Genomic DNA, 144179 nt, shown 5'->3' with positions numbered 1-144179 from the left:
ATTGAGGTCCAGATTTAATCAGCAACAATAATAATAGAAAATGCCATGCTCCCATGAGTTCTAAATTGCCATGATCTAAAACAAGTTTGATTTGTTTAAAAAACAAAGCCCCCCAAATTCTCTAATGGTCCACAAACTGAATGTTTTCCAGGGAATACTATAGAAGAACTATATTCTTCTAATGAGATCTTTGAGGCAACACCAAGAACATCAGAAGCCTTTAAATGCTGGCATCAGCAGGGCCATGTACCATTCCAACTAGGTCGATGTGGAAAGGTTTTGTCCCGTAAGTTGCTCAGAGTACACCTCTTCTATTTGTGTCCCTGTTGTCTGTCTTAGAAACCAGTGCCCGTAAAATGAAAGACTAATGAGATTGTCTTCATCCCTGCTTTAGGCAATCGCATTTATCCCTCATCATTCTGCTTCCCCAGCCCTGACATTTAGCCTCTCCTTACACTGCTGTCTGATATTACAAATTGTGCTGGGTGATTTCCCCCAGCCAAAATAGGAGATTTAAAAGCACCAGGGAGTTCTGGAAATCTATCCTGCCCATCACAAAATACTTCCTGTCCTGGCTTAACAGCCCAAGGGAGAGAAGAAATGAATCTACACCAGGGTGGTGGGGCCACTATAAATAATAGAATCATAAGAACCACAGAAGGAAAAAAAAATGGGGTTTTTTATTGTTGTAAGAATTACTATCTTGACACCCTATAAGTAATACAAGTTGGGAAATTTCTTAAACATTACTTAACCTACCTACCCTAATATGACAAGATTAGTTTCAGCAGAATTATTTCCTGGAAAGAAAAAAAAAAAGATTTTAGCTGGTAATTGATACTCCTAACGTTAGTAGTAAAGATATTTTTGTTAAAAAAGGAAGAAGAAGAGAAGAAGAAGAAGGCTAGGGTGTGTGTGGGGATTAGCTGACTTGAGCCCCCGCAATGTATTCATTGTACATCCCTTATGTATCTCAATTGAATGCCAGAGGAAAGGGATTTATATCATAGCTTATGTGCCTATGAGAACTGCTTATTTTGTTGAATCAAACAAAATAAGAAAGGTTCTACTCAGGTTTTATTCCGCACCCCACCCCCTTGCCCTACCAACCTATCCATATATTTGAGATCTAAACTGATTAGTAACCTGGAAGAATAATGAACTTCTTTTAACAGAAAAAAAGTCTTCTAAATTCTGGATGATAGCAAATTGTCCAATTCATTTCTGTAAGCAGATGTAGAAGTAGAAAGAGGGGGCAGAAGATGATTCAGAGTGGTGCTCACTGCCAATTCCTTCCCTCGTTTGACTGAGTGAAGTCAAGCGCAATCATGGGTGTCCTGACTTAAAAAAAAATCTCTTCATGGCGCACTTGGGTGTCTCGGTTGGTTCAGCATCTGACTCTTGATTTCAGCTCAGATCATGATCTTAGGGTTGTGAGATGGAGCCCTGAGGTTCGGGCTCCCTGCTGAGCATAGAAAACCTGCTTAAGATTCTTTCTCTCCTTCTCCATCGGCCCCTCCCCACCCCATTCTCTCTCTCTCCCTCCCTAAAAAAAAAACATAAAAAAATAAATAAATAATAAATAAATAAATAAATAAAGTAAAAAAAAAAAATCTCTTCACAACTTCCAAATGAAATTTCCACTAGAAACAAACTCAGGACTATTGAAACAACTGTTCACCCACTATGGCTACCCTCCAATTGCACCCTCTTCCCAAATGGCAGGTGTACAAAGTGAGTTCTTAGCTTCTGAAGTATTTGCCAACAGGATGGAGCCTTACAAATATTGAGTGCCACATTTACAGCTACCCCAGACATAAAGAAAATTAAGGCTCAAAGAGGTTAACAGCTCTTCTCCAAGATCACACAGCAAGTAAGATCCTGTAAGAAAGTATGTAAGCTGGGACTCCCAAAATTTTAAGAGCAATTTCAGGGTTCTTTGATGCCCCCTTCCCTTCTCCATCTCAAATTCAGAGTCCTTATGCTTTTGGAGAAGTATATAAAAAATATCATTCACTCTAAGGCATAGAGATGGAAACACTTTCATGTGTCCCTGTTGGTATGGATTACCATCCCTTGATGAATCAGAATAAAACCAGTTAAATCTGTAAGAATGCCTAGGTGAGCTGACAGGTAGAGAAAGGTCAGGGAGAAGGGTCCTAAAATTCCCTGTGCCCCTAAAATCTCATCAAGCTGATATTCCTCTTCTATATATTTGTTAGGAAATATCCCATGGAAGAGAAGTCTAGAGCAGGCTACATGGGCAGTCTTGTTTATCTTCTTGGTTCTGTCAACCCCACTCCCTGACTTCAGGTTTCCAGGCATACAGTAATAGAAAATTACAACTGTCACATCTAGAGGGTGTCTGGCATAGACTAACTTTCTGTGACTGTCTCTCACTCTCACTCTTGCTCCCTCTCTCAATGAATTGCCAGCTTTTTTCTAGCATCCCATAGAAACAGGGTTGACTAAACTTTGCATACAGGGCAACATGTTTAGTAAATCTTGTTCTGTATGCTTAAGAAATAGAAACTGCTATCCACTTGAATTTGGAGCCAAGAAGACATGAGATCTAACCTTTCAGTTCTGATACTTCATCACTTTTGGGAAAGTCATTTGACAAAGACTCTCTCCTTGACCAAACTTTTATCAGGCACTTTAAGCTCTCTTTCTAGCTAGGCTTCATTTTCAGTGTTCCATGTTCTTCCTTGTAGAATCCAGTTTTATTTATTTATTTATTTATTTTAAGATTTTATTTATTTGCGAGATAGACAATGAGAGACAGAGAGCATGAGAGGGAGGAGGGTCAGAGGGAGAAGCAGACTCCCTGCTGAGCAGGGAGCCTGATGTGGGACTCGATCCCGGGACTCCAGGATCATGACCTGAGCCGAAGGCAGTCGCTTAACCAACTGAGCCACCCAGGTGCCCCGTAGAATCCAGTTTTAGCCAAGAATCCTGCATAGCCCTCAATATCTGATCACCCTCAATATCTCACCAAATTCCTCACTTCTACCCTTGGGATCTGCTCACACTGACCTACTTACCTTCAGCAAGAATCACCCCTTACCCTGAAGATTTCCTCCTAGTGATTTCAAACTCACTGACACCCCACCCCACCCCCCGCTTTAACTCCTTGGCTATAATTCCCACTGGTCCAAGCTGTATTTGGATTTTAATGCATTAATACTGGGGTCTGTTTACCCTTATTGCCGTAGCTTTTTAAAAAAAATAAATTGCATCTTCACTGTTTTAACTTCTGTCCGCTCTGGTTTTCTTTAACACATCTCATCTCTCTGAGCATCAGTGTTTTTACTTGAAAATAGTATTAACACTCTCTATAAAATTCTTTGGTGGGGTACAAGGGAGATAATACAGGAAAGCCCATTAGAAACTAAAAAACATTACCTCCCCTGCTTTAAAAAAAAAAAAAAATTCATTTATTTGAGAGAGAGAGAGCATGAGCAGGGGGAAGGGCAGAGGGACAAGCAGACTCTGCTGAGCAGGGAGCCCCCCGCCCCGGGGCTCAATCAGGATGCTGAGATCAGGACCTGAGCCTGAGTCAGACACTTAACTGACTGAGAAACCTAAGCACTCTAGCATTATACCATTGTTAGTTGCTATTATCATTGCAGGCTCATCAGCCCTTTCAGAAGCTCTTCAAAATTCAGAATATTTTAGATTCTTCAAAAGTAATACAGCCAACATTTGCTAAGAGAATAGATCTCAAGTATTCTCTCTCTCTCTCACACACACACACACACACAAAGGAAACTATGTGAGGGGATGGATATGTTAACTTGATTGTGGTAATCATTTCACAATTTATTTGTATATTAAATCATCACATCGTACACCTTAAAATAAAGGAAGTTTCTTGGCATCCCAGCGCAAAAAAGAGTAATTCAGTATCTATGCTAATTATTAGAATCAGTAGAGTCTGGGATAGCATCTCATTATTAAGTATAGTAATACTTTAAAACAAAATGGACAAATAGTCCCACTAATTGGGATAAATAAAGACTATCTCTTACTTCATGAAAGTTTAGGACAGGTTTTGCTCACAACTGAACTATAAAAACTTTTCATCTCAATAGCTTCTCAGATTTTGGAACTGATGATGAGAAATTGTCAGCCTATATCTGTTTTGGACGGCCATTCCTTTTTGGAAAGTTCAGGCAGATTCCATTTTTAAAGAACATTTTTTAGAATATCTTAATGTACTGTGCACTGGGCACTGAGACCTGTTCATCAAGTTGTATGAGCAACGGGAAAGCAAAAAAAGGTAACGTGGACTTTATCAAAATTAAAAACATTTGTACATCAAAAGCCATTATCAAGAGAGTGAAAAGGCAGCCCCCAGGGTGGGAGAAAATCATTGCAAATCATATATCTGATAGGAATCTAGTATCGAGAATATACAAACAATGGAAGCTCCAAGAGCTCGAGACCTCTGGAAAATGTTTGTTTGGGTCCCTACTCAAATCCTGAGTTGCCACTCTAAGTTTATAGTTAAAAACAATAAAAATTAAAAGAAGAGGAAGAAAAAGAAAGGCTTCAGAAGAAATGTCTGTATAGCTCATAATTTGAAATGCCTCATGCCCCTCTCTTCTGTTTGTTTCAATTCGGGAATGCACAGTGTTCATCTAACAACAATCGAAATCTCATCCACGTTGATAGGCATCCCTGCTTGTGTTTTCATGGTTCCTCATTTAAACATCACTCCCCACTCCGTTTTTTCTGGCTTTTTGTGTCTATCGTATACATAAAGCATTTCCAAATCGCCTTTGAAGGAAGCAGTTTGACATGCTAAATTAAACAGAGCTCCAGAGACATTTGTTTTAGGCAGCAAAACAAACTCAACTAGACAAAAAAAATGCCGAGCCCATCAGATCTGAAACCATATTTCTACTTGTCTGCGTGTTAAACGGCAATAATGTAAATGAATGCGAATCGCTTGGCGAGCTGTGAGAAAATAAGCTGCAAATTACAAAGCTGGCGAGTGAATGTTGGAATTGGTGGAATGTGATGATAACGCAATGGGTGGGGACCTGAGCCTTCATTAGAGATTCTCATTTCTCACTCATTTCATTTCCAGTTATAAAGTCCAGTGAAATGGATTTTGGTAATTGCAAAGTTGATTGCTACATCGGTTTAGGGGAAATGAATACTGCTTTACTTTTTCCCTTTCCCTTTCTCTCTTCTCTCTCCTGCTCTTTTGTTACATCCATGGGATTTTCGGAGAGCTTTCCCAAACTATTGAGAGGATCAAACTCTTTAGTAGTTTTGACATTTCTATGGCCTGTGGGCACCAGTGCAATTTTCTTTTTTAAAAATGAGATGTGATAGCATCGCCAGATGACAAACCAGAGCTGACGGGTTGGTACCCTGGACATCACAACTCTTCTGCCTGCCAAGAAAAGAAAGAAAACAAAGAAAATCTCTACTTGTTGAAGTAAGGGCTCTATAAGGAAAAGAGAGACAAAAAGTTTACTGGATATTACTGGGGACAGAAAATAGACTACAAAACCTTTCATGTCAAAGGTGTTCACTTAACTGCATTCAAAGCTCGTCTTAAATCAACTTTATTAAAATTTGATAAGCACTCTAAGTAGATTCTGTGAGATGGATTGTCCAGTGGCTGGTTTTTCAAATTAAACCAAGAGCAGCATTGGTGTTAGGTGTTGACATCTGTTTCTTGTCGTGCTCATAAAGTACGCTTAGACTTGACTTGTTCGTGGAAACCAAGGTACCCCTTTTATTCATGAGAACGGCCAGATTTCAAAATGGCTGGCACAGCTCTTTTAAGGGCTGTTTGAGGCAATGATGGGACATAAGCCAGGTAAGGGGATGTGCATAGTTAAGTTTGGGGATGATATTGGTGGATTTTCAAGTGAATGTAGGTGAAACCTTAGAGTCATTATGATAGACTTTCTGCCTGAGACATTACATCTCTCATGATCACGTTCCACTTTGTTCTATGGGACTTGATGATATGTTCCTATTCAAGAAAATCAAAGCAAAATTTCGGGATGAGTGTTTACTGTCATAACTCCAATGGATTGGAAATGGAAATTTGACCCTTGTTGATCATAGTGATCAGGTTTAGGAGCAGCAAAGCTCAGTAAACTGTGGCTAACTTCATCGTCAAGAATGTGTCTTACCTATTTTGGGTTGCCTGGAATTTTGGGACTGTAGACCCTGCCATTTTGCTCTGTCTTTCCTTGTAGCAGGCTTCTGATTATGAAAAATGTCACAAGGAACACCCTACTTATACAGAGTCAGGCAAATTCCATCTTCCTCAAATTCTGAGCACCTACAATTCTACAGTGTGATGATGAATTTATATGTCAACTTGACTGAACCACGGGGCACCCAGATATTTGACCAAGCATTTTTCTGAATATATCTGTGAGGTGTTTCTGGGAGAGATTAACTGAGTAAAGTAGATTATTCTCCTTGATGTGGGTTGACCTCATCCAATCAATTGAAGATCTGAATAAAGCAAAAATACTGAACTCCACTGCCTTACTGTTGGGTTGGGGCATTCGTTGTTTTCTGCCTTCAGACTTGAACCGAAACACTGGCTCTTGCTGGGTCTCAAGTCTGTTGGCATTTGCACTGGAATTTACACCATCAGCTCTCCTGGTTCTCAGGTCTTTTGACTTGGACTGGATCTATAGCATTGGCTCTCTTGGGTGTCCAGCATGCTGATAACAGACCTTGGGATTTCTCAGCCTCCATAACCATGGAAGCCAATGTCTTACAATAAATATTTCTCAATAGATAGATAGATAAATAGATAGAGACTATATATATATATTTACATATATATACACACATGTATATACACACACATAATCATGTAAACGTGAACTTGTCATAGCACTGGTAGAGGACACCTAGAGAATATCCTTTTTACTCTTCTTTTTTTCAAAATAGAAAACTGAACGCTCATTATGAATTTGTATAACAATTTTTCTTTCCTATTTTTTTGTTTTTGTTTGTTTTTGCTTTGAACAAGTACTCTACCACCAGCAGAGATTTTCCTAAAAGGAAATGTTTTGATACATGATCATAGTAAAAATCACCACTGTTGAGTATTCGCTCCATGCTAGAAATTATACTGAGATCTACACAAACTGTTTTTTAAACCTGTTCACAAACTTGTAAATGCTGAGGAAATGAGGTCTGGAGTCACTAGCAACTTGCTCATAGTCATTCATTCAGTGGTTAGAGCAACATTCATATGGGTCCACTTGATGCTGCCCAGACCTGGCACTGGTAGAAAAATGGTAAAAGGAAGTAGCTGGGGATGTCACCTCTGATTGGAGCCAGGGGGAAAAGAGCAGTAGTCAGCATGTGTTTGTCACCCACGCTATTTATCACTTCGCTTATCTCCTTATCTTATCATTTCTTTCTCCTCTGTGCACAGCAAGATGCCACTTAGTTCTCTGATCTCCATTACCCCTACAAATTCATAGATAGAAGCATGAAATTCAAGCCAAAACAGATTGTAAGACTCTTCTCTTTGGGAAATGAAAATGGAAAGAAATGGAAATCTTGCATACATACTTAAAAAGAAATCATTTATAACACATATCAGATGTTGGTAACTTCCTCTGCCCCTGGCTTCATTTTGGGGCAGGAGGGAGGGGAAATAGAAACTAGCCAAGTGATTTTACAATATCAAAGTTTGTTTTCCATTCTTTTTTTTTTTTTAAAGATTTTATTTATTTATTTGACAGAGAGAGAGGGAGCACAAGCAGGCAGAGTGAGAGGAAGAAGCAGGCTCCCCGCCAAGCAGGGAGCCTGATGTGGAGCTCGATCCCAGGACCCTGGGATCATGACCTGAAATGAAGACAGACGCTTAACCGACTGAGCCACCCAGGCGCCCCTGTTTTCCATTCTTATAGAAAATTTGCCTGGTATGTAAAATAAAGACTTTGAATAATGTTTCCAGGATTAACACTGCTTATTTATATACTCCTATTTTCAAAAAGAAATCCCACAAGCTTCCAATGCATTCATTGACTCAAATTCTTCCTTCTGTACTCATTTCTAAACTGAGTTTTGCCTAACCTTTACCAGTGAGATTTAGAAAGTCCTTCTCGACAAATTCAAAGGACTTTCCTTAGCCCCCTCTTCTTGAGCACTATGCAGTATTTGGCACTGTGGATCATCTGAGACCATATGTAGAGATATATTTTTTTATGCATTAGTGAACTTTTCCAGTGAAAGATCCCATAGCTTTCATCAGAATCTCAATGAATCAAATTTTGTAGCACAAAAAGATCCTTTAACTGATATAATACTAGTTAAAAAAATAAAAATAAGAAATGGAAAGTCAGTGGAGACCATTGTCAAAGTAGTCTTATGAAGCGGTTGGTATAAAAGAAACCTATTGCAAAATGAGTTGAAAAGTTAAAGAAAATGAATAAAGTGTGAACATCAGATGTAGTCCTCATCTTTCAGAATGAGGTCTCTCTCCTTTTAATCACCTTTATTTTTGTGATCTGTAGCAATAATTTGGTACTTATACTCAGAATGGTCATCTAGAAGGATATGTAATACCAATTCATTTAATTCTATCATCGTATAGAATGTTTGTCTGGTTTATCCAAGTTGATACAGAGAGTTGTGGTAGATCAGAGCCTTGAACTTGGCTTTCCAGATCCTTACACGTAAACTCTTTTCATCATATCGTATTGCTTCTTAATGCTTCACACATGTACTTATTTGTTTTTCTCCCAAACCCTAGACTGACCTCAATATGATATGATTAAGAAGAGGATTGGTTTTAACTTACAGGGCCCAAATCTGAGAAACTTTAGTTTCTTCATCTGTAAAGTAGAGCTAATTATCACATTCACCTCAATATGTTTTTGATGTGAGGATGTATTTTAAGTGCTATAGAAGAGTCCAGTCCATAGGAAAACTCCATAAATGTTGGCTTAATTATTATTATGACACTTGCATTGCTCTGCACAGTGCAATATGGTACTGGTCAAGAACAAGGGCTTTGAGATTAAAGAGTTTAGTACAAACCAGGTGTCATTCCTTTCCAGGTGTGAAAGTGCAGGCAAGTCTTATTATCATTACAGAAACACAACCTATAGAACAAAAGAGTAAGTTAATGTTTCCAACACTCACCGTACTCACTACTAGCACATTCTCACCCATGCCTGCCATGACTGTGTCATTCTGCATTTAAAGTCTACCATTTCCCTGATTTCCACAGTCACTAGCAAGAGCTGATTTGCATGTCAGACCTTGTTTCTCTCCTAAATCTCTGCAAGTAACTGTTGATTTGGTAATAACACTGCTTCCCAGGTGCAGGCAACACAGTGCCCTATCCTTTATGAATAAGCTTTTCACAAACAAAAGTAACAAGTGCCAAATGCTTCACGGTAACAGGATGCAAGGAAGCTGAGCCAAGGGAGGTACAAGATAGGATGAGAGACGAGCTTAGCTACTGAGGATTTGAAAGTCCTCTGAGTAACACAGTCTCCATTTCTATTACTCTTCTTTGCTCCCTAGTACACATCTTAGTCTCAATCCTAGTCTCCTGAGACTAGGCTCTATCAACTCTTGCTATGTGTGCTCTGTACCATAGTTTGCTGTAAAACCCAGGTGACTGTTTGCAACTGTTAGCTCTCCCCATTGGCTGACTTATGATGTGTCTTCTCTGAATAGAATGCTGAATTTCACTATCAAGGTCAAAGTCCATCAGAAAATATCTATCTTGAAGCTTACACCAGCATTGAGTTGTTGGAGGTAAGACTGAGACAATACACCTATTGAAAATAAGTCCCAGATTCCCTTTGCCTTCCTAATTCCTTAACTTTCAGACAATATGTTCCAGACTCTCAAAATTCCTCCAAGAGCACAAAAGGAATCAAAGAGCTAAATCAAGGGAAAAAAAAATTGCTTGAGCACTTTGACTTAAGAAAAAGAAAAAGAAAAAGAAAAAAAAAGCTTTCAAATTCATTTTCTGGACTTGAGAATTTAAAATTCTTTCCCAATCAACACCACATCTAATAAAACAAAATCAGTGTCACCCCCAGAAGAGCTCATTATCTTTCTTTCTCTGACATGCCAGGAGGGACCTTTCTCCCCCATGTCAGCTGTTCAGAAGCCTGGGGCCTGCTTCACCTCTAGAGACATTACCTTTAGCCTTTCAATCTCTTTGATTTAATCATATAATCATGTAATTAAATTCCAATAGTCAAGTTTCAAGGGCAGGAAGGCAAAGGCTGGGCAGCTCCATTTAGCCCAAGCAGATGGCAGACACTGCTCCTAGACCAGCATGCTCAGATTGCATGTTGCTAGCATTTATGTTGAGTTCTCATTAAACACATGCAACAAAAAGGTAGAGTCAGTCTGCTTAAAGAATGAAAGCCTCTTCACCTGCTTCCATGAGATAAGGTGCAATGTATTTTTAATGTACACTTTTATCTCTCTTTGGCAGCAAAGGTGGTTTCCACGTGATAGCCAAACCATAAGGTAAGCAAAGCTAATGGGTCTGATTTGTAGACAGCATATGGACCCCTAGCTTCAAATAAATGCATTCTTTCTTCTTCTGTTGCCTAAAGCTTTTCAAATGTTGAGGAAGAGCTTTCAGGATTGAGTTTAAAGACGCTTCTTCAATTTGTTTAACTGTTGTTAATAGCCAGGTGTTATTTCAACATCTGGTTGAAGTCTGTTTTATGATTTTACCAAGAAGACATCAGCAACATCACCAACCTTGTTACATTAACAATGTGTTGGCGAGGCTAGGGTAAAATGGGGTGTCTATACACTGCAGGAAAATCTGTAAATTAATACACACTGTTCAAAGAAGGTGATTCCTTGAAAAAAAAAGTTTAAAAGTATTCATAGCTTCGCCTAATTTTCCCAATTATTCGAAGTGTACAGGCATGCAGATGTTAATGTTACCTTAAATAGAATACTGAAAAAAATTATTCTGAGTATCCTTCATTGGCCCACTGATTAAATAAATGTTAATACATCAATAATATGGAATATTATGTTCAAAAAGTAATTTTATAAATATAAATTGCTCAAATAGAATTCAAATCTGTCTAAATTGGATTATCCTAATATTATTTATTAGGATAATAAATAAGAGAGATAGTGAGAGCAGGAACACAAGCAAGGGGAGTTAGAGAGGGATAAGCAGGCCTCCTGCCTGACCAGGGAGCCCGATGTGGGGCTTGATCTCCGGACCCTGGGACCATGACCAGAGTCGAAGGCAGACGCTTAATGACTGAGCCACCCAGGCGCCCCTCAATTTTATTTTTTTTAAAGAAGAATACACACACATATGAAAATGGTGACATTAAGTATCTCTGGTTGGTGAGAATATGAGTAATTTTTATTTTATACTTTGTGTGTTTTTTTTATATTTTCCACAATTAACATATATTACAATTACATAGAGAGTTATTTATAAATCAACACATGGCATTTTCATAGCTGTCTCAAATCTATCCTATTATTCACAGAAATATCACAAACAAAAAGCTGGTCTCCATTTCAGTCACTCCACCAGAAACTCAACAAGTCAATATTCGACACAAACTCAAATGTCAAGGTGCTTTTGTTAACCAACTTTTATTTTATGTCTCTTTCATTAAGTGAAATTATTCTGATTGCCATCAAATGACTTTGAAATACAAGATAAATGACACTAAATCAGTTCATGCAAAATAACATTGATATGAGAGAAGTGATAAAATTTTAAAATCACCTATTCTTAGTATCACGAAAAACAAAGGTACAGTCTTTTTGTAATTCTCTTTAAAAGAAAAATCGGCATCATTTTTGTTTTCTTCATTCATTTCTTAGCCTGCTACTCAGCTCAGTCCTGATGATGTCTCTCTAATAGCAACACACAGAGAAGGGTTCATACACATGGACTTATTCTCAAAATGTCCCTGCAACACAGGCCGGGAGTGGCACTTAGAAGAGCACGAAGGTTAAGTGACTCAATCAAAGTAACTCTGCGGCTGAGCTCTTAATAGAGTCCATGTCTCCATATCGCAGGGCAGCTTCTCTCCAAGGTGGCTTTGGTGAGGGGAATACAGTATACTTGGATCTGAGTTTCTTTCATGTGCTTCTAGGAAAAGGCAGGGAGTTTGAGTAGCACTGTGAAGAATACTAATAGGTCCCCTAGCAGAAGCAGTTTTAGCTTGGCCGGAGATTTCCCTTAAATCTCTAAAAGATACAGTTAAATTGAGATTCTGGAGATCACTTGCTAGGAAGTTTGGTTTAAATGACTTAATGGAGCATTCTTAGTGACTCAACATAGAACCTCCGGAGATTCTTCACCCAGGCATGACTAGCCAAATGGCACTCTATTGATGCCACCAGAAGATTTGTCATCTAGGATGACCAAGTTGGTACCTTTCCAAGTTACATCTGTTCCTTAGAAAAACCATTCTGTGTGTACGGTTGCTTTTTTCATTTTTTTTTCCCCCAACTTTGCTTAACACATTGCGTTTGTATATGTGACTCTGGTAATATCTTCAGCCTAATTATACAAACCCTCAACTGGATCACCAATTGAAAATATTTTGGGGGTTATATTTGTTTGTTTGTTTTTGTTTTTGTTTAAATGTGTTTTGAGTTCAGATGCCTCATTATAAATGTCTGGAACTTCTTTGTTGCCTTCCTTGATGTAGGTAATGACCATTATCCCAGCCTTTGTGTATTAGCTGACTTGGGCGCAAACCTTGACTTTCTCTTAATTGTTCTCATGTGGTTAAAGGAGACTTCTGTTCACAGCATGGAATATGACATTCCTCAAGCAGACCAAATCAAAGGGATGAAAGTTCCACAACTCAGAGTTAAGTGATTTTAGGGTGTTATTATATCGATTCATGACTGAAAAATACTTAGATCTCTTTTCTTTCCTTGACTAAAAAGAGTGGGGGAAATTTGTAAAACAGAAACTGTTCAAATAAAGCAAATTCACTAATAACTTCTAAGTTTTTGTAAATCACTAAAAGGCTTTTTATACTTATTACTTTAGCTATATACTCATTTTGAGCAACTTAATTTGATATGACTTAACATGAACAAAAAGTCAAAGGTTCAGATTTCACAATTGGTTCACTAATAGAGGAAAATTATATTTAAGTTGTCACCTAATAAAAGACACAATCTCTTTTTCAATTGTGTAAAAGTTTTATATTTTCTTAGGGGATTTTTAGTGTAAAAATCAAGATTTTTTGTTGTTGTTGTTTGCTTATCTGTTGAAAAACACAGCAAGAAGGAAATTCTCAGAAAATATTTTATGTTGTAACAAACAGAAAGGAAACCCTTTTCAAGGTGGAAAATGTACATTGCTTCTAAAAGAAAACTTGCTATCTTGGGGATGCTTCAGTGAAAAGGAAGCATGTCAGGAAATAAAAGTCTTTCCCAACCAGTTAGAAAAACAGTTGCTTTATGAACATTGGGTAGGGTACACGTGTCCCTTTACATCACTACAGAGCTGAGATGTCCATCGGCAGATAAATGGATAAAGAAGATGTGGTGGGGCACCTGGGAGGCTCAGTCTGTTAAGTGTCTGCCTTTGGCTCAGGTCATGATCCTGGGGTCCTGGGATCCAGCCTCGTGTCAGGCTCTCTGGTCAGCGGGGAGTCTGCTTCTCCCTGTCCCTCTGCTGCTCCCCCTGTTTGTGCTCTCTGTCTCTCAAATAAATAAATAAATCTTTAAAAAAAAGATGTGGAGATTTTATATATATATATATATATATCCACAGTGGAATGTTACTCAACCATCAGAAAGGATGAATACTCACCATTTAATTTACATTGACATGGAAGGAACTGGAGGGTATTATGCTGAGTGAAATAAGTCAATCAGAGAAAGACAATTATCATATGGTTTCACTCATATGTGGAATATAAAGAACAGTGCAGAGGACCGTAAGGAAAGGGAGGGAAAACTGAATGGGAAGAAATCAGAGAGGGAGACAAACTATGAGAGACTTTTGACTACGGGAAACAAACTGAGGGTGGCTGGAGGGGAGGTAGGTGAGGGGATGGGGTAACTGGGTGATGGGCATTAAGGAAGAAATGTGATGTGGTGAGTACTGGGTGTTATATGCAACTGATAAATTATTGAATACTACAGCTGAAACTGATGATATACTATATGTTGGCTAATTAAATTTAAATAAAAAATAATAATAATTAAAAAAAAAAAAAGAAAACCAGTTGCTCCTTAGTGTAGATGCTCCTGCATATCAGAGCATCTAACGGTGTGTTTTTAAAAGATTCTACAAATGATATATCAGCATGAATCATTAAAACATCTTCTGAGCTAATAAGGTCATTAAAAACACAATTTTAATTGACTTCAAATAATATGTTTGTGAAAGAATCTTCAGCAACATCAAACATACTTCTAATAATACTTTATTTTGCTTCATGTCTAAGAAATATTTGATATTCTTGGTTCATTGCTTTACTTATAAACAGTACGTTTAAGGAGACTTATCCAGGTTATTTTCTTGGTATTGTTTTGAAGTCCCTATTTAATATAGAAGTCTTTTTTCAGATGTATGCATACGTGAGCTCCCAGCCCTCGTGGGAAAGCATATATAAGTAGGCAGGTGATGAAGGACAGTAACATGTTTGAAATTCCTCTTATTATTCAGGAGAAATAAAGTATTGATTAATTTGGGCTTTAAGTCAAATAGGCATGCTGAGATTGTCAGGAAACCACTTAAAGGAAATAAAAATAGAACATGCATCTTCCAAATCAGCTGAGGGGAGAAAAAAAACCCCTCCTCATAAGAGACAGTTTAAGCATAAAGACATAGAACGTCTAAAAATAAGAGAAAAAAAAAAAAAATCCCACCACCACCAAGAAAACATTGGCCAAAATAAAGCTGGTGTAACTATACTGACAACAAAATAGTTTAAGGCAATAAAGTAAAATGTCCCTCTGAGAAATTAAGTGGGTCATATGTATTTATAAAAGGAAGAGCTTACTAAAAACACAGAACTATTCTAAAATCTACCCATTTAATAACAGAGTCAAAATATGACACAATTTCTGAAACTGACACATGCACAATCATTTAACACATCACCCCAATAATTGATAGAACAAGAAGGTAAAAATGAGGTAATCTTAGCTCAATCTAATGTAGTTACACAGAATTCTGCAAACAACAATTAGGGAAAAAAAACTTGTTTCAAGCAATGACCAAATTTTACTAAACTATAAAACAAATCACAACAAATACCAAGGAAAGGATATTTTCCAGGCCATATTCTTTGACTTAAAGATAGTGAGGAGTAAATAATTTTAAATATCTATCTATGAAACAAAAAAAATTGGAGACATTCCAAATAATTTATGGGTAAAAGATCAATTGAATTGGAAAAATTTAGAGCTGAATATTAAATTAAACTTATACACTAAAAATTGAGAGAGGTAGCTAAATTAGTACTTAGAAATTTATAGTCTACTGGTTCCCTGGGTGGCTCAGTCGGTTAAGGGACCAACTCTTGGTTTAGGCTCAGGTCATGATCTCAAGGTCGTGTTTTCAGGGTCATGAGATCGAGCCCCACATTTGGCTCTGTGCTGAGCGCAGAGTCTGCTAAAATTTCTCTCTCCCTCTCCCTCTGCCCTCTGCCTCTCCCCACCTCACACACTCTCTCTCTCTTAAATAAATAAGTAAATAAATCTTTTTTAAAAAAGAAATTTTTATCTTATATTAAAGAACACAAAATGTAAAATTACTGCAGAAAATATAACAAGCTAACAATTACTAGTCAGCATATATAGAGGACTTGAACCAATGAGGAAAAAATGAACAAAATTTCCAGACTGATAAAAAAAAAAAATAATGAAAAGAAGCTTAAATACAAGAGGAATCAGGGAAATGCAAATTCAAACCAGAATGACACTGTCTCCGTTCCTAAGATAGGCAAACATTTAAATGTTTTACGATAGGAAATAGCAAGGACGTGGAAATGACAACTCTCATGTTTAACTAGTGATAATCAAAATTTGTACAAACACTTTGGAGAGCAATTTGGTAATATCGAGTAGAGCTACAAATGAAAATTGAGTCTTTAATCTAGTGATTCAAAACCTGATATATATGATCAAGGTATTCTAGTATATGATATAAGATGTTAAAAGAGTATTCAATGAAGAAGATTTTACAATCCCCAAAAATGTTAAACAACTTAAATGTTCATCAGCATGCTAAAGTAAAATTTAAATTCTTATATATTTGTAAAATGATATATTTATATGATAGAATATCAAAGTGTATTGAGAATGAATGAATGAAAACAATGTAGAGACATTTCGCAAACATTACACTGAGTACAAAAAAGCAAGATGCAGAATGATTCATAGAATTTGAAACCATTTATGTATAAATTTAAAACATGTAAAACAACACTATATACTGTTTATTGATTCATGTGAACATAGTAAATATTTGAGAAAAGAAAAGAGACTAGTGTGATAGGTAAGAGGTACAAAGGCTTCAACTATATTTGTAATTTTTTTAATAAATAAAAGATCTGAAGCAAATGTAGAATAATATTAAGATCAGACAAAGGTAGTTGATGGGTAAATGTTCCTATTATCGCTCTCTTTATTTTCCTGTGTAGTTAAATAACAATAATTTTCCAATAAAAAATAAAATAATACATAAATAATGAAATAACAAAGCAACAAATTGTACAATCAACTAGCACAAAAATTCTACATTTTTCCTCAGAATATGAGAAAGTATTCTATACGTGTATAGGGTGTATATTAAAAAAAGGAACTCAATGCCTTTGCCCAAAATGTGGTTTCTTCTCTGAAATTGTTGACAAAATTCAAATAAAGACAAGTGAAGAATTCAAAGATGACACAAAAATATCAATGATACAAAATTCATTAAATTTTATAGTAATTAAAAGTATAGATACTATCCGAAATTCCATTTTGAAAGAATTCATCGTAAAATCTTTTACCTAAAACTAGTATGACAGAAACAAAGTTCTGGTTTTGATCCCGAGCTTCTTGTCTGTTAGGATCAGTCTGACACCATCCTTGCACATTATTCAAAAACTTAATCCAACATGTTTTGTGCCACTGATAACAAATGTGGTTAAGCAGTTCATCTGACAAAACATTTTGTATAATTTTGAATTAAGTTCTACCTCGAGACATACATATCTATCTTGGTTCCTGATTATCCCCCTGTTTTTCAAATTATTAAAGCACATAAACCAAAAGACCAATGGATGCAAATAGGAGTTATAGCATCTGCAACAGATTTTGTTATCAGCTCCAGGCTAGTTCTTTCAATGAGCTATTAAATCATCAAAATTTGGGTCAAGTGATTTCTGCTGAAATAAATTGTTACCCAAAATAAATATGTTGGAGCTTTCTGGAGGAAACTGTAGAATAGAAAATTAATAATTAGTACATTTTCAGATTCTTAACATCATGCTTAAAATGAATGCATTTACAGTTATGATTCTGGAGCCAGACTTCAGGGCAATCTTATGTCCCATTGGGGTGCTGCACATAATGATGGGGGCAGTACCAAAATTCCTCCAGAGATATGGAATTTCTGTCCACATTAGTTATGGAGCACTGTCTGTGGGCAAAATACTCTACATAGGTGCTATGAGCCCAAAGAAACTTGTCAGTTATAAAATAGAAATCCAAATTCTGGTGGGTAGGGGATAGATGAAATAGGTGATAAGAATTAAAGAGTACACTCATCATGATGAGCACAGGCAATGTATAGAATTGTTGAATCACCATATTGTGCATCTGAAACTAATACAACACTGTATGTTAACTGTACTGGAATTAAAATAAAAAAATACTTAATAAAAAAAGAAAAAAATACAAATTCTGTACTGCTACACATGGCTTAAAATCTATGCATTCAAAAAGGTTTGTTTGTTTTTTTTATGTCCTAATGTGTGTGATAGTCTCTCTCCTTGACTCAGCCTTGGAGAGTTTCCTCTGAGCCCTCCTTTCAATGAAGCCTCATCCTTGAGTCTTATCCTTGAGACTGCCTAGCCCCCTTGTAGCAAGCATCCTGCTAAGTCATGTTAGTGAGAATCTTCCACACTTGATATGTGATGAACTCGGCCTGCCTACAGGAAGAATCCTAAATCTGTTTAATTAGAATCCCCCTGCCCTTGACATTTCCTCCTAGTAACTGTCTTTGTACTCATATAGCAGCCAGTCTTTATACAAATAGAAATATTTGTACTGTAACTCTGTTTTTCCTTAATAATCAGGATCAATTGTGCCAGCCAATGCAGTTAACTTCTTCACCTATTGGTTAAGTGGCATGGAAAGACCAAATTACCAGTGGTAATCTTAAAAGGTCACAGGAATCTCTGCGTGTCATCTTGGAAGGGAGGCTGTCTTCCTTTGAGTGCTAAGACCTATAAACCATCATAGCCCAAAGTCATGTGAATGGAAAGCTGAATATTGTGAGTAGTCTTTAGATGAAAGATAAGTGTTTCCTCTCTTAGTTCCATCTCTTGGTTTCCAGACAATACTCTGTGTGAGTTACATATGTCATATTATTAGACAGCATTCAATTCTGCTATACAAAATGCAAAAACAAAACTTATAAGATGTGTTAGTAAGTTAGTAACCTATGAGCCATGTTAAACGTAAAGTAAGTAAGTCTTGTGTGTGCTGAACATAGATATAAAGGGATGGGAAGACCAAGAGCCACCTAATATTCATAATATGCTAAATATGCATGAGGTCTCTGAGGCACCAAATATTCTTGGCACACTAAATGTACATAAAGCATATGAGGTACTCAAAATTTATGAGGCTGAGGATTAGCCACACATTGGTGAAACTCCTCCTGAACTCATGTGTCCTGTATCCCATAAATGAAAATAAAATCCATAGCTCTTAGTGCAGTAATTGGCTGGCTCCAGCTTTGGCCAGGTGTACATGGTTCTGTGCTTCTTGGATAGGGTATGTTGACCCCAGAAAACTTCTACCTTATTAGAGACCTTTCCTTAAGCCTTAAGCCCACTTACACCTTATTTCAAGAATAGCCCTTCCCCTTACTTCCTATCATGTGTTTTAAATTGAATTAGCCATGTGAGATTTGGGCATCTTCATTTGGTCTGTGAGCCTCTCTATATTCAATGACCTCTAGGATAGCTTAAGGTAATTACCACATGACATTTAAATATAAACAAAAAGTACCATGTACTGGTCAGTAATTCAGATCATATTTCTTATTCTGGAAGACAGTGCCCTATCCCCCAACAGTGTTTTCTCCCAAGTGGTGCCATAAGTGAGCCTTCACTAGTACATTATACTGTTCTAAAAGGCCAGTTGCTTCAGGCAGCTTGGGGCACATGATAACACAAGTGAATCCAATTGACTTGAGTCCATTTTCTCAACCTGTGTATTATAAATGAATGCATTGTTCAAAAACAATGTTATATGGGTCACTCTGTTGCTGTCCCATTAAGTCAGTCAACAGATGCAGAGGCAGGGTCACAAAAAAGACAAATCCGTATGCAGAATAATTGTCTATTCCAATTTGGATAAATAATTGCCCTTTCCATAATGGAAGGAATCCAGTATCATTACCTGTCATCAGATAGATGACTGGCCCCCTAGTGGACGGCAAATTGTGAAAGTGTCAGCATTTGTCTCTGAGGTTGGCTGTGTAGGTGCACAGCATTGGCTGTACCAAATAATCCATGCTGTTGAATCCATGTTTCAACCTATCTTCTTGCTGTTATAAATTCTTTATTCATTAATCTATTGAGCAAGCAAGGGTAGGTGGCTATTGAAAGTAACTGCTTAATATTCATATAATGAGTCATTGTATTCAACTAATTATTGAGAGTTTCTTCAGCTAGGAACATCTTCTGAAGAGAAGTCATATGGGACATTAATATCCACAGAGAATCTAACAGTTCTGAAAGGTCCTTCCACATATCTCTTCCCTATATCTCCTTATTACCAATCCTCCAAATCATATTCATGCTTCTGGCAACCTTCATTTCCACGCAAAGTGAGAAAACAGATGTACCACTCAATGATCTGCTCACTTGGAAGATGTCTCTTCTCTATAGTTTTTCTGGGGAATAGGCATTGATGAAAGAAGTGGCAATGCAGCAACATAAAACCTATTGGTAGGGGAAACAATTGTTCAAGCAACAAATTTGAGCATCGAGCCAATCTTACATATACCATTTCTACTTTGTATAGGTCTTTTGTTACCCAAGCTCAAGTTTATGGTTAGTTCATAAAAAAATGATGATCATGGTTGCATGGCCACTTGGAGCTCCAATGGTCCAGTGTTTGGCCTCTCTTAGCAGCCATTAGCAAAGTAGGATCTTTTTCTCAAAGGGATATTAATAATCAATCTCAGGAAAAAAAGCCTGATTTTGTTTCAGTACTCTAAAATCTACATTATTAATCTCCTATCAGATTTGCAAGATTTTCCAAACTACAAGGCCATCTGCTTCAGACACTATAAACACCATGGAATTTGCTGAATCATTATGACCAAGTGGCAGAGAGAACAGCTTGCACTATATCCTGGATATGCTGGAGAGTCTACTCTTATTCTGGAACAAACTGAAAATTCACAGATGTAGCAATTATTTGTTAAAAGTATTGAAACAGCACATCCAAAAATGCTATACGTTGCTTTCAAACATCCAGGAAGCCCACTAAGAACTGGGCTGATTCCTTTGGAAGGGATATTCAGACATGTCCCACTGAACTATCAGAAATATGAAAAAGATGGTAGGTCCTAAATTTTCATGGGTGGGGGGAGGGGGTTTCCCCTACCTTCTGGCATGTATGTAAATTACAAAGTTAGCTTAGATATCATGTATTCCCAGCTCTCTAATTTCAGTCATTTGATGTCATTAAATAGTAGACCTGTGTAATATCCTCTGGTATGGTGAGACATTCAAGGTCCCTGGAAGTAATTTATGATAGAAATGAGAAATGCTAATTAAAATGAAAGCAAACCATTCTAGTGTTTTTTGCTTATTGAGATAAAACAAGAAGATATTTTATAACCATTTCTAGATTAATAGCTGAATACAAGGTGTCACAGCTGAGTTGATTTTTTCCAGTAGATACCATATCTTCTACAACAGTAGCCATTGAAGTCGCCACTTGATTAAATGTACACTGATCTGCTTTTCTCTAAAATATAGCCAACTTCTTCATGGGTGAAAGAAGCAAGTGTAATGGGGATAACATAGAAATCACTACGCCTACAACTTAACTCTTGGAATTGTTAAGTGGCTTTGACACTCCATTGTGATTATTAAAGTCAGGCTGCCCTTTGTCACACCTGGGTCATTTGTTCAGCTGTACAATTTAATATAAGTTAAGTTGGCTGGACATCTATTTTATTCATAAAGTTATGATGAGCAATTATCCACTCCTAGAGAATGGGTTAAACCATTTACCTACTACTATACTCTTGATGCCTATTATAATCATGTCCACCCTGTACCCAGTAATAAGTGTTGTCATTTGACCTCTCCCACTCCAGGATTCCATCATTCCCACTTAAACATGAAGCCCATTTCAAGGGCAGCATCTGCACCTTCATCTCTGTCCAAGATAAGACAGCTTCATAAATGTATTGTTAAAGGCCTTAGTGAAGGAAATACCCTTGGACTCTCTTAGAAGACAGAATTAGAAGTTAAAGGAAATCAGATGATAAATTGCTCCTCTGTTCATATCCCCACAGGCCTCAGATTCTACCATATACCAAGAAATCCCTTGCCTCACACCTTCATTTGGTGTGAGCCATCATCGAGTCCACGTTTCAGGCGACTAACATAGTAGGCAGTTACAGTCACTCTGGGCTGCTCGGGCAAGCGCACATTAGACGCGGACTCTGGTGCCTGCACCCATATTGGGGAATTTCGACCAACGTGTTTATGATTTTTCCCACCTGGGGAAGCTCCTTTCAAATCTATTGCCACACATATTCCCCAGGTTCTTGCTGATAAAAATCAACAATCACTTGATATTTTTTCATATTTTAGCCTTTCTTTTGGCTCACACTTTGGCCTCTACTAACACCCTAGGACCTGATTCTAACTCTAGGTTTGAGGGCAGTAAGGTGGTGAGGACAAGCCATGAGGAGAAATGGCATTCCTTGTACATTAGTTACCTCAGGAAAGTTAGTTCCCCAAGAAAGGAAGAACCAACCTCTACAACAGGGATAGGGCCTGCGACTGACAAGGAAGTTTCATTGGATTTGGACACTCAGTACAGTCACACTAATCTATATCCCCCTAGCATTTCCATCTGAATTTTCTGAGCTCTCAGTCTTTCCCAGTCAAGGCCATAACTTTCACAGAGGAGATCTGGTGAGGCTGTGATTCAACCCACATTGTAATTCAACAATAAACAAGATCAGACGTGGTGTACCCTTTTTTTGCCAACAGTAGCCCTGCAGCTACAAGATATAAAAGACTGTGGGAAGTAGTCATGGATGTTCCCTGGGCCTCTGACTTGCCTTGAGCAAAGTATTTAAAACCCTGAGCTGTTGTTTTCTTTCTCTGCATATTTCAGTCCAGTCAGAAAGAGCTAGCTTACCCCACAATTATTATATTTATATTCCTATCATAAAATTCTATTGAAGAAATCACACAGCTCACCAAAACTTTGGCTTAATGGGTATTTCATTCCAAGTGACCTCAGGTAATAATTTCAGTAGCTGATTATTTTTTTCACTGCAAGCCAAGAATTGCCAATGTTCCATTACACACTAATAGAATTGTCTCCTCTTTTATAACAGGTTAGGTAACCTATACCAAATTTATATCCTTGAATAAATATACTTGCAGCCAGTTTGGGTACCAAATACTTCATCCAACAAGAATAAAATGCTAGAGATAGAAATGATTCCAGTTATTTTAAACGGGAGAGGATTTAATACAAATATTAGGTGTGCACAACATATTAGGTGTGCATAATAGTTGGACTGCTTATAGGTTATTTTATTTAATATCTTCACTTCCAGCTTTCATTGTAACAAAGCCATGGTTTACCAACATTTAAAACAAACACTAACTATTTTTAAATTATTTCTATGTCACCACGTAAAAATTCTTCCTTCCATTGCCTATTTAAAAGGTGAATTTAGGGGCACCTGGGTGGCTCAGTCGGTTAAGCGTCTGCCTTTGGCTCAGGTCATGATCCTGGAGTCCCAGGATCGAGCCTCACATCTGGCTCCCTGTTCAGTAGGGAGTATGCTTCTCCCTCTCCCTTTGCCCCTCCCCCCGATCCTTCTCTCTTTCGCTCACTCTCTCTCTCTCAAATAAATAAATAAAATCTTTTTAAAAAAAGGTGATTTAACAACAACAAAAAAATATATATTTCTATAGAGGCTGACATTAGCTCCAGAAGAAGAGTAAGAAATGGCTAAGGGAGGAGAAATCTGGGACCACCCCTTAAACTGTTGTGTGCAATGCATTTTACTGTAGCCTTTATCCAGAAATCAGGGCTCTCCTGCTATTGCCTCTTGACCCCAGGGAAGTTAATGACCAGACATTGGGACACTGATTAGAGCTACCTTGGCTGGCTGCCTCTATACCTATGACCAAACATTAATAGGTAGCTAGTCCCCACTTCAAGGTTGTCTAGAAAACTCTGCACATGTGCATATAATTGACAAAACCATTATATATTATACACATACAGAATCCTACATGCAAAGATGTTGTATACATGTGCTAGATTTCTTCCAGGAAAAAATGAAAAAGGTTTATAGAAAGAATTAGGAATGACAAATACCAATCCGTCATACCTAGGGCTTTCTCAAAAAAGTACACACTCTTACAGTGTGTACCCCAGCATTAAGTACTGCATTCCCTGCTTTTATCCTTGGAGGTTGTAATGCTTTGAAAAGCCCTATCATTAGTTTTCATTTTAGTTTTATTTAGTTTTAGCGAAAATGTGTTCTATTGGGATAACAAGGCACTAAAATTAGTCAGTGACCAAGTGCACCATGGGAGGGATTATAATATTGTTACCCACATTATGGAGAACTGGATGTAGCACATGCTTTATATGCACTTAAACTCATTTAGTACTTACACCAAGTCTATGAGGAAAGTATGGCTACAGTTTAAGTAACTTGCCCAAGGTCACATGATGAGTAAAAAAACCAGGTCAAGATTTCCACCCAGGCACTCAGCTATGCTGCAGAAAAGCGTAAGGTAGGATCTACACTTTAGGAACATTCACACTAATTCTCTCAGGCTGTTTGCCAGAGAATAGGAGGTGGCTTCTTCTTTTTTTTTTTTTTTAAAGATTTTATTTATTTATTTGACAGAGAGAGACACAACGAGAGAGGGAACACAAGCAGGGGGACTGGTAGAGGGAGAGGCAGGCTTCCCGCAGAGCAGGGAGCCAGATGAGGGCTGGATCCCAGGACCCTGGGATCATGACCTGAGCCGAAGGCAGACACTTAAGGACTGAGCCACCCAGGCGCCCCAGGAGATGGCTTCTAATGATGTGTTTGCCGGGTTGCCTGAGTCCTTTGCTGTGTTCTAATCAAGGGGCTTAAAGCTCTTTGCAGAGATGCTAGACTCCAACAGAAAAGACAGAGCGAGACCAGTGAGGATCTAGGGCATGTATATAAATACAGTAATATTCACAAGACACATTTGTTAAAAACTAGGAAATTTAGGCAGCAAATGGTAATATAACGGCAGAGGTCTTAATGAGAGAACTCAGTCATTATCTTAATTATAAAAATTATTAATGAACTCTCCCTCTTCTAATTTGTTTCTGTAGAGAAAGCTCTCAATGGCTTTCCCAAAGATGAAAGAAAATAACAAAATAATTATCAAGTGTATCTAATATATTGTCTATCTATCTATCTATCCACCCATCTATCTATATATGTATGTTGGTGATTAAATTTTATTTTTTACTTGACAAAGAAAACAGGGTCATGATCTGCATTAAAATCTAGTAATTCCATGATTCTAAATGTAGTCAGGAGGTTGGTCAGGCCATTAATCCACTGAGTACCTTGCTGTTCTGATAAAATATACAGTTTTGGGAATACAGTGCTCAGACTGGTCATTTCCAGATCTCTTTGGCTTCATCTGCAGAATGGCCCACCACAGGCTCATAGCAGAGTCAGCATAGTTATGTAATTAGGTAATAACAATGACTGCAGGAAAACCTACTAGTAAAGTAGAGCAATGCAGTAAAGGGAAGCACCTGATTTGAAATCCTAAACCCTGTGTTTCAAAGCTTCAGAGCTCACTCTATCACTAATGGTCAGATCTTCGCCAATTCTTTCAGGGGGCTTCAGTTATCCCATCTCTGAGCTAGATGATCCATTTAATTTAATTCAGCAGCTCTCCAACATGGTTGAGACAACTCATTCATTGCCATCATTCTTTGGGCATATTGTAAACTAAGTGGAAGAAAGTAGAATCAGAAGTCTTAGGATTTCTGGTGGAGTCCCAGAATTCTACTTGCATTATAAAAAGTAATTCAGAGCTGCCGAATTTTCCCTTTTGATTTTGGCTAGGATTAGAGTGCTTGTTAATAGAATTTATATTTATAGATTCTTTTGCTATCATTACATGGATCGAAAAATGAAGGGGGGGATATCAGAGGGGAGTCGAACCATGAGAGACTATGGACTCTGAGAAACAAACTGAGGGTTCTAGAGGGGAGGGTGGTGGAGGGATGGGTTAGCCTGGTGATGGGTATTAAGGAGGGCACGTACTGCATGGAGCACTGGGTGTTATACATAAACAATGAATCATGGAACACTACATCAAAAACTAATGATGTAATGTATGGTGACTAACATAACATAATAAAAAAAATAATAAAATAATAAATAATTTTTTTTTTAAAAAGTAAATTTGGTGCCCTAAATACCTGACAGCCTTTCATTCTCATCCTCTCTTTGCCCATTTGAGGAACTGCTTTCAAGAAAAGCTGCTTATTTTAAAGTCATAAACCACTCCAAAAAGAGAATTCAACTCTTACTCCTGTCAATATTTTGTCAATGTAACGAGAAGGTTGCCATCCAGTTAACTACATTTGTCAAGAAGTATTATGGCTGGAAGAAGGAAACCGGGCCACAGTGAGAGTCACCCATTTTCCCAGTGTTCAGCCAATGATTGAGAACATTTCTGGGATCTTGCAGGTATAGTTGAAATAATTGGATTATGAGAGAATGTTGTTACAGATTAGAGACTGCCTGCTCTAGAAATTCTTTCCTTTTTACTTTAGTTTATATCTATCCACAGAAAACACTTGTTCTAATGAAACCAGTAACCAAAGGGTCAATGGGACTAATCCCAGCTACAGACTTATTAGTGCAGCTACAACTTTTTACCCAGATCTTTCCCGTTTGTCTTTAAATTTCCCAACCCGCCCTCCTTCTGGGAGGTGGATTTGAGGCTTGCTCTCCTGTCTCCCCCTCTGGCTGCCTCGCCAATAAACCCTTTCCTCGTTATATATTCGATGGCTCCGTGATTGTCTTTGCTGTGCATCCAGCAGACAAACTTGGATTTAGTTACACTAAAGCACCAATCATTTTTATTGTCTTTTTCCTTTTTTTAAGATTTCATTTATTTATTTATTTGAGAGAGAGAGAGAGAGCACACGCAGGTGGATTTGCAGAGGGAGAGGGAGAAGCCGACTCCCTGTGGAGCAGGGAGCCAGATGCGGGGCTCGATCCAGGACCCTAGGATCATGACCTGAGCCGAAGGCAGATCCTTAAGTGACTGAGCCACCCAGGAGCCCCTGATTCTTTTTCTTATACCTTTTTCCTTTCATATAGAGTTGAGAAATTTTGGTTTCGCTTGGTTTTAAAGAATTGAATGTTGGGACACCTGGGTAGCTCAGATGGATAAGATTCTGCCTTTGGCTCAGGTCATGATCTCTGGGTCCGGGGATCGAGTCCCACATGGGGCTCCCTGCTCAGTGGGGAGTGTGCCTCTCCCTCTCTCTCTACCCCACTCATGCGTATGTGTGTCTGCATGTGTGTGTGTGCATGCACACGTGCTCTCTTTCTCTCTCAAATGAATAAAATCTTTAAAAAAGAATTGAATATTAACTATTTTTTGTTTTTTTGCTGCTGGTGTTTTTTTTTTTAATTTTTATTTTTAAGGTATATTTGGGTTATTTTCTCAGAAATTTGACAATCATCAGAGAAGGGTAAAAGTTAAATATTGATTAACTAAACTAGGTTTGCCATAAACATGCAGCAAAATTTGGGCCTCATGTGTAGGTGTTCATGTGTCTCATTCAAATTCATAGAACTAAACAGTCAGAGGTTATGACATGAAGTTAATTTTATTTCATGTTGTTCAATAAGTAGGGAGCATCTTTGGGCTCAGTCTTACACCTTCTTATAATTATAGTCCTTCCTCTGGTGAAATTCAGCCTTGAGCAGAAGTGTGAGTCAGGCTGGGGCAGGTTGGTTTGTTAGGGAAGTGGACGTATACAGAGATTAGCATGCACTAGTAGAGAGGGCTCTTGCAATTGACAGCTGTGAAAGTGATGGGTGGGGAGGAAGGACAGGGTAGAGAGAGAAGTGAACCCATGATGAAATCTCAGGTGAAGCTAAAACTAAACCTGCAACCCATTTGTGAGCCGAGGTGCCTACCAGTCATCAGGTAAGGGTGGTGACCTGGGGAAGAAGCTAGAACCTTAGTGAATACTCTCTCTTCAGCCTCAGGCTTTCTACCAATAGGGCTAGAGCACTTCATGGAATACCAAACACACAGACAAAGTTTGCTCCTCTTAGTGTTGTCCCCAAATTTGGGATCCCTTTCAGTGGCTGTCCATCCTTAATGGCCTGCACTCCCAACTCTTCCATTTATCATACTCAATTGTCTTTTGTCCCATCCTCTACTGGTAGTTGCTACATTTGGGTAAGACACATATTCCTAGGCCCCATCATAATGGCTAGTAAACACTCCACTTCTTGAAAATCTAGGTAACACATAGCCACTTGAGTGAGGATGCCTGGAATCAAAAGAATGAAAAAACTGGTGGGCATTTCAAGCAGAGTGGGGGATGATAGAGCAAAGGGTAAGAGTCACAGGGAATTTAAGCTTTTTTTAAATGACCCAGTTACACGGGTAGATATGATTAACTCTACTGTTACTACTGTGGGAAGATTACATCGTGAAAATTTTGCAGAAGTGTGTGCCCCACCAGGTCTCCCACAAACACCCACAGAAGCTCAAAAGGCAACTACTATGCTTTAAAACTTCATTTAAATCAAACAATACATGAGCATGCCCAAAGTATGGCAGGATTGGTGGGACAATGCTCAAATCTATGTCACTCCTAGTCACATGAGATAGCATCTCTCTCTCTCTCTCTCTAACAATCTCATGAAAGAACAGACTGCAAGATGTCTGTACTCATTACAGGAGTACCAGAAAGTAATTTGTCCTGCCAGGGATTATAGAAAAGAAAAGAGAAAATGGCAGGAAGGAGTTGGATGGAGTTAACACAGCTAAGCAACCACTAGGTACTAGGTGTTGTGCTGGTAACTTTTTTTTTAAGATTTTATTTATTTATTTATTTATTTATTTATTTATTTATTTATTTATGAGAGAGAGAGAGAGAGGGAGCATGAGTGGGGGGAGGGGCAGAGGGAGAAGGAGAGAGACAAGCAGACTCCCTGCTGAGTGTGGAGACTGAGGGGTGGGAGGCCTTGATCCCAGGACCTTGAGATCATGACCTGAACTGAAATCAAGAGTCAGATGCTTCTTGGGGCACCTGGGGGGCTCAGTTGGTTAAGCGACTGCCTTCAGCTCAGGTCATGATCCTGGAGTCTAGGGATCAGAGTCCACATCAGGCTGCCTGCTCAGCAGGGTGTCTTTTTCTCCCTCTGACCTTCCCCGCCTCATGCTTTTTCTCTCTCAAATAAATAAATAAAATCTTAAAAAAAAAAAAAAAAAGTCAGCTGCTTCTTAATTGGCTGAGCTACCCAGGTGCCTCTGTGCTGGTAACTTTAAATGAATTCTCACACCAACACTATGGTAGGGGTTTTTATTATACCACTTTCAAGATAAGAAACCAAATATTAAAGAGGTTAGTTATTTGGCTAGGGACACAGCTGGTAAGTCGATGAACCAATATTTGAACTCCAAAGCCAATGCAATTTTCATCCTCTCATATGCCATGGATTCTTGAATAACTTTTAATAAAAGCAGTTCAAATTTCTAGTACTTTGATGGTTAATATTTCAAACTACTTGTTAATTCTTTTGATAACTTCTTGGTCTAGATATTTTTTATTATTATATTTTCTAAACTAAACCTGATTAACTTGTACCCATGCCATAAATGATTTGCACATTTAAGTATTTTTATTCATATCTCCACAAAACACGTTGCTTATTTTTCCCTAAAAAAGTATGTCACACCAGAATGTATTTGCCCATACTTGATCACTGTTAAGTAAAACATAATTTTAATGCATTTTTCATTTTGTTTTGGTTAGCTTTTTATTGTTGTTATTGTTGTTACTGCTCTTAAAATGTTGGTAATTTTATATAAACATTTTATGTACTTATTTATTTATTTTTTCCTTATGCTGGTTTGTTTGTTGTTTACTTTTCAGGTTGCACTGGCTTTTTAAAACAGACTCACCTTATAGTAATTCTTTCATTAGTGAAAGCTACCTTTTTTTTTTTTTTTTTTAAGATTTTATTTATTTATTCATGAGAGACAGAGAGAGAGAGAGAGACAGAGGCAGAGGGAGAAGCAGGCTCCCCGCGGAGCAGGGAGCCCGATGCGGGACTCGATCCCAGGACCCTGGGATTACGACCTGAGCCGAAGGCAGACACTTAACCGACTGAGCCACCCAGGCGTCCCAGTGAAAGCTACCTTTGTTAAAATAAATTATTTCAAAAACAAGCCTCTGAAGTTTTGAATTTCCTTCACTATGCAAAATTAGTTAAGATTAATAACAATGTGCTTTTCCCTCCAGATAACTTCATCTTTGATTTACTCAAAAGTTCCTAAACTGCCAGGTAGAATTTTAATGTTTTGGAAAAAAAAAATACTATTAAATAATTTTGTAATATTTGCTTTGATAAATTCCTTTTAAAATGCTATTTGGGCCCTTTAGAGAGTAGCATAATCCTTAACTAACTTTTGAAAATAATTATTTTACTAACTAGGTTACATTTTATTCAATTCTCCTTATAGAATTAACAAACTTAAAAATTTCATAATAAGGACCTAATGAATGAATGAGATTGTAAAAGAAGTGAATAGATAATGATACCTTGATTTGCATCCCAAGGATCACTTTCTAACTACACAGCTAAGAGCCATTCATTTAAAGTATCCATCACTAGACTGGAAAGTCTGAATTATACAAAAATCTTTAGTAAATTATTAAATTCAGATGTACGATGTAATTAATTGAAGGTATTATGTACTGGTAGGGATTTTTAGGCAACCACCTTAAGGCCAAATATTAACATCCAGAGCTACCTGGTAAGCAGGGGTTTTATAAATGTATTGAATGTCCTGGAAAGAAGTATTTTCTGATTATTCTAAAAATTCATTCTTTATTTTTAAGATCATAATTGTATACTTTTTCAAGGTTCAAAGATAAGAAGTGGCACAGTCAGTGTTAAAATCTGTTCTATTTCATCAAAAATAAAGCACATTATTAATTCAGCATTTTCCTGGGTATTCCCATAATTTCTTTTCTGTTGAATATTTAAAGTTTAATAGCTATTACATAAAAGGCTTACAAAGATAGAAGATGCACTCAATATTTTAAGAAACAATCTTGCTTTATACGAGTTTTATTGTAGGGAAATCTATCTTTAATTTTTATTGAAATAAAGTATTTTATAAATATGTCTACTTAGTAACATAGTTTGAACTTCCCTCTTTTGAGGGAAAGATAATTGAGTTAATAAGAATGAGTTTTGTTTCCACTTGCTTCTCTTTCTATTCGTTGCAATTTTTCAGCCACGATGAGTTTGAATGAATCCGTCACTGCACCAAACACTTGACATAAGTTATCTCGTTGACTCTTCACAAGTACTGTTACCCCATTTCACATATAAGGGCAGTGAGACTTAGAAACATTAAGTAATAACACACAGGTACAAAGTGGCAGTTCTTTGTGATCCGGCTCTTTTGATAATTGTGCATATTGCTTCCCAAACATATTGAGTTTACTGTTGCTGTCACTAATGGGCGGCATGATAGTCTTTGTAATAAAGTCAATGAAACTGAGTGTTTGCATGCTCCCTGTTTTCTATCATATACACATCTTCCTGAAATTTATAAAAATATATGACAAAAATTAGCCCAATTCACTACAGCTAAACTTCATGGAAAATTGACAAGGATGAAACAGATTTTAAGTCCAAAAGAACTTTAAAAATCAACCAAAGTCTTATGCTTTTGACTAGTAGAAACAAGCTGGAGAGATGAATGGTCTTACTCATGATCCAAGGGAGACCCAAGCCATGTAACCCAACTTTCTGGACATTAACTCCATATATTTTCAGAAAGTACCTGACATTGAGTATGTGTCAGGCCCTGTGCTGGATGATTGCTGCTGAGGTAAGTATTGTAATTACCCCATGGACAAAAAAGGAAACTGAAGCATAAATATGCTCAAGGCCCAAGGTTAGTATGGACCGGAGCAAGGGTAACTCTAGCTCTGGACAGCTTTGAACTCAGACTCAGAGGGATTCCTCATGTTCAGTAATTTAGCCCCCATACAATATTCTATATAGAAACTGCTGTTCTCTGTCAGAGGTGATTGGCCTTCATTGCAAAGCACTGGTTCCCGCTTATTCCAGATACACCAGTGGAATGCACTGTATTTCAACTAATGAGGCCAATATGTAAAATATTTAACAATAGAAAGAGCTGGGGGGCAATCTATCAAAACAACCCAAAGAGAAGAGAAGAGAAATTGGCTCTATACCACGGGAATGCCAGTATTGATTTATACCTGCCGAATAACTGCCCTGAAACCAATTAAACTCTCCACTCAAGAACTAGAAGAGAATGTATTTTCCCCCCTAGCATCTGAATATCTCATCTCCTTCACTTATTAAGTGAGGAATGGCAGGATAAAAAGGAAAATAATGCTAATATGGACCCCAGTGAGTGAGCTGCTTTGAGACTATTTTAACTATCATTGACAGAAAGTGAACAGGAGGAAAAAACATGACCTATCTGAAGAGGATGCATGCCTGGTAATTACAACTAGATTACAAAATTAAGAATGGCATTGACTGCAAATCATTGATTACCTCATTGACAGCTGGTAAACGATCGCATCTGCATTGCAAAACCATTAAAATGCTCTTCCAGTTGGTGTCTACCAACCCCACTAGCTGCCAACCAAGTGCAGCTGTAGATCTTATGGTTGGTAATAGAGTAAAATGAAATAAGACTTTGCTATTTAACATTATAGATTCCTGAACAGAATGTTATTATCTTGACTTTTAATGTTTTAATTTCCCAATGTTTTCTGAGCACTCCATCCTAGAGTGCATTTGATACTCCTGAATTAACTTTTAGCAATAATCCCATATATATGTGTTCTGAAGATCAGAAAGGAAATGTGTTAGCTACACTACAAAGAAGTCTATTCTTTTTTCCATTCAACAGTGCTGCTCAGTGGTCCCATCCGTCATGAGATAGAAGACCTGGTAGGGTTCTGTGCTACCTGATGGCACCTCCTTTTCCCCAACTTTTCCAGAAAAAAAAAAAAAAAAAAGAAAAAGAAAAGAATAGGGAAAATGGAAAAACCCCTGTCAGACTTGTATTGATAATGGTTGTAAGCAGTTACGTGGAATTTGGGATGCTAATTACTTTTGAATAGATAACTCTTACATATAATTCTGATCTTAATACTCACAAAGTTTGGTCTCTTCATATAAAGTTGGCAATATGTCACCCTGTGCTCGCAAATGAGGTTTGTCTGGAAAAATACGTGGTGCTCAACGCCATGTACTCAATGCTTGCTCGAGTCTGAGACATTGCCAACTGCTCTCCATCCTCCATACGTGTCCGGCTTCACTACCTCTATTTCAGGTCAAAGAAACTGGTGACCATAAAGTATAAGTTATTAACAAGGCCAATGGGCAGAGATAGTTTTCCAAAATAAGTCAGCCTGTTTGAAGTCTGAGTTCTTATTAACTACCACCTCCCCTGCCTCCTTCTTTATGGGAATATCATTTCTAGAAGAGAACTACTTATTCTTGTAGCAAATAACTAAGATAATACGATGTGAACCTCTAAATGATACATGCCATATTTTAGATATAAGATATGACACAGTGAATAATGGCTGTCCCGTTTGGTATTGCTGATGGAAACAAAAAAATAATAATCCACTTCTGCGTTTTACATGTGAAAAATTCATCCTGACTACTAGCAAACTGTCAAAATGTTTTATTTTGACTTTATGTCTACCCATACTTTGGGTACTTCTTGTGACGATGACATTTTGTTGTAAGACAATTCATCGAGGTATCTCTTTATATGCCTTTCTGCAAGTTGGTTCAGAGCTTTTAGGTTGTCTGTAAAATATAAAAAGGTATGTTCTTCAAATCATTTGGATAGTTCTCTCAGCCTTCCTTGTGGGTGTAGACATATCCTGATTTTGTAATAAAGCTTTCAAATCAGATAAATATGTGGTCACCAAATAATCATGAAAACAACAATTTCTATAGAAATTGTCATGGGTAAACAAGAGGTTTTTTTTTTTTTAGAAAATGTATGTTTTGTTTATTCTTATAAAGTGCATATTGTGGCATTTGAGCAAGGTTAATTCTACAAATCCAGAACTCCACAGAACATTCTGAGGCTTTTTAAAAAGGCACCTAGCCATAGAAGATTGACAAGGTAGCTATTATTCGAGCTGCTGCTGTTTGGGTAAGCCTGACCCCACAGGGAGTCTGATATCACAGCAGGGTCCCATGCGTTCTATTCACAGTTTACCCAAAAGCAGGTACTAAACACCTGCCAAAGTGGACGCTATACTCAGCACTGGATGAGATACAACAATTGACAGAGTATATGTCCTCTGTCTCCAGGGCGCTTGGAGCATAGGCATGAAACAGATCCATGAAAAACCACAACATACAGATGCCGTAAATAAAAATATTTTAAAGCTTTACTAGCTGCACAGAGGGCTCAGAGAATTGACAGATATGATTTGAGAAACTTCCTGAAGGGGGGGCACTTGAGTTGTATCTTGAGGAAGGAACAGGTCACTAAGCAAAGGAGAAAGTCAATGTCATAGAATAAAAGACCTTCAGCAAAACTATAGCAGTCTGAAGGAGTGGAGGTTCCTTGGAAATAGACTCTGTTCATATCAAATATGGATCTATTTCTAGAGCACATAATGAACAAGGAGGACATACTGGTAAGGAATGTCAGAGAGCAATGTATATATGACATATACATCATACAAAGAGTTTGAATTCTCTCTTAAAGTCATGGCAATGGACACAAAGACAGTGTCACAATCAGGCATTCTTTACAGATCATTATCCTTTGTCCCACAGTGTATAGGAAAGGTGTAAGTGGACCAGAGACCACGGGAGGGTCTTAACCATGTCAGAGTTTGGAAACTGAGAGAAGAAAATACATTCATGAAATCTTACAAGTATTGGAAGTAGAAATGTTGCCAGATTATTTAAACGTAAGAGTGTGAGCGCTTAAAGAAAGCAAAAAAGTGGGAAAAGCCCAGCCCGTGTATTGAATGCCAGTAACTTCCAGGGAAAATTTTCAGTGATGCAAAATTTACTGTCCTGGAAAACAGTCTTATTCAGGAAAACTTACCAGACCTCAGCAAATATCTGTAGAATGAAAACAAAATGAAACTAACAAAGGCCCCTACTACCCAAATCAGGAAGTTTAGCAGACTCTCAACCAGCGCAATTTTATATTTGCTTAAGGATAGATTGACCCGATATGGAAGTTGATTATGTCACTGAAGTGATCAGAATCTCCTTAAGGATGTAATAAAATTTTCATTTAGTTTAGACTTCATACCAAGAAAATGGGCAAATGGGTTCATCAGTTGGTGTGTGTGCTAAAAAGGCATCTGTTTTAGAGTGTATTATTACAAATTCTTTATCCTTAACTTTCGGTATAACTAATGAAAACAAAGCTCCTATAATATCCTCTAAAGCACACGTTTTCTATTTGTGCTATGAAAAAAAAAAAAAAGGCGTAAATCCAGAAGCCAGTTTGCTAAGGCCCTAATAGATTCTGACATATGAGCATCTTCAGCTGGATCTACAAAATACTTCGAGCAACCTCTCAAGTATGAAACAAATTCATTACTAAAAATAACCTGACTCAAGTCCTTTTAATAGTTCTTTCAGCTCACCCTGTGGGTTTAAGTATATCTTGATTCCAACCAAAGCTTTCAAATCAGATAAATGTGCAGCCACCCAATACTAACAAACATAGAATTTCTATTAAAAAAAAAAAAAAAGGATGGGTAACCAAGGGATTTAAAAGACAGATATTTTCAGGTTTTTAGAATGATTCCTTGATTTGTCATGAACAATAATTGATATATGCATCCACTGAGTGAAGTTGTGATATCTCCATCATCACAAATTTTAACCATTGACAAAGAAGTTGTCTTGAAGCCTACTCAGTCTTAAAGCTAGTCAATTTATTAAGAGACAGGAAATCGTTAAGAGTCTAAGAGTCACGTTTAGGGTTAATTCCGACTCTTGTCATTTACAGGTTTTGTGATCATGGACCAATCACTATACTTCTCGGGAAGCTGAGTTTTACAATCTGAAAAATGATGATAAAGTACCTTACATGGTTAAAGACAAAATGTGACCACATGTATCAAAGCATTCTAAATATGTTCTTACATAGGTGCTCAATAATTGTAATGTGCCATTATTCTTGTTTTAGATTAATTTATATTCAGGTGCCCAATGGAAATTTAAGGTTGCAAGTCTAATTACCAAATACAATTCCTAAATGTTCAATCACGTAGTATATGTTAGAAAATTTAATTCAAATTCAATTCTAATTTTATCAGTGCACTACCACTTTGTGTTATCTATTAAACACCAAGATCATCTAATATATACAACAAATGCATCATCAAATTTACCAAGAAGTACATATTTTTTTTTTTTTTTTGTCGCCTTAGACACTCTGTTGAGTTTAAGAGAATGTAAAGTCATTACACAGTCTCTGAGACTCTGGTATGTGTTAGAAAATGAGCTTATTGCATGATCTATGAGCTCCTTAGCAGCAGAGTCATATTTTTCTCCGAATCCCCAGAAGAATCTAACATAGTACTCTGTGGAAAGTAGATGAGGAGTAAATACTTTGAATGGACAGATTTCTTTAGGAACACAGGGAAGTAGACGATATGATTGACTTGCCTAAGACTGTATTTTATCCTTCTATGAAACTTCCGAACTCAGCCAGGTGCCTGGAACAAAGTAGAAGGATTTTAATAAACTTTCTTCTTTAATGAATTGTATTCCTTGACTAAGGGTCTGGTCTTCACAGAGTAAGGTCTGTAATTCTTGGTAAAAGTAACTAAGAGTTGCCTGGACATTACTTGACATAAAATCTCCCAAGTGTAATATCAATCACCTGTTACCACTGTCTTTCATACTTAATTTTCCAATAGAGAGTCTACAAATAATTAACACTAGTTAACTGAAGTGTCATGATTTTATTTCCTGATTTAATCTTTGTCAAATACATTATTAGTGAAATGGCCAAGAAGAGTTAGAGAAAGGGCTCTGGCAAACTGTGAGATTAATCTGAGTTGAACTGGAACATATGAATAGATACATTTTCATGAATGTTCATTGGAAGTATGGGTGGATGAGCTATAAAGAAATCTGCAGTAGAAATGTACCATGAGAATTCGTAAGGAAAATTGACATTTAAAACTGATAGCTTATGTTTTGAAATAGGGAAAAAGACGATTCTGATTGGGTAACTACATTGGTATTTATCTCTATCCTAAACAACACAGATTTCACAAATACAAAACAATATGCTTGATGTATGTGTGTATAATGAAAAGATATTCATAGAAACACAAAATCTAGTTGGGAAATAGAAAAGAACATGAAGATGTCATATAAACCCCTCACACAAAAAGGATCAAATGACCTTAAAAAACACAAGTTGTCTTCAAGGTAGGAGAAAAGGAAAAATCCTACTACTTTCTTCATCCCTGCATCATCAGGAAGCATCCCACATTTCTTTTTAACATTAACAACACAAGTATTGCCTGTAACCCAATGAACTTACTCAGATAAACGCAATGTGGTTTTCTTTTAAAATAAGCTTTTACTGAATATATCAACAAGGTACTGTATGGTGTAAAGTGAAGTTTGTAGTTAACAAAGTGTACGACATGGTAGGTCTCAGCGGATGTGTAATGCAGAATCTTCCAGGCCCTTGCAGTCCCTTGTCAGTGAGAACACACTAAACATAAACCAGAAGCAAATCAACATATGGTTCAAACAATAACAAATCATCGGGATTAACTTTCAGTGAATATATACTGGTCCTAGGAAGGACAGACAGTGGCGATATTTTCACCTTGCCTCAAAAAGATTATAAATCTTACATCCTATGGATATCTTTATAAATGCCTCGGTGTGTGTGTTTGTGTGTATGTGTGCACGTGTGTGTGTGTTTCATGCTAGTTTAAAAATGCCTGTTGCAATGGCCTTGCTTTGTGCTCTTCTGGTGGATGTGCCACTAGAAAAAGAAAAATGAAAACTATAGCACAAGAATCTGATCTGTTATAACAACAGTATCATACATGTACAAATCTTTCTCCCCACAATCTGTGACAAACATTCCCATTGCCAGCAATTGTCTTTTGACCCTGCTGAAGAAATCAGAGAAGGGTGTAAGCTATAGCATTCTTCATTAGTATTTTGACTTAAAAAAAAAAAAAAAAAAAAAGAATATCAGGCCAGTTTTGACAAAGATTAAGAACTAGGAGAGTGTTTTGTTTTGTGTCTGTATCTCTTTCCCTTTGGGGCACAATGAAACTGCTTAGCTTGCCCATGAAGCAGGAAAATCATGGGCAAAACCATTCTTCTCATGTCCTAAAGTAATGTCTCCTTGTTGTAGGTTCCCGAAAAATGCTATAAACAAAGATGTCAATGGAAATTAACCACTTCGTGGTCAAAAGTTACACTGAGCTCTCCAGCTGATGTTCCCCAAACTAACGCAGCAACTGTTCCCCGTAACTTATGTTTGGACTGGGTGTCCTGCTGGCTACATGCAGAGCTGGTTCTCCACAGAGGGGAAGTAAGCTGTGATCTTGTGAAATGACTAAGACCATCATGATCTGCACTGATAAGAAATGGAGTCTTAGAATTAGCTACTTCATTAATAATTTTGCCAGACTAGTCATATCACAGTTTTTTTTTTTGTTTGTTTTTTTTTGTTTGTTTGTTTTTGTTTTTACCTCAGGGAACATATCTAATATATTTTCAGTGAACATCCAGATAACTAGAAATTGCATTATTTCTCATGGGATAGAATGTTTTCCACTTCTCACACAGGGAAATTAGGCAGGGAAACACACTTTTTGTCTCTGCCCGTGACTGTCTTTTGCGATGAGCTGTTAATGCATTTTTGAGGGAAGCCCAGAGCCTCTCTCTGTTCAAGCACATTTCCCCAAACAAATAGGTATTAATGACAACCCTAGGTATGAATAATGATCAATAACATCTGTGTGATCATGGCTATACCTTTTCCTTTTAGAATTGTTTCTGCACAGTGACAGTTCCCTAGCTCTGAAAGTGGCTGTGTATTATCTGATCACCTTGCTTGGTCAAATGGTATCAAGCTCTTTATAAGCCAGTCGCTTATGTATGGCTTTGTTCACAGACTTGGCCAGCACTTTCAACTGTGACTCTTGACTAATCTCAAAATACGAACCAATGACAGCAAGAGAGGCTAAAGTACAGAGTAGAACACATTCCCGTGACTGAAAATGCCAGTCAAAGCCTAATCCAACACTGATGGTTGGTTATTCAGCAGTTTTCCTAAGACACATAAGACATTACAAATCCCGTGACGTGCTTTCTATCCTGCTGTAAGTGAGAGCCCCGGGTATGTTATGACAAATGGGAGATTGACCTTAGATTTAGCAATCTCTGCCACATTATGTGCAAGATCAAAGTGAAACATATTAACTACATTCTATGTTTTCTGGAACATCTTCTAGCAAAGGAATCATTTCAAGTGACTAGGTCTTCATTGTACCAGTTAAGCCCCAAATAATTCTAGGAATCCCATAAGACGTCATAGAAACCTCTCCAACATTGGTCTTCTTGGCCCAAAGCAAAAACGTTTCAGCAGCCAAATATCACGCCGGGGTTATACACGCAATAGAAATAAATGAGAATGATTATTTTGTGGATAAAAGAGAAAAAAACCCTCAAAAATCAAAGTACCATCATTTGAACACAGAGTTTTATCTACACAGCCAAGGGGAAGAGCACAGTGGAAGGGAATTATCCAGTTAAGTACACAAAACCCCATGTCATTGTCCTGAACGTTACATGGCTTACTGTTACGCTGATCACCTTCACAGACTGTCTTGTCCCTTCGCTGTGTGGAATTAGCTTTAAAAAAGCAACAGCCAAAATTTGCTAGCTAATATACTAAAATGGAAACCTAAGTCACTTTAGAATTAATTCAAATTAATGCATAGCTAATTTCAGCTCAACTGCGGTTTCGATTCTTGCTTCTACAACATTATAACTTCAGTTATATTTTCTGCTTATTCTGAGGGACAAGGGAGATTAAAACATATAAGTTGGGGGTACATTATTAAAGAAAATAAAGCTCTTACTATAAAGAAAAAACTTGCATAGCATTTTATACCTAAACTCTTACAAAGACACATCACAGTTCTATTTTGTTAAAAGTGAGAGAGAGAGAGAAAAGCAAAAATGATTGTGACATTAACTTCATAGGTCCCTAAAAAATGGCCAGTGGTAAAGGAAATATGCAACATGGTGAAATTTGACTTTAAAAGGAATTTTCCAAGGGTGTGTGTTTTTTAGATAATGTATGCAATCGATAGCCCTTCTACATCTAAGGGATGAAAAGGAGTAAATTATACATAGTTTGTGAAGATGGGCATTGCTTCCAAAATATCTAGAGTTAAGCACAGACATTCCTCCCTTCTCTATGCCCTCTGCTCTATGCCCCACTCTGCCAAGATTAGGGGAACAAGCCTATGTTCCCTGACTTGTTCATTTTTCATGTTATCCTGTTAATAAAAGATTGATTATCCCTCTATGATTCCCAAAGAAGAGGAACATCCAAGACTGAAAAGGAATAAATGAAATTTCAAAAATGGAACAGGATCAAAGTCAGTCCAAGGTGGAAACTCAGTATTGCTTAAAAAAAAAAAAATACATTATTTCAGCCAGCTTTGATGTGTTCCCATAGAATTATTAACACTGAAAATTACTATACATTTTAAAGTGTATAAGTATATACGGATATTTTGTGCAACCAAAACTGGCATCCAAAATCTTCTTTCAAATTTTAAGCAGAGTGGGAAAAAACAAACAAACAAATGTAGCATAAACAGCTAATTACGAAAATATATGTGAGGTGATTGGAAGACAAATTTGCGAGGGGATAAAGATATTAATTCAAGCTATTTCAACATGATACTAACACAGTCATTTGATAAAGTAGAGCAGAACTGCTGATCACTTGTTTTTGTCTAAATGGTATCAATAGTTTTTAAATAACAAGTTTAGTATATTCCAAACACTAATCTCTTGTTGGTCTAAATATCATGTTGACATAGCTGCAGTGAATCTAACCCAAATAATTCTCATTATCAAAAATAATTCCATTCAATATAATTCTTCCCGTTATTTTATTAGCCTCTTCTAAAAAAGTATTCTAGAATATATCTCTGTTGAATGTGATTCAACCTGACATATGATTTGAATAGTAACACTTTTAAAGGGAGTTTTCTTGCTGGAACATCCTACCTGTCCCTGAAGATGACCGAAATCAGACTCAAGTCTCTAACTCTGTTATCACATAGAATCAGGGAAGCATGAGGAGTGATTTTTAAGCTCCTGGTCAGAAAGCCAATGCCCGGGTTTGAAGTTCTTTTCCAAACATGTCACTTGCTGGATTCTGCCGGGTTGGGTTAACTTATCTTACAGGAACGGGCTTCCTCGTGATGCTTTTCTATATTTTCTGCTTTGGGTCAAATCAGGGTAACTACCTCCTTTCTGATATTTCGAGATTTTTAACTTCTCTTCCAGATCAGGAAGTGCAGAAATAGCATGAAGGTATCTGGGCCATTTCTTGTTTTACCCACATCACTTAGCCTACCCTGATGAGTTCATTCTAATCTGCCCTTTCATCTGACCACCGACTGTAAGAAAGGAATTTATTCTGACAGCTTCCACAGCAAAATGGTTAATGTGCATCATGAGGAAGAATCACTCCGTCTTTTGCCTTGGCGTTGGGTTCTCATTGTACAACCCTGTACAGTACTTCAGCGACTATTTTTTTTTTAAGATTTAAAAAGCAAGGAGTTACAAAACTGTTTGTAATTAACTTGAAATAGAAAAGATAGCACTTTTTTTTTTTAAATCCCATTATATAGTACACCGTATAAATTACAGAGTATTCAAATGCACAAATGCATCTGGGTAACGTTTATCAAATGTAATTTGCGTGTCTCTCTGTGTACACACGTGTGTGGTCGCCAGAGTCTCACTGTCCGCCTTCCTGACGCCGGGCCTCTGGCGGTCACGTGTGGCAGTGCTCCAGATCTGGAACACTGCTGTTGCAGTATCGCATGTTGTTGGGGATATGGCAGTCTGTGTAATTAATGCCCCCATTTGGGGTGTAAATGGGCTGCAGTCTGAAATCTCCTTTAAGGAGCTGATCGTTATTTAAGGAGACGATCTGAAAGCTGGTTTCGGTCATCTCCAGGATGGAATTGTCCTTCTTGGTGCCTGCCTCGCAATAGTCGTCTTTCCGCCGGCCCCGGTTGTATTTCCACTTCTGGGACGTGTAGCGCCCCTTTTTGTGCATGTGCCAGCAAAAGACACTGAGCAAGACCACGAGCACGAATATCACTGCGCCCCCGATCAGGCCTGCCAGCAGGAAAGGGGAGCCCATGCTGTGGGAAGTCGTCTGCTCATGGCTGGAAGCAGTATTGCTACCATTGTTCAAATAGGAGGCATGGGTGGTGGCCTCAGAACAAATGGTATCTTCCACAGCTCGGTAGTTAAAAGCATCCAGGGGCACCAAACAAATCCGATAGGTGGATCGGGGCTCTAGGTTAACCAGGCTCAAGTGCTGCTTCTCACCGCTGACTATGCGTTCCTGGACGATGCCCCCTACTAAACTGTGGCCCATTTTCACCCATGTGAGTTTGTACGCCATCACAGTAAAGAGAGAGAGCCAGCTGACTTGAATGGACGTGTCGTTCACAAAATGGATAGAGAGTTGGATCCGTTCAGAAATAGGAGGTGTCACTCTTTCTCTGCCATCCCAGTCAGGAATTGTAGGCAGTCTGGCGGTGGTGGGAGTCAGGGGTGTATAGCTTCTGCTGGGGGTAGGGACAGAGAGGGTGGGGGGCTGAGTCATTGGAGAGGCTGTACTTGGGGCCGGGGTAAAGACAGGCAGCCCAGGGGTCGTGGTGGGGCAGGACAAAAGATTCATATTCAGCTCCCTGACAGCCATCCCCCGGACTTGCTCAGGCCCTTGGCACATGAAACCTCGCACGTTGAGAGATGAAGGGATGTATTTGAGCCATTCCGTGATCCATTTAATGCTGCAGTCACAAAACCAGGGGTTATTCCGAGCAGTGAGCTGCTTCAGGTTGGAGAGATTATCAAAGACCCCTTGAGTCAGCATGCGCAGTTGGTTGTTGGATATATCCAGCCGTTCTAGCTTGCGCAGATTTGAGAAGGCTGTCAAAGGGATGTGGTTGATCTGGTTGTCCTGCAGGTAAAGCCTGATCAGATGTGTGCCTGGGAGATCGGGAGGGGGGTGGGAGAGTGAATTCCGAACAATTGAAAATTCCTTGAGCTTGGTGAGATGGCTGAAGGTGCCCTCGGCAATGCCCTTGTTGGTCAGGAGGTTGCCGTCCACAATCAGACGCTCCAAGCTCGTGAGGTTCTGAAAGGCCATGTCTGATATGACAGCAATTCGATTTTCATCCACTCTCAGCTCTTGCAAATCCACAGGAAGCCCCACAGGCACACTGCTCAGGTGATTCTTGGATAGAAACAACAGTTTGAGGCTAATAGCCTCCCGGAAGGCCCCGTCTTCCACCCCCACTGTGGATATCGAGTTGTCATCCAGGTGAAGCTCCTCGAGCTTCAAGAGCTGGGCCAGAGCGGCCCGTGAAATGGTCTGAATGTTGTTTTCCTGCAAATGGAGAACTTTGACGTTCTTGGGAAGGTTCATGGGGAATTCATCCAATTGGTTGCCATAAAGGTAGACCGTGTGCACGGACCGGACGTTGTGCAGTTCTGCAGGAAATCCAGCATTATTAATTTGGTTGTCGTGGAGGTAGAGTACGGTTACGCCCTCCGGGATCCCAAGAGGCACTGAGGTCAAGCTTCGCTCATTACAGTAGACAAAGTTCCTATCGCAGCGGCATACACTAGGGCACGCTAAGATTTTTGACACTTGTGAGTAGAGCCCCAGGGAGATGAGAAGCCAAGATTTCAGGAAAAAAGCCCCATGGCTGGGCCACTGTGTGGTCTGTAGGCCCATTTCTGAAGTACAGAAACAAAATACAAGGTGGTGGGGAAAGTAAAAAGAGGAAAAAAAAAAAAAAAAAAAAATATATATATATATATATATATATAACAAAACCAAAATGACTGGACAGGGTTCTGTTAAAGTCCAGAACTCCAACTAGAGGAAAAGTCTCAAAGGCCTGTGGTAAAAGAATTCTCCTGTGGTCTCTGGTTTTATCAGCCTATGTTGTCTTCTTTGTTACTGTCCTCCATGTGAAAAAAAAAAAAAAAAATTCAATAGGGAGAATTTTCCACACAGGCAATGAGTGAAGCCAAGTTATCAGCGGTCATCAGGGACCCAACTGGGCAGGCAGAACTGGAACTCCCTTCTCGTGTTGTAGATCAGTTCAGCGTTGATCAGACTCTGAACTTCTTGGTTAAGCTCAATCTGCAATCTGTTGTAGGAAAGCAAAGAGAAAAAAGTCAGTTAAGGGTCCTAATGGATGAAGTGCTGATCTAACTCTTTGCCCGTCAAGAACAATGTGCCTGGGACCAAATGACCAGAGGCAGGAGTTGGCATAATGTGATGTTTTAAGTGACAATAATTTAGTTGAGAAGGTATTCAAGAAAAGAACATGATTCAATTATCTGATCTTCAAAGGAAAACCATACTGTTACCCTCACCCTCAGTGATCATACTGTGAATTTTACATCCCAATCAGTACCTTCTCTTAAATATCCATTTGCATATCCAAATAGAAAAGTGCAAGGCACACTGTTGAATCCACTGAATCAATAATGATGATCACCTACAAATCCAACTGGTCACATCTTGTTTCAAGATGACACAAGTGACTGAGTAACTAATACAATTTGAGGGCAAACACACGAAACCCTTTCTAGTTATAAATAAACAAATACAAGATAGGGACTGATAAGGTCGTTTAAAAAGATGTGCCCTTTTGGTATGATGCTTAGCAAAATTAAGTCAGTCAGAGAAAGAGAAATACCATATGATTTCACTCATATGCGGAATTTAAGAAACTAGATGAACACTGGGGAAGGGAAGGAAAAATAAAATAAGAGGAAAATTGAGAGGGAGGCAAAGCATAAGAGATGTTGAACTCTAGGAAACAAACAAGGTTGCTGGAGGGGAGGTGGGTAGGGGGATGGGGTACCTGGGTGATGGGCATTAAGGAGGGCACTCGATGTGATGAGCACTGGGTGTTATATGCAACTGATGAATCACTAAATTCTATCTCTGAAACTAATTTAAAAAATAAAATAAAATAAAAGATGTGTCCTTTTGATCTGACACTGAGGGAGAGGAATAAAAGTAACGCACAGAAGCATGCATGAAGGCAAAGAGATTTCTCTTTTCTTCCCCACTTTTTGCCTCTTCTTATCTTTGTCTTTCTCCAAAACAGCTTACGCATGAGTTACCAAGGAGAGTGACTGGACTCCAGTCCATGATACGTTTCTGTTTATTCCTTCTTTTGGGACCTCCGGGTACAGATGAGATACACCCTTCTGATCCCCTTAAGAGCTGCCAAGCTCATGACTGGGAATAAGTTATTTTTCAACACTACTACCTTCCTCACATCTGTGAGGGTTTTTTTTTTTTTTTTTCCTACTTTTTAAGAAGGACCTTCAGCAGACTTTGAAATGATAGAAGTCCCAGTTGGGGAAGTAAAGGCAATCCACAGATAGTAATCATGCCTTCCTGCTCCACAACGTGTCCTGTCTGTTTTTAGATCAGAGAGGTAAAGCAGTTAATTGAAAGGTGCTAGATTTGATTTCCTTACAAAATAAGCTAACAAGACTGGACATGGCAAGCTATGAGTTTCTTAATTCTCACCAACAGACAGAAACTCAAAACAACTTATATCTAGAAGCACACAGGAACTATTTGAAACTGTTCCCTTAGCTATCTTTAGAAAAGTAATTTAAAAAAGAAAAAAAAAACACTGTAAATGCTATCTAAGTGTCAAGGATATTGTAAATTTGTTCTACAACTTAAAAAAAAAAAAATTGTGAACCACCTAAAAAATGCCTCTGATGACCTGAAGCAGTAAAATGCATGTTTTATTGTTCGAAAACCTTTAAAAGGAAAGGGGAGGAATAGGGAATCTTTGTCCAGGCAAAACAGACTGAGCTATGACTTTATTAAAAACCAAACATTATTTGGGGCGACTGGGTGGTTCAGTCGGTTAAGAGTCTGCCTTCGGCTCGGGTCATGATCCCAGGATCCTGGGACCTAGCCCGCATCAGGCTCCCTGCTCTGTGGGAAGCCTGCTTCTCCCTCTCCCACTCCCCCTGCTTGTGTTCCCTCTCTCACTGTGTCTCTCTCTGTCAAAAAAAATAAATAAAATCTTTAGAAAAAATTATTTAATTTGTTAAAACTTACAAATATACATTTCACCACTAGACAGGAGCCATCCCCCCAACCCCCCAGCAAAAATCTCCCTATCTGCTTAAAGAATAATTTATAATACAACTGGGATAGTTTAGGAAAAATGAGTTTAATGTCATCAGCCTGATGTCATCCTTAGCTCAGATTTCAAATTTTTAAGCCATCTCAGTGTTCCCTAATTTCTAACTACTCAAGGGTGATCCTGGTCCAGGAGTGTGATCTCAAGCTGGCAAGTTGTTGGAAAGGCAGAATCTGCATATTAGCAAGAACCGAGGGAGTTATGTTAACATTTGAGAGCATTGCCCTAAACACAGTAACATCTTATTTAATCATTCAAATGTTTTACTTCCTTAAATATAAAACAAATGCAAGAGCATGTCAAATGACTCTTTAGGAAGAGTAAGCATAAGGCATACTGATCACTTCTGTCCCCGGGAGATAGTCTCAAATTACATCTTATACATAAATGACAGCTTGTATGTGGAGTAGTGCAATGACTACACCATACACTTGGCCTCCACAGACCCTTGAAAACGTACATCTGAGTGACAAGCACTAATGCCCAGTAGGAGCTTAAAAAGTTATTTGTAATCAGGAGAGCCCACTTGATAAAGCAGGATTTATTTAAGAACAAACATTTGTTTGGTGCTATTAACATTTACTCTTCCTAAGAGGTAGGAAAGTGAGACCGAAAGAATAGAACCTAACACAGTTTCGAGTATTCCACAGGAATCTTCAACATGTGATACCAGCACACAATAAATAAAATTTCCAAGAGAGAAAAACAGCTGCTCCAGTGTTCTAAGTTCCTAAGTAAAAAGAATAGGTGTTTCTTAACTATGTTTACAAGCCAAGTTTTAAGGCCCTGGAAACAATGAGCTAATTCTTGAGGATGACAGAATTTGCTTAGAAAGTTCATCAACTAACAACCTCAAAGTAATAATCACTGGGAGATAACAAAATACTCAGATTTTGGACCTGGAAACTACCATGCTTCCAAATTATACATTTTCCATTTGCCTGCACTGTGTCTTCTATAAGGAGGGGAAAAGCCCCATCAGCCCATCCTTTGCCCCAGGCCTTGATCTCTTGCTGATGTACTCTACTTAGGAGTGCTTCTTTCGTAATTATGTAAGAAGAGGATGTGGTCCTGAAGAAATCCTCTAATAGGATTACTTCGGACAAACTGTCACTGTTTATCCACCTTAACAGAAGAAAAGTCCCATCGAGATCGGGATGTGTTGATCAGCTATGACAACTTCAGTTCCGAATGAAAACAAGCTCTCAGGGTTTTCTTTGAACTTCTTGAGAATCCCAAAAAATTACAGAAAAGAGCAGATTTGTTGTGATCCTTGGATCAATGACAGCCTATATATGTCAGCCAATATACTGTATCTTTGTTCAAATTAGTGCAAGTGTAAAATTACAAACATACAGGCAATAATGACTTTTTTTTTTTCATTTAAGTAGGCTAAAATTTCCTCTATTTTTTCAGTGCTAATTCCTACCGAATTCTAAAAGCAGAAACGCTTTCAGACCTTAAGCTGGAGACTATTCATAAAGAAAGCAGTATAGTAGAATGGTCAAAAGCACAGCCCCTGAGTTCTCATCCCATCTCTGGCACGGAGTAGCCGCAGGATCTTGACCTTTCATGCCTTCCTTTCCTCACCTGAAAAATGACGATAATAATAGTTCCTAACTCATAGTATTCTTGGGAGAATTAACTAGGATAATATTTGCCAAAAGCTTTCATGATGCTGGACACAAGCAAGAACATAATAAATATAAACTGTTACTCTCCCTAATTATTATTATTTATGTTGTCCAAAGAGGTAAACTCTAACGTGTATTGCAAAATAAAATCACCTTAAACGTACCAAGTTCTATGCCTTTCCATATACTCCAGAATTTCTCAACCTCAGCACTATTGACATTTTGGCCTGGATAATTCTGTGTGGGGCTGCTGCCATGAGCATCCAAAAATGTTTCCAGACATGGTCCTACATATGTCTCCTGGGGTGACAAAATCACCCCCAGTTATGAACCACTGACCCACACCATCTTAGAAGTACCTTAAAGGTTAGCATTATTATTCTAATTTTATAGAAGAAATTGAGCATCGGGTTTCTAATAAATAGAACCTAAAAAAGCCTCTTGCCAAGGACACCAAGAAAACATGAAAATGTAACATGTTTGTCATTCACTTATTCAACCAGTATTTAATAGGGCACTAGAATGAGGATACAGTCTGAGGTGGAGCTAATGTGGGTTTTGGCTTCACGAGTTTGACTAAAGTCAGTGAGGGGAGAGAGAAATGAATAAGCAGGGAATTATGGTACTATGTAAAGTGTTCTAATATTAGGGTATCAAAGAATTATGGTTGTGCTTAAAGAGCTCTAACCTAGTCCCCGGGGTATCAGGAAAAATGCTGCAGGACAAGGATTGTCTATGTGATGATCTGAAGGCTAAAAAGGTGCAAGCAAGGGAAAAGATTCCAGAAGTGCTGCACATGGACCCAAGCTGGTTGAAATCTGGATCAAGAGGTGAAAGTCATGGGATGCCTGGGTGGCTCAGTCGGTTAAGCATCTGCCTTCAGCTCAGGTCATGATCCCAGGGTCCTTGGATCGAGTCCCACATCGGGCTCCCCACTTGGCAGGGAGCCTGCTTCTTCCTCTGCCTGCCACTCCTCCTGCTTGTGCTCTCTCTCTCTCTGACAAATAAATAAATAAAATCTTAAAAAAAAAAAAAAAAAAAAGAGGTGAAACCCAGCCCAGCGGAGAGAAGAAATAAAACTTGGGACAGCACAGCATGTTCTCCCAACTCTTCCTGCTTCTCACTCAGGGAGTCCTGTTTCCAGAAGATAATAAACAAACCCATGTTTCAAGGTCACTAGCCATTTCCATTTATAAGTCTCTAAATATTGGGAATAAAAGATTTTGCTTTACACTATGAGTTTCAAATATTGAGAGCAAAAGTTTTCTTCTCCCCCCCCACCCTTTCCTATTTGTTTGAATACTGCACTGAATATGCTTCCTTTCCAGGAAACTAGAGATTGTGAAGAATGGTTTAATGGAAGGTGTTGAGGAAAAACAGGAATTTTCACTGAAAGTAGAAAACACAGTTTCCAAAGGCTGAGTATAAATCAACACGGAACAAATGCTCTTTGGAGACCCCAAGAACCTGGCCCTGCCAGTCTGTTAAAGCTGATTGTAATGGCACAGTTATTCTGGGCTATTTTACTCTAATTTAACTCTTTTCATAGGAACTGAGACTCAAAGCATATAAATCATGTAAAAGCTTTCAGCAAAGTGTTTCTCTCCCAGTGCTAAGAAGATTTTTTTTTTTTTTAATTAATTCCAGGAGCCTGTATTCCAGGAGCGCTTAATAAACTCAGACTCTAAAAATCATAGTTCAGAAAATAAGAATTGTCAACAAGCCCTGCTGATTGCATAATATAATGACACGAGGACAAACCCAATAAAATCTTAATGGTCTCAGCGTTGGCTGGATTGTCACAAGACAGCGCGGTGCATGAAATGCTATGAATGAGAAAGCTAACCTGAAGAAGGATTCTCTACGAAAGTTTCCCTGGGTACCTGGGACTTAGCACTTCTGGAGTTAGATAATTTATGCTTAAAATCAGACACACAGGTGCAGAATCCATAGGCCTAACTACACTACAAATGTCTCTGTTACAATCTGGAAACACTAAAACAATTTATAGATCTTGTGCACATTTCCACATCCCTGAAGATAGGTTATAAATACTGTTCCTACAACAGTCAGGAGAGTTCTATGGTTAGCGGGCCAAGGTGTGGGGATTAGCAGAGGAATTTGGGGAAAAATAAAACAATAGCTACCCCCTAACTTGAAGCCATTTTTCCATCTCATTCACTGACCCTCAACCAAGCCCCTTGAAGTTTCTCATTAGACAAATATTTTTCTTTGCTAAAACAAAGAGAAAGAAAGAAGGGAAGAGGGAGAGAAGGAGGAAAAGAGGGAAGGAAGGAAAGGAAACACTTTATATAAACAGTTGACAATTCCCTGGCTCCAGTCAGTCTCGAATTGAAAACATTAAAATTGGACCCCCCCCCTCAAAAAAAAAAGAGCTATTCTCCTGGCAAGCATAAAATTCTCTAACACATTTGAAGAGTTGTTCCCACATGGTTTCCAATACACTTGGTTCAAATAATAAGTTTAGAACAAGCAACCAACGTTAAAAACTCAAGTGCATAAACTTTGAGGACACATTCATCATTGTCACTTGATGTTCTACATCCACTAGAGAGCCCCCACTGACCATTCCTCGGTTCCATTAAAAATCTGCATATCTGGATGCAAGACTGGGCCTTCATGGTGTTGAAACTCGGGGGTGAGCAGACACTAATAGAGAAGAATTTTACTGAGATAGCACCAATACAATTAAAGAAAAGAAATAAGTATACAGTCCATAAAGGATGGACCCCCTAGAGCCCATATCTATATATTTGTCAATCCATTTCCAAAAAAGGTACTTAACTCAATTATATATCCATCCATTCATTTGGTCGAACAAACATATACTGAGCACCTCATGTTTCAAGCAAGGAAAATAGCTGGTTTCTTAGGCTCTTATCTCTGAGACGGACTTTTTCCCATCATCTGATTCAGAGATTCTCCAACCCCAAGGGTCATCAAAAACACTAAAGGAAGATGATGGAAAAAGAGGGTTTCTAGGTACTACCCTGCAGATTTTTGGTTTGATAGGTTTTCAAAGAAGGCTCTGCATGTGCATTTTGTCAATATTCCCCAGATGGATCTGATGATCAACTACTTTAGGGCTCAACCACCCAGACACCCACTATAAGGACATGGAGGCAACTGGTTTTTCTCTTTTTTGGATCAAATTGACTTGTAAGAGGAGGAGCTGCAGATGTGGTGGCCTGGCAAGAGCAAAGGGTTTGGGGTAAGTTAAAGTTTGGTTTTGACCTGAGCTCAGCCACTCTTCAAAAGCATGACAACAGGCATTTGACTTAACCTCCTTCAGTCTCTTTGTTCATCTCAGGAGGGGATAATAAGGCTTGCTCACAAAATTGTTGGGAAGACTAGAGGTAATGCATGTGAAGTAACTAAGAATACCAAGTAGGCACTTAATAAAGTGCGCTGGGCTCTGGCGACAGGTGACCTGGATAGCTTTCTGACTTGCCAGTGGTGTTAACTTGGGCACATCGCTTCCCCTCCCTTGGCCCCAGTTAACTGATTTGTCAATTGGAGAAAATGGTAGTATTAATCTCTCACAGTTGTTGTGAGGCTGTAAATCATTTCAAGTGTTATCGAACATGTGGAACACATCCACTCATTATGTGTTGGCCATTCCCATTTTAACTTTAAAAACCAGCAATAATAACAAAAAGCTTCCTGCACAGGGAGCTTTTGTCCTGAATTTAGTAGCGAGTTGGTTCTTTTGAATCCATCAAATTTTACTTTCCTCTTTCGTTCATTGATCATAGTTCTTTCTTTTGGAGATATACACATACATCTTCCCATCCATCAACACTGCGAATATGTGGAGACATTTACTGGGTCTCTCAGATCTTCTCCTTTCCTATGTAAATGTCCCATTTCTTTCATTTGCTTCAGAATCTTAGCAATGCTGATGCCTCTGTTTCTTGATATGTGCTGCCCAGAATGGAAAACAAGACTCACATGGTGTGACCAGCACCAAGTACGGCCCAGTAAACACGTGGGGAATGCCCACTCCCTGCCAGGCATAGACCCAGTTACTATAAAGATATCTATGGCACAGGCCCCGTGATAGAGTATCAGTTCACGTCAGATCAAATAACTCTTTGCATAAAGCTCTTTATAATTCTAAAAGCATTTTAATATGTTTCATTTCATGTAATCCCAAAACAACCCATAGGAGATATGTCTATCAACCTCACATGAAGTCTACAGAGATGAAGTAATTTGCTTGAAGCCATATTGATGGTATGAGCAGAGGATGGTATTATAAATTTTCCCTAAGAAAATACTAGCTACTGGTATGATTTTATAAATGGTCTTAGTTATGATGGTATTAAAACCAACATGCACTTCCCTGCAAAAACAAAAGTCTCTCCTTACTGATTAAATATACAAAACTATCAGTAGCCTGGCATCTGAAGTGAGTAAAACTTCCAAGATGGACTAGTGCATAAATAAAGGGTAATTATGCCCCGGAACCCACTGTCTCTTCCGCCCTGTGACTCCAGGGTTCAGCAGGAGTGGTTTGAAACTAAGCTGCAGCTCAGCTGATGGGCAGCATCAAGGTGCCAAGGATTGGAGGAATCTGAAGGACTTGAGGCTACTGATAGGCTTCTAGCAAAACAGACAGCAAAGTTTCCTTGCCTACTTCATCTCAAAGAACCCCAAGTTGGCTGTCACCACATTCTACAGCTTGGGAAGGTCTTTATGTGGGGCCACTGTGGCAAAAGCTGTTGAAGGAGTAAAGCTAGTCACCAACTGCCCAACACATGGCCACCTTCTGTATACTAATAGCTTGGGATGAGATGATGTAGGTATCAAGAATTCCTTGAATTCCAAGGGAAAAAAATCTGTAGAAAGTGAGATCAGTAATCTCCAAACAGTAATTTTAAGAAAGATCTTGCTAGATCATTTTTTTTTTTTCATTCTGCAAAGGACCTTTTCTAAACAATCCCATAAGAACACTTGACTCCAGAAAGTCTGAAAGATTTCTTCTTCTATCTTCTGTCCTGCGAACCAAAAATGCAGTGCTCACTCTGAATACTTGTGTCCCTTTCCATGCTGCCCCCTAGTCTGTCATGACCCCAAGCATTCACCTAGAGTGGGGGGGAGGGGAATGAAAAGTCATCTTCTTTTCTTCCCTTTTTCCAACCTCCTTTTCTTTTCTTTTTCTTTTTTTTTTTTTTTTGAGAGGCAAGCTATGTTGGGGCAGGACAAAAGATTTGAGCTTGCTATTTACACTGGCCTTAATAATTCAACAGAAGAAATAAGCAAATGACTACAATCACTTTATGCACCACTAAGCCTCTGGTGCATTTCCAACTTGAGTTCAAATTCAGCTAAATATTCAAATACTTACTGAGTGCTAACCACTGCTAGTACAGTGAAATACTCACAGAGCCATGAGAAATAAGTCATTATTATCCAGAATTTGCAAATCTGTGACTTACTCAAATTCAAATAGTAGCAAATCCTAGCCATAGAATCCCAGTTCAGTCTTTCTGATAAAAAAGAAAAGAGGGCACCTAGGTGGCTCAGTTGGTTAAGCGATGGCCTTCAGCTCAGGTCATGATCCCGGAGTCCAGGGATTGAATCCCGCATCAGGCTCCCTGCTCAGTGGGGAATCTGCTTCTCCTTCTGACCCTCTCCCATTTTATGATCTCTCTTACTCTCTCTCTCAAATAAATAAATGAAATCTTTAAAAGAAAAAAAAAAGAAAACAATTTGGTGCTCTTCCCACCACATTCGCCTCCTATCTTATTGGTTTAGGGTGTACAATCTATTATTTCAAAAATTCTTCTGCCCATTATTCTTTCATTGCACCTTGAATCAAGCAAACAAATCCACCCAATCACAAGCCCAATCTCCCCTGAGCTTTCCTGAGTTTCAGATTCTCACCAGAGAAAGTCACCTAATAACACCCATGAGGTCTACCTTAAATAAGAAATCACTAACCTACAGTGAGGCCGCCCCCCATCTAGCAACGCTGTTCTACTTCTCTGGAAACTTCTCCCTCATTCTCCTCAAAGATGGAGTCAGTCTTCACTCTCCTTAAATTCCCTAACTTCTCCTTTCACTTTCAGTAGACAACCATGACTTTAATCTGAAGATGAGCAGAAGACATCAGACAGGATCTCCCATGTCTTTCTGTTGCCAAACATCTGAGTCCATCTGCGTCTGCACCCACTTTCTTTTCCTCAAAGGCTGACCACTCCATCTCTCTTGTTGAGCCCTTGCCCCACAGGCCTCTCTAGAATATATCTCTCTATGTTCTCCTTCCCTGTGTATCAACCTCTCTGTCTCAAACTAGATCTATTTTTAAACATTCTCTGGGGGTGCCTGGGTGGTTCTGTCGGTTGGGTATCTGACTCTTGATTTTGGCTCAGGTCGTGATCTCAGGGTCATGGGATCAAGCCCCGAGTGCAACTCTGTGCTCAGCGCAGAGTCTGCTTATCTCTCTCTCTCTGTCCCTCCCCTTCTAGCACTCTCTCTCTAAAATAAATAAATAAAAATCTTTAAAAAATAAACATTCTTTAGTATTTTCCACTTAAAAAAATAATCACCCCCCTCCAGCTGTTGCCCCATTTCTCTTCTAACATTTAGCCAAACTTCTAGAAAGATTGGTTCATAATCGAATCTCTGTTTTCTCACCTCCCACCCATTTCCCACCATCACTCTCCACACTGGTTCCTGTCTCTACTTTCACACTAGCATGTCTCACTGACATCAATTATCAGTCCTAGGTTGGTAAATCCAAAGGGCTCTTGCCTGTCTTCTTTTTTCTTTATCTTGCAGCATCATTTAGACCTGCTGTGCATGCCGTTCCTGAACCATTCTCAATCTCTGGTAGCTATGACATCATAGTCTGTTGGTTTTCCTCCCATTCCTCCTATTTCCTATTTTGCAGGCTTCCTCTCCTCAATCTAGGCATTCAGTGTGAGTCCAATAAGCTTGGATCCAGGTGCTCTTCTTCTTCTCTTTCTGTAGGACATGGCAACCAAGCCCTAAATTTAAATTGTCACCTGTATATGCAAATAAATCACAAACTACAGTCTCCATCTTAGCCTCTCCTCTTAGCTCCTTACCTGTACAGCTAAACACCCACTTGACTTACTCATTTCAGTGTTTTAAGGGCATTTTTAACTTAGCATTTGCAGTTTCAGACACTTTTTTAAAGAACCTTCCATACACTGACTCATAACAAAGCAATACATTTGGTACTGTTACTACCCCCACGGAGAGAAGGAGCCCCAAGTTAGGTAGCTTCTCCAAAGCCGATCATGAGATAAGGGACAGGGAGGAACAGAATTTGAACTCAGGCATGAGCCGCAGAGCCTTGCTCCTAACCCCTTTCTTGCTTCCCTGTAAGCTCTACGTGGGCAGAGGTTGGACTGCTTTTGCTCACTACTGTTTCCCCAGAGCCTACAAAGGCAGATGTCAGACATTCAAGAAGTGTTTATAGAATAAATAGATGAATCAAAAAGCAACCTTCAGATGATTACTTTGCTTGAAGAGGCAGTCTGTAAAAACTCTTTGACAACTTCAATCTGAGGTCTCATAAAGAAACACCAAGCTAATATTCTGGAAAAGGCTTCAAAGGCTTTAAGCAACCCTAACCTACCTGGAGAGACTGAGAGATAGGTAGAGAGATGGACGAATAGTCTTCAAATACAAAGAAACTAGATGACCTTAGAAAAGGGCATAAAACATGCAACTAGAAAATAATTGTAATTGCCATAGCACTATAATTGTTTTGCAAAATACATCAAATTCTGTGCTCTTATCGACTGAAATGGGGTCAGCCTGACCCATTATTACAAACTTGGTTTGATGAAAGGCATGTCTAATCACCCTAGATACCTAACTTTTCAGTTCTATGATGATTGTGACCCGAATTCAGATAAGTCCTTATGGTCTACTACAGAAACTCTGTGTTTCTTAAAAAAAAAAAGAAAAAGAAGAAAGAAAAAAAAAAAGGAAAAGAACAACAACAACAAAAAAACCCAAAACAACGACAACAAAAAACCCAAGTGTTCCTTCTCATATAATGCCAATAGCTTATAAATATTTACACAAATTTCAATGTGACAGTTCAACTGTGCTTTAATTGCACACCCCTTTACCATTCCACATAGTTAGAATCCATACAAAATAGGTCGGGAACTTTAAGAGCTATAAAAAAGCTCATGAAAAAAATAAACTGAATCCAAAAATATAAACATGACCCATTTTCCCACCAAAATATTGCACCACATATGTAATATGCATAATGAAACAGAAAATCTTGTTGTCTCCTTCACAAGGAGAATATAGATTTCAGTCAGTGATATTGATCAGGCATATGAAATGAAATTACATAGTGTGTATTTGCAGGTGAGTTACCTGGTTTTGAGTTTAAAAAATGAAAAATTCATTGCATAAGCCTATTTTAGTATCATAGGGATGGCTCTGAATGTAAATGGTATAAAATTTCCTCACTGAATAAACAGGTTTTACAGAGCGCCTCCTCGTCTTCTGAACACCTGTCACACTGAAGTGTCAGGCTATGTTCAGGGGACTATTTCTGGATTTGAGGCATGAGAGGGAAGAAGAAACAAAAGAAAGATGGTGATTTCCTATCCTTGACCTTCTCCTTTTCTCAAGGGCATCTCCCCCAGCATGATCAGATATGCGATAAAATAAAATCAAGTGATTTCCCAGACTGAAAATTAAACCCCAGATGAGAGCCATTAGTATTGTCCAGTGTAAGCTTCACACTACACAAAAGGAATCATTCAAAGCAAAATATTAAAAATACACAGCAGATTTTAAAGCTATCTTTGGAAAATCTACACTAACAGCTTTTCTCATCTGAATGAAATGTTAAGTAAGATATGTTTCCCAAACAAAGGAGAATTTAAACATACGAACAGATCCTTTTACAGGTTTACACACAGTCAGAGCACTCCTTTCATTTATGAACATTGCAGGCTTCAAACTTTATCCCCAATGCAGAAAGTTTATATTTTCTTAATTATATGCTGTCAATCAATTTCAACCACTTAATTCTTTGTTTAAAGAAAAGATCTTCTCCCCCACCCCCGACAAACACACACACACACACACACACACACACACACACACACACATCAGAACATGATGACTTTTTGTTTGTTTGTTTCTTTCTTTCTTTGTATTAAGAAAAGCAATCTACAGCCTTACTCAGTGTCACCCAGGTTCCTGTACACAAAGCCACCACCAGAGGGAGGCAACACAGCTGAAAGGTCGTCCCAGTAACAAACACACACAATCATGCAAGAAGACAGTTTAGACTGGTTTTTCATCTTTGTCTCAGCTACTTGATAAATGTCCAGAAAAGAGTTCCAATCTCCACTTCTAAATAAAATAAAAAACTCAAGTATTAGAGAGTAACATGATGTTTGGGATGATAAAGCAGATTAAAATACTGAGATCGATGAGGGCGGCATCATATGCATGGCATGAGATCAGATTACTCATTGCTTCCTTAGCCACACTCTCACGCTTGACTAAAATACGGGGTTCCCATACCCTTGGGAGTATCATGATTGGTGTGACAAGGTTTATCTTCTAAAGGATTACATCTAAATGGCAGGTTTGTTCTCTGAGACAAAACATTCAAGAAATAGGTCAAGGAAAAATACACTTTGAATGGGCAGCCAATTAACATGATGTGGTTTCCTCAAAAACCCTTCCTCACTAGGTCCCTGATTATAAAATTATAAAATTTTATAATTATAAACCAATTCCTTTGTATTAGAATGCTACTCTCTCTAGAAATCCAAACATTCTTGGCAGACATTCTAAATCAAGTGAAGAGTATCTGACCTTTGCCTAGAGCTAGTATTTCTCACTCATTAATTCATCAAATAATTGTTGAGTGGCTACTTACTATGTATCTGGCACAGGATGGGATCCTTGTGATGCAAAGTTGAGAAAGATAAAGTAGTTACAGTCAGGAAAGTGACATGTTTAGAAAGCAAGACAGAAAAGAAAAAAAAAAAGAACTACACACATGAAACAATGATAAAGTTGTGAGCAATGTCATGAAGGAAATAAAGAAGGGTGACAGAGAATATCACTGTGGGTGATAGGTGTGGGTTTAGATATGGCGGTCATGGATGACATCTTGGAGAATGGGATTCCCAAAGAATGAGGAGTTGTAATGAATGAGGGATCTGGGAGAAGAGAGGGCAGTGCATGGGAAGAAAGAGGCCAACACAACGTCTAGGCATAATAAGAGCAGGTGCAAAGGTCCAAGGGAGGAAGAGCCTAACCTCTTCCTGGAATGAAAAGACCAATGTGGCTGGCATTTATTTAGTGAGGAGTAGAGTGAACAGAGGGCCACTGATAGGCCTGTTTGCACAAAGTCTCATGGCTTTGGCGAGCCATTTGGATTTATTCTAAGGGCAACGGGAAGCCCAAGTTTAAATGGACTAGAACAGGAACGGTATGGTGAGAGAAGGTAAGGATCGAAAGAGACAACCTGAATCTGTACAGCAAAGAGCTGAAAGAAATTTTGGGGGAAGGGATAAAGTCGAACAGAAAATGTTATAGAGAAGAGGAACTTGGGGGGGCAAAGTAAGCTCCATACTCTGTCAGAATTTTCTTTCAATGTCCCATTTCAGGATAAATAACCCCCACATTTTTCAGCTGTCTCAAATTCTCTTTGGAAATAGATGAAGTATAAATAATAAATAAATAAAAGAAATACAGCTTTGACTAAACAAGAACTTTAAAGACAAAGTGAGGTACCCATGCTGGGTAAAGACAGCCACATAATTAATTAGAATGGTCTCTCCCCTTCTATCCTGAGCACTGAAGCCAGCCACCCTGTTTAGCATAATGTCCCTTTCACTGGGAAAGGTACAGACCACCCGCTGTTCCCTAGCAAGTAAATTGCTCCCTACTATAAATTATTCTATGTGGTGAGGAAAAGCACTGACTTTATAATTTTTTAAATTTTTTATTTCTGAAGCTATGAGCACAGCCTGGAAAACAACCCTAGTTAATTTGAAAAAGCAGCTTTTAGTGGCCCTACTGACAAGAAATTTGTCAGTGCTGTCCAGGGTTGGGCAGGACTGCATCACTCCAGAGAGGCTGTTCTGTCTCACTTGAGGGGGGTGGGCACTGCTGCCTGGCTCCCTGCGGTGAGGATGGGCCCCACTCAAGGGGGGGGCAAGAACCTGGGCATTGTCTCTTTCCTCCTGAAAGCTCATGTGCTTCTAGAAACAAGTCTTTTTTTAATTTATTTTATTTTATTTTTTTTAGACCCAAGTCTTTTGCTTCGTTTTTTTACAAGAGATGAGTTGGTCTTTTGAGGGACTTATGGGGTCAGAAACTGGAGACTTAGGGTCAGGACCTAATGGAGAGATTCTCAGGTGAAATAATCACCTCCATTAGCTTCCTTTGATTGTTGCTAAGCCCTAACCCTAATGTTTCCTCAGAATGTTCTGTCCCCTGACTCTCTTGCTCACTATTCAGGGAAGTCAGAGTATGGGAATAATCTCAAAATCAGTGAGAATTCCTCAAACTGTGACTGACCGCAGTACGACCGTCAGACCTGTCTGTGACTTGCACCCTCACACCAGGTCAAGATGTGCAACAGGACAAAGGCCGTGACCATCCAAAGCCTATATGGCCCTTCCAGGCTATGCTCTTGAGATATGCTCTTGAAGGTTGCAGAAACCTTCTCCCAGGGCCTGGACTGGCTTCTCAGCGGCCAAAATAAATATCCATTCATTCATTCATTCATTAGTTCACTATTGAATATCCACACATGACAAGTAGTGGATTGTTATGGACGCAGCTGTGCCCTGCAAAACTCATGGGTTCAAGTCCTAACCTCTCGAACCTCAGAATGTGCCCATATTTGGAGACAGAATCTTTAAAGAAATAACTAAGTTAAAATTAGGTCATTATTGTGTCCCTGATCCAATATTACCGGTGTCCTTCCAAGAAGAGGAGATCAGGACACAGTTACACAGAGAGGAACCATGTGAAGACACAGGAAGAAGATGGCCATCAACAAGCTGAGGAGAGAGGTCTCAGAATCCTGCAGACATCTTGATTTCACCCTTCTAGCCTCCAGGATTGTGAGAAGATAAATTTCTGTGGTTTAAGCCACCCAGTCTGTGGGGCTTTGCTACGGCAGCCCACGTAAACTGGTAGAGATACCTCACTTCGATAGTTCACAATGCAGTGGAAAGAAAGATACACCAGAGTCAATTGTAAAACGAGGTGATTGAAAAGCAGCTCACTTATGCCCCACTCCCACAGCAGGACTGCAAAGCAATTTGTTTGTACACCGCTGGAAAGTCTTCCTTCTGGACCTCCACTCTGAACCGGATTTCAGTTTCTAGGACTTAAGCATTCTCACTCTTGGAGCTGAAAATCTTCTTTTCTCAAGTACCGTGGCCATATACCCCCAGCAGTTCCAAGAATCCATCCACCCCCTATTTTTCAGGCCAGCGAACAATGACTTCATACCTCTGATGACAATCCATTAATAAAAAATGAAAACTGCTAAGAGATTATTAAGAAAAGTATATTGTCTAACTCTAATTGCTCTCTCAGGCTCTAAAAACCATTGATGTGCTTCAACCCTTTGCCGGTTTCTCTGCATCACAGCTCTCACATCTAAGTGTCCATCTCAGGGTGGGGTTCATCTAGGGGGGAAGGGAGCAGGACTCCCAGGTCAACTTGCCCAGTCTCATAATGAGCCGGTCCCACTCTGACACAGTGCCCCACGGCCTTGGCTGGAGAGGAAGCGTAGTCACCTGACATACAATAAATCACTCATTCTCTACAAGGGTGATACCATCCCCAAGGTGGGTAAAAACTGGTTCTTGGGGGAAAGAGAAGAAAACCTTAGATATTATGATAGTTTGTGGCCTTTTAAGTGGCCACACGACACAAACAGACATACTATATATACACAATATTAAAATGTCACAAGGGAAAGGGAGCTTTAGGAAAAGAAAATATCTAGGCAACCTTCTTAGAGGAGCAACAACAACAAAAAAAATTGAGAGACACTTGTATAGACTGGAAGTAAGAATACCAAGTGTGGAAGTAAGAAGAATAATAACTAACATGTGCTGAGTGCCATGTAAAACTGAAATGCACAACACCACATGCTTGAGCTTTGTCAACTCACTTAATTCTCGTGGCAACCCAAGAAGTAACTGTTATTATTATATTGACATTCTACTGATGTAGATATGGAGGCATTAAGTGTTTAATTTTGTGAAGGTTACACATCTTAGATCTATAGTGGCTGGGATATATGTAGCAGAAAGCTCCTTACCAATATGCCACTTAATCAATATACCTAAAAATACTATGCTCGCATACCCTCACTGACTGCACTGATGGCATATTGGACGCTGCTCGGATAGTCTTCCAGTACCTCCACACTTGCTCCTGACTTTTTTTTTTTTAAAGATTTTATTTATTTATTTGAGAGAGAGAATGAGAAAGAGAGAGCATGGGGGGGAGGTCAGAAGGAGAAGCAGACTCCCCGCTGAGCAGGGGGCCCAATGCGGGACTCGATCCTGGAACTCCAGGATCATGACCTGAGCCGAAGGCAGTCGCTTAACCAACTGAGCCACCCAGGCGCCCCTGCTCCTGACTTTTGAGCTCTATGTCTACCAAGAGTTCCAAACCATGTTATGCTAGTTAGGCTTCTGTACTGTAATTATACAATTAGAATAAAGATTTTGTAAAGCAATAAAACAGAAGCACAAGAAGGGAGTTACTCATATGAAAACACGGTTGAATAGTTTAGAAAAACTAGTTTTTTTTGTTTTGTTTTGTCTTTTTTTTTTTTTAATGGCAAATCAGTTAAAGTTGCCAGCACATTACGGAAGACAAAAATGGAGAGAGCAGGATCTTAAAGATCTGTTTCAATTCTACACTCAGGTTACTCTCCTAGTGCCTAAATGTTTTAATTCCAATATAAGAAAGGAAACCGGAAATCAGAGTTCGTGCATTTGGGGGAGAAAACAGTATTAATCCAATCAGGTTCCATATGCAGATAGAACCCTGGGGCCTACATCAAAAGACTGGCAAATTAATGTCCTCTTAAATGGTTTTGTTTTATGTGTATATAAGTTATTATTATTTTTTTATGATTTCTTAATTAAAATGAAATAACCGTCCCGATTGTGTCTGATATGGATAACTTGTACACTATGGACATTTTCAAAAGCATATTGTCATTCTATCAGCCCTAAAACCTAGAAAAGCTGTAATTTATTATTGAGGCAAAAACTTAAGCAAAACTGATGAGCACTATCCAATGGAGGCACCTACCATTGCCAAAATAAATAATGCTCTTTATTTCCAACTAAAGCTGTGAGTTCTTGAAAGGCAGAATGTAGCTCAAAGAAAACAAAACACTGGCTCCCTAAATGACCTTTCTTTTTGTCCTAAATGACCTTTCTTGATGAAAAAAAGGAAAGAGAGAAAGAGAGGGAGAAAGAGAAGGAGAAGGGAGGGAGAGAGGAAGGAAGCGAGGAAGGGAGGGAGGGAGGGAGGAAGGAATGAAGGAAGGAAGGAAGGAAAGGAAGATGAAAGAAAGGAAGAGAAAGAAAGAAAGAAAAGAAAGAAGAAAGAAAAGAAAGAAAGAAAGAGAAAGGAAGAAAGAAAGAAAGAAAGAAAGAAAGAAAGAAAGAAAGAAAGAAAGAAAGAAGAAAGAAAGAAAGAAAGAAAGAAAGAAAGAAAGAAAGAAAGAAAAAGAAAGAAAGAAAGAAAAAGAAAGAAAGAAAGAAAAGAAAAGAAAGAAAGAAAAAGAAGACAATTGAAAGGAGGGTGTAAATTTAATTAAATCAGGTGGAAAGTCTGGGATGTTATTAAAGGAAAAAATGAAAAAGCACACTTAAAGTCTACCCTACCCAGGCACTTCTGACTACCTGAATTATTTATCAGGTGCACTGCAGTTAGGCTCCAAAAGGGCTATGAATTCTTAGTGGTGTTTTTTTGACCTGTGATGATTCTGAACCCTCCGTGTCATGTCAAAGCGCCCTGTCTTCACTAACTAGCACTGACAGCCAGACCAAGGCTGGGAGGGCCACTGTGGTCTTCCCATTTTCTTTCCTAATCCCCCTGGTCCACCCCTCTGCACACACACAGCAGGAAAGACTAATTTCTTTCCCATTTTCTAAACCCTCTTTGAAGGTATTTCTCTAGCACTGTTCTGAACTGCAGTGATTTAGAGCAATTTAGTTTATCTGCATCTTTTTATTTCCTCTGCCATTAGTCCAATTTCAAAAACAATAAGAACAAAAAGAAATCCTTCTCAGTTTTAAAAACAATCCTTAGGCTTATTTATCTTGTTTCTGATTTTTTTTTTTCCCCTTTTGGTAGAGTTTTCCCACTGTCTCTCAATTTCTTTATCCACACCAATTTGTGCAAATAAATGCTGCCTACAGCCACCATTAATTCTTGAAGTGTGACCTACTGTGAATAACAATGTTCAAAAACTCAGGCTTGCTTGTGCAAGGTCAAAAGAAGTGAAAGATATGATCCAAGTCCTTGAAAATTTCACAACTTGGTTGGCTAAATAAATATGCACATTAGAGAAGATTACAGACAAGAGAGAAACAGGTGGAAAACACATGAAATAAGGTATAAGTAAAGGAAGACCTGGGTAAGATTTTGGAGATTGTGATTTTATTCCTGAATGTCCCACCAGGACAGGCATGTCTCTTAACTTTCCTAGGCATTGTGTCATACACAACTTTATGGAAGGAGCTGGACTCACTTCTCTCTAAGCTTCTTCCCAATGTTAAAATAAGTGACAATTTTTCAACGCATTTCATCCCCCAAAATCAACCACAAAAAATGTTAAAAAAAAAAAAAAAAACAGCAAAACCCAGTGGTATTAATTTAGGTAAAGTGGCTTTTGAAGTTCTTGAGTTCATAGAAGTGATATTAATGAAAGCAATGATGTGAGCTTGAACAAAAGCAGTATGCTTGAACACAGTCAAAATGGTCCCATCAAAAACAGTGGAGGGACTCTTTTTGTTACCCAGAAATCTGTACAATGTTATTCTCTGACCTTTTCTCCATTCTTAATCCAGGTTCTCAATTACCTGCCAAGATCTGACAAAAAGACAAGAGAAGGAAAAATAAAGAGGGAATCCCTTCATCTTCTATCAGAAGTTATTTATCTGGCCATATCATGTCCTCAAGCAGAGGGCTTTACTCATCAATGAACAATAAGACAGGGTCATTCTTTATATGCTAGTTTTGAGCTTATCAGTTATTCAGTCAATGCCATTATTCTAGAAAGGATTTTTTTTTTTCTCCTCTTAATAATCGATGCCCAGAACCTCAACTTTCGTCTTCCCTACAGACACAAGCAAAGAGGCCTCTATCTACTGTTCTCTGGGGTTTACCTCATTGGAACAGCTGCAGCAGCTACCAAGTGAGCAAAAGCTAAGTGGAGGGAATTACTAAGTGCCTTCAGGGAATTCAGAAATAAATCAGTTCAAGTCCTTGCCTGCATGTTACTTAGGAGAGAAGAAGGCAAAGAAGATGGATAAGTGAATAATTGAAGGCAGAAGGTCATAAATGCCATAAATAGAGGCATCAACAAAATTATATCCAGGCTGGTAAGAAAGAGGGATATTTGGGAATACCTGAAGGACTTGGAAAGAAAGTGGCATTTGAGACTAGCTTCATTTTCCAACTCCCCATCTAGTCGTAAAGAAGAAAATCACCTCAAGACACCCCTCAAAATAAACCAAAGAACAGAGATGATCATTCATCTGGGGTTATGGCATATATATCTTCCAAATGGTTATTAGTTTCCTTTTCAACAGGAATGAAGGATCTCTACACAGAATTCTCATACATCAAAGGATATGCCATCCATTTATGACATTGTAGCAACTCGTTTCCTAATAAATAAGTTGACAGATCCATTCCGCTACAGGGCAAATGAAGTCACTGATGTGAAGGTATGGTTCTTAAAGCAAAATTATGCTCACCCTTTCCATTTTACTTTTCATAATAATTGGAGCTTTTACCAAATCACAGCCTTCTGTGCTGAATGTAGAGCCCCCTTAAGCTACTCTCACTTTGAAAACTCTAACTTGGCTTTGGACAAATCCTGATGAAGACGAAGAGAGCACAGAATGTAATCAATCCTGATTTCTCCAATTTGTTCTCTGAGCTCCAGGGTGCTTTAATGAAATCGGAAGTGCCATCTAGCCTTCTTCAGAGAAGAGCCGGGAGCATACCAGGAATGCTTCTGCAGCTGTAACTCCAAATCTGAGCACAGGGACTATTCCAAGGTTGTTATAGCAAGATGGTTCCTTTGAGAAACTGGAATAAATGTATCGTCGTTTCAAAAGACAGCTTTGTAAGCTAGAGCAAAGAAAATCAGGTAGGTATATGTATATTTTCGTGTAACAAACATGTAAAACTTTATATGCATTTACAGAGTATGTGTGTGTATATATATGCAAATATATTTATACCCACAAAATACACTTCTCTACCTTTTACTAATTATTTATTTATTTATTCATTTATTTATTTATTTTTAAAGATTTATTTATTTTTAGAGAAAGGGAGAGAGCACAAGCAGGAGGGGCAGAGGGAGAGGGAGAAAGAGTCTCAAGCAGATTCCATGCTAAGCGCGGAGCCTGACGTGGGATTCAATCTCACAACCATGAGATTATGAACTGAGCTGAAACCACGAGTCAGACACTTATCCAACTGCATCACCCAGGCACTCCTAAAAATAAGTATTTAATGATAAATTTTAGATATGGTTAAAAAATTCAAATGTCTATTGTGAAAAAAGCCTTTCCTCCATATAGACCAAGAAGCACTATTTGTCACAGACACTAATGTCTTCTACTTGACTTCTAGGAACAACCTTTTGTATAGCCTCATATTCAGAACATTCTATGGTGGACTTAAGGACAAGTACATTTCTGAGATACAGGGTAATCATCCTGCTAGTACTGTCTCTTAGCTATCCACATCTCTGTGGCTTTACCAATAATAATGATACTTAAGAAAGAGATAATATTTGCATAGAATTTGCAATTTACAAAGTACTCCCCCATACATCTCATTTGATCTTCCCATCTCTAGAAGACAAGTATTCTGATTGGGTCATTTTATAAATGGCAAAACTGAGGCTCCAGCAGTTCCAGGGATTTGTTCAACCTTATTTAGGTAGTGGGTAGCAGAACTGGGATTTAAACCCAAGTGTTCTCATCCCAAGGTTATGCTCCTTCCTCTGGGGTGGAAAGATCTTTAGGGCTTTTCTCCCCAGGCCATCCATCCACTGTGGCTTGCCATTACCCAGCTGCTAAGGCAGCCTACTGTCTTCCATTATCCAGAGGCCTGCAGTCTCTCTAGGGAATCGGTGATGTTGAACATAATTTTAGTCTTGGCAGCCTGGCTGTGTTCCAGGACCTCTTTATTAGGATCATGCTGTGTCATTTAAAGTTCAAAGGGGCTTGTAAGCAATGCTGACAAAATGGCTCAACAATGGTCTATGAGTCCAGGGTGAGTTCAACCCGGCCCTGATGGGTTGGGACTGTCAGTGTGCTGCCCGCCCTGGGCCACATTCTGTCAGGTGCTCTCTTTCATGTTTTGCTTCCTTTAAATCTCATTGTGTGCTCCCTTCAGCACATCAGCCTCTCTCCCTGTCTCTTCACTGCCTTCCTGAGCTGTTGCTACCCCCTAAACTCTCCCTTCCATCAGTTTCTCTGATACCCTCTTAGTCTTCTTCTTACTTTTCTGACCACATCTGTTTTCCTCCCAACCCCCAAAATGTGGACAGTCCTTATAGATCTACCCTCATGAACCTTCTCTTTAATACATGATTACATGTATAAAGCTGGATTCCAAATCTTCAACCCAGTTCAACATTGATACATCTGAACTGATTTCCAAACCCACAGACATTAGCATCCATACATCCATCTGGAACTTCAATCTCTCAAGCTCTTCTTCTGACTTTTCCATTTCAACCAACAACATGGACATCTCCTCAGTTACCCACAGTAGTGGCACCCACTCTTTCTACTTCCTCCTAACTTACCACCCACATGAGTCACTAGTGAGGTCAATTCTTCCTTTATAACTCCCTCTTCATATATTGGCTGATAACCCCATAAAGAGCTAAACTACACTTGTCTCATATCTCCTTGTCCCCAGTCTCTCCTTTCTAACCACTCTCTACTTATATGAATATCCTGAGAGTATCATTGTATTGCCCCACTCAAAATTTTATTTCCACTGCTTGTGAAGATACTGTCATTTAAACTTTTTCATAGCTGGATGCAGCCTATCTTTTTTATTTGGGTCTTGGATTGAAATCCCAGATTTGCCACTTTCTGGCCGTGTGATCTTGGGGGAGTTACTTAATCTTACCGTGACCTGATTTCCTCACGTGTAAAATATACAGGCTTTCGTTAACTCACTGATGAGAGAAAGAAAACAGAGATGAATGATGGTTAAACTGAATGTCCAAGAGGCAATTTAAGAAGGAGGAATTAATTTTGCTGTGAGTGGCATTGTTAGATGTACTTGATAATTCTTCAGCATTAATTAACTTTAATTTTGTTAGGCCAATGTGGTATAGAGGGAAACATGTAAGCTTTATAGTTAGAGAAACCAGCGTTAAACTCCTGAATATTCTCATGAGTAGCTATATGACATTGTAAAAATCATTTAACTAAGCTGAGTCATGGTTTTCTCCGTAAACAGGGATAATGATATCTACCTTACAGAGTTACTTTAAAAATTAGCAATAGCAACATGGTTTATCTACGGTAGTCACCAGCTTTATGGTGGTTATTAATACTATTCTTGAGCATGGTCTAGGGATGAAACAACCAGAACATGGCCATCTCTGACACTGGAAAATATTTTTAGCCTACTGAGTCAAGAGTGTTTCATGGGGCCAAAAGCCGTTTGCATTTGCCATCTGAATTTAAAACAAACAAAAAACCACTTCCCCTATTTCACCCTGATGTATAGCTGCATGAAATATGTTGTATATGATTAAATCTACTACTCGACAATACTTTTTAAAGGAAGGCTGTCTGAATAGTAGAAAGAGGTAAAGCCATGGATTCCAGAGACTTGGGTCTTTGTCTTAGTGTTGTCACTAACTAGATGTGTGGCCTTGAGGGGAGTCATTTAATATCTCTTCTTGAGTATTAAAACCATAATAGGAAGAAGATTGTTACAATGCCTAAGGTCTCTTTCAGCTTGAAAATCCCATGAGTCCCAGGGATGGAGTGCCACCTGTTGGGTCCAACTGAGAATTAGCTTTGAGATTTAAAGAAATTTCTCACAGCATCTGAATGTTACCATCAGAAGCCAAGCCCCACAATACATAGAGCGAATCTGATGTGTTGATGAGGAAGGATGACAGAGAAGACTTGGTTTCCTGAATCTGCTTCTAGTACCTGGGTTCTGATAAGTATGGCTTGTACTCTGCAATCTAAAATCACTTGAAAATCTAAGGAAGTTTAGAATTCCAGTAGAATGACTTTACTCAATTAAGAAATGTGTTTAATTCAAGGATGAATAAATAGAGTCAGACAGACTTGTATGTCCAGACACCTTCTCTGTCATTAATGAGCGGTAGGCAAACATTCAGCAAATCATTTAATTCCTCTAATCCAAAAATTCCTTACAACGTGGGTATAAAGATTAAAAGAGGGGATCTATACAAAGTGTTTACTTAGTAAATGGCCTGAATGGACTGAGTGCACAATAAATGATAATCATTACTTTCATCACTGGATGTAAGCTGTTCTACATGAAGTAACTAGAGTAAAAGAGTTTCAAAGGCAATGACTACATTTAAATAGTAACAAGGATAGAGCTACCAACCTGAGTCTAAAACAGAGGAGATCTTTCCCAACTGCAGAAATTTTATTTATGACTGTAAATAAATCAATTTTGTTGGTGTAAAAATGCCACCAGAGCATATCCTCTCTGCAATCCCATTCAGCTGTAACATCCTATCAGTATATAATTTTAAGCCACACATCTGACTGTAAAATTCGCCAATATCTTTAGATTTCTGCAGAAGTAGAAGTGAGTGAGTGAACTGTAGAGAAGCGTGGTGCCTCTGTGAATCTGTGAACAGACGGGACTTCTCACGAGTTGTTTAAGCCCTGAAATCTCTCGAAGACCGACTGCATTTTATTTCCAGGATTAAGTTTAAACTATGAAAATAGGAGAGTTTAAGAAAAAAAATAACTTCACAGATTTTTGTTATTTAACTGGGAACGGCAGTCAGTAAAATCTAGTAGAACAAATGAAGAAAACAAACTCAGGAATGATACCCCCATGATGTATTTCCTCTTGAGGAAAGCAAATATCTCCAAGTGGCTCATCTCATTTACTCACATAGTTCTCCCGGTTAATCAGAGAATATATACTGAGTGCTATACACATAAATGTAGTTCATGCCTAAATAGCTAATATTTCTCTTCATCTTTCTTTCACGGTCTGAATACATTTTCTCTCATTTTCCAGCTCCTTGAACTACATTTTTCCTTATTATATTTTAATTGACTTTTCATATTAAATTTTGCTTGAAAGGATGATTTGAGTTCAAAAGCACCAAAGGAGTCATACCTTTTGAACAAAGCCTTATGTCATATTTAATTTGATCCAAACTTCGATAGCAAATTTTGGTTTTCCTCTTTATTTTTTTCATATTAACACAATAAAATATAATAAAGGCACAGCTGAAAATAATAGAAAGGGAAGAAATAGTTTGTCATTCAAACACTCAGATTTCACCTTGACTTTCACTATCATGAAACTCTATCATTTTTAAAGGTTTGCCTGCTTTCTTAGAACCAAATTGTTAAAGCCATATGCTATCTCCCAGCTCAGCATTCTCATTACCATTTAAAGTGTGCTTAAAATCAATTGAAAGTCAACACATCACATAACAAGCAAGGCACCGCTAGCATGTTCTGATCTGTGCAGTTGCATGGTAACTGCTCGCCTATGAAATATCCAAATTCTCCCAGGTACCATGGTGATAGGCAGAAAGAGTTTAAACAGTGAAAATGCTAAAAAAAAAAAAAAAAAAAAAAAAAAAAGCCTTTCAAAAGATAATGGGTTCAGTTACTTCAAAATTTTTCAGTCTGAAATTCTATTTATTTGTGCATTGGAAAAATTCAAAAAATAAATTCACATTGAAGTCCTTTTTCTACATTACAAAAAGGAAAGAAAAGGAAGAAGAAGAGGTTACTTCAAAAAAAGCCTGTCTTGTGTTTGTGTCTAATCTCGTTTGATCCCTGACTCTACAAGACAGAGGCAGGACAAATAGCAAATGTGCTAGAGCATCTCAAAAAGAAGAAAACAAAAACAAAAACAAAAACAAACTACATGAAAAGGGTGTGTACAACTGTTTTAATATTTACAGAAATGCTTGATTCATTGTAACTTTCTTGTGAAGATGAGGGCTGATGATTCCCACCTCAATCCCTGCGGACGGGTTCTTGGTCATTCTCCAGATCTGGAAGAGTAGATAGCACGTGAAAACAAACCACTTCTGGACTTCAGAGGAGCCGTTTCCTGGCCCCTGGGGAGATGCCACCTCCCTGACCTGTGCAGTATTTTAAAAGGTCCTTCCTGAACAGTCAAAAAATGAACTATAATTTCCTGAGAGATGCAGGCCTAAAGCTTGTCTGAAGATGAATGAAAATGAGCCCAATCCGAACTGCAGAATTCTCAAAGGCCCTCAAGCCCACCCTTAGGGGATTTGTGGAAGTTGACTCTAAACTCCAGACCAAGCAAGGAACACACTCACCTCTTGCCAGTCAACTGAACCCCTCTCAACCTTCTTCATGGCACCAAGAGAATGTATATGTAAAAACAGGAAAATATAGCAAACCAGAAATGGCCTAGTTTTCCCGCCGGGCCTGTTACTTGATATTAAGAAGTTATCCCCCTATAGAAATAGCTATGGGTTTCATTTCCAGGCCCTTCTGTATTAGGACTTCAAAGAAAATTCTGAATATTAATCCTATTGATGCTCTTTGAACATGGTAGGCACTTATAGCTTGGATAAAAGAGGGACATTAATTCCTAAGCTCTTTTCATATAGACTTCAAAGGATTCTTTCTTCTGTATCTTTGAAATCCATGATTTCTCAGAGCTCTGTGCATATACACAAACATAAAATAAATAAGCATACATATATATATTCAAAATGTGTGCCTACCAACTACTGAGCACGTTCTTAATGCCAAGCCCACCTTCTCATTTTTTTACATCCTACCACTAATCCTCACAAATTACTTGTAGGTCATTATGACTAACCCAATTTTGAGATTTTAAAAAAAAAACAACAACAAAACAAAACATTAAATTTAAGACAAGTGAAATAATGTGCTCAAATTCACACAGATTATAACCATGAGTCTTCAGCTCTTGAATCTAGGCTTATGCAACTCCCAAAACCCAGGGTTGTTCTGACATATCACACACATCTCCTACTAATTTAGTGTGGGTGTGTATGGAACTATAAAGAAAACTTTAGTTTTTTCAGGATTATATGAAATGTAAATAGGAGAGGGGCTTAGAATCAAAAGTACTAAAACATAAAAGCCTCATGTATATTCCTCAAATGGAAATGACAGAGACTGGGGCAACTATAAAGGCTGAACTTCTTTCAGAGCTCAGGGAAAAAAATCCCCAACTGTTTATTGAGCACCAACTACAGTAAGAGGGATTTAGGGTGTGTGATGAAGGGCTGAGTGGGTGCATTTTATTTATTTATTTTTTTAAGATACATTTATTTATTTAGGAGATAGTGTGCACATGAAAGCTGGGGCAGGGTTGGGTGGGAGGGGATGGTGGTGCAGAGGGAGAGGGGGAGAGAGAATCCTCAAGCCGACTCCCCGATGAGCGTGGAGCCCAACATGGGCCCCCATCCCAGGACCCTGAGATCACGACCTGAGCCAAAACCAAGAGTCAGAGTCGGACACTTAACCAACTGAGCCACCCAGGCACCCTGGAGTGTGTGCATTTTCAACAGGACATCTGAGCTGAGACTTGCAGGCAGGAGGGAACTGGGCACAGGGATACCAGGGGAAGCAGTTCAACGAAGCTCTACTCAGGCACACATCATACTCAAAAGACACACATGCACATACATTCCACATACAAGACAAGAGCCATGTAAATAATGCTAAATAACCAAAAGAAATAGTTAAAGGTGGGCAATGGTGTAAAGAGCCCTAAATCTATAAAACGTTATTAATTAGTTCCCAGGTAGACTATATTCAACAATATCCCTTCAATATTTCCAATCCCCAGAAATACATGACATATTTAAAATTCTGCTGGCACCTACTGTTTTTGGCTCAACATGTTTCAATCTTATCAAATCAATAGGGTTCCAATTGTATTTAAAAAATCATATGAAAGGTTTGGTAAACCTTAAATTAACCTACAGGCCATGCAGCCAGGAGATGAGGTACAGAAACAGAGTTTGAATATCATGAGGAAGAGGCAGCTGTTATCTTCATGGAATTTCAAAAGCAACACAGAGTAGAGTACACAGGCATGACAAAAAAAAAAACAAAAACGTAGAAGTTTCAAGAAAAGTCTAAAAACTCATTAGTTAACCATTTGAAAGCTATGCTCAAATAAATGAAAACTTAATCTAGATATTTTATATAGACATCTAATCAAATCATCTTTTCCTCCTTTCTTCTGAAGTTAACGTCAACTTAACAAATCAGAGTATAAGCCAGTGGCAACTGTATGGCCTAAAAGGAAAGAAAATGTGACCCATATCCAGATGTGAACTGGCCTGTAGTACATACAGTAGATGAAGACATATTTTGTGTATTTGCCATCCACTGATTTGAAAATACTATGCGAAATATTTATGTGATTTTAAAATACCGTGGATTGACTGTGAAGAAAGCCCTGAGCTCATGGAACTGGCTAAGCAGCATATTCTCCACGTCTAGATCCCTCAGGGCACTCTGCGTGGCATCCTGCATGAGCAGGTGCAGAATTCATGTGGTTAGTTTTTGACTGAGCAAGTAATGCTAATACTTCTTTGCACATACCAGACCCCACTTATTCTGAGTTGATGCACTTTTATCATCAAAGGTGAAAGGGTGTACCAATTCTTCTTACCTGTTAAGGATGGAAAGGAGGGAGGAGGTCATTATACACCGTGTGTCCCACAACATGAAGCCTAACTGCTACCGGATGGGGAGAGAAAGCAGGTATGTGGCCCCTGGGATGATGTAAAAGGCAGAACAAAGGAGAAACTGCCTCCTTCCTTTTCTAGAGTTATTTCCTTATTCTATTTTCTCTTCTGTCGTCACAGAATGTATTGATTAACATTAAAAAATAAGAAAGCCATCTATCCTATCACGTGTTTTCTTTAAAAAAAAAATCTTATAAAAGATTTTTGTTTTCTTCCTGTCCCATCTATTTTAATGACCCATTTCAGGCAGGGTGAAATCAACTACTATGTAGACAGATATTTAATTTGACACTTAAAAAATCAATTTGCAATTTACTCTGTTATTTCAATTTAGTGGAGTGAGTCATTCATTTCTTGACTGTTATATGTGTTTAAAACAACAAGATAAATGTATATTAAATTTATATAGCATTCTATGTAAGCATAATGCCCCTTTATTCCTCACATCCATAAGAGTCAGGACTTAGCTCAAGAAATATTTATTAAGCAATAAAAATGCTATATATTTAGTAGACAAAACTGAATCTCATTTATAAATTAAGTACTCATGTACACCTGCCACTCAATAAATCAAAAGCAATAAGGAGAACCATTTAGTCGCCTACTAACCTAGGTATATAAAGGTTTGTTTTATTCTCAGCTATCTGATATGTTAATTGACAAGAACAATTTGACGGCTATTTTGCAGGCTGAAGGTGATGGGATTTCTGATCACCTAAGCATTCACCTAAGTTACGCTTCAAGTGCTAATAAGAACCTGCTCCATAACCTACCAAGCAACAGGCAGGGCTGTGGTCCTTCCCCTGCCTGTGCATCTTCAGATTCTCAGAGTTCAGACTCTTTTTCACAGCAGACTTTCTGTGGAGAATGAATTCCCACAGGACAATGCACTTCAAACACACTTACACTGGAAGAGGGCAAGATATGTCCTCAGCTTCTGTCAAATGAACAGATGACACCAACATCAAGACACCACTGGTGTGTGTTTTCATTCCATTTTTTCAAAATGATATTTGTCCAAGTCCTCAGTGACTATAAAGCCTGAAAAAGTGTTTAATCCTGAGAAAACTGAAACCAAGCTGAGGACAGCTTGGGAGAGCTTTGGGTCACTACCTCCTGGTTTTCTTCAACTTTATAGATCAATGGCGGACAAATGCACCATTTCATCTTGAAAATCAGTTCCACTGAATAATGATTTGTCTTTCAAAAATTACATTTAGTTTTCAATAAATTGGATGCCTCAGAATTCTTTTCAAAGTGTTTTGCTGTGAACATTGCACCACTCTCCAAAATCAAAAGTAAGAGGCATTATGTTAGAAGAATGGTTCTCATTTCATCAAAACAACAACAAAAAAAGAGGAAACATGGACGATTCAGTGACTTGCTCAAGGCCAGTCAGCAATTCACAGGCAACAGTGATTCGAAGTCTACTCTGTGAACACATGACTACTACATAACCCAAGCATATACTCAGCAAGGCAAGTGAGATGAGCAATTTAAAAAATGCTCACTGTATGTTTCTTCATGCATGCTGCTCTGTGTGTGCTATTGTCTTCAGGATGTGTAGACTCCTACCCCTTTTTTAACTGACTACACCCACAAAGAGAATAGGAAGGTGTTTATCACCGCACTTAGCCCATTATTGAGATGAACAAGCAGACATAGTGACCACTTACTAAGGGCAAAAACTCTAAGTTCAGAAAAGAAAGGGCAGGGGAGAGAAAGAGTCAAGAAGAGCTGAGAGCTGTAGCTATGTGCTATATGAACAGAGAGAAGCAGTACAATGGAGGAGCTAAGAGGAAGGGAATTAACCTAAGACATTCCCAAGCTCCACCACATAACCAGTGCAGTGGTTCTCAACAGGGGCCATTTTGCCCCCCTCCCTTGGAAGATATTTGGCAACGCTGGAGACATTTTCAAGTCATGACTGGGAGTACTACTGGCATTTGGTGGGTAGGGTCCGTGGATGCTGCTCAATCTCCTGCAGGAAGCAGCACTGCACCCCACAACAAAGAGCTTTTCAGTTCAAACTGTCGATTGCACTGTTGTGAAGAAACCCTGAACTAGTCATAGAACACTGAACAAGTTAGTGACCTTCTGGAAGCCCAGGTCTCCTGATCTGCATAAAGGTAATAAATAGTAATGTAACAGAACCTATCTTGAAAGGTGGATGAAGATAATGTACGACATCATCCAAGCAAAGCACTTCATCCAATTCCTGGAAGCCTGATTGGATTGGAAGTATTTTTTTATTAATTTGTTTTAATAACAGTGCTGTGTCTTTCTTTTAACAATGCATGAAGACAGAAAACATAAAAGGCCACAACAGGAATCACTCATTTCAAGTTGTAATAGTACTACAAAATAAAATTCAGGACTCAAATAGTCAAATGTGGTTCATTCCAGAATATTTTAATCTAATCCCATCACCAAAAATAAAAAAAAGGAAGCTAAAATAAAAGCATGTTTAGAACGTTTCCTCATCATTCACCACACAGGCGTTCCAGAGATCTCACTAAAAGGATGATGAAAACAATATAGCCTTATGGGTAGTGTTTAATCAGGAAAAATTTATGCTAAAAGGGGATATTAAAATTATTATCATTTTAATATCATCTTTGAAATATGAGCTCTTCTTCCAAGGATGAGTTTTGATTTCAGGTCTTAAAGTGTTTTGATTTTGTTCTTTTGAACTGTCAACTGTGACCACATCTAAAGAGACAGATGGCATTTGTCTGCTGACCCTGTGGTAGGGTTTGAGTAACAGCAAAGTGTTCACTTAAAAAAAAAAAAAAAAGAATTCCAGTCAAGTCCTTTAATTTGTTGAAATAGTTAGGACTTGGAGAGCAAGTTCCAATTAAAATGACCTAAGAATCCAATATGTTTTTCTGCTTTAGATGGAGAAGGGGACCAGAAACCACAAGATTATACATCAAATGAGCAAACAAAACAAATAAGAAAAATCTCGGACAGCAGAAGTAGCTCGTCCACAAGAATTCTTTGGAGTGGTTGGCACACTGGTGTCTGCTGTCAGAGTCAATTAGTGTGACCAAGATGAACTCTTTTTTTTTTTTCATTCCTTAGCCATCTACAAACTGGATGACCAAGCAGTTTCAAGCTTAACATCTATTTCCGCCTATTTTCTGAAACCCTGGAAGTATGTAAATGTGTTTTTTTAATATCATTTTGAAAACAGTATAAACTGAGCTTCCTCATTTGTTGATAAAACTGGAAATTATAACACCTTACCTAAGATGTAACCAAAGGCCAAATATCAAGTGAGATTGGTTATATACAATAGTGAGATTCCCCTATAGCCAAGCTAGAGAACACTGATCTATAAAGGAAAGCCGACTCCAATAATTAAAAAAGAAAAAAAAAAAATCTCTGCTATTGTTAACATTTACATGCTACCTGGGAATTACTTTGATTCACCTAAATTCCATGAGAACCAGCTTACCTTCCTGTGTTGACCTTTTGGATGTGAACTTCTTCCTTCTGACTTTGAGAAATATCATGGCCCCATTGTACAAATGACAGGATCATTACTAAATTGATTCCACGTCTACCATGCCCAGGAGAATTTGCCTGACTCGTGTTCTAACTTCAACTGTTTAAAAAAAATTAAACAAAGACCCCATTTTATCTTTTACTTTTTACTTTGAAATAAATAGAACAAAACATCATATTTTCAATTCCTAAACTGTGGAAGAATTGGCATATAAGTAGAGATGAGTTTTATCAGGTTTATGAAACACCTATTTCGGGCATTGTTTCTTTTCTTTTCTTTTTAATTTCATTTTATTGCAATAAGAACAATGAATAAGACCTCTCTTAACAAAATTTTAAGTGTATCGTACTCTATTATTAACTATCGGCACAAAGTTATACAGCAGATCTCTGGAACTTATTCATCTTGCAGAATGGAAACTTTATGCCCATTGACTGAGCATTATTTCTGACATCAGCATTGTCAATGAGGTCAGTGGAGTTGATAAAAGTTCAAGTTGCACAGCGCCCTGTGATTGAAGCCTGGCTCACTCTTCACTGGCTGTGTGACTTGTGGGCAAGTTACTTAACCTCTCTGTGCCTCACTTACCTCGTCTATAAAAAGAATTATATATAAATCATATGTATGTGTGCATATATATAAAACATACATGTGTGTATATATGTTATATAAATGTGTGTGTGACAAGTGGGACCAATGCCAAAGAGGTAAATGATATAAAAATATTTGCTATCATTATAGTTGACAGCAGCAAGCCTGAAGCAATGGTATTCCTATAGAACATTAAGAAAGGAAAATGTATATACAATTGTATTTGTCAATTATTCCTCAAAAGTTAGAGGAAGAAAAGAAAAGAAAATACAACTGCCCATCCTTGGTTTCCCAGCTCTTCAACTAAACCTGGTCACAGCTTCCAGGACCAAATGCATTGTCAAATCTCTGATGATTTAGATATACCTAAATATGAAGAAAATAAAATTCATCCATCCTTAATCTCAACAAACTTTATTTTGCAGAATCTGGAACTCTAAATAACACATTAAGTAATAGCATACCTAATAAAATACCCACCACATATACCCTCCTGCGTATATAATGCACACACTCACACACACACACACAAAATGATTCTCTGGACTGAGATTACAACTGTTGGTTATTTTACTCTTTCACTTTGGATTTATTTATGTATCTGCAAATAAACGTGTCTTATATTCGTGGTCAGAAATAAGTTTCGTGTTTTTGAAATAAGGATAATTTTAGTATTTCTATTAGAACCGAACACTATTGAGTCCCCTTTGAGTAGGGAAGGCAGGATTAGCATACCGATAATATAAATACTGTCCTGAAAAATGATAGTCTGGGATGTACCAAATCTGAAAAAGATTAGTAAGAGAAATGAAACTTTGGAACAAGCAGTACTGCTCTTCCAACCCAGAGGGGAGATACTGACCTCAGTCAGACCTGTGGAGGGAGGGCTTCGGAAGGCTCGGGGACTAGACACTTAATGAGTGTTGATGACAGATGGCTGGACAAGCATATGTCTCCCTTGCATCTTGCCTCCACCTATTTAGACCACCATCTTACAAATAAGGAAACCAGGGTTCAAGGTCACAGGGCCAGGCAGCAGTGGCGGTAGAAGGCCCACCACATTTCCTGGCTCCAAGTTAAATACCCTTTCACCCTGCCACAGAAATCCTCGCCTGTCTCTTGCCTTTCCTCCGTGCTCTTATATCTTTATTCATTGCCTCTCCCATGCCCACCCTCATCCCCCCGCACTTCCAGCCCACCCTGTCCATGCTTTTTTGGACGATGCCCCATCTGCAATGAAAAGTAACAGGGGGCACAAAAGCCTCATATAGCTCCCACACAGAGGGCCTGACGAAGGTCGGGCCAGCGATGCCCCAACACCCCAGTCTTCTCACAGACGTGCACCTGCACACATGCACACCGACTCTGCACGGCTCATAAAGCAGCTTTCAGCGCCACTCAGAACCCTGTGTTACCGGGCATCCGTAGCCAGCTTCTGCACAGTGACTAATTCTCTGCCGAACCCAGGCAGGCCTGCCGTGGGAGCAGAGAAGCTGCCACAGGAGCCCAGAGAAGAATGTCTGTCCTCTGTGGCTCTGGAGGGCATACTGGCATGTCCCGAAAGACAGGAAGGGAAGAAAGAGCCGCAGAAATGGCGAAGGAAGAACCGCCAAGTCCGACCACGTCCCGTCACCCAACCTAGGCACTCAATGTCGACTGCTTTACGCAAGTACAGAATGAAGACACCATTACCCCACGTTTTTCCAGTGTTTCTTTTCCATGTCATTTCTTCTGCTAATTATTTAAACAATTACAAGCGCAATGCCCCCGGTCAACATTGTACAGCCTGGTGTGAGCACATCCCATTCATAAAAGACATTTCCTAGTCCCGTGCAAACACTAATCAACGCTTGCATTTTGTAAGGCAGGTAGCTAAGGAGCCCTAGTTCACAGGGGCTTAAACAGAGAGGTTAAGACAAGAGAGTAATTTCACTGTGGAGGCTTCCCTAGATTGGAAGCTCACAGCTTCCAGGGAACGGGGGGAGCCCTTATTCTCAGAGGAATAAATAAATAAATCCTAGTGCAGGGATAAAAACAGTCCAGTGCACCGCAGGAGCCAATCAATACCAAAAAAAAATAGCTCCAATCACCGCCTATTCTTAAAACATCCATCTGTCCATTGTCAGATTCTGACTAGCTTAAGAAAGTCCCGCTTCCTCTTCCTTCTGTCCTTGATTTTTCAGGAGGTTTCAGCTTTTGCTCTCTCCAGAGCACTGTAGTCAAAATGCAGTGCTCATGTTATATAAAGGAAGGGATATTTTCTTCTTTGCACAATGCCTTGAAGAAATACCCCTTAAGCAGACGGGGAGTCTAATCCTGACTTCATGCAGGAGGAGTTCTGGGACGGGCTTAGAGCTTCTCTCTATGGCATCCACTGTCTTCTTCAGGGTGTATCTAGAGCTCCCAGTAACTGCTGCCAAAATGGGAGTGCTCTGCTCCCAAAATTCATTACTTTAACCCACATTTGAATTCTGATCATGGGAAAGACTGCCCATCAGTCACTCAATGGATTAATTCCTTGATTGCTACTATTTGGGAAATCTGCCCATTCCAGCTCACCAAAAGCAAGGATTCTGAAAGGGTTAAAAGTGTTTCCTTACTTTCCCATTTAACAAAATGTGTGGACCTCCTATATTTTTTTTTCTCATTACCTCTGCTTCTTTAAGTATCACAGCATAGTATAAACATTATATGAATAAAATTTAATCCATCATACACAAACAAATGTCCCTCAAGTATTTATTTTTGGAAATTATTGGGAGAGGCAGTCTTTCCTTCAGGGTCAGTCTCCCCAGCCAACGCCCCCCACCCCCCGCCCCCGGCCCCACCAAGTAATTTTCAGCATCTTGTGGAGATTATCTTTCAAGGGTTTTCTGCATACAGGTGCTAGAGCCCTAACCCTTCACAAGGACAATCTCACTCCTCACACGGGAATTTTCTGCAGGTTCTTTTCTTTCAGATGGCTTTCTATTTTCAATAAGTCACAAGAGGGGCTCATGCAGGAAGCTTAGCTTTAACCTCCAAAGTTGTGCAGTGAAACAATGTGCATTTTTTTTCCTGAAAAAATTACACAGAATATCATAGAAATATATTAAACAATTAAAATATATCTAACATACCCAGAACCCTTTAAAACGGTGTTCTTTTCCACAGCCACTACTTAGCATCTCTCAAAATTAGGTGCTTTCATCCTGAGTTAATAATAAAAATGGCTAGACTTTACTGAGCACTTTCTTTGCAGGACAAATCAATGCATGAAGATCTCATGTAACCCTCATAATAACTGCATATGATCGTACTATTATCCCCATCATACACATCATAGTAATGTTACAACAACAGTAGCTATGATTTATTTATTCAGTGCCTAACTATGCGCCAGACACCTCACTTCAGATGTCTTCATCTAATCTGTGCAAAAGCATTATAGGGTTGGTTCTCTAGTTATTCCCATTATACCAATGAAGAAACTGAGCCCACAGTGGATAAGTCACAGACTCAAGATAAATACTAATAAATGCCAGAATTCCAACCCAGATTGGCCTGATTCTAGATTTCTTAACCACTTTGTTCTACTGTCTCAAACAAACACTAAGAACAAATGAAAATCAATGAGTGGGGCTGAAAAAGGTTCCCAAGAATAATTGAGCAAATCATTTCTACTTCTCCCTTAGTTTCCCTGACTCAAGCTTTCTACCACTTTCGTAGGGGCTCCTAAGTCAAAACACACCATCACCCCCTGTTCCCTGTCCTCTCTCACTTCCACACAGTCACATACACACACATCATATACCTGTAAGGACATATCACATCAAACAAATGCTCATCTAACTATTGAATAGAATGATATCAAAACCCCATTCATTTTGCCTTACCACCAACTTGCATGTCTAAGAGCAGGACCTGGGCATACCTTAAGCCTGGTATATCACACAGGATATGGGGTGGTAGCTGTGGGAACTAAATATCTTCCATTGTTAAAGGTGCTGTTCCCTATGAATATCCTTTCATTTAAACTTCCTAAGAATATTCCAGAAGGGCTTCTTTTTTTTTTTTTAAAGATTTTATTCATTTGAAAGAGAGAGAGCATGAGCGCGGGTGAGGGGCAAAGGGAGAGGGAGAAGCAGACTCTCCGCTGAGCAGGGAGCCCGATGCAGTACTCGATCCTAGGACCCTGAGATCATGACACTTAACCAACTGCACCACCCAGGTGCCTCCCAGAAGGACTTCTTATGTACAGTTTAGAGATTCAGAAAAATAATCATCAAATAAATATTTAAAATTAGTTCTTCCACCAAAGCCTGTGTTCTTTCCACGAATAGACTGCAACGATGATACTTCTCCATTTGCCGACACTCCAAGAAAAAAAAAAAAAAAAACAAAACAGGGTAAATTCGAACTCCACAAAAAGAAAACCATGTCCTTCACTGTAGGGAAACAAAAATTAATGCCAGATTGTAGCCACGCTCACAGGTACAGGTGTCTTCCACAGCCAAGGCTTCATCCCTTCAAAGTCTACGACCCAAGTTGAAATGAAATGACAGAATCATTTTTGTCAGACGTCCTAATTGTGGATAGCATAATATGAAGAAATAACCCTGCAAAATGACCCCAAATACTGGATCATTTTTTTTCATTCCAATGAAATATGGCAAAGGAAATTTGGGCACCATCTTCATGATCCCCATAAATATGCACACCTTTTTCCTGAATAAATATTAATAACTGTATTATTGAAATCGATTTCTATAAATTTAAAAATAATTGATACCATAAAACAAACTTTATCATCATTGCAAAGGGAGAATTTAACCTTTTATTCCAGAAGAAAATGGAAGTCTTCATCCTGGATCAATCTCCAATGCTAACATTACTGCACTCATCACTATGAATGTCCATGAGGACTAGGGCTTTGAACCAAAGGAAGGGAACAACCATCAATTTGTTCTGAGAAATGGAGACGTGGTAGAATTTTCTAAACTGTTTAAACTGGGACTCAATGGCACTGTCAAACTATTGTTTTCCTTTCTTTGACCACTAAATATAGAGGCCGGTCTTCTCTGGGGTAATGGGCATCCTGGAATGAGCCATGTGAAGCCGCGGGCTTGTCATTCAGAGCATCACTTGCTCTGTTCTAGAATCCTGGAATACTCCATGACTGCTGTTGCCCCAGACCATCTCCAAACAAATGGGAAGCTAATTTGCATAAGCCTCATTTCCATTTTATTCATCCTCTGCCAAAATCTAGATCAGGATGTTTAATATCATCCCGCTGTGGGAGGTCACAGGAATTTAAAGGGCATTCCTGGTCAAGGATTAGAAAGCATAGGTTCCAGAGTTGAGTTTCTATTTGAAATCCAAAGCTGAAAGAAGAGAAAGCCTGTTGCAAGACACAGAGTAAGAAAAACAAAAAGACCAACTAAAATATAAGCAGGGAAGAAACCAGAACCATCGCTGTGTTCTTCTCTCTTTGTAGATGAGCTAGAAAGCCACCACTGAGGGGGTAGCTATGATGTACACCAGCTACCTAACTTGCATTTCCATATTTAGTCTTTTTTGACTCCCTGATACATAAGTAAAGACCCAGAGGAAAAGAAAGTCAAAAGGCAGGTGGTTTTCTCAATGTTAAACATCTTTTACACAGCAGAAGCAAGAGAAACACAGTAGTCTCTGGCTATAACTCCATTCCCTTAACCCAGAGGACCTCCCTTCTACTGACCCGTTGTTTTCTGACATTGTTCTTCATACAACAGCAATGTGTCCTGATAAGTGTAAACAAAAACCTCGGGGGTTCACTCAGCATTTGACTGTTTTCTTCTCCTTGAACATTAAACAGTCCGAGACAAACTGTTAACTTAAACTCAACTCTATTGAGGTTTACGAGCCCAATTTTTAGGTGTGTGTGTCAGGGTTATTTCCGAATCATAAATCAGCTCTATGTCACAGTAAACATATACACACAACACACACATGCACAGGTGTAGACGTGAACACAAATGTCTTGAGCAAACATGATCCCATCAGAAGGAGAAAACAAAATGTCTTCTGAAAACTCTGCAAAAATCCTGCAACACCAACAGCACCTTCTCTGGCTCATTAATTCTGGCCTAAATTTGCTACTGTCAGGCAAATCAGGCACATGTCCAGCAGACACCCACCTGCTATTAGGCTGAATGTGCCCGGCATCTTGACATTCTATTGATTCCAATCCAAGGCTTATGTAAAAAAGGCAGCCTCAGAGTCCAAAAGGAATTTTAGCCACAAATACTTTGGGAGAAATCCAAACAACTAAAAACAGAAAGAAAGACAAGATGCAAATCTGAGTGACAAAATTGAGACAACCCAAACCAGACTGCTGAGAGTTCAATGACAAATCTACAAATGACCCAGGCACCCCCTTTTGAGAAATACTTATTTTAGGAAATTCCAATAGCCTGGGCATTGGATGACCACCCCCTCCTCGTCTGGACTATTGGCATATAGATTCATAAGGGTATTCATTATTATTCCAATGGTGTTGCTTTTAAGGAAGACCCTGTCAATTCTTGCCCTCTAGATCCCCATACATTTTCAGTAAAAATATGCCGCACTATAAACATGGTCCTGATAATGACAAAGGATTCAGGTACTTAAGCTGTTAAAATAAACCAGAAACTACGTAAAGGGCTTTAAAAGGCTGTGTCCCTTAGCCTTCAAAACAGCCCTCTGAGCTAAGAGTTTGATTTCCACTTTATAGATAAGGAATACTGAGGTTCTGAGAGGTAAAATAATTTTCTCCGGGTAGCTGGAAAACGAGATATTGGGGAAGAGAGAGCATCAGGATGCATTTATAAATTTTCTGACACCTCTCAGCCCTTGTCCACCCCCCAAATAACCTACGCCTAAGTAAAAGGGGTCTACGTCCAATTTCCAAATCCTGGCACTGATGACTTTGGGGGCAGCTGCTTGTCACAGTCAACTATGCATAAACAAGGCTGCTCTGGGGGTATTCTTTAAAACCAGACCAACTCTCTCTTACTTTAGCCAAGAGAAGGCATACATTTCAAAATAAAAGTAAATATATATATTAAAAGAGAGAGAGAAGGAGAAACCTGTAATCCCACCAAGCAGCATGAATTTCAGCTGGCTCCCACTCCTCCCCTCTGGCCCCCCACGCCCACCAGCCACTGTACTTCAAAGACAGCTCTCTGGGAGGAAGGGGAGCATGAGATCCATCGGGGCCAGCTGGAAGAAGGACCTCATGCTTAGGGGAGAGTAGAAGAGGAGTGGAGATTCACTGCAGATGTCACCTCAAAAAAAAAAAAAGAAAAAAAAAAAAAGAATTCAAAGTGTTTTCCAAAAGCTGGTTTCTACCAGGCTGCCGGGAGGATCAGAAGATACGAGGTTTCGACTGGGAGGGACGTGTTACTGCTGCGCAGAAATTTCCAAGGTTTATAAGAGGGTTGCAGGTTTTTGAGTGCTAGTCTGGGTTTAAAAAGCAGGGCCAGCCATCGAGATTTCAATGAGACTTGATTTGCCCCTTTAACCATGATAAGACAGGAGTATTTTACTCTGCAATACAGCATCTTTTGTGACTCTTGAGCATCCCTTCTGTGACTTTGTCCGTGTCTATACTTTGAAGCCATACTCTTTTTTTTGCAAGAGAATGCTCCTACATTGAGCTACATAGAGTAAACATGTGAAATAACCAAACAGTTCCTTACAAAGGCATGTCACATTCCCCGATCCTCATCTGCCCTACTCTGCGGTGGCATCTATTTTTCCTGCTGGTGTCAGGGCTAGAAGGGTCTGCCTGCAAGTCCGGCCAAAGCATCCTTCCTGCCGCTCTGCCTCTGATTTACAAGGTGACTTCTCAGAAACAGCCACTTAGCCATCTCGGCCTGGGTTTATCATCCGTCAGTTATCATTGTTACTGCTGCCATTATTATTCAAAATGCTTATAGACTTATAAAGATGTTCTGATCTGATAATAATGTTTGCAATATGCTTTTACACTGCCTAGTTAACAGTGCACCTGTGATTTTCATGCCGGCACAAGTCACAAAGGCTGCAACTTTCTGAATGGTTCCACATAGAAATGGCGGGGGGAGGGGGGAGTGTGGATGTATTTAAAAAAAAAAAGACTGGGTATCCTTTTGTACACGGTAACAACATAAAAGGCAGCATCCCAGGCAATAATAAAAACATCTGACTCTTTCCTCCTCAACTCAGAGCTTGACAGACTCTCTCCAAAGGCAGCGATTGCCATTAGCAAGTCTGTCCTTGACATTCTCGCTCAAGTCCTATTGACAGTAAAGGAAGTAGAGCACATATATTGAAGGCAGGGCCTGGTCTTCAAAGGCTAACCAGCTGACTAATGAAGAGCATACTGCCTAGAAAGCAGAATATCGAAGGGGAGCATGGATGCAGGGAATTAATAAAAATCCCGTGCACCTCCTTTTTAATGGCAGCAACAGTGGGCTTGTGACTAGAATTCTCCTCTTCGTGATGCACTCAACTCTCCTGAATGTCAACAGGAATTCGGTAAGAGCACTTCAGGAGAAAATGGATTCATACGTCATTTCAAATGAATCATTTCACTTCCTCTCCTCCATTTTTTACATATACAGACAAAATATAAAAATAATTTCAAAAAATCGATTCAGCTTTGGAGTTCTCTACTCCAACAGCAAACGTAGACATCAGAATTATAAGAATTGGTAGCCTTTGAAAAATTATTTAAATGGGTCACCCACAATGGAATCCCACGGGTTTCCGATTTGCCAACCCAAAATGAAAAATGCAAGGGCAATGCGTTACAAATCACTCCTTATTTATAGTGAGATTTGAATTTCCATTTTGTTTTTAACAGTTTCCTGGCAAATGTCCTGAGCTATATTTAAAGGTATAACAACATTTAAGATCATAGGCAGAGCTGGCTTTTCACTTTTTCTGAACAGAAATACAAACCACATGCTCATTTTGTGACTTTCAGGTCAAGGATTGGGATTGGCCATCAGAATGTTTGCTGCCTTCTGAGCTAGTAGATCCATGCTCTTGGGGATCTGGAATGCCTTCGAGGTATGTCTATAAGGCCCTTCCTCCACTGCAATAGAATATAACCACCATCAAGCAAGCAATTGGTTTTAATATGGAGAGCTGTAAATCTGAATGAGTTTGATAACAAAAAGACAAATGGATTGTTAACTTAGCCCCAAAAGGTACAAGCAGTTTTTACTGCCATTGCTTTAGGGATTAGATTCTCAGAAATTGGAAAACACAATCTTTGGCTTTCCTTGAAAGAATGCTAGAGGCAATATGCTGATTATTTTTCAAAGGAGGAAGAGAAGGTGTTGAAAGCTCTTAACAACATGTAAAGTTCTGAGTTTGCAAGCGCAAACACAAAACAATGATAATGTTTTAGCACTTTATAAATGTAAGTCACTCTGTCTACTCTTGGGAGACAGTAAATACTTTCAGACAAAGTACAGCATCCCTGCCTCTATGCTCAAATAGAGGAAAACAGCCAAATACTTTAAAGCATCAGAAGATAACCATGGTGATGAAAATACATAGCTCTTGTCCTGAAAGGAAAATAAGAAAACACATGTAATTAAAATAGCAGTGAATCTCAAAGAAACCCAAAAAACTATGGTTTTGGTCATGAGTTTCTGAGGCTGCCCCTGACGGCCAGAATTTCAAGTAACAGCACAAATTGTAAGGAAAGGAAGACCGTTTTAGCTTAAGACTGGTCACCGGTGAACCCAATGGTAGATCAGTAATCAGAGAAAGTGCAGAGGATAAATAAACAAGGCCGTGCATCACCTCTTAAAGAGTTAGTGCAATAAGCATTCTTTCCAATGCTAGAATATACCCTCACAAATGGAGTTTTACAGGCAAGAGGGAATTAGGTTTACTGAACTCCTTAAAAGCTATGTGTCTCTAGACATTGCGCTAATCACTTAACGTGTATGATTTGCTTTAATCTTCTGGATAGCTCAGCCAAGTAGGTAGTATTATCACCTCTTTACAGATGGACAATTTGACACGAGGAAATGAAGGTGCTGAGCAGTGGAAGTAGGGCTAGAAGGTGGCTTAGGTGAAACAAAGACAGGTCCCATTCTGTCTCCCTTGTGCACACACTCACTGGGGCTGGGCATGCGGCTATGCTTGGCACCTGCAACAGTCCTTTGCCCCACAGGGAGAAGGACAGTCAGAGGCAGGGTTTTCAATACTTGCTGTAGGCAGTGCTGGTTAGGGGTCTCAGGAATCCAAACTGTTCCTCTCCCATAATCCAGTTAGCTGCCCTTTGCATGGGATTCCTACTGGGGAGGCCCACGTGTCTGTTCCAAAGCAGAGAACCATCTCATTTCCCTAGTTCCAACCTAACTTGTACTGACAAAAATGGTGAGTCAATTTGGGGACACCCATCTTTTCTTTCTTGAGCTGCAGAAGCCCTTAATCCATTCTAAAACAATGTTTTGAGGAGGAGACGGAGGTACTAGTAGATATTGTTTGAGTTTGAAGAAATATTTATGTAAGACCTTAATCAAATTGTCATCGGCTCCAGAAAATTAGAAATGGGGTTGTAAGTCACAAAGTCCCTTGCTCCGCCCACCCATACTCCACTCTAAGGCACCCAGAAGTATCAGATATACACATTCAATATTTACCTACAGTATAACGTTGGGACTGTTTCACACACGAGGACCATGTGGGATGATCTGGGTCTAGGTTTTGAGATCTCAGTGAGATGGCAAAAGCCCAGGAGCAAAGGTTGGGAATCAACAACCTTCAGGGTGATGATAAGGTTGGGTCCAGCCAGCTGAACTATTTCCTTGGCAATCACAACCACCTATTACAGGCTCTGTGCTAGTATCTGCCATATTCACAAGACAAGTGTACCCACTAAGTGCATAGAAAACCACGTCTGAGAACTTTATTAAATAAAAGCCAAAGAGAAAATATTTGCTTACCCAATGACTACAGGCCTTTCTTGCTGAGTCAGTCTATAATCAGGTGAGAGGTACCCAGAGATCAATTTCAGTGGAAACGAATCTTAGTGCTGTTGGCAATGATCTGGTCTCCTCCTGAATGATGGCCAATGCCTTTGTTGACTACTGTACCCAGTTATGTCCTGGGTAAATTTTTTCCAAAGGAGAGCAAAGAGATTCAATTCAATGACAGTGGAAAATATTCCATTTTGAAGAATAACTATTTGGGGAAGACAACAAATTGGTCAACAGGGAGGTCTTAAGTTCCTCATAAGCCTCGCATCAAAATAGAGCTCTGTAATTTAGGAGAAGGTGGTTGTACCCACATGAGAGGCCTTGGAACAAATTTCCACATGAAGTGATGGATTAATAGGAGCCATGTGGCTAAATTCCTTTGCACTCTAAAAAACCCTTCAATTTATTTAAGAAATGACAATGAATGCAACACTGGCAAAATGCAGCATAAAAGCACAAAAATGAATAAAAGATAAAAAAGGCATCTTCAAATTTCTTTCTAATATAATACTCCTCAAAAGGATCAAGATACAAGTTAACAGGCAGAACCAAAGCCTCCATACACCTCTTTCTGTATCAGGATCCTTTCTGACCTCTCAGTATTGACAGTTGTGAAAGAAGCAAGACAGCCTTGAATTTCTATAGCATGAAAAGTTGCCAGGTAAAATAAAATAAGATACAAACAGAGCATAGGACATATGTATGCAAAAAAAAAAAAAAAACACAAAAAACAAAAACCGATGTTTATCAAGAATTCAAATTTAACTGGGCATCTTGTATTTTTATTTATGAAATCTATTAACCTTATGATCAAGCAGTCATGAGCAAATTTTGAATGAACTGTTTTTGAGCTGGTGAATGGTGTGACTAGAGGTCCTTAATCACTAGTGTGCTTTGTGGTTTCCTGAGAAGCTCTTTGAAAATGCTGATTCCTGAGACTTTCCCTTACAGATTCGTTCTCCCAACTGGCCAAACAGCATTATGCTTACCTGCTCCCAGGTGAGTCCTGATGCACACACATTTGAGAATGATTGTTTTAACCCAGACTAATAAAAAGAAATGAGGAAGACACAATAAGCTTGATTTCTCTGATGGTTCAAATCACTCCATCAAGCCTTTAGAGGTGGGTCAGATGTCTGAAATCTTAAGACAGTGTTAACTTGAGAATGTCAAAAGGAGATCATGGAAACCCAAATGTTGTTTAAAAAAATATCATCATGGACCATTTCTTCACTACCCAGATGAAGACACTGAGGGAAAATCACTCACTTTAAATTAGCAATCCAGAAGCACAACCAAGAATAGCATCTCTGACACCTGATGCCAGAATTCACCCCATGCTGTCATTTTTAAACAATTCCTCCTTCCATCCTTTCTGGAACAGCTGAATGAGTTGGCACACCCAACTGAAGGAGCTGAAATATTTTTCTATCCTTAGCTAATGTGTAAACTCCTTAGCTACAAACTACAGTCCAATCACAATATAACATAAAGAAATCCACATTTGAATCAGGAATTAACTCAACAGATGTAAGCTGTTTCTTCATTGTATCAGTAAATGTTAACATAGCATTAAAAGTGAGTAAAGAAAAATCTAATTGCACTTTACTGAATATAAAACTCAATTACTTACTGCTTCCAAGGATATGAGGTGTGTGTGTATGTGCATATGTGTGTGCGTGTGCGTGTGTGTGTGTGCATTGTGTCTGTGGTGGGAGTGATGGAGGACAAAGTGTTTCCTTCTCTTACTACTGGCAGAATTTCTTTCCTGTGATATTCTGGACATTTACTATAACTCCCCAACACCCCTCCGCTTATAATTAATGAGAACTTACCTCCCATGGAGGCTATGTTTGACAATTCTAAGTGGCTAACTATGAAGTTCAAAATGTCTAAAAACATGACTCAGCCATGAAAGATGTTAACATAGAACCTATGGCAAGTCAGTTAGTTGCAAGAGTGGAGAACTGGAAGCTAAAACTGCAGCATGGCCTGCATGCAATAGATTTCCAGTAGAGTGGAAAGTGGTGATAAGAGATCTATCTTGAGAGTTACTCAGACAAGTTCCACCCTGACTGACCATGAGACCTTGGGTGGGTTATTCAAACCTTCTGAGTCCCTTCACCATGTGTAAAATGTAAATAACAGCATCTACCAAAAAAGTTAGTTTTTTAGTTAAAGAATCCAACCATGAGGATTAATTAAATGAATAGGTGTGGAGTACCTACCACAGTGCAGGGCACATGGCCCACTAAATGGTGAGAATGAGAAGCACGACTGTGTGTTTCTGTGGGTCCACTGGGTCACGATGTATCTGCTCATACTGAAGTAAGAACCAGCTCTGTTCCTGGCTAAGTGCAGAACCAATGAGCAATAAAAGAATATCAAGACCTACTCACTGTCCGCAGATAACTGTCTGATAATCAGTTAACCAATACAAGCTTCATAACCCCTGCCATGGACATCAGACCTGATTAATTAATGCTGATAATACAAAATTTCCAAGACATGCTTCCCAGGCTCCCCAGGTCTCGGTTAAGGGGGTGACCTGTACCTGCATGAGAAGTGAACAAAAATGACGCCAGTTAAATCCCACCAAAGGACAACACAGAAGTACAAATGGTAGTTGATGAATAGCTGATGGATAGTGGCAGAAGTGGTATAACTGATAAGGCCTATGAGCTCAGGGGAAAAGGGAACCACCACAGTTGAAGCAGTCTGGGAATTCTTCATGGAAGATAAGCTACTTGAGACTGGCCTTGAAAGAGAAGTGGGATTTAGATAAGCAAAGAAGAGGAAATCCTCGGTTTCTGATAAAAGTAAAGCTGCAGAAATGAGAAAACGCAGGGCAAAGTGATGACTTATTGCTAGACAGTACATTATTCAGGTCATTTGCAGCACTGAATGCCAGGCACAGAAGTTGGACCATGGCTATTCAGGCCCGTGGTTCTCAAGATTTTCATGTTTGTTCTCAGCACTCTACAACTATTAGATAATCACAGTGACCATTTTCAAGACTCCACCCAAAAAGGTTTGGAGGAGTTGCTTAGAAAAGCTTGACTGTAGAGTATATACAATCTTAGTAAGCTGGCAGTAACACCTCCCTGCCCCAACACACACACACACACACACTTCCATTTCACTGACTACGAAAAAATGGTGTCTCTTGACAAATGGTTTATATCATGGGACACACGAGCCAAGAAAAGCTTTGGCAAAGCCAGTCAAGAGAGACGGTGGTAACAGTATTCTTCAGATGTCAAATGCAGAGTCAGAGGAGAGTCCCACTATAGTTCTGCCCCAGTGGCCTTGCCTCAGCCCACCTTGTTATGCCACAATCTTGTTACTCACTTCCCTTTCTACCATGGTAAGAAAGTTAATGAAGTACCTGGCAAATAATGATTATCTTTGATTCCCTTTTTCTGGCATCAGTCTTTGGTATAGCCTTTGGACATGTCAATGGAAGGGACGAGCTCAGAGTTTAGACAAACTGTTTCTTCCTTCTTGCACCCACATCAACCAGCCCATCCACTGGCTTACCCTCTTCAATGGCCAATTAGGCACCATCAGATGAAAATGTCATAGTATGTACTGTCTGGCCCCCTAATTTAATATTTTCCCTATCCCATATTTTTTTTGCTTATACTTTGTTAAAGTTTATGAAACCAATATATGAGTGTGATAATTTCCATTTTAAAAGAAATTCTATAATATAAAAATATTATAGCAAATCCAAACATGAAAACATTATAGCCAACCCTGAGCTAATACCATGGTGACTGTTAAAATGATGTACTCTTCTAAAGAAAAAAACATTAGCAGATAGCATGCCATACTGAAATAAGTATATCCATTTTAAACCACTCAGGCTTGAGCAAAATAGATGAAAAAAAGCTCTGGGTTCCAAATCCTTAGGATGTCACCAGTGCCCAAGATACACTACCACCACCTTATACCACCCAAACACAATACCACTGAGCAACCTGAACAGACACTTTCTTAAGAGACAGGTTTTACAAACACTTGAAGAAACAAGGCTTTAAAATCTAAACTTTTGACTCAGTATAGAGTGCAATGGAAAAAAATTTAAAAAGTAAAATGGAATATATTAAGCTACCAGAGTTGTTTTCAAAGAAATAATGAGAATATAAGGGAAAACACAAACATAAAGAATTCATGAAAACCATACACTTCACTCTGCTCCTTCATTAAGAGTACAAATTAAAGCACATCAATGCAATGTTTTAAAAAATAATTGACCTCTAAATGTGAATTAATTTAGCTGCTTCAAAAGCTGTGATCAGTTTGAGGTAAGCAAGTACAACAATGAATCCTAATACCTAAAATGAAAAAGGAGTTGAATTATTACATGTTCAATTTTCATATCTACTGAGTTACTTAAAATAACCTCACATAGATTCTAATCTAGAGTTGAAAAGTGAAACCTATGAAAACCAAGGGCTTTCACTTTTAATGGTCAATACAAAGTTGGCAAAAGAACAAGAGGACATCTTTAAAGGAGCCAAGGTATAATCTATGTGTCAAAGTGACAACTCTCCCCTCTTGGATGATGGCTGTCAATACTGGAAGCTAGAGAAGGGGGATGGTAGAGATAAAGAGTCTTATTTGGTGTGAAGGCAGCTTGTCACTTTCCATGCTTGATTTTTTTCTTATGTTGAAAGACGATATGCCCATTTGGAGAAAGCCTCTTTGAAGAATACTGTGGTAGATGAAATGGACATACCAACATTTTATAAAAGCCACTAAGATTCACTGTCACATTTAATTAGCATGATCCCCAAATTGTACTGACTGAAACTTTTAAGAGAAAACATCTTGGTAATGACAGCACTTGTGATCATTTTTATTCCTAATGCAAAATCCCTCCAAAAGCACAGAAAAAGAATGCTTTCATAACATCACTTCACGATTGGTATTCTGCCATTGGCTCATCAGTGTTTAGCAAGAGAAATGTATTTTTCAGTAGCTCTGATAAAACCCAAACAAACCATGGTAACCAAAGGGCTTGGGGACAAAATAAACCTCATCTGAAATTCTTAAAACACATTTCCCACTGTGACTGTCTGTAGACTTTTATTAGAACTCTCAAGCGCACTCACAATGTCCTGGCTCCTCCTGTCTCCTTGTCACTAACATTCCTCCCTAAGGGCCAAGCTGAATGCCTCCAGTGTGGTGCTGGGTGCGGGAAATGATCTCTTGCCCGTGCTGTCCTGGCCCTGCCCTGGTTTCACGGTCCCAGCCCAGAGGACTCCACGCTGGGTTCTGCACTCCAGGTTGTTCCTCGTGCCGTTTTCTGGTCAGCCCAGGGAACCAGGGGAGCTCACATTTCCCCTTCACTCCATCCCAGACTAGAAAAAGGAAGCCTGCATTGACACTGGGTACCCTTAACAATAGATGGTCAGCCACCAAGGATGTGTGGAAATAATGACAGAGCTGCTTTGGGCAGAGTTCTTTTCTTTCAAGAAATCCCAAAGTAGTGCTCAAAGGCAAATGGTAATCACCAGTACTGGCTAAGGTGCCCTCCTTCTGCCCTACAGAGTCTTCACTAGTTTGCTCCAGGCCCTATAAGTCCATCATCATACAGTCCTTCTGTTTCAGAGAAGGAGTATAGTTGCCAGGAAATTATTGTTAAAATGTTAACTATTTCTCATGAAAAGGCTTACTGATCAGTGTGTATCATAGTTGGAATTTCTAAGATAAAAGATAGACTGACCTGCAAATCTCTAACAGAATTAAGAGGCTGGGAGAGGTGGCTAAAATACGCCAGGCACTTACATACCACGTCTGTTAACCTCTGAAGTCGGTAAAGTCTGCTCCATTTTACAGGCCATGAAACTGGGTTTCAAAAGGTTACAGGAGAAAGGTAAGTATCCCAAGAATAAGAGGAGAGAGCAGCCAAGGTGGGGTTCCACAGGGAGGTGTCCTCATTAATGGCGAGGCAGGGGAGGCAGGATTGAGACCCTGGATCCCAGACAAGGTTCATGGAAATGAAAAAGAAAAGACAAAAGAAACAGAGGGTAAACTGAGTGTGAAGCTCAATCACCATTTTTCTGTACCCCTCTGGTCCAGAGCTGCTCCATGCTCCCCAAACGTGAGTACATTTTTTAAGGAAAAGCTCCATTTACATTATATAAGGCAAGGAGAGTAGAGTTAATCAGGAAATACACCTAGCAATGACCCTTATCTCGGTATATTAGTGCCTCACACATGGTCATTAAGGTTTTCCAATCATCTTTTAATTTCAGTCTTCATTCATACCATAGCCCTTTTGATTGCCCAAGCAGGGCACTCCTACTCAGTGAGAAAGTGAGTGACTTGCCTAGGACAGGAGAACAAAGCCATGTGCTTTGCCCCAAGGGCCCGTGTTCGTCCCCCAGCACCACCTTCTCCTGAGTCAACACGGTTCTGCTTTCACTATCTCATCTTTATTTGTCCCATTATGAAACAAGGAAGGGGCCAAATTCTCAAGGGCCCAACCACAAGAAGGACAGGGATGACTAACTTCCAAATAAGTGGTGAGACTCCTTGCTTGGTGGCTCTGTACAAACCTTCTGTAACACCTGTGGTGGGGGTGGGGGAGCGCAAACCATGCTGTTCAAAGAAGATAATCACGCTAAGCGTTCACCTGGTCTCTACAGGAAAACAAAATTCGCTCATCAGGTTATTTACTTTGTGCTAGGTTCCTTTCTAGGCCCTTTCCAGATGCTAAATCATTCAACCCTCACAACAATGCCATAAGGAGGTACTATAATTACCTGCACTGTACAGGGCAGGATACTGAGGCAGAGTGATAAAAGAACTTTATCCAGTCTCCTACATAAGTAAACGGCAGAGCTGAGGTCTGAGTCCAGAAGTCTGGCTCCAGAATTCACGCTCTTAATCCATACAATATGGCCACAGGGCAAACACACTCAGGGCATATAGAGACAGTGCTTGTTTTCCTAGAAAGCGCCATTTTAGTCTAACAGGAACGGTATGGAATGGAAGGAAGCTCAGAGGTTCTAAATCCCTTTCGAGTTTCTGTTATGGGCAGTCGCCATGCCAATAATGGGAAAACCGTGATGTTCACAGCACTGCCCAGGTGCCCAGAGTTCTGAGTGCACATGTCAATGTGGCAGCTGAACTAGGACGGCTCTACCACTTCTGTAAAGCTCGAATCCACAATCCTGCTCCCAATTTACGGATGTATTTGCACACAACTTCCCCGGCCCAGCTGCTCTGGGAAGAAAAAAAAAAAAAAAAATGACCCCTGAGCACAGGCCTCATCACATTTTTCACTTAAGGTTTTCACTTAAGGTTCCAATAGATGTGTCCTTCCTCCAAATTTCAAAGACACTGGTTGAATCATGAGAAGCTCTGGGTGACCTGTGGAAACTATTTTCATTACTTTTTAGTCACAACACAAATATTAATACTGTTTGAAAGTCCTGCACTGTATTACCCTTCATCTGGCAGAAACGGACTGTTTTTTTCATCATGACTAATTCACAAATGACCAAACTGAAAAGTATTTACGCTTGCTTCATTCCTGGGAAGCTGATACATGGAAGGGATATGTTCCCTTTTATTCATGCCAAAGATTTGATAGGACCCAATACTGACATTATTTTTCAGCCACCAGATGACATTTTCTTTTGCTGCTACTAGGCCAGGAATATAAATCCTGTGTATTCTACCATACATATTTGGATCAACTATTGGATAATACCAAATACTGCATTTTCCAAAATGCTTTCACCAAAATATAAGCAGAAATTTCCATCTTTCTTACACACACACACATTCATAGATTGGTAAGAATGTCTCCTTTAGAATTAGCCTTGAGAATTTACCAAGTGTTATCTTATGGGTTGAAAAATCAAGATGATCCCCTGGATTCCTTTACAAAACCATTTTATTCTTGGAGAGCAAAGGCTGATTTCAATCTTGAGTGGAGCAAGAATCTGCTACATTTTTCTCGCAATGAAACTTTCCCTTGTAAGTTTCTACAATCAGACCCAGTCTTCATCCACTGAATACCATCTCCCCTGACCCATGCGTGCATGGCTCATCAGGTACCTCAGTCCACAACACTGACTTTTTCCCCCTCTAACACATCTAGAAACTATTGTTGGCTCATGTGTTCTCTTTAATGCCTTCAACCAGAGGGAATTAGGCAAGTGCCAATATGAAAGTGGATCTCTATCCAATTATATCTTCCCTTGTCCTCCAGTTTCCATTGTATGAATAATCAGGATACTTCATCAGAAATCTACTAGCACAGAAGCATTTGTAAATTTCCCTCCATTTGTGGTTTTCCTACTCTAGTTCACCTGTCAGCATGGCCTAGATTTGGCAAAGGGCAAAGACCCATCTTTCTTATTCTAATGGTTGGGAGTGGAGGAAAAATCTTACAAAAAATTGGTGCTATTCATCCTCTATTAAAAGCACTCCACAAGCAGTGAAGTTTCTGTCTGGAGGACTAACAAAGAAAGGACTTTTTTTTCCCCCTAAGATATGGCCTGTTGGTTGGCATTTTGTAATAAATTCCATTATAGGTTCTAAACCTTCCCAAGGACCCATGGATTCAATAGGTACGAATACATCAGTGTCACGTCAAGCACATTTTCCCTCATGACTTGAAACAGCTCTTTCAATGTAGGAATCTTTTTTATGCTATTTCCAAATGTCTTTTAAGCATGACAGCCCAAAATAGCAACTTTTTAAAAAGCTAACCACCTATATTTTAAAACCAATAATCTGAGCACAAGAACTCTCAAGCATATACATCTTAATGCATCCCTATGTATATGGTTCCTGAAATGACTAGAAAATTTCAAAATAAAGAAATCTGGTCATTGGTCGTGCACCTACTGGAGAGCTGGTAATATTCTTATTAATAAGATTAAGAAATTACTGGCATTCCAGATGCTGCATAATACTCGGAATAGCTCCATCAAGGTCATTATTTTTACACCCAACCCATTAAAACAACTGCAGAATCCACTTGTCTCATATTCACATTGTAACTTAAAATGAATGTGACAGATTTCTTATGAGAAAAGGAACAGCACACAAGAGATATTATGACAAAAGTTATTTTTATGACTCCATACATACTGGAGGTATTAATATCACTCTTCCTATGCAAAAACAATATATGACACCCCGGGCTGCATGTCATTTGGATCAGGAAGATTTTCATTATCCTCATCCTGCCCCTACACCACCCGCCCCACAAAAAAAAAAAAAAACCAGAAACAAAAAAAGAGCAGTTTTTAAAACAGGAGATTTCATTCACATTTTCCTAAGATCCCTGAAGAGAATAGAAGCAACAGAAATGGAAGCCTAGATTAAAATAAAACTCTGGGGGGGCAGGGGGTGCCTGGCTGGCTCAGTCAGTAGAGCATGTGACTCTTGATCTTGGGTCATGAGTTCTAACCCCACATTGGGGTAGAGTGTACTTAAAAACAACAACAACAACAGCAACAACAAAACTCTAGGGTTTCTATGGCTTTGTACCTTGACTGCTGTATATAATATCTCATCAATTCTGTTTCTATAACTGGTATAGTTCATAACTTCACTACTCTTTTCTTGCTGTCATAGGAATGGTAAGACAGAGACAAGATAAAACCAGTGGTCACATGATTAATTTCTTATCTCCTTATTATGAAATGACCAGTGTATGTTCAACAGCGTCCCATTTAATATTATATAGATTACATGCAACCCATCAGTTCAGGAGTTTGAATTCTCTTTAATATTGAGGAAGCAACATTTTAAAATCTCCAAGCCCTGATTGAATTATAAAATTAAATTGTTTACTTTTTGGTAAGGCCAGGATTGCATGTGAGAACTAACTTGTGGTTATACAGGAAATATGAGGTTGTAAATTAGTGAAACCAAAGGAAATAGATTTAAATTAGGTATTATTATACAAACTTCATACGACGAGACAGGCCACATGAAATATGGCTTAATGTATGAACTACCCCGAAGAATCAGAATAATAATCACCACTAGGACTTACACATGAATAATACCTTTCAACTTGCAAATCACTTTTAGATATAATCTCACATCTGATCACTACAAAAAATCCTTTGAAATCAGCACTATTATAATCCTTATCATATAGATGAAGAAGCTGATCTGCAGGACGATGCACAGCTGCACAGTTTAAAAAAAACTACTATATTAAATTACATATCATTTGTTTCAATCATGATAGGTAGAGTCATATTTTTCTGTAATAGTGTTACCTATGACTACAAAAGACATAGAAAATGGTTTTCTATGGTCTACAAAAGACATAGAAAATGACAGAACCCTACTTTCAAATACTTTATTTTTACATTACCTATGAGTCCGATGGCACACTCAGAATACCAGCCCTTTTTGCCAAAGACAAAAATGTCTTCACACAGATCCTCCATAAATACATTTGGAGCGGCCTTGGTTGGCCCAGTGGAGATGTAATGATTTAGTCTTCTAATTACCTAAATATGTTTCTAACTCAGGTTGTCAGTGATGGATACTGTTTGTTCAATTTTTTATTATCCTCTATTTCTCTAAGTTAATCCACTTGTATTAAATGAAGGAAAACAGTGTTAATTTTAACATTCCCAAACTGCTACTCACTGTGAGTTTTTAAAAAATAACTAAAATTTCTAAACGTATCCATCCAACTCAAGTAATAATACACAGTCATTGACCAAATCAATTCATGAGACATGGAAAAAAAAATGCCATTTGGCTATAATGCTCTACATGTACAGGCAGAGAAGAGTAAATGTCCAAGTGCCACTTTGGTCGTCTGCCACGTAAATACTGCAAAGAGAGCCAATGAAGAGCCCATGCCTGTCCTTTACTTCCTTTGATAAAGATCATCTTCTGGAAGAGTATCAATGCCCTGGCTTCTGGCTGTCCATTAAAGTGCCACATAAAGGACTGCTTTTTTTAAGGAATTTTTTTTGTTGGTAAGATTTTTACATGTGTTAACACCCTCTCCCTTTCAACTCCAGTATCTTCATTGACATTTAGAGTCAATTATCATCTGTTAAGTTATGTACAAATAAATACCAGACATATCCATACTCTCCACCTAGGACATTTCACATTTTTTGCAAGAGAAGTCCACTCTGTTTTTGTTTCTCTTTTCTAAGATCATGTTAAGTACTGAGGTTTGGAGATTATAGAAGATCTGAACCAAGTCAGTCACAAAAGGTGGGAATTGGGGTGGGGTGGCATTAAATGCATCTGCCGTTTGTTAAATAGCATAGACTCTGGAGTCAGATACAGCCAGTCCCACTCCAATTCCATCATTTTCTGTTTGTGTGGCCCTGGTGACAGAAGTAACTGCTGTGATATTATTTGGGCATGACCATGACGATTGATACTTCATAAGCCTTCTGTAATGACCCAATTGAGTAGGGCAACAGTGTCTAGAAAACTGTAATTCTCAAAAATTGATGTGCTATAGATGCTTCTGGATGTCTAATTTTATGTAAGACAAAACAGATTTAAAACACATGTATTTATTATTTATATTTATACTTAACAGTGTGAAAACAGTCTTAGAAAAGTAAACCAAAAAGCCCTGGCTCCTCTAGTCCACACAGCTTCTCTAGGTCTCTAGGATTCAAGAGCTCTGTCCCTCCATGTAGGATTCTGTTACAACCCATTGATTTTTCCTCACAGTATAAAATTTCCTTTGTTTAATTTCATTGGGCTGTTTCCCCTGGGTCATTCTGACCAATTATGTTCCTTGTTGTTTATACTGTTCAACCATCAATAGATCTCATTTTGAAGAACATGACGCAATCATGTGATGGCATTTTTTCCTGTTATTGAACTGCTGTTGCCTGAAGAATGTCCTGAAGAACAGGAAAATAATTGATGCCCGTGAGCATCATAGTCTTTAAGACAGTTATGAAATGAATTAGAGATCTTGCATCTGAATTAAAAAAAAAAAAAAAGGTAGGACAGGGGGTCAAGTTGGAACCAGCAACAACTACCTGACGAAATGCCCATCTACTCTCTCCCTCTCTCCACTACTTAATATCATCTTATCTGATCTAGAACAAGTCTATGGGTGGGTATTATGAACCTCAGTCAACAGAGAAGGAGACCACCCTGCTAGAAAATCAAATAACCTGCATTAGATCCTCAAAGCCAAAAAGTGGTAGAGATTGTAGTCAACTCCGGTTTTCTTGCTACCTGCCAGACATCCTCCCCGGGAAACACAGGGATCATTAAAGAAGTTTAACTTTTTTTTTTTTTTTTTACATAACATTCCAGTTACTTTGGGTTTGAATTTCAGAAATGTCTATGTCTATGTGAGATGAAATATCCTTTTGAAAACCTGAGTGAGTCTGATGGATTTAAAAAGCTGACCCGGTGTCCAGGGAACTTTCACAAGCAACGACACCTTTCCTCCCATGAACACTCTTCCCGCTTAGTTCTTCAGTAGCTGCCAAATATTCCATTTCAGAAACTACTTGCGTTTAGCCCAAGGCTTTACTCATAGTTTTTAAAATGTGAATACTTCCAAAAAAGTAACCTTTAGCACTGGTGGCAGTTATATTCCCCGTAGGGGAATGAGTTACCAACTCATCAGGAGATTGGTTTTATTGGTAGGAGTTTGAGGACCAGAAAAAAAAATGATGACCGAAGTGTCCCATAGAAGTAAAATTGGAGAGTTCTGGAATTTTAAGGGCACTAAAAGCAGACAACAACAAAATACAACAATAACTACCACCCCCACGATTTCATGATTTTACCAAAGGCTGAGGCTGTCTAAAGAACTAATGCTTTTCAGGGCTACATTATTATACATTTTAAAATAAGGGAAATTTACCATTCTGCTTGGAAGGATTTCTGTTATGATTCTATTTTATCTCACCCCTACATTAGCATTATAAACCAGGCAGCCATTCTGCAAGTTTAATGGATGTCAGCACTATCATCTGCTATAATAATGGAGGGAGAATTTCCACACAGGCAAGACTCATGCATCAGGATGCCTCGTTGTCTACCTGCCAGGGTTCTATGAGTGTTCGAGTCGAATCCCAGCACTCACTCTGCACAATTCACAACCTAACAGATGGCACCATCAAGCGTCGCTGGTAGTCCGTCTCTTTGAAAACGAGGGCAAAGAAATGCAGACTAAAATTAAGTCGACTAGAAGAATACATGTCCTTATTCCTTACAGTATGTTGACAATGGCTGACAAATTTCTAGCGGATATAATCTCACAGAACATGCACAGTAACGTTTTACAACAACATAAACTGAGATTGTAAGATACCTTGATAAATAGCTACTTTTCACCCCAGGCTGTGCGCTCCTCTCTCCTGATACAGGTACAGGTCCCGTCACCATCAAACAGCCAGGGGAGAATTACAGACTGCTCCAGAGATGGCTCTGGAAGCTGTGAGGAGCTGTTACAAAGTTGCATTCAAATCATGGGGTGGTGGAACACAAATGTGTTCTACAGAATGAAACATCATTTTTGGAGGCAAAAAAAAAAAAAAAAAAAAAATAGACACCATGCTACCAAAAGGTAATGAGAAAAAAATTTAGTCTTCTACGCACTGACAGTGAGCTGTTAACAAGGTAAAATTACCAAATATTGGTGCAATTTGGATCTTGCATTTTCTGTTTGGGGAATTACGATAATGTGACAAGGTTATCGTTATAATTAGGAGAGTAAAGTAACGGAGTAATTGCTCTTCTGCATTTTTTCTTAGTCAAAAAGATCTTAATTGTAGGGGAAAAAAAGAGAGAAAAGAATATTCTTCATTTTTTTTTTAATTTCTCACAAGCGTCACAGAATCCAAAATCAAGCAGACTAGTGACATTGCTACATATAGCATCTTTCAACTTTCTTCTTATGAGCAACTTATTTATTTATTTTTTTTTTAGCTGTTACAAATTCCTTGTTACAGAGTATGGATTCGACATGTGAAGACTGTCTTCATTAGGAGGCAGTCCCTTCTTGTGTGATATCACTTTTAATTTTTATAGGTTATGGGGTTTTTCCTCCCCCATGCTTCCTGATTCCAGACTTAGTTTCAATTAATTATATGGTCACACAGCAGCACCTGTACAAATGAGGAAAATTAAATTGTTCCTCCTGGGTGGGTGTAAATCCACAGGTAGTAGACAACTAACAATTAAAAAAAAGAAAGAAAGAAACCTACCCATCCCTGAAGAGTCAGAGCTAGAACAGACAAGGTCTGTCTGGCAGAAATACTTTGAAGTACGGAAATGAGGATGCAGAATTAAGACATTTGTTTAAATTCCTGGGGGGAGAAGGGAAGTGGACCTGGCAGAGCTATGAGAAAGTCAACATTTTTGCTCAAATCCTATGGTCTTCCCGAAACAGATAAAGAGCCTTGCCAACTTTGCATGAAGTGAGACCGATCGAGACAGGCCCACTGACTCATGCTAACTCTTTATCCATCACTAGTGACTAATGATTGAGGAAAGCCACTGACCGCTGATGACATGGGGGATCCGGGGTCCTAGATCTAACCTGGAATCCGCCATCCCCCTCACGGTGGCAAGGGCAGCGCAGACCTCGGTCCCAGCGGTGAGTCTCAGAACATCACTGGAGGGAAACTGAATCATGTGACCATATGCAAGTGATATCACTTCCGTGAGCCTCCTTTTCCTGACCTGAAAAATAATGATCCGATTCATCTAACTTGCTGAACTGCTATGAGGTAAAAAGAAAAAAATAAAAGAACTTTATAAAGGACTTTATTTATTCCATATAGATGTATATATACATAGAGTCCATACTACATATAATCTTTACTACAAGCAACTGTGGTTTGGTCCCTGACTCCTCTTCTGGGCAGTGAGAACAATGCATTAAAAAAACCATCTAAACTATTTGGAAACAAAAGAGCTCATATTCATTTTGGTGTCAATTCAGCCCCGAAGTGATTATGTACTGCTCCTGGTAGACCTCTTTCTGCTTATCTGCTTAGCTGTTCCTTCATCAAAGATCAGCTCAAAGGTCACTTCCTCCTGGAGCCTTCCCAGGGTCCCAGAGGGGAAATGAAGCTCACTTTTACTTGCTTAAGCCGCTGGATACACCCCCCTACCATCGCAGGTTATGATACTTGCTCCCTTGTCTGTCTACCTCCAAGCCATGAGCAACTTGAGACAGAGGCTGAGTCCTCTGAACCTCTGCTACCCTTGGCTGAGCACATGTTCAGAGTATATACTGACGGGGCTTGAATAACAAATTCTTCAGCAGGAGAAATTATGACCCTTATCAATGCATGAAAGTGCATGCATATGTGTAGGTAAGTACGGACCTGTGTGTATGTATGTGCTTACATGTGTATTCGCCAGCTCATATCTAGATCTAGATCTATCTTTCAAATACAGGTTCCTTGGATTAGGATACTAAACTCTTAGGAAGTCACCAGCCACCCACAGGACCCGATCCCGAGGAGACCATGGGAATAAACAGTGCCTTTATTTCAGGAAACGTTATTTCCTGAAGGTTATTATCTGCTCTTGCAATAGCAGTATAGTAGCAATTACTCTAAAGAAACATTGTGTCCGACATGCATGATACAAAAGCATTCCAAAAACAAAATGTTGATCTCTAAAGGCATCATGTAGCGGGAACTCCGGGGTGAATAAACACCTCGAAGCTGATGCTATGGTTGCTGTTCATCAGAGCAGCCCCATCTCCCCCTCTCTTTTGTGATGTGATTTTAAACTGAAAGCATTAGGTAGCAAGAAGCACTGTAATTAAAGCTTCAAACAGAAAATGATTGAAGAAACACTGAAAGAGATGTCTCCTTTGAAAGTGCATTTCAATTCTTCCCGTGTCTCCAGAAGAAAAATGCCTCTGACAGTCTATATTTTACCACTGTATCACTTAATAATGCATATCGACATTTATCCAGGAACATCGGCCGTTGCTTTTCTTCTTATTAAAATCAGCTAAGCACCTGCCCATGACTCTGATTCTCCCCCTACACCCTCCCCACTTTGTCTCCTCTGTTTGTTCTCATTTACTTGTTTTGAAAATTAACTTTTGAAGCAAGGATAAATGTTGCAGGGTGGAAAAACAATTTCCCTGGAAAACTTGAGGATAACTCGGGAGGGAAACGAGAGCCCTTTGCCTCTTGTTCTGTTTGCAAAATGACAACTTCATCACCCACATGAAAACACATATATGTGCAGGACATATATATTCCAAGAGCAAAACGGGCCACACAGAGGTTTCATTATCCTTATGCTCTGTGCTTAGAACATCCTAAGAGACACTTTTTACAGATGCCCATTACCTGCTTTACTTTCTAAAAAGGGTCCCAGATTTGTACAACCACCACTTTCTTTCTAATGTGAACTAGTGTTATACAAAAAACAGTTTTGAGAAGTGTCCTTTTGTTTCCCTTTGTTTTTATCACCTCTGGGTCTGTGGAGGTACATCACCTGGTTTATCTTCTTCTGGAAAATTGAGGTATTCTATTCATAAAACCTAATACTCATAATGTAAACTTAGAGAAGAAGTAGTGCAGGCAGATTTATTCATCACATCGTTCACTACTTGGTTAGGAGCTGTGGAGGTATTACAAGACGAATATGATATGCACACTGCTCTCAAGGTATCTGCAAACTAATAATGTAGCTACCTAATTAAAAACAAAAGCTTTACAAAAGAACCCTGTAAATTAGTCATGACTTTAGCTTCCAATTGAGTAACAGGGTCTGTGTTTTTTTAAGTTTGTCACATAGAAAACAAGAAGAGTTCACAAAGTCGTTTACTAGACGATTACAGATGGTGCAGAAATGGTGCTAGGGAAGCACTATCTAGAGCTAATCTAAATAGCTTATCCTTAACGTGCACATACTACATGCCGGGCCCCATTCAGAGCACACTGTATGTATCAGCTCATTAAACCTCCTCAACAACTTTATAAGGTAGACATTACCTCCTTGCTGTAGATAAGAAAACTAGGGCACAGAGATGTAACTTGTCTAAGGCAAGGAAGAGATGGGATTTGAACCCAAGGACTCTGGCCCCAGGACGAGCTTGACCATTTTCTACAAGTCTTTCTAGGTACATGTGCACCGCTGCACAGGAAAGCAGGTGCAACATTACTGAACATTACCGGGCTGAAAATAAGATTCTCTCCAAAGAACGTGTGGTTCTCAGACCAGGCTCCGGCTACAATTCCATTTTGAAAGCTAAAACATTTTCCCAATAGAATTTTATCCACAGCTTTTTGACACCAGTAGAGTACCACTTATAGGTAAAATTTCGGGACAGAAAGCGGGATGTTTAAGATGTAGGCAAGAGCTTGTCAAAAGGTTAAGCTAACTATCTCCAATAAAGCTCCTACCAATGAAATTACTGTGCCTTGCACATACCCCTGTATGCTTAACTTTCAACAACCCAGTGGGCATTCTCACAAACTGACAAATATTGCAGATAAAAATCTATAAAACTGTCTCTAGGATATCAGACTTTGAAGACATTTTAAATATCCAAACAGCACTACCTATTATTATTGCTTTGATTTAATTTTAAGAGAATCATCTGCATATTCCAGACAGTTTTAAGTACAAAATATCTATATTCACAAGACTGAATTTATCAGCTTAATAGTAAATTTCTTAATTATGTGCCTTCTATCCATATTGTATTACCGTCTCACTGCTAGAAAAGAGAAACATGTATACCTCTTAACACTTATTTTCTTCCTCTAATCATTAAAAGTTCAAACAGCTATTTCTTCACCAGTTTTCAATAGTTGGTGTTCTTCCCCTTTTGTTCTCTCTTTACCAGATTCATTTTTAAGATTTTCACAAAGGGAAGAAATATGTTGCCCACCTACAGCGTCTTATAGGAATCTGGGCATATTCTAACACAGTGACTAGTTCATTTCTGAAGGCACAGCAAGATTATGTGGGCTTCCAACCTCCTTTGGCCCCTTACATCAGGATCTGAATCTACTGTGACATTTGATGTGAAAAGCCTTCCATGTTTTGCCACCTGTAAACTTTCCATCACTCCCTTTTTTTTTTTTTTTTTAATATTTTATTTATTTATTTGACAGAGAGAGAGATAGCGAGAGCAGGAACACAAGCAGGGGGAGTGGGAGAGGGAGAAGCAGGCTTCCCGCCGAACAGGGAGCCCGATGTGGGACTCGATCCCAGGACCCTGGGATCATGACCTGAGCCGAAGGCAGACGCTTAACGACTGAGCCACCCAGGCGCCCTGCATCACTCCCTTTCAATAAAGATAGCTCTTACATGAGGAGTAAAATCAAATTTCTAACTTGCAAGTGTCTAAGGACCACAATTACATTACCAGAATGATGCCTATCTCCATTAGACAGGCATTATTAGATGATGTTTTAGGTCTTTAATCCACATCAGTGCCTTCTGCAGGGTGTGATGTATACCCAGGGGGTGAAGGCGTGTGAGGCTGGCTTATGACAGGGCCTCCTGTTACCCTGCCATACAGCAAGCAACCTTCAGGGGAAAAGAACCTCAGAACCACCTTAGCAGCATCCTGTAGTGATACAGTACTGTTCTCTTAACCAGGCCAAATTAAATAATTCACAGCAGTAGCTTTCTGTTTTTACATTCAAAAAGAAATGGCTACAAACACATAACCATTCCGTGGATCAGGTTAAACACGAAACTCCTATTCACAATGCTGACTGGCCAAAGGCAATGAACTGAATTTTACAAATAATCGATCAAGTAGAAATATCACAATTTTAAGAGGGAGGGAGGGATTCTCAGCTGAGTTTATTGTCGGCTTTAATTGGAATGTCAGCTTTCAGCTAAGGACAGGTGTGGAGGATTCAAAATAGGTATTCAAGCAGCAAAGACGTAGGAACTCAGAGTCATCTGTACGCATCTGGCAAGCTTCAAAAAAAAGAAAAAATGAAAATGTTGTACATCCTGGACTGTATTTCTTAGCTGGAATAATATATCAAGAAATGAAGCACATAAGACTTCCATTCTGTAGAACGGGCATTTGCAGCCTGTGACCACTCGCTGACAAATGTTTGTCTTCTGCAGTGATTTTTTTTTTTCTTTGCAAGATGACAGTTTATTAAATCCCTCAAGAAGACCACTAAACTGGCACTTGGAACTTTCTGACATTTGGGACTTCAATAAATAGTTGTTGATTGCTGGTTCAATCATGCATCCTTCTTTAAATTTTTATAGAGTCCTGCAGAGCATAATGAAGCCCTTTAATACGTAAGTTAAGTGCTTTGAAAAAGAGTAAAATAAAATGTGTTCTCCTTTCTTCTATATGAGAATGGAAAGAGAAGAGAGGCTTGACTTTCTACTCCAGATGAGATTTTCTTTCCAATTTAAACCCTCAAAATCATGTTTGAAAAGTATGTGCCCTACCCTATAAGCTGAATATAAAACTGAATTTATTCTGTTTGTATAGTAATTCGGATAGCCCATGTCAAGCACACAGGCAGAACTGAGTTTCAGTGCACTCCAAAAGTCATGTTATGCTATGTCTTCAATAGGACTAAAGGCTCTGTCCTTTTCCAAAATTACAGTGCAGAACCACCAGCACCAACAAAATTACTTATAATCACCTGTTGGAGGTAAGCTGAAATCCATTCTTTTCCTTCTTCCTCTCTCTTTCTTTCTTTCTCCTTCCTCCTGTGATTCCTTCTTGCCTTCCACAAATATGTATTGAATCCCTAACTTTATACCCTGTCAGTGCTGGAACTGGGGATAAAATATGAATTAGACAATTGCCGTTCCAATGGGTTCAGTAAGGAGAAATTACTTTTAAATGATCCCATTGGTATCACCGGGAGAGAGCGGGAGAGACAGAGTGCATGTGGAATATTGGGGGCAAGCATTTAAAAGCTGGCCACTACTACATACCCTGTTTGCATTCTAAAGAGATTTGATCATCACATTTTGTCCTGATTTCATGTTTCTTGGCCAATAAACTTTTACGGCCACATTATCCATTGCATCCTTTCTCTGCCTGAAGGCTGCAAAGGAGAGTGGGTGTGCATTTCATAACAACGACTAAGGCAGACACCCATACAACCTAATTTGAATCAAAAGAAAAGAACCACCAGGTGGAAGGTGGATGTTCTCTAGGTCTTCTCTGCCTTATTTGCTATATGTGTTAAGGCTGACTGTCTTTAATTTGAAAAAAAACCCATAGTCAAAATTAAACGTGAGAGTCATATCTTGAGCCTGGCATCAAAAAGTGCCATTACCTCTGCAGTGTTCTGAAACTAGATTTGGGTGGTTAGGCTGGTAAATTTCCAGAGACTTAATGCAAGGCAGAAGCATCAGATATAAGAGAAACAAGACTTGTTAGTTACAGCAGTTTAGGCCTATTGGCAGGATTTCTGGAATAGCTCGCTCACACCAAAGGTTTCACAATCAGCCTTCCAAATCCTGCCAGAAACTAAAAGGTCCCCATGTCTTACCTGTCTGCACCAGCAAACTCCCAGCTATGACAATCATCAACATTATCACTGTCAAACATTTACTGAGCTTTTAGAGGGAGCTAGAGGGACTGTATGTCTGAAGAGGCCGGTGGGATGTTCCTCTGTGATCACCTGCCCTTGAGTAGCTTTGAAGGGCATACCCTAAGCTGTTGGGTCAGTAATGCAGGGACACATTAATGTCTGCTGCTTTTTGAAAACATCAGAGATACTTACCATACCTTTTTTTGAATAAGGCATGTTGGAAAGCCTGTCAATATCTATTGAGCATGTAATTCGACCAGGTACTCTGCTAAACACTTCATGTATTACCTCATTGAATCCTAAGGCAACTCTTTAAGGAGGTTTTAATTTGGCTATTTCCACTGCACTGATGAGAAAAGTGAGGCTTACACAGATTGAGGTCCTTGCCAAGGCGCCAGAGATGTCAAGTAGGGAAAGCAGCTCCAAGCCCGAGCAGACAGAATCCAGAGCCAAGCTCCTAATCACTAATGCTTAGCTCCCTATATTCTGATAATTAGTGAATTACTGGAACTGTCCAGTGTTGAACAGATGAAGAAACCGAGGTTCAAGAATGTTGAGTAATTTGACAGAAAGCAAAGGACTTTTTTTTTTTTTTTGAGACAGCACAAAAACTAGAACTCAGACCTTCCACCCACCTACCTAACGATCTTTTGAGTACCCCACACTGCCTGTCCCATTCATTTCATGGCATCAACTGTTGATAGGATGACTGTGTAGTATACAGTGATGCATAACAGAAAGGGGCATGCCCTTCAGCATGTCATTTTCCTCTTGGTGATGCTATGAGGAAGGAATAATGACACACGCCCTACCTGCTACAGGACACAGGGAAGTAAGACCAAATGAGTGCTTTCAGACTTAAATATGAGTTACAACAATGACAAGGAACATGAAGCATGGTTCCCATCTCCAAATGTCTCACTTCATACCGTACTTTCTCTCTGGCGGTGATTAAATCTAATCTTCAGGTATTCCAGTAGGGTCTATTGCAATCTTAAATAAAATGAATTTTTAGACATTTCAGGGAAGAACCTCTACACATATGCACCCAGTCCACGTGTCTCTCCATCCATAGAGTGGTAATTCGTCAAACACAGAAAAACCAACAATACACTAAGATCCTATTGTGTATAATGCTTTTCATCTCTTATGGCATTTAATATTTACAAGAACACTAATAAAAATTAGTATCTTCATTTTACAAAAGAGGCTTAGATAAGATGTATAATTTGACCCCAGTTTCACAGTCAGTTAATAGTACAGTTTGGATTCAACTCCGGCCCACCTAATTCCACACTGAACCACCATGGTGTACTTGAGATTCCCTCTGTGTGTGGTGGTTCTTGGATGTGCCCATGACCACAATGAACCGCCCCTCCCAGCCCTTTCTATTAAACAGGACAAGCAGAGATGACACTGAAACCTCTATTGCTGTCACCTGGGATTTACAGTTAAATTTTGGAGTGACATGAAAAAAGCAAACATTTCATGTTTTTATGAATTCCCAGTAACTATCCATTGGAGAAGGGTAAGAGCTACTGTATGCAGAAAAAGAGATTCTGGGAGGTTATCTCTACCAGTGATGTGCCTGGATCTTTCTTAAGCTTCTGTCCCCTGGACCCCATTTCCTAACTTTTCCAAACAATCCTATTCCTTACATCAATTATTACCTAAGGGCCCTGTTCACCACAGTTCACAGATACCAACTACCACTCCTTCATGTGCAACGTGCTCTTAATTTTGAAAAAAGAAGGACATGGGGCTTGCAGTTCAATCCTTTCATCTTCTTGTTAGGAGTCCCAGTAAAATGGTCGAGTCAGAATCAAACCTAAACTACCATTAAATAAAATTAGAGATTTCCTCTGGATCTCATTATTTACAAGTCTCTCCATCGCTTAAAGACAAAGAATTATCTGAATAGTTATTTTTTTCAGGAAGATACTGGGTATACATTTTTATAGAAATTCTGGTAATGATTTAGAAATACGAAATCACAGAATAGGAGGGGCCATGTCAAGTCAGCTTGTTTCCATGCCTATCACGAAAAGACCAAACTTAAGCTAAACCACCAGGATAATTATTCTTGTTATTTCCATCACTAATAAAGGGAATGCTACAATTTTTCCATGAACCCCTTCCAGATTTCCAGAGTATTTTGCATAAGGAGATCAGTATCTCTACACCAAGAAAAGTATAATCGAGGGTAAGTTCCAATACCTGTTTATTAAAGGTTAAAAAAAAATCATGCTGTAGATCTTTCTTTATCTTCTAACACTGTGTTTCCAGTCTATGGATATCTAGGCCAATAAACTTTTACGGCCACGGAAATCTAGGTAAAGGCTAAAACACCACTGATTTTTCACCAGGAAAGAAGTCGATAAATATAATTTTGCATGGCTGTGGTGTTTTGATATGAAAAACACCTTCATAACTGTGGATGACACTAATATTATGCAGAAAAAGAAAAAAAATATTCATTAGCCAGTTATAATTACATTGGTCATTCAGGCTAAATGAATTGTGTCTCTATCACATCATATTTTCCACAATGTGGTCTGCAAAGAAATTATTTACTTAATTTGCCTTTTTCTTCCCTCTTTGTCATGGCTTTCGTTTTGTTGTTTACCTGTTTCCTAATAGACATTCCCTGGGGTTCTCGGAGAGTTCATGTTCATTCCTAGAAGCTGTTACTTGAGAATTTCACCTAGTGGAAACATTCACAGCACTGTCCCCAAAGAATATATTATGGATGTTGCTATTTTCATGTTTGTGGTGACAAGCTGAAATTTAGTCGAAATATTCCTTTTTTTTTTTTTTGCCTGTTGATAAGCCAGACTCCTCTGCAGGCAGTCATTTTTAAGAGCACTTTCTTTGGATAATTCCTTTTTAATAATCCATGATACCTACTGTTTTTGAGGCGATGAGACTGCTGGAAAGATTTTTTTTCCATAAAAAGATGTGATTTTAAGAGTTTTTCATCAGTGAGTGTCCTAAGTCAGACAGAGTAATGACTATTTCTGGGGTCTTGTATCCTCTTCTGGACCCTAGAAATAAATAGCGTTATGGAGAAACTGGGTAGGAGGAACTGTGTCCCTACAGAGATCCTTTGGGTAAAAAGTGACACGGTATTACAGAACTGCTTTATCTGTGCAGGAAAAAATAGCCACTTATAAGCCACAGCATTCATATTATTTCAAGTCAGAGGGCAAGGGGGAAGGGAGGTAATGCTCACTAGTACTTGACAGGAGTCAAGCATCACCTGGTCTATTCACCACAGTGATCTTATGAGATGCATAACATCTTTCCTTATTTAAAAACGGAGAAAGTACATACAAAGACAAAAAAACAAAAACAAAATATGCTCTAGTTACCCTAGCTGTCTGAGGCAGAACCAGGACTCAAATCCATCTATCTGAATCTAAACTCCATCGCCTTCCATTACCCCCTGCCCTACGTCTTTATGCAGCTCCCTTTTAAAAAGAATACAATTATGGAGATAATAAAAAACATGTGATTGCTGTCTTTTTCAAAACATCCAGATGTCGTCAAAGATTCCAGCAAGCTGAAGTCTATGGTTTTGCAATAATGCAAGCATCTCTTTCAGTATAAACTAGCACACCACTAATTTGGGCTATCAAGCCTCAGTTATAAGAATCCAATTGAACATAATCAAGTTCTAATGCCTCTGATTATGTCTATTTGCTCTTGCCTAGAGGCCTGGAAAGACGACAGGTTTTACAAATATAAACAGAGGGTTCATGATGCTGCTGGAATGTTCTACCTTCCTGTTTTCAAAGCAAGAGTGCACCGCTTTGACAAAGATTTCCACCGACGCAACAAAGGGAGCTTATTCCATTAAGTAACTTTAAAACTCAAATACATAAGAGTTATCTGTGCAAACCTTGTTAATATTAATTTGTCCCATATTTAAAACCCGCTGGGAAGTAGTACAGATAGAAGGAGACACAGACTTGTGCTGTAAAGGAATTTCACAGAGGTAGCTTGGGGTTAGCTACCTGAGATCAATTTAGCACCTCCAATAGGTGCTATTGGGTATGACCTTTGCCCTAGGGGAGCTAATAGATAGTGGAGACAGAGCACTTGGTAAAATTTTACACCACAACAAGACTGCTACAAAGAGAAAAGTAAGGACATACTCTAAATTTAGTTCAGAAGAGAAGATAAACTTTCTTTGGGGAGATTAGGGAGAGCTACAGAAGAACAGCTTTGAGCAGCAGGCTAAGAAGTTTAGACTTGACCTTGTACGTAATGGAAAGTAATGTCATCATCACTGGCATGAGGAAGAGTAAGGTAACTATGGTGTGCCAGTCAAGGGAGGAAAGACATACGTAGGCCAAAATGGAACCAAAGTGCAAGGGTTAGAAGGACAGGATTTTGAAAAGATGCATAAAACGAGAGATAGAATACTTGAAAATGAATGAATGGGAGTCACCAAATATGGCTCAAAGTAGTGGTTCTAGCTAACATAGCTTGTTTAATAAAGACGTACAGATTAAGTTCTTCGTTGGGACTTCGTTGCAATCAGCTCACCCTGACACACACCCACGCTGAAGTCCAGCAGAAAATCCGATCAGGTCACCACTCAGCGCAGAGGGAAGAGTGACATGGGGCCATAGGCTGATCTGTTACAGATGCATATGGTCCAGACAGGCCGGGCAGCCGTTCCTGGTAGGAGCGACACGAGTATGTTTACATTTTTTTCACATGGCCTGATCATTTCTCAGTTGCAAACTGCAGATAGCAAATGTTTGGTTCCACCTGATTCAGACGAATTCAGACCATCCCAGACAGAAATGCCGAAGAATTTCCTGAAGGGCCAAACAGAGCTAGTGTTTTCATGTGGCATGGAGCTGGCTGGCCACGGGGCCATACACCAAACTGCTCCCATGCCTGGGCGGAGCCTGCTTTCATAACGCCATCAATGAGCTCATCTAGACTGACTCTAGTATGCCACCCATCCAGAGTTGCCTCATGACAGGTAAAGGCCATATAGGGACAGAAGGACACAGAAACACCTGTAGCCATGGTCTAGCTGTCTAAAAGGAAACGAGGGAATTAAGGAGTAGGAAATAAGGAATTAAGGCAGCATGGATAATATTCATATGGAATTAAGAAGGACAGATAATTGGGAGGTCTTCACTACAATTCCGGAATTCAAAAAACACAACTTTGCTACACAGAGATGAGTGCATCGGTACAAAATGTGGAAAGGGAGGGATGGGGAAGGAAGGAAGGAAGGAAGGAAGGAAGGAAGGAAGGAAGGAAGGAAGGAAGGAAAAGAAAAAGAAGAAAGAAAGAAAGAAAGAAAGAAAGAAAGAAAGAAAGAAAGAAAGAAAGAAAGAAAAAGAAAAAGAAAGAAAGAGAAAGAAAGAAAGGGGGAGGGAAGAAAAGAGAGAGGGAGGGAGGAAGGAAGGAATGAAGGAACGAAGGAAAGAAAGAAAGAAAGAAAGAAAGAAAGAAAGAAAGAAAGAAAGAAAGAAAGAAAGAAAAAGAAAGAAAGAATAAAAGAAAGAAAAGGGAGTGATGGCCAAACATCGCATTCAACAAGGTGAAGACTTTCAAACACATTTGTGCTTCTTTTCAAACCACCAATGGAGAACAAACAGCCTTTTCCAGCCCATCTCGGGGTCATTCTTTTTCCCCAATAAAGTCTGCAGCCTGAGCAATTACATAGGTCTAGAAAATGAGAGAATCTGACCTATTTATAACACAGTCAATTCTCCATTATTTCCAGACTCTCTCAGAGGCCACTAGCTTTACGCTATTATCTGCCCTCTGGTCATTCTATCGTCCATTATCACCTCCACAGGGAAAATGAGGTGAAAATCAATTCATTTAACTATTTATTAGTAGTGCTGGTAAAGGAAAAAGTGGAGAGTGTCCTCTGCAAAACAAATACCCCACAATCTGGCACTTATCTACAGACTTTCATTAGTACAGAAAATAGGATCACAATTGTCACTTTATTTTCAAACTAGTGATTCTTCCCTCTTCCCATTTTACAGAAACACCTGGAGAGACCCAAGAACCTTTTTCACTCAAAAATGGCAAAGAACAAATAATGACTTCTTACATAGTTATCTACTAAAAAAATCAAATACAAAAAGTTGTGTCACAGATTACCTACTGGACCATGAACAATCTCCTTTGAATTCAGATTTTAAAGATATGGAAAAATAAATGCAGAGTTAATTTTGGAAATTACTCAGTGCTCAGCTATCCTATAAAGATAATTAATAGCTACAAAATAAGGTAAGCAACCTGAGGCAATTCTCTCCACTTCAGTTTCCCTGTGTGTAAAAGTGGGTTATGAGCAGTATTACTAAACAGAACCTACTTTATAGGGTTTCATGAAAATTTAAATGTGATAATATACATGAATTGCATAAGTAGCACTCTAAATAAACCTTATCTATGATCCATACCTTTATGTAGTGTTTAATACTACTGCTATTATTATTATTATTACTATTATTACTATTATTATTATTATTCCCCTAGATGAGACTATGGTCTTGCTGATATTCAGTGTGATTCAGGAATAAGGGGAGCATACGGTTTCTAAACAGTCCTATAAATTAACATTATAAGATCTTCTGGGTTGTGTTCTAGGCCTCTTATATTAAAGCACAGTGGCTTATCAAAAATCATCTCAGGTGTCATTCCATGTATTTCCTATTGCCATTGAATGTGTTGCCAACATAATAGACAGCCCAGAGGGACCCAAAGGTTAAGGGAAAAGCATATCAAAATATGCTCCACCATCTTCTACCTATTTAGCCCCTGGAAATTTTGCATACACCCGGCCCACATGCATGCAAATCATCTCTGTTCATCAATGGATAATTCACGATGAAAGTAGCAAAGTATTGTTAAAATTATCTTTTGGAGAAGAAGACGGACTGAATGACCACATTAAACAAAAGTAAGTTTAGAATTTATTGTACCCTTCAAATATTTTTCAATGTGCACATCATGAAGACTAAGGTGGATCCTGCTTTGTGACAGAGTGATTAAGAAGTTATGATTTCTAGTCTTCTTTTCTCCTCTCTGGAGAACCCTGGCTGCTCAGATATCTCCATCAGGAAATAATGTGCCATAAAAGCAAAGGGTAAAAAAATGAAAAAGAGCGCAAAGGCACAAAATTTTCATGAGTTCTTTGCTTTGCTCTCTTAGTTATGCCAAGAAAGATACACAAAGTTAATAGTATGAGTTAAATTTCTCATCCTATGGTTAACCACATCTGCATGAACAACTACTTAACTGATGGTTTCACTCGGTGCCAAGAAAGATATATCATCAAGTGGAATTATTTCTTCTTTAAACAGATCTTCCAGTGTGGCATCTGAATTGCCTCATGTGTGGTTTGGAGTGCTTGATGCTGATCAGGGTTGGGTTAACCAGCAGGCATTTACCTGACAAACCTGCTTAGAGGAAGGCAGAAAGGGGTGGTTGTATTTTTTCCCCATTGGGCAACCAATCTATGGGGTTAGAGGAAGGAGTCCCTATCACTAGATTGTGAATCTTCTTGTCTTCAGGGATTGGCCAGCTCAATTATGCATTTATTCATTCAATTGCATTTATGTAGAACCTGGTGCTTTAGGCATTATTGTCAACCCTAGGGAGATGGAACGAATGAGCCAAGGTTCTTGGAGTCCAGTGGAAAAGACAGATTAGAACAGACACATTACAATACAACATGAACAGGGAAATAATAAAGGTACAAACAAAATGCTGTAGAAGCCCAGAGAAAGGAATGAGTAATTTTGACTAGGAGGGAAGGTGACATTCATGTGGGTCTTAAAGGAAAAGAATGTGCCAAATGGAGAGTTAGAGGGCATATTCTACATAAAGGATAAGCAGCATGGGAAAGGCTAAGCATCAAAAAGCCATGCCTTATCATGAACATGGGTGCAGGAGATGGGTGCTTGAAAATGAGGCTTGAGGGGCGCCTGGGTGGCTCAGTTGTTAAGCGTCTGCCTTCGGCTCAGGTCATGATCCCAGGGTCCTGGGATCGAGCCCCACATTGGGCACCCTGCTCAGTGGGAAGCCTGCTTCTCCCTCTCCCACTCCCCCCTTCTTGTGTTCCCTCTCTCGTTGTGTTTCTCTCTGTCAAATAAATAGATAAAAATCTTAAAAAAAAAAAAAAAAGAAAAGAAAAGAAAAGAAAATGAGGCTTGAGTGATGGTTTGAGACCCAGAGGATCATGTCTCACATGTCCTGATAACAAGTCTGGATGTGCCTTATCCAGAGGGACAGGGAATCTGAGTGGTAGATGGCTAAAGTAATACAATTTGTTTTTTAGGAAAGTAACTGTGGGGATACCAAAACCAGTACAGTGAGTAGTGTAAGGGACACAGATGCCTGGTGGCAGCATCACACAGGAGACTGTGGCTACCGAGAGAGAAGCCAGCCCTAATGTCTGGCCCCTGAGAAGGTTCTTTACTAGAACAGTTGGGTTAAATCAAGCAATACTTCCTATGTGACAAAACACATAGAAAAAACAAATACTGTCAGAAATTCACAAATGACTATAAACCAGATGGTTATAAAACTACTGAGTCTCTGGGACAGAAAAAGTTCTAAAAATCATGGAGGTCAGTAAACTCCAATCCTGGAGGGTTTTATGCATCCACATTTCCAGGCTTCTTCACGGGCTTAACAAATCAGAACCTCCAGGCTAGGGCCCAGGAACCTGGGTTTTTAAGCAACTTCTCCAGTTGATTCAGACAGATGAGTCAAGTTTGGAAGAGGGTGTCCCTAGGTGGACCTATCAGATTTCTTGATGAGCAAGGATGAGGTCTTCTTTGAAATAATATCCCAAAAGCCAAAACAGCATGGTGCTTGGCACACGGTAAGGATTCAATTTTTGTCAAATGCCCGGTTACAAGCGCGTGACTAGAACGGATGTCTGCCGTGCATTCCTTCGGGACTCAGAGGTTATTAGACTTCAGTTTTAAATTCCACTGCTGTCAGCACTACTGGACTTGTCCCTTACCTATTTGAGTAAAAGAAAATTTTTAAACCATTTTCCAAAGAATTTTAATCTCTCTTACATGTTCTAAAGTAGCAAAACAAGGTCTTATTGTTTTACGCTGGGTGGAATGTTGGGTTGGAAGCTACTTACTGAGATGCTAACACCTTATAAAATATACCCTAGTACCTGCTTCTCTCTGCCCCAATTTGATTAATTATATGTGTATATAGTACATTATATATTATGTGATCTTACCAGGAAAAGCTTCTGCGCTTCTGGAGTTGGGAGGTCAGGGACATGCCTAACATCTTGTTAAGTATAACTTTCTTATAGCATAAATTTACAGATTCATAGTGGAAACAAAAAACCCTACATTTTAATTGTTGAGTAGAAAGCAAAAAAATTATACTATGTAGTCACCCAATTACAATGACAAATGAAAAATAACCCAGCATCGTGTATTTTGACCAGTGCCTTTGAGTTCTGTATTTGTTCAGAGTATCTTCCACAGAAGCCGTTAGAAGTCCCTTTACTAAAATTAACTGAAAATTACTTTCTGAAAGAAATATTTCCACGTTAAACTGATAATCCAATAGCATCATTCTGATTTGGACATCTGTCATTATACCAGCAAGGTACAATCATTCTCTGAGTACAAACTAAGAATTATATAAATATAACAATAATTTACATGTTAATCTCCTACAATAAAATACTTGCATGACTCTGCCAAGAGTCATGTGTGAGATGAATTGCGTGAAGCAAGAATTTAAAATTCATTCTGATAAAAATCTCGGTACATTGGCAAAGACATAATAACCACAGTTCGGTGCGCCCACTGTCATAGTCTAGACACAGGACTTGTTGCAAGCTATAACGATTGGCCATCCATGGAAGGGTGCATAGAGGTGGGGGGGGGTGCGTGGAGAAGCACTCCTCAACTGTCAAAGCCTGTGCTTTCAATGAACAATAGCAATAACAAGCACAACAAACTACAAGTTAGACCAGGACCCGGTTGACACCACTTTCTGATTCCCCAAACTGAGATTTGTCCTCTTTTCTGTTCTCCCTCCTTTCCCCAGCCCCTATCACACCAGCAGCCTGCTGCATACCACTAGCTCGGAGCTCCTTCTGCCGCCGTGTGAAGTGCTTAATTCCCTTGCTGTCCTTTTCATGCTCTGTTTCACGCATAAATATTGGAATTTTATTTTGCAGAAGAGGCTGTATCTTGTTAGTGGATAGGTTCAAGGGGTCCAAAGCCTTTTGGGGGATTCCAGAGAAATGCCAAAGATATTTGTTGAAGGGGAGAGTAACCTAATGGAATCATTATCATTTTGGAGAGAGAAGGATCTGTAGTCAGCATTTATTAAGCCTCCACTGTGTGCTAGATAGGCGGACATTTTACATAATTATCTCAACCCTCCAAAGAACAGCTCTATGAGTATAGAATGCTTTTTCCCATTTTGGACTAGACACAGAGATTAAAAGACATTTAAAAATTTGCCCAAGTTTATCAAATTAGCAAGTGACACAGCCAGCATGAGAACCCGAGACTATCCCTCTCCAAACATAAAGCTTTCTTCATTAATACTATGTATTCCTGGCACAATTAGGATTGACTGTCCTCAGTCATGTACAAACCAAATGCAATTAGGTTTTGTGCCTCCCTCTCTCCTCCCCAGCCTAGGCAGCCTCAAGTGGAGGGATCCTGCATTACCACTTGCCTCTCCAATCTTACTCTGTGCCTGGCATACAGCAAGTGCTAAAAATCACTCCTGGATGAATGGAAAAGCTTTCTTTATCATCTGATGTATACCCTCTGCCTCTAAAAGAATTATATCTCCTTCATGAGTACCAAGCCATTCACACAAAAATAACTTCCCTCATTGCATTCTGCACTTTTCTTTATTTAGAGTTTCCTTAGGACCTATTTGGAAAAGAAAATGTCCAATTAAAAATAACTTGGCTATTTCATTCTTCTATTCTGTTAGGAACATATGGGCTACATTAGCACCACCAAACTGAAGAATATAAAAAGCACCCCCTCCCCATGGTATCTAAGTTTTAGATTTGTTTGTGCCTTTTTAACTCCCCACACATATACCTCCAGACTCTTCTGGTTTTAGTAGCAGAACTCTTCAGAGTAGTGGCAAACATGTTTCTTCTTCAAATATTATTATTGTATCATTCAGCACTGCCAGAACAAAAAGCAGTCAGATTAATTTTGCCAAACTACAAAAGTAATTTGTCATGTAAGAACAGAATTATATGGCCAGGTACTTTACAATGCACTGCTGAAGTTCTCATCAACTTGGGGTGGGGGGGGGCAAGTGTCAGAACTTTGGCAACTAGTAAGTCAGAAACGGAAAAGAACACTATTAAATACACACTGTCATACACCCAAATAATGGATAAAAACATTCCTTCTGATCAAGAATCACAACCTAATCATACATTTTATAAATATACTTCACATATGCATGTGTTTTCTGCAAGCTTCATTTAAGCAACGATCAAATGATTAAAAATTTACCTTTACAAAGGCCTACATGTATACAAATCAAGAAAGTAAAATAAACATGCTCGCTCTTGGAACATTTAAAATTGAAACTGTCTCAGATTGGACAATTATAAAAATGCAACTGAACAAAGTATGGAAAAATAAGTTGTCAAAAAAACTGTCCCACAAGGGTTTTGTGATACTAACAATATCAAAATAAGGCCAAGCTTTGGAGAGTATGTCAGTATCATAATAAATCAAGTCTTTCCATTCACTGAGAATGAGTTCAGGTTTGCCCTACCAAAGAGGCAGTCTTTTGCATTCAGCCTGCCTCATGTTGCAAAACCAAAATTTTAAACATCATCATATATTCTATTAATGGTTTGTGCTTTTGCGAAAGTAACTTGGATGACTCAAGTATAAATCCAGCCAAAAGGAGAAACAACCTTACTGCAGGAATGTGGATGGTTTCTTCCCAAAAGAGCCCCGTGGAATCCATTTGTGATAAATTCAGTTTCCAACATCAAGCCAGCGTGTCAGGGATGGAAAGTTTGGCCCTTGCACAAATCTCACCCTAATTACCCTTGATCCTTGAAAAGAATACTTTCATCAAAACAGAACAAACTTACAAAAGAAGACAAGGCCCCGTTAGATGAATAGAAGAAATGACGTAGAGGGCCACCAGACACTTGACTGCTTGGGTGATGTCCCATTACTTTCACAAAAGCCAAAGCTCCTGGAGGGCAGAGCACTCTGTCTTAGTATAAGACTCAGAACTATCCTGGTACATGGCAGTCCTGTGGGGATAAATGTTATCAATTTGAATAATGCGTCTTTATAGGAATATAACACTGTATGACTATCAAGGTATTTTCCCACACATTAATCTTATCTGACCCTACAACAACTCTGTTGAACTCTACAGAAAGGAAATTAAGTCTCCAGGAGATTAAGTAATTTGTCCAAGGTCATAAATGTACAAAGGAGTGTGCTGACATGAGAATGCAGGTTTTCTTTATATAAACACATATTTTCTTTCCTCCAAAACAACCTCCCTACTGCTCACTCCCTACCACAGTTAAGGTCCCAAATCACAAGGCCTACATCATAAAATTATACTCATCCATAACAGGAAAACTTGTATCTACTCTAATGGTGGAGAGACAATGAAATACTTTTTTTTTTTTAAACTACATATTTATGTGATTGAAATAATGGTTATTATTTTAATAAGAAATCCAACTGATCATTTCAGATAGGTTGGTAAAGGAAGAAACTTAAAAACTGTATCTGGAGAATTCAAACATCTGTGTGATTAAATGTAACGTTCATCATTTTGGGCAAAGCCCAATGGTCTCAGGGAGAACTCTGTGCATTCATGGGTAGCCTTCAAATTGTTGGGCTCCAGCTACCCAAGGAGAGGCCAGGCTAATAGGTCTTTCTCACACCAACTCACAAAGGCAGTTGTGAGCCATAAAATCCTGCATGTGATAATTGGGAAAGGTAAGAGAGGAGGGGGTAAAGGCTAGGTATGAATCCATTTCATCCCTTAGGGCATACAGAGAATTTCCCAGCACCTCTATGGCAAATGCTTATCTAGTCTATTCCCATAGACTTCATCTCCTCTTTATCTATGAGGGATATTAGGATTCCCTGCATTATTTCCTTCTTCAAAATATTTCAGCCCGAGTTTGGAGCCAAGTGGGAGAGGAAACTATCACAGAGGCTATTTTGACACTGGATTTCATGAAAAGTGACGCCCATAGGCAGCTGGGGATAAGTGACACCAGCACATGGACCTATTTCGGGACTGATATGAGTCTAATGTTTTCCATTCAGCTCATGACCTCTGTTGACTTCAAGGGACACTATATTTGTGAACAGACTTTGGGAGCCGCTGTTCTTTTACTCCCTGTTAAAGGGGGTTTCAATATTCCAAGGACCTAATAACTACCTATGAGCTTTGAGACATAATGGTTTTTAGTGGGTTTAAATCCAAAAGACCTCAGGTTCTTAAAAGGTTCAGATGGAAGATTCCTTTATCTGTGTCTTGAAAGCTCTAACAAAAAGAACTGAAATGATCACACATGACCTGTGAACTGAGGGGGAAAGAGGACCTTTTGCCACGTTTCCTGCACATTTCCTTAAAAGCAACCTGGGAAGAAAGTGAGAAAAACTGCTCAGTTCTAATGAGCACCTAATGGGTAGGAACACCCAGAGATTTATTTTGTGAATGCTTCAAAAAATGGCTGAGGTCTTTAACCACTAAACTGCCAGAAAACGTGTGGCCTTATTAAGCATCAGCAGAATAACTGACCAGTGTTTGAGAATCATGAATGTGGCCTTTTTGAATTCCCAAAGTATACACGGATATTTTCTTTGACTTTCCCTTATTTCAGATCCATAAAAACGATACTGCTTTGTTCAGGAGACTCGGGACACATGGTGCTGCATGCTTCTGCAGAAACACATCCCACATTAAATTAAGTTAGAGGTGGTATTTGAAAAATAAATAAATAACGGAGCTCCAATTCACTGCAAATGGTACAGGAGGCCCGTAAGTGGGAAGCCTACAAGAGAAGGACTTCTTTTAGAAAGATGTTTTACAGGACTTTTTCTGCATCATTAACTCTTCTGGAATCCTGAATATAACATGATGAATTTCTCTAAAAAAAGTAGCTACTGTTTAATTTTGAATCACTTCAAAGAGCCTCAGTAGAAGGAATCAAAGAAAACCAAAAAGACCAGTAGATGTGAAATTTGCCAAGAAAAAAAAAACAAAAAACATGAAGGTTCTAACAGATTTTGACCATGTACTGAAAATACCACTGATTATTTTGCTAATACAAGTGTTTTACTGTTCCATGCGGCTGAAATAAGTCTCTGTATTCATCGGAACACAGGATATTTTTATTACAATATTTGTGTCATAGCTCTTTAAAAGGAAACATATTTAAAACCTTGAAAAGAATCTCTGTCTTAAAAGGGTTCTTGATGTGTAGGTGAGTGTGTGTGTTTTACGATAAACAGATACTTAATTGGAGTTCACATTGCTTAAAAGAGTAAAAACTTACTGGTTGTCTTAGTCCTATCTTCAACATATAGTTCCAGGAAAAATACATAATTTTTAAAAAGCAAAGCAATTTGGAAGGTGGGGAAAGGAAAGAAAGTTGGCTGGGATATTATAATGGTTGTTTGATAATAATAAAAATCATCATCATCATCATCATCATCATCATCATTGGTCTTTAAAAATGTCTTTTACATAAAACCTGCCCAAGGGAAAAGAAAGAAAACCTCCTAAAAATTCCACATCCCTGAACACCACTACATCAAAAACCATCTGGAAAATGTCAGATAATGGTAACCGCCCACCTAAGAAATTCAGTAAACTTTGTCTTCAATCACCATTTAGAATAATCAACTCAAATTGAAATTTCAATTTGAAAACCCTGAGAAGACAAAGCTGGGATTAGGAATCAGATTTTAAAAGTCTCCTTAAAAGACCATCTGTTTATAGACACCCTTCTCACATCCCACCTTGTCCCTGATCTGTACCATAAGTTCACAGCAGAAGCAAAGCTGAATTTAAAGACATATACACATGGCTACTATGAAGTCTAGTTATCACATGTAGTTCTGAGCTTGTCTCAAGTTTCCCTTGTTATGTAAGCACTTAGGGACAATAAAACTTCACTTACGTTCAGCAGCATTGTGAGTCTCAAAACATTAGTCTACCTGACTGTACAATCGTTTTACTGGCAGTGGATAGCCCTGGTATTTTATTTATATTGATCATATTGTCAATGCTATATGGAATAACCATTTAGTAGCCTATTAGCCTGTAACGTTTTATTACTGTTGTTAAATATCATTACCCATACTAAACTCTGTATTAGAAAAATCGGGTTGGAAAATCTAAATATTCAGAAAGAACTACAGAGCTGTTGGTTCCCACCCCCCATAATCTGCAGACTGATGAGAAGAAAAAAAAAAAAAACAATGAGTATCCACTTCTCACAGATAGAGGTCACTAATGGACTGAATTTGAATCACTGTAGCAGAAACCACAAAGTTATTAAAGTAATCTAGTGAAAAATGAACTTGAATTGAAATTAAAGTAAAAATACCAAAAGATGATTCTTCAGAAAGGTCTGACCTGAATAGAAATAAAATTGCATCACCTTGCTCTTTTTTTTTTTTTTGAATCTTCTAAACAATGAACAAAACTGAAAGCCCCCCTACCCTTTGCTGTTTTTTAACTTCAGACACTGCTGATCACAGAAGCAGCAATTCTTCCTTGTAGGGTATAAGACTGAAGAGTCAAACTAGATCAGATGTTCACACTGAGTCTCTACAGAATAAGGCTTCTGGACATACATACTTGAGGCTTTCCTGAAACCACAGCTTCAAACTGGGAAGATATAAGGTTGCTTCAGGGAGATATGTCTAAATCCTAAATCAAACTCTCCAGCAGGCCAGAATATAAATGTAACTAACGGGCATCAGAGGAGGTTCAAATTAGATCCAGCCGGTCATAGTCAAACTCGGATAAGATCACATCATCTGAAACCTAGCATACAGGGGAAAAACCATGACTGCCTAGGGGACCTCAAGGCAGCCCAGCATGGTGTCATTTGTGAATCTACTTTCTTCTGTTAAAAGCATCCCCTGGAATTTCTAAAACTGCAGTGAAACTACTGAAGTGTTAAGACATGGGCATTTTTTTTTTAAAACCAGCATTCTTTCCATGCTAGGTTTGTAATACGTTCTGCTACACGGCTAGCCCACTTCTTACAATCTCTTGTACCTACGGGCAGAGACATGGAATAATGCTTGAAATTTCATCTTCCAACCTCCTCCACTCAGATATTTGCAACTCAACATAACAGTATAGTACTGCACCTCCACTGCTGATTATTAAAAATTCTTAAATGGTTTAACCCTATCCTGTTTGGGGCTTTTGAGGAGGAGAGGAAGAAAAGTTGTATTTGGAGGAACAATAACATCATGGGGAAATAAGCAACTTTTCATGGCATGTGTATTAACCAAAGATGTATTCTCTTCTAATATGGTGGCCTGTCAATCTTATGTACCTGGTGCATATTGCTTAGTAATTAAAAAAGAAAAAGTCCAGTTCTGTTAAACACTTTAGATACTGGCCTAACATTTTACATTCGCACTGCAACAACCAAATATATCCCTGGACGAATGCCAACCTGCATTCTATTACCTCAAAATGTTTGGGGATCCTTTCACTGTAGACTTAGGAAGGTCATATCACTTAAACCCACAAACAATATGGATTCCTATATGGAAGCTAGCCTACATTTTAGCTTTTGGCTAGGAGAAGTTAGACATAATAAATTTAGCAATAAGCCTCTGAGCAAGGGGACATGCCCCAAAGCTCCCTGAAACCCTGTGTGATTTAAGAGCCTCCCAGCTGAGTGGTAAGCAATAGCTCCCATTTAGATGGGGCTTTGCACAGCAAATGCAGCATGTGAAGAAATCTAATCAGCACCTTGCGCTCTGCACTAGCATTTACACGGATTTGTGCTTTGCACTTGATTAGCTTACTGCAAGCTTTACAAGAGATTCCCTCCACTAAAATTAATCAAAAGCTCTTGGAGACTGCTTTCCATTTACAAGAGAAGTCAAGATGAGCTTCCAGGTGAATAAATAATGATCATAATAATGATGACAGCAGCAGCAAATATTGAGCTGCTTTGAGACTCAGCTGGGGGAAAGGGGACTGTGGAGAGTTGGGGCTGGAATCTTTCTGTAGCTCTCTGAAGGAAAAGCAGGAGCTATTTTCTTAGTTAACCTAAGTAAGGCTGCTGTTTGGGAAACGTGACCATATTCTCTCTCTGCTGCCCCTGGCCCCAAGTGCACACACGGGACCACTTGCTCCCCCCACACCATGGTGTGTCAGGCCACTGAGAACAACCAGACTCTCTGCAAGGCCACTAACCACCCCCCACCCCAACACACACACACACACACACACACACACACACACACATCACGGTAAATTCATGTTGCCAATGGCTAACACGTTTCATCTCATACTGCAATAAAAATGTGACTTCTAAAGTTTTTATTTTATGACGCCAGAAGGTGAATGGAAGGAGGGAGGAAGGGAAGACTCCGGGGATGTCAAAGGGGGAAAAGGTAATTTTTTCCCTTTACTTGATTCTCTCTCTCTCTCTCTTTCTCTCTCTCTCTTTCACACACACACACACACACACACACACACACACACAGATTTGCTTTCCTGCACCAGCTAAATGAGGTGGGCGAATGGGAGTGGGCTCCTATCATTTTTAAAAGATGCTAAATAGGGCTGAGAGAGTGAGAGGGTGAAGGTGAGGAGGTGAGGGTGGGAGTGAGTGAAATCCATGCATCATTCTCCCGGATTGAAGAATACTAGAAGCCCCTGGATCCACATTCTCAATTTCCAACGAGCTACAAAATGACGCCCCAGCTAGGGCCGAGGGTTCTCATCCCTCCCCAGTGGAGGCTCAGCTCCCTGCACAGCTGCCCACCTAGGGCAGAGCAGCGCCGCGGGCCCCTCTAACCTGACTGTAGATCTCCCCGCGCTAGGTGCCCATCCCCGACATCTTGAACTTCGCCTCGTTCTTACTTTCGCTCAGATCTGGCGAGCGTCAGGAAAGGCACTGGGAAGGAGCAGGAGCTCAGCGGCGGGGCGTGGAAGGAGAGGGCTGGGGGTGAGCGTTACCTGCGAAGGTTCTCGAGGTCTCCTTCCAGCCCCGGTGGTAATCTCGCTCAGCGCCGCGTCCTCCCCCAGATCCAAACTTTTGCTGGGTCCTCCGAGTGGCGGCGGCGGCGACGGTGGCGGCTGCCGAAACCCAGCCTTCTCGCCCGCAGCGTCGGGGCGCGGGGGTGCGGAGGCCGGAGCCTCAGAGCGGCGCGCGCCTCCCCGCAACGGGCCGGAGCCCCGGCGCCCCTCTCGCCTAGCTCGCTCTCGCCTTTCTCCTCTACGGAGCCGCGGCATCGTCTTCCCCCGTCCTCCGCCACCTCCGCCTCCAGGGCTCGGGCATGCCACTTTCTCTCGGCTCCGGGCGCCGCGGCCCCCGCCTCCTTTCCTCCTCTGCCTCCCCCTCTCCGCCTAGACCAAGCCACGAGTCCCGAAAGAAGCAGGGCGAGCGGGGAAGGCAGCGGAAAGAGGCCCCGCAGCGCCTGGGCTCCTCAGAGGCGGAGGACCTCGGGGGGCGGCCGGAGACCCGGGCGGGCGCGCCGCGGGCGCCTGGAAGCCCACCGCACGGAGCCCGGAGCAGGGCGCTGCGCGGGGCTGCGCGGGGGCGGGCGCGGGGCTCGCTCCAAGTGCTGCGCCGGCCCGGCGTGGGTCCCGAGGCTGCTCCGACCTCACTGCTGCCTCGATCGGATGCGGCCGGGCTAATGTAGACGCCGCGGCCCCCACCCCCACCCCTCCTGACACCCCCGGGAGATGTTTACAGTAATGAATTCGCGGGATCGCCTGCGTCGCTCCCGCGCTCCTCCTCTCCCTCGGTCCCTCGCGCTCTGGCGCGCTCCCCTCCTCGAGCCCTCTTTCTCTGCCCCCCTCCTTTACTCCCTCCCTTTCAGAGTCCCTCCCACATTTCTGGTTTAAAGAATGCTTGGGAGGCGCGGCTGCAACCCTTGCTTTCCAAGAGGCAAAGTCGGACTCGGTTTTTAACCCTCTCCTCCCCGAAGAGAGTTGCAGACGCCTGGACCAACACCATGGATGCCACCCTGACCGAGCAAGCCTTCTCCTCTCTCTAGCCAGCACCATCCCACCCCCAACTCTTAGGGATAATGCCACCGTCTCAGCGCTGAAAGTCGATTTCCTCCCTGCCCGCTTGGGCTGTACTTCCAAGCCACAGGATCTATTACTTAGACACTGAGAAATGATCGAAACGTGAAATTAGAGGGTAAAAATATCGCAAGTCTCTCAACCAAGATGGCGTTATTTCAAATGAAGGCAACCCTGATGATTTGCGACCCCCACCCCCACGCCATCACCAGTTAACTCCCTGATCCCGGGGCTTATTAAATAACTTTAATTGGAAAAATAATCCGAAGTTTAACATGATTATTTTGAACACCTATTTTCTGCCTTCACTCTAGCTGCTGGGAAAAAAAGGTTGTTCACTTTCCCCATAGATTGCAACGGATAACTAAATTCAGCCTCAAAGATTCAGGAAACAAACTTGACAGCAAAAGGAGCCTGATTTGTATACGGGCAATGTTTCCACTTCGCAATCTCTTTGAAAAGGTTAAAGAGTAATGTAAGAAAACCAGGTGCACGTCTGTTTCTTGGAAAACATATTTTAAAAGGTTCTGGTTTTCTCCTCTTTCATTGTCGCTCCTCCTGCCTCTAGTAAGTTGCTGTCATGTTTTAACAAGTCTGTGGAGAGGCTGAATGTGAACAGAAGAGGGAGAGCGAGCTCGAGCCAAGGCTCCAGGCTGCGCCGAGACGCCCGTCGGTGGGGCCACGCGAGAAGCAAACGGCGAGCTTGAAACTAGCTCAGGACCAACTCCCTAGGGATCCGCGGGGCTGTCTCGGACCAAAGGTTGCGCGGGGGCGGTGGCCTCGACTGGCTCAGGAGGATTTCCCCGTCCTCAGTTCAAAGTCTGAGTCACTTGGCACCACTTTCCCAATTGTTTTTATTTCCTTCGCATCCTAGTTGTGTCTACCGCCTTCACTTATTTAAGTGCCTTCGCCGTGTTAAGAGGACTTGGAGAAACGCCCCATTTGCCTCCCAAGCACAAGCCACGCATGGATCCACCCAGACGCACGGCCGAGACGCACGCTGGCACACGCTCTCACACACGCTCACACACGCACACACGACCTGGGTTTGTGCCCACGGGTCGCTGCTCCTGTTGCATTATGCAAAGTGGTCAGGAAAATACTTTGATTTACATCGACATAACCTCTCTTCTCCTCAAACTCAGTGTGTGACTGACAAGTATCCAGAGGAGGAGGGCGCACGCCGGGGGGGAGTTAATTGGACTAGGACAGACAGTGAGTGCCATCTTGCTGGGAGGTTCCAGGAGCAAAGCGCCAGCGTCGACAGCCACGGTGGCCTCCACCTCCACCAGCAGCTGTCGCTGGCCGGAGCCCCACGCGATCCCGGAGTTTCCCGGGCATCACTGAGAGTCCAGTCGGCCCCAGTCACCCTCTTCCCAGATACTTAATTTCCCTGGTTAATGACCCGACCTCAACTGGCAACCTTGATCTTGGGCCTGATTAAAAATGAAAAGTGACCGCGCCCGCGCTGAAGGCGCGGAGACGAACCCGGGACTGGTCCGCGCGGCGGAGGGATCTTTCCAGGCGACTCCAAGCCCGCGCGGGGACACGGTGGCAGCTGGCGAGGCTCTGCTCCCTCCCTCCTCGCCGCCGCCTGGCCCCGGCACTTAGATCTGGTGGGGGGCCCGGAGCTTTCCGCCCCCTCTCTGCGTCCCACGCACGCGGCTGAGACAACGCAACTCCAGTTCAGCCTGGTGTGCTGCCTGCGCCTTCATCGCCCCCGCTGGCGCGCGGGGAAGACGCGCGGGTTCGAGCTCAGTGCCGGGCCGCTGAAGACCAGCAAAGCTGGAGAAAGACTTGGTTTGGGGGAAAAAGTAACCCTCTCCCCAACTCGAAGGAAAATGCACTGGCATCCTCGGCATCTTCTTAGCCACGAATCAATCCCGGATTGCGGGCAGGAGGCGGGCTGGTGGCTTTAGATGAAACCGCTTGATAACATCGGTGACATTATCAGCAGATGGAGTGGACGCGGGGGTGGAGGAGTAGGGGGTGTTACTCCTAGAAGTTATCCTATTCATTCTGGGAAGTGAGAGGCTGGATTACAGCAAGCTTAATGGCTCTAGAACCCCAATTTGGGATTGATCCTCCCATCAGACTGGCAAATGTGTGTTTTGACCCAAAGCTCAGTTACCAAACTCTTTCGAGGAGGCGAATTCTACCTGCAAATAGACCTCCCTAAAGTCGGGGGGAAGAGTTAAGCAGCCTATGCTCTCTCTGGAGGCAAGAAAAAGCCAAAACATCCCATCCCATTGACCACCCTACGCTGGTTCAAAATAATTAATAATAATAATAATAATAATAATAATAATAATAATAATATATCTCCCCCCAACCGCGTAGCAGCAGCCCTGGCTGTTATGGGAAACTCCACCTGGCACCTCTGTCCCTTTACCTGGCGGCCGCCGTGTCTCCTCGCAGTGCGCTCATCCGAATCCGACCGGGTCGGGGAGGTGGAAAGGGAAGAAGCTGGCGCGGCAGCAGCGGGGATCCCGGGGCATGGTATTGTTTTAGGGGTCACCGCCAAGGTCCCTCCTGCCCATCGTTGAGAACCGCCAACCTGATCCCGGGGCTGGGTGGACACAGCGGCAGGCGCAGTGCTGCCGCCTCGCAGCTGCTAGACACCCGGAACCGAGGGCCAAAGACGCACCCCGGGCGGAAGCAGCGCAGCGCCTTGGCACGGAGATTGTGGCCACTGATGTTATCTCGGAGCGCTCGTTCCTCTGCGGTGACAATGGAAGATGCGAAACTCGCAAGGGACAGCGACAGGTTTCGAACGTACAACTAACTACCAGGTACCCAGCCTGAGACTGTATGCTGTTTTCCCCCTCCCCCTTCTCTCCCTCCTACTGGGGAGGGAACTAATTTAACCCTGTGTGCGCCCTACACTCCCTGGAGAAGCTAGAATTGACTCGGAAACCGCAAGCGGCGGCTCCCGGGGCGAGAGCTTTGTTCACGTGCGTTTCCAGTGGGTGTGTTGCTGTCTGGGGGCATTCGCGTGGCAAGACGCCAGTGGCAGGCTTCCAGCGCCAGACTCCGGCATGGGAAGGAGCCCCAGCGTTTCATCCGGACCAGACCCAGCCCTCGGAATCTATTTTTTGCCTCCAGTTACCAGATTTATTGAAGTTGCCAGCAAAGTTGGGTTTTATTCCTTTATTTCTTCCTCTTTCCCGCCTCCCGTATTATTTCCTTTCCTAGCGGTGCTTTGAAGATGTGGAACTCTCCGCTCATTCTAATTCTAGCTTATAACTGTTTTGCGTGTGCGAGACGAATGGTGGAGGGTACCCATCCACCCACGCAAAATTTAAATGAAACCGCAGGGAAAGCTGTCTCCCACCCACTCACCCAGTGTAGGCAATGGCGAATGACCACATATTCAAATAAGACCAAGACGCCAGAAGATGGGGAAGGGGCTGGTTTGAGGGAGCTGTGAATAGGGAGATGGAAGGGAGAGAGAACGTGCCTTAGAATGGAATAAACAGGGGAAGCACAGACAAGAATGATGATGCAGAAAATATATCTGAGTCCCAATACTGAAAACAGCAGGTCAGCTTTAGTGCCTAAATTTTGATCGGCAATATTTCCCCAGCTCCTTTGGAAGCAGAATGAATGAACGAGTGAATGAATGAATGAATGAATGAATTTGGGGGTTTGTTTTGTTTTAATGAGAGAGAGAAAGTGAATAAGTGAGGCTCAGCCTTGGCCGCACAGATGCTTTGCGTTTTGTAAACAGCTTTGTCTAAGTGCTCCTGACTCCCAAGAAGTAAACTGGAGTTGGAGGCGAGTCACCTCCTAGACGTGAAATGGAAGCTTAGACAAGAGAAACTGACAGCTCAAGGCCTCTGCTGTCACCGGCACACCCCAGTGAGCCAGAACGTCGCCCACAGCGCAAACTCAGACAATCTTCTACAGATTCCCCTTTTCTCCATCTCCGTTCTGGACTAAAGAAAGAAAGAGTCTTTAAAAATCATTTAGAGGGTAGCACGTGGATCTTGCGAAAACTGAGTTATTTTTAAAAGGAAAAAAAAAAAATGTGTTTCTCCACAGGATAGATGTTCTAAGTTCTCTCTGCAACATACCCAAGCCAATGGGAATCTGTAATAGCCATTTCAAACGCCTCCGGAGCCGGGCTTTGCGCACGGAGGTAATGGGAACACTTTCCAGCCGGCCTGGTGCAGAATTTCCTTGTAAATCCTTCTAGTTTGCCAAGGTGGCAGCAAAGCATAGGGAGAGCTCTTCAGCCAGCCGAATCAACACGGAAGACCACATTTTAGGACAAATACTAATCTACCTCCTTTTAAATACTCATCTTCTTGTGTTTAAGTGTACATAAATATCCACATGAGGTTCTTTCTTTGAAACCTTGATCTGAGGTAACAGTATAATTATTTCATCTTTAAGAATACGTTTCTGTTTAAAAGAAAATGGAACTCCGTGCAGGTTTTACTTTCTGATTTATGCTGCCAGAAAATGAGTAAGATTAAAAAAGTGAGACAAGGTGGCTGCAGATGTACAAAATTTGTATTTTAGATTATAGCTTTTTATAAATTATAAACAAACACTATCATCTGTCTGTGCTCCCTACTAAAGACTATTGATGGGATGACTGTAATCAGGACAAGGAAAATTAAGTACAGAAAGGCATCACATCAAATGTATGAACAGAATAACTGTAACAAGTTTCTTAACCACATGACCCATAAGTCAGCTTTAGAAATGTGTGGTGGTGGAACCACAGGAAGCGAAAGAGTAGTAAATGTGGTTCAGGGGCTCCAGAGGGTAATAATTTTGCAGACTCACAAAACTGGGATAATTAGGTTACTTTATTTTTATTAAGAAACCATCGCTAATACAAAAGGGTAGAAGAGTAGAGAAACAAAAAGCAAATCTGTGAGCCTCAAAAAATGGAAAGTCATGGGGAACCTGGGTGGTTCAGTCAGTTAAGTGTCTGACTTTAATTTTGGCTCAGGTCATGATCTCAGAGTCCTGAGAACTAGCCCCTTGTGGGGCTCCATGCTCAGCAGGGAGTCTGCTTGAAGATTTTCTGTCCCTATCCCTCTGCCCCTTCCCCCACCTGTGCACTCTCTCTGGGGTGCACTCTCCCTTAAATAAATAAATAAATAAATAAATAAATAAATAAATAAACAAACAAACAAACAAATAAAACCTTAAAAAAATAACAGAAAGTTAGCTCATTCGTTATTCTTTGGACTTCATTCCTCGATGGTGTTTTCACATCAGCGTTGAAACTTGACTGCCATCTCAAACCTTTCGTGCCCCTCTCCATGTTTTTTGCACACTCCCCCAACTATACAATCCACATGTACATTTTCCTGTGTTTCTACCTTGTGGAAGGGTGCCTGGGTGGCTCAGTTGGTTAAGCGTCTGCCTTTGGCTCAGGTTGTGATCCCCAGGGTCCTGGGATCAAGTCCCCACATTGGACTTGACTCCTTGCAGGGAGCCTTCTCCCTCTCCCTCTGTCTCTCATGAATAAATAAATAAAATCTTAAAACATAATAATAACACTTTGCAGAAGTAAAGATAACACAGGATTTGGATTTGTAAGATCATGGTTTAAGCCCAAGCTCCTGAAAATTTTGATCCTGGGTAAGATTGGCTCTGAGCCACTGTTTACTCATTAATAAAATGGGCATAAAAATACCTGTTCTACCAGCCTCATAATATTGTCACATCATGAGTCAGTGCATAGGAAAGTGCTTTAGAAGTTTCAGTTGTTATTCAGTTATTGCTAACAATATTATCATTACATCACAGAGTCCCAGCCTTCAAAACATTGGAAAGTTACATCAACCTGAACAGCTTCCCCTAATGTTATCATCTTACATTACCTTGGAACATTTATCAAAACAAGAAACCAACACTGCTCTGTTGCTATTAACTAAACTCCAGGCTTTGCTGGTATATCATCAGTTTTTCCACTAACATCCTGTTTCTGTTTCAGGATCCCATCAATTCTACCACATTGCCTTTAGTCATCATATCTCCTGTGCTTTGTGACAATTCCTCGGTCTTTCCTTGTTTTTAATGAATCTGGGAGTTCTCAAGAATAGTGGTCATGTATTTTGTCTTTCCATTCGGGTTTGTCTGATCTGACTCTAGTTCTGGGTTTGCGGGGAAAAAAATACAAGGGAGGTGGAGTGCTGTTCTCATCTCATCATAGCAGGTGGAGCATGATATCAGCATGATGTCACTGATGATAACATCATCACTCTCTAAGGTATTGTGTGCAAGGTTTCTCCACTACAAAGGTATCTATCCTTTTCCATACTCTGTTCTTTGGAAGTGAGCCCCTAAGTCCTGCTGACCCTCATGGATTTAAAATTTGTAAATGCACAAACTAAGCATTTAGTGCAACTGATAAACACCCCAAATATTGAATCCACCTAGGAATAATCTCCCAGGCACCTCTGTCCCTGTATTCTATATCCTTAGGAAAGTGTTCAACTATCTCCTCTTGGCTATATATTTTGAACCCATCTTCACTACTCCATGCTTTACAATCCCCAAACCCAGTCTCCAAATCCTGTTGGTTCTTTTCTGAAATGTATCCTACCTTCCTAGTTCTCATTGTCACATCTGGTTGGTTTAGAATTCCAACTTTCCTACAAAAAGTTGGCATCCATGACCTCTTATCCCTTTCTCCCTTTCATGGTTTTCTGAGAGTTTGGTGTTCATTTCATTCTCCCTCCAAGGGACAATAGCAATCAACTAGTTTGTCTCTGGATAGTCTAAGGGTCTCAAAGAATTTAGTTGGTCTTACCTTTCTTTTATTCTGGTAAATGCTTGAAGCATGAGTCTTAAGTTCATGAATAAGCTTCTGTAGCAATTAGAGAGAAAGCCAACCTTTCTTCTAAGATGAGAGCCACTGTAAGAAAATCCATGATTAACACACTGTGGGTAGGTGGCTTTTCATTTCTCACATGAGTATAAAACACTCTTTATGCACTTTTTGTGAGCGTGGTATGATTCATGTGAATCTGTGACATTGAAATGCATACTCTGCCGGATTTGAAACACCATGATACAGTTTGTGGTTCATCCATTTATCCAACAAACATTTGTAGAAAACACAAAACATGTAGCAGAACTTTGATAAATAGACTTAATCCCTGTTCTATAAAAACTCTCACTGTAGTAGTGATACACTTTAAATAATTACATACTCATTAGGTAAGTAAAACAATTTGGTATATGCAAAGCATGTTAGTGCCCTGAAACAGATTCTCTGAGGAGGGAAGTCCTCATCCAAGTGATGAGGAGGCTTTCTTGATAATGTACTGATTTTATAGGGGACTTGTGACATTATTTTTACATCCAGCCTTCTGCATACAGCAACCCCAGGAACCAACCGGAGTCCCCTGTCTCAGGGAAATCTCTTTGGGCCAAAAATTGGAAAATCAGTGTAGGAGTAATTGCTTGACTATCCATTTCCCCTAAGCCTTGGTTGCTTTGCCTCTCCATGCAGGTTACAAGATGATTATGCGTGAACAAAAACAGAAGGTCCACACTGACAGGAAACAAAAGCATGTTAAACCATGGAGATCTCCTCATACATAAACCTGCCATTTGTCAAGCACTTGCTCTCTGTTCCAAAGGGAAACTGGCAAAAACTTGAAGCAAACATTCTCCAACAGCACTGGGGAAGAGTAAATGAGGGAAATGCCCTTTTTCAAAAGAGTATATGGTTGATATAAAGATGGAAGTCATTTTAAGAAGAGATGAAAGATCTACCCAGAGACTGATTTGAACATAGGTGCTACAATTGTAGCAAATGTTATCGGGCCTTCTGTATCTGACTACAGCTCCGATGAAGAGGGAAGTGCCATTTTAATCTGAGAAAACATATTTCGTTGAGTGAGTAAAAAAGATTCTGAATTAGAATATATATCTAAAACATATAACAAATATATATAACTTCCCACTAGACTACATATCTATCTATCATCTATCTATCTACAAACACACGCACATATACTTCCCACTGTCTATTGATATATTAGAAAAAATAAAATTGCATTCTTTAAAAGGTCAGAGATAATTTTCAAGCCTGCCCGACTCTTATTATAAGGATAAATACTATATCGATTAAGCTATATGTAGTTGCAAGAGGTCTGAAATTGGACTTGGATGGCGGGACTTCAAGTCTCTACTACTTTATCAGGGAAATCAATAACAGCCCAAGGCCTCAGTTTCTCTTTTATCCCAAAGGGAAAAACCAAACGATCTGCCAGGGTAAATATATAAGCAGTGAGTGAAGTGGGTTATTTCGAAGCTCAAATTAAGAGCAAACTATTATTATTTATGTAATGACTGTGTTTTACGGAACATAATTTAATGTGAGATCTCTTTTACTCCGTATAATCTTAAGACATTCCTGGCTTTTCTGATAACCTGTTTTACACAAAGTTTCAGAGCTTCAAAGGTACAGAGTTGCTAAACTCCTGCAAAATTGCTCCAAACAATACTTTCGGGTGCCAGTCAACCAAGTTTTGAACTACCTAAACAATGAACTTGTCCAACATACGGAATTCTTAGCTATCATTTCACAGTATCGCTGAAAAATTCATATAATTGCTGTTGGCCAATTTTCTTTTGTAGTTCCTCCACTTAGCTAATAGAAGTAACTAAACTTTTCCAAGTGATTCTTTAATTTTTTTTTATTTTATAGCTAGATTATTTTCATGCTTGAATCTTCTGAATTTAGTCATCTCATTTGCTTACTCAGTTGGAACAACTTAGATTTCATGTTCCCCTTCTCTCCACTTGAAACATTTTTGAAAAAGTAAATTGTCACTAAAACTCGATAGTGAAAAGTTTAGAGAGGTAGCTCCTCACAGATAGTGTCTCTTCCTCTGTCTCTCTGTGTCACCTTTGGAAGTTTCCATTAGTACCATATTTATTTGACACACTAGAAAGCCATATGATATGAATGAAGTGGGCTTATTCGCATTTGATTTCTACTCCTTATTGATAGTACAAGGGCATGAATTAAATTTTTCTTCCTAAACACCAAAGGGCCGTTGTTGATCACAGTCTGGTGTATAGGTTGGCAAAGACCATGGTGTTCCTATCTCCAAAGAAGGCATTAAAAGCTTGATTTCCAAAGGCTTTCCCATTTTCCTTGGTGTTTTGAAGAGATATCTAATGAATCTCAAACAATATGAAACTGTGAAAATATCTGAATCATTCTGTCTTTGGATTCTGTATTTAATTTTATTTCTAGGGATTGTGCTGCAGTTTTGAGTTTCAATAGCACAGTTTCCTCTTCTTTTACTTTAATGCTTTATAAATGGAATCATGTCAGATTATTAAGTGTGCAGATACAAGAATATGGATTACCAATCAGAGCTAGTAGAAAGACAAGAAGTTAACCTTTAAAATACCTCCATTTGGGGTGCTTGGGTGGCTCAGTCGTTAAGCGTCTGCCTTCGGCTCAGGTCATGATCCCAGGGTCCTGGGATCGAGTCCTGCATCAGGCTCCCTGCTCAGCAAGAAGCCTGCTTCTCCCTCTCCCACTCTCCCTGCTTGTGTTCCATCTCTTGCTCTCTCTCTCTGTCAAATAAATAAATAAAAAATCCTTAACAAATAAAATAAAATACCTCCATTTGTAGGATGTTTATCCCTTACACCATTCCCAAATGGATGACTGTGTCTGAGAGCTCTCGGCCTCCACCCTCATGTCGTAGGTCACAGAAACAGTGAAGCAGCTAGCAGTAGATGCCAGATCTCCAGAAACCTGTCCAGAGTTTAGCCACTACCCTGATGTAGATTTTGGTCTCTCATCAACAGGAAATAATATTTTCTTATCATTATGGATAAAACCAAATTTATTTAAATGTATTTCTAAATCTCTATAAATTAAAAAAGTTTCCTTAAAAAATATCCTGTATTTCTTACATGTCCATCCTAAGAGACAGACTTAAAAATTATAGAAGTAAGCCTGTGAAAGCCAAGGGAGTCTCAACAACATTAGGAAAACAAAACCACAGTAAGGAACCAGTTCACTCCCACTAGAATGGCTATAATAAAAAAGACAGAAAATAACCAGTGTTGGTAAGCAAGTAGAGAAATTGGAATCCACATACCTTAATGATGGGACATTAGTAAAATAGTACAGCTACTTTTGCATGAAGGTTTCTTAAAAAGTTAAACATAAATTTACCATACAACCCAGAAATTCTACCCTTAGGTGGACTATCTGGCATATCTATCTACCCAAGAAAATGGAAACATACGTCCACACAAACACTTCTCCATGAATGCTCTTAGCAGCATGTTTCATAGTAGCCCCAAACTGGAAACAGCCTACATGTCTATCAGCTGCTGAACACATAGACAAAATGTAGTGTATCCATGCAATGGACTGCTATTTGAACAAAGTAAGGATACATGGTAAAGCATGGGTGAACTTCAAAATAATTTTGCTCTATAAAAGAAGTTATACTCGAGAGACCAAGTATTGTGTGACTTAATTTATAAAAATTACAGAGAAACAAAGTTTTTGAAGACAGCAAATCAGTAGCTGCCAGAGGAAGAAGGAACAGAGATTTACCGTAAATGTGCATAAGAGATCATAATGCAGTGATTAAAATGTTTTAAAATTGATTCATGGTGATGTATGCATAACTTGGCAAATTTACTCAAAATAAGAATTGAATTGTACACTCAAAAGGAGTGAATTATATGATATGCAAAATATGTCTAAATAAATTTTTTTTTTTTTTTAAAGATTTTATTTATTTATTTGAGACAGAGAGAATGAGAGAGAGAGAGCACATGAGAGGGGGGAGGGTCAGACGGAGAAGCAGGCTCCCTGCCGAGCAGGGAGCCCGATGCGGGACTCGATCCAGGGACTCCAGGATCATGACCTGAGCCGAAGGCAGTCGCTTAACCAACTGAGCCACCCAGGCGCCCTAAATAAAATTATTTTTAAAAAGCTAAGAGGATTGATGTCAACATCTATGAATATTTAATCTTGGTAATATTCTTGCTAGATCCTCTTACATCACCAATAAATAGGGCTTGAATTATCTTAAGACTAATAAATAAAGAATATGGAGAATAGTAGAAATAATAAACTAATATGTGTGTCTAAACATTCTACCTATTAACCTACTTTTTCAAAAGAGCAGATCATTTACAATCTGATTAAATCCACCCATGTGATCTGTAAAAATTCAGAAGTAAAATAAACAGAATACAGGGTGACATAGTCTTTCCACTCTATTCTCTGTAAAAAAAAAAAAAGTAACATCTAAAAAATATCTGTGAGTCAATAAGGGAAAACAAATTCTCTGCTTTTGTATTAAGTTCTCTGCTCACCAGACTCCTCTGCCAAAAAGAGTCTTCTATTTTTACAACACATAGTACATTTGTTTACTATGGCTCAAGGAAACATGATGTTTTACTAATAAAAATCCATTTTTGATAATAGAATGATCAATTATTTTAACATACCCTTTGAATAGCTTAATTCCTTTATATAGTCATCAATCAGGAATCTTCTTTCTTTCTGTCCAGTTAGGGCAATATAAATACCATTTTGTGAGGATGTCATATTTTTCTTTTTTTCTGGCAAAACAAGAAAGCGTAAGACAGATGGGTTAAGAAGAAAGTCAGACAGAGTATCAGTTGCCAAAGGAAAAAAAATAAAAATAAAGACAACATCTTGTCCATCAAGGAGCTCAGATCAAGAGTCTTTCTTTTCTCAAATAATGACAGCTCCCAAACTGTGAGCAACCAGCAAATAAATAAAGCAAAACCACCAAAGGTGTTTCTCCACGGTTTCCACTTTAATGCCTAGGAGAGATAAACATGTCATTTTACTAGGAGGATTACCTGAAAAAAAAATTAGCTAAAGCAGACAAGAAAGAAGAAGGAAATAGAATAAGGGCATGTCATGTCTATTACCGAGGGATGAACTGCTTCATCCTTTTCTGGGTACTGCTGATGAGATGTCTAGGAAGAATAATCTACATCTACCTTCAACAGTATAAAAGGATCCAAAGTACAGATTTATAATCCTCACATGAGGAGCTTCAGGACAACTGACATAGTTGTTCTCAGTTGAAAATGGGCCCTGGTTGGTATTCTACATTAATTTTTCTCCAACAGGAGCTTGCCCACTAGATGTGGTGAAATCAAGTTTATGTGCTCTTTAATAACTTTTCTCCAGCCAGGAAGACCTTGTTTTTCAGGCCTCCGGAAATTGTTGCTAGAATAGAAGAGGTTGGAAGTGGGGCTAGATCAACTGGACCTGTGCTGTGAGCCATCCATCACGCATTCACAGCAGCCTCCCAGATGGAAGAGAGATGAGGGGGAGCACATTTAATGAGGTGTGAGCTTGGAATGGGCAAAAAACCACAATTTTGAAGGTTTTGAGATCAATGTCTTGAATCGACACAATGAAAAATATTTTATCATAGTTAGAAAAATCACATTTTTTTTTCATTTTTAACATTACTCTCAGGCTTTAGGAAAAGAGTAGAGACTGGGTTTGAAGATATTAAGAAAATTCGCTAATTGGCCAAGTTCTTTGTCAATGCCTTACAGGATGTGTTTAAGTATAGGAGCATGTTTCAATCTATTTGGAAGAGAAGCAGGCTGAGTTCTGGTATCAAATATGTTCCCAGCTAGCTGAAGATTTAGGAAAGCCACACAATTTTCTGAGGCCCCAGATGTCTCTTCTCAGAGGTGATAATAATTCCTGGCAAACTTGCTTTGCATCGTTTTGTAAGCATAGAATAAAATGGTAAATGTAGATATATCTATGAGAAAAGCATTTCCCTAAGCAAAAGTGTCATTCTTATTAAAAAAAAATGTGAATGTCTCCTCTTTAACCCCTTAGCTTACTTGAGGATGAAAACCAGGGTAACTCCTCTGGGAAATGATCAGGTTCTGGTTTACATTTCTTCTGTGATGAGGGTGATAAAGGGCTGATCTTTAGATATGACAAGTACAAAGTTCCATGCTTGGGCTAGAGTTTGGAGAGCCTCATTAATCACGTTCCATTGTGTTAGAGGTTCTATAAACATTGCAAAAGCATAAAGTACAGCCCTTCTATTAGTGACATCTTTCCAACCTAACTCCAGGAAGCCTTTGAGATTTTCTTAACTGACAGGATTTCATTTCAGTCATTAGTTAATCCTGCTTAGTGGGTGACTCTGAATCCCACCAGGCAGGAGTAAGGGGATATGTATTCAAACAGTACAAACATGGCTTGTCCCAGTCACATAACCATTAAGAACTGTGGGGGGGATTTCCTTTCTCAGGATAAGTCAAATCATTTATGTGAATCCCATAATATTCCTTTTTTTTTTTTTTTTTCCACCTTTGGAAACTAATGCTATAAAGTTATAGATAGAAAAAGAATGCTGACAATCCTTCCTGTGGATACTTTGGGTGAGATGAAGAGGCAAGTATTATTGCTTACGGATTTGTATGTCCTGCTGTCAAAGTCTTTTTATGTATGAATGGGCCACTTGAGACAACTAAGAAGCCAGGCCACCTTTAGGATATGGATGGGGGTACATTTGGTATTCACTAGGACTAATCTGCTCAAGGTTCTTCTTGAAATTTTGGTTACATTTAGCTTCCAAAGTCTGTAAAATCCTCTTCTCATTTGTAAATATTTTATTATTTATTTATTAACATTTTCCTTCATGGAAATGTTTTCAAACACATTTATCATCAGTTGGAATGTAGTTCTTATTAACTATAATAGCAAAGATCCCAAAAGAATTAATGCAAACAAGACCATTTAAATAGCTGCTGGCTGAAATTTGTGCAGGAACATACCAATGTATATTTTAATATTATTAATTTTACAATCTAGTTGAAGAAGATAATATTAATTCCTAGTTTCCAAGATTTTTGGGAAGTTCTAGATACGGTAAATTGAATTAATTTCTTGGTTGCTTTTTTTTTTTGCCGTTTGACTCCCTCCATTTGTTTACACCTTAGGAAAAGCCATGGCTCTGATGGTTAGATGTTGGTCTAATAAGGCAAATTTTGGAGCTTATATAAAAGCAAGCTATCTTCCTTCTGTATAGATGGAATGGAAAACTTGATGAGTCTCACAGCAGGATGACATTTATACACAGAGAAAGAGCATACGGCTGGATCAGAGACAATCCATAACCATCTCTATATAAACAAGCTATAGAACATACTGATGATGGGTGACAATTAATACAATGTTTATGGATAATGAAGCATGTATTTCCTATACCTACAACAGTAATTTTCTTCAGATTCATCATTGATCCTACCGTCTCTCTTTTTATTTTCTAAAAGTTTGCTCCTATCATGCTAGTATTTTACACATATTTCAAAATAAGTGAGATTCAAACTAAGCAATTGCTAAGCATAATAACAATTAATCAAAATGTATCTCTAAATAATTTCAGAGGGTAAGTTAGAATCATTAATAATAAGGTAATATGGAAGTGATAATGTCAACACACTTATAATAATGGACTAAGCAGTGTGAAGTACAGCTATGGGACTGTTTCCTGGTGCTTGCATATCACATTCCACTAAATATGTCTGGTTATTGCCTCATGCTTTCTCATAGTTAGACCATATTACCTACTCAAATTTAGCTAATTTCCCAACAAATCCATATTCTTTCTACCTACTCTTGGGCCTTGTCTAGCTCTCTCTAAATTTGGTTGTTCTCTTTGTACTTTTATAAACTTCACATGGTAGTTGTTTTTCCCCTTAGTATGTACATGGCATCCATATTTTGTTGTTTACATAATTAAATATTTCTGAAACTCTATGATATACTATATATGCCAGACACTAATTTATACTGGTAAATGTGTCAGCAGGAAGTAGATTATTGCAGAGTATTCAGACAAGTAAGTGAAACAGCAACTCGATTGTAGCAAGTGCTAGATTAAGAGAAATAGAACATTTTATTAAGAAACATAGAAGAGGCACCTAACTCAGTCTTTTGGAATCAAGAGTCCTTTCTGGTAGGGTATGGAATATAACAAAAACTTAAAGTTGTTCCTTTTGCTTGGAATATCTATTGTCGAGGAGGGGGGGAAGAGAAGAGACATAGGTAGTAATAGGGCTTGATAGTTGCATTTTGAAAGTTGAGCTTTATCCTCAAAGAAAGGAATCCTTGAAGGTTTTTTAAAATGGGGAGTGATAAGAACCAATTTGTGCTTTTGCTATTTAACTCTGCCATAGACAATATATAAACAAATGAGTGTAGGTGTGTTCCAATAAAACTCTATTCAGAAAATAAGGATGCTGGCAGGAATTGACCCCCAGGCCACAGTTTTCAAAACTACAAAGCTGATGATGAGGTAAAATTGCAAGGATTTGGTCACTGGCTGGAAGGAAAGGAGAGGGAAATGTCAAGTTTCTAACTCTGGCTATGTGAGAGGTAACTACAATGGATGACCCTAAGTTTGGTTAAAGGTATATGTATTCATGTATCATGGAGAAGATTGTAGAAGAAGGTAATAACACACTAAGAGGAGTGATTATAACCTGGAGGATATCTTTCAATGGGTGTACAAACACAAGTTAGATTAAGCACTGTAGAATCAATGGGGGCTAGTCATTCTCTCTCTCTCTCTTCTACAAATTGTGACATGGCTTTATACCTATAGAATGAATAATCACTTTTTAAAACATAGTAATTAGGAAGACAGTATTTGTTTGAACACCACTGAGTTCTAAGAAAAGAAGGTGCTAGATACAGGCAATGTATTACGACGCGGTAACATGTAATATTTTGAAATGCTTAACAAAGAGTCACACATAAGCTGCAGAGAGAGAGGGTAAATATGGAAGCATTTAAAGAGAGGATGTGGCTCACAGGAAGAGAGCCAATCTGAAAATTCAGAGAAACATAGGGAGGAGACCAAGGAGAAATCCAGAGTGAAATGCAATAACTGTTTGGGGAGCAGATGGTGCAATCTCTCATTCTTAAGAGATAAGACGAGTGAAGAATCTGCCTTTTCTCCTCAAAAAATCACATTGGTTATATTTTGTATTGTATTTCTTTCCTTTTGGGAGTGGTTTCATCCATGATTTACT

General features: G+C 39.5%; 1 protein-coding gene across 6 annotated transcripts; it reads right to left on the bottom strand.

Moving 5' to 3' along the window:
• Positions 1-33768: 33768 nt before the first annotated feature.
• On the bottom strand, positions 33769-132046 carry FLRT2 (fibronectin leucine rich transmembrane protein 2). Of its 6 annotated transcripts, none has more exons than XM_032405710.1 (2): positions 130495-132046; positions 33769-44244 (listed from the first exon to the last, which is right to left on the bottom strand). In XM_032405710.1, the coding sequence occupies exon 2, from the start codon at positions 43821-43823 to the stop codon at positions 41841-41843; it is 1983 nt and encodes a 660-aa protein (XP_032261601.1). In that variant the 5' UTR covers positions 43824-44244; positions 130495-132046; the 3' UTR covers positions 33769-41840. The 6 variants fall into 6 exon arrangements, with proteins under 6 accessions (XP_032261601.1, XP_032261604.1, XP_032261602.1 ...); XM_032405713.1 differs by lacking the exon at positions 130495-132046 and adding an exon at positions 129591-130363; XM_032405711.1 differs by lacking the exon at positions 130495-132046 and adding an exon at positions 127029-127836.
• Between the last annotated feature and the right edge of the window lie 12133 nt (positions 132047-144179).

The sequence above is a fragment of the Phoca vitulina genome, unplaced genomic scaffold, assembly GCF_004348235.1.
Source record: "Phoca vitulina isolate PV1807 unplaced genomic scaffold, GSC_HSeal_1.0 scaffold7, whole genome shotgun sequence".
Taxonomy (NCBI): domain Eukaryota; kingdom Metazoa; phylum Chordata; class Mammalia; order Carnivora; family Phocidae; genus Phoca; species Phoca vitulina.
This window is presented reverse-complemented; position numbering and strand designations above follow the sequence as displayed.

Bases quoted from the DNA above. Each gene is read 5' to 3' on its own strand.
- FLRT2 (XM_032405710.1), bottom strand. From the start codon at position 43,823: ATGGGCCTACAGACCACACAGTGGCCCAGCCATGGGGCTTTTTTCCTG.